Source organism: Chionomys nivalis, chromosome 12 (assembly GCF_950005125.1).
Source record: "Chionomys nivalis chromosome 12, mChiNiv1.1, whole genome shotgun sequence".
Classification (NCBI taxonomy): Eukaryota; Metazoa; Chordata; class Mammalia; order Rodentia; family Cricetidae; genus Chionomys; species Chionomys nivalis.
Window position 1 is genome coordinate 72342270 of NC_080097.1, and position 121896 is coordinate 72464165.

Sequence of the window (121896 nt, forward strand, 5' to 3'; positions counted from 1 at the left end):
CCAATCTCATCTCAAACTTCATGCTTCATTCAATCTGCTGTAAACTTCTAGAATGGAGCAAAGCAAAGCACTTCCGGAGGGTGAAATGAGATCCCCGGATGAGACAGAAATAGAGAAAAGTGGCATGCTTATCAGATAGACAATGACAAATCAAACTTTCAGCCAGACTCACCCAGGACTCCTGACCTCTGATCTGAGAAAAACAGAACAAAAGAAAACAAAACAGGTCGACAGCAGTAGGGTCCTGGTGGTGACAGTCCAAGTATCTGCTTCTGTAATCCTGACGACTTTGTCTTTATGGGTTTGAAGGCATTTCCCCATTTGCTTCTTGCTCTGGGGATTACCTTCTAGAGCTATTCTGATTCTAGACATGATATTCTACCCTATCATGTGTAAAACTGCTTTACTTCCTCCAATCTGAAATTATACAACACTGAATGCACCTTCTAAATTTTCTTCTGTGTTTTATTAACCTGAATATTTAGCGAGTTCTATTCTGGGGAATGTCATGCATTATTTCTATGATATTTTTTCCTTCCTCCTCTTCCTACCCCCTTCTATCCTCTCTCCCTATCTCTCAAAGAAGATCTCATTATGCATTTCTGGCTGTCCTGGAACTCACTGTAGACCAGGCCGGCCTTGAACTCACAAAGATCTGCAAGTTTCTGCCTCTGTGAGTGCTGGGATGAAAGATGTGTGCTACCACACCCGATTTTCTCTCTCTCCCTCTCCCTCTCCCCCTCCCTCCCTCCCTCCCTCCCTCCCTCCCTCTCTCTCTCTCTTCCACCATTTAAGTATTTGTCCTTCATGATTTGTCTTGCATTCAAATTTGTTTCTTCTTAGTCTCTTTCTAGGTATTTTTGTCTTTATGTGGGGTGGCAGTGGGTGGTGGTGAAAAGGAGGTGAGATTTCTCAAGGTCTTACCTTCTTAGTTAGAGATTTTCATTTCTCCTCTCATGTTCAAGAGTTTTGAGCAGTCCTTGAATGCTCTGTTAAGATATATCATGGTGGATTTATGGAGAGGAATGCTCTGTTAAGACATATCACGGTGGATTTATGGAGAGATAACACAGTGGCTTAGAGCGATAGTTGCTCTTGTAGAGGAATTGATTTTGGTTCCTAGCACCCATGTTAGGTGATTTGCAACCACCTATAACTCTGCCTCCAGGAGGAATGGGCACCCTCTTCAGGCAGCTGTGTTCACACACACTCCCCACACAATTCAAAATAAAAATAAACCAGGTGTGGTGGTGCACACCTTTAATCTCAGCACTCTGAAGGCAGGAAGATCTCTATGAGTTTGAGATCAGCTTGGTCTACATGGTGAGTTCCCCAAAAGCCAAAGCTGTGTAAAGAGATCCTGTCTCAAAAACAAAACAAAGCAACCAAAAAAACCCCTAAAATAAAGAAATAAAATAAAAATAAATCTTAAGATATATTATCTTGCTGAATGTGATAAAGCATGTCTTTAATCCCAGCACCTGGGAAGCAGAGGCACAGCTCTCTGAGTTCTAGGCCAGCCTGGTCTACAGAGCTAGTTTATGGACAGCCAGGGCTACACAAAGAATCCTGTCTCAAAAAATGAAACAAAAGATATATTATCTTGTTCTTGTTCAATGGATATTCTTCATTCTCTTAAGAATAGTAATATGAATTACAGAATTTTGTTTGGTGAAATTTTGCTTCCTTATATAGCTTTTGCCTTTGCCAAGTTCCTGTCTTCTGTTTGATGTTCAGTTTCATGCTTCCATGTTAGAGCCCTTCCTCAGATACAAAACTAGGCCATATGCTCCTGACAATGGATGGGAAACTTGAAAACAGAGCTGAAAGTTCTAATCAGATAAGTGGGACCTACCAGCTTTGAGCGTCAGAGCAGAATCACCTTGCTGGGCCTCATGTTGGAAGGAACACCGAATTATCTATTGGTGCTATTATCCAGGTGGTCAGAATACCCAGTGCATGACTTTCCTGTGTCTTGCCATGTGGGTAAGGGGCTAAGGTGCTGGGGGGAGGGAGGGCAGAGAGGAAATGGCATACAAATAAAGGATGTCTTCAATTTTATTTCATACACTGTTTCTATGAGGACCACAAAAATGGGAGGTGGAAAGGGAGCTGTTAGTCCATGCCTACAAGATGTGTTGCCATGTTAGACAGTAGATTTTCCTTCAAGCAGTTGGAGGCCAAGTTCACTGGGGCAGTATAGGACTTGTTGCATGCTTCCATTTCTTACCAACATAGCACTGTAGGCCTTTGCCTTAGCTCATTTACCATTCTCAAGATGCCAGCGTACTGGGGAGTAATTGGAGCTAGGTCCAACTTCTAGTTTATCAGTTAAGTAAATGATATACAGAGACATTAACTTAACTGATTGAAGTATGACAGTTGTCAAGTGGCATAGTTGGGGTTCAGATTCTATTCGGTTTCTAAAGCTTTATATATTTGTTTTGTTTTAAATTCTACATAAATTATATATGTATATACATTTTATCATATATTAATTATACAACATATATCATTATATATAGTATTAATCATATACTATCATAAATAATATAATATGCAATACATACAATACAATTATAGATTATATTATTATTATATAATAAATTATATATGTGTATACACACACATGTATGTATATTTGAGACAGGGTCTTACTATGTGGCCTTGGATAGACCTGGAATTTCATACACAGACAGGCTAACCTCAAACTCATAGAGATCCACTTTCCACTTTCTCCCAAGCTGGGACCAAAACTATATGCTACCACTTTGGGCCCCAAATGATGTATTTTTTCCTAGTAAGGATATTCATGGTTATTATATGTGAAAATATATAATTTCTGTTAAATGTTTAAAAAAAACCAATCACAATGGCACAAAACTCTTGACCATGATTTACCATTCATGATGATACCATTGTCTATTTGCTTCTTCCTTTATGTTGCTCATTGATGTTGGTTATTTTCAACTCCTACTGGAATGCTATCTCCAACTGCATAGCATCAAGCCAAGGGTGACAGGCATAGTCAGGAGAGGATCTCAGTTAGGTGCCTGGGAAGAGAACTGCTGATTGAAAGGGTGTGCGTGTGTGTGCACACGTGCAGTGAGACCATTCAGTACCACAGAGGGTTCCTGAGACTCTCTGGCTAGGAACTCTTCCACCCTCTGAACTGCTTCCCTCTGTGTAAAACTAAGAGACCACTTACATCTGGGATTTGGAACTTGGGAGTAGTTTTTGTCTCTGAGGGATTTGTGATCTCCTGACTCCATTGAAGGAGTCCTGTGGGAGCAGGCATGGTTCTCACTACTATGCCTTTTCTCATACAGCTTTTCTCATTTCCCCCTAAACTGGGAATGCCTGACTGTTTTCTATTTACCCTTTTGTAAACAGAAGCTTCTCTCCTGCCCACCAGTTCCTGAATAACCACTCAGAGGCTTATATTAATAAACATTTGTTCAATGGCTCAGGCTTATTACTAACTAGCTCTTGCATTTAAATTAACCTATCTTTATTAATATATGAATTGCCATGTGGCTATGGCATTGCCGATGGTCTGTTGGCATCTTGCTTCTTGGGTGGCTGGCTGGTGTGTCTCTCAGACCCCACCCTTCTTCTCCTCTATTTCTGCTTGAGTTTCTCACCTGACTTTATCTTGCTTTGCCATCGGTTTATTTATCAACCAATGAGAACAATATATATTCACAGTGTACAAAAAGACATCCCACAGCACCCTTTAATGTATTTGATCATTAATTTCTTTTAAAAGCTTTCTGAACTCTCTTTACCTTCACCCTCAATAGCCTCACCCCCACAACTACTCCTCTGCATCTGTTTTGACATCATATATGCCACGTTAGAGTATAATCATCTGGTTGTTTTAAATAGCTTATTCATTTCTTGAGTCAGGGATAATATCTCAGTTTTCTTTGGTTCTAGTAAGTACTCATCAGATAATATAAAAATTAGACAAGGTTAGGTGTGGAGAGATGACTCAATGGTGAAGTGGCTCATTGTAGAGTCCTGTGTTTGGTTCCCAGCATCCAGATCAGGCAGCTCATAACCACCTGTAACACCAGCTACAGGGGATCCAGTGCTCCTGACCTCTGTAGGTACCTGCATGTATGCACTACACATAAAACTCATGCTGCCTCACACATGAGTAAATAACAAATAAATCTTTAAACGTACGCTTTAATTAAATAAGGCCTAGGAAGATGGCTTGGTGATTGAAGTGCTGAGTTCATATACCAAGTAACTATAAGTGGATGTAGTAGTATGTGCCTGTAATCCCAGTGCTGTGGGGCAGAGACAGTTAGATCCTAGGGGTTGGTGACCAGGCAGGCTGAATCAGTGAGCTCTAGGTCAAGTGAGAGACTTTGTATCTAAAAATGAAGTGGAGAGGCCTGGAGAAATGACTCTGTACTTAAGAGTACATACTGTTCTTGCAGAAGACCTGAGTTCAGTACCTGTGACCAAGCTAGAAGGTTCCTAATCACCTGGAACCCCAGCTCCAGAGGTTCTGACTGAGTTTTCTGAATTCTGTGGGCACCTGTACTCATACATGCACAGACCTCCCATATATACATTTAATTACAAAATAAAAACAAACCTTTCTTTAAAACTAAGAGGAGAAGTGATTGAGGAAGACAGTCCAATGCCAGTGATAGAGGAAGACAGACAGTCCCATGCCAGTGATAGAGGAAGGCAGACAGTCCAATATCAGTGATTGAAGAAGACAGTCCAATATCAGTGATTGAAGAAGACAGTCCAATATCAGTGATTGAAGAAGACAGTCTGATGTCAGTGATTGAGGAAGACAGTGATTGAGGGAAACAGTCCAATGTCAGTGATAGAGGAAGACAGTCAGTCCAGTGTCAGTGATAGAGGAAGACAGTCAGTCCAGTGTCAGTGATAGAGGAAGACAATCAGTCCAGTGTCAGTGATAGAGGAAGACAGTCAGTCCAGTGTCAGTGATAGAGGAAGACAGTCCAATGTCAGTTTTTGACATCCATGTGCTGGAGCACAAGTCTCCTTCCTCCAGTGCCTAAATCAGAACACATTTGGAGGTAGTGGGGAACCACTGAAGGTAGTTCTTAGTTAGGTAACATTTTGTTTCCTGAGAGATATTTGTTTATGTCTGTAGATGACATTTTTTCACAATGTAGGGAACAGGTGCTTTTGGCACTTTGTGACTATAGACCTTGGCTGTTTCTAAATATCCTGTAATATACACAACTGCTGTCATCTGCCTAAAGCGATATTCATGTCAAGGCTAGGAGTTCCCAGTTGAAAAATAATTAAATGACTGTAAATGATCTCTGCTCTAATTAGTTCAAGGGTCCTTAGAGGCTTCTGAGCCCAACTGGTTCATTTTATCTCAGATGAGGAGACTGAAATAATGGGGTGGGTTGTAGGGTAGGGGTATGAGAATACACTGTGATGCCCTTTTCCACATGCTATACCTGGATGGCATTATTATTTAGCCACCTCCTTCTCTAGATGGTACAAGAATAGAACTTATTTTAATGCACTTCATCCTAGGCCCATTAATCAAATTTGGAGGTCAAGGATGGCATTGTCCAGAACAGTAAAAGGTGCAAAAGGCAAACACAGTTTCTTTTCTAGAAATACATGCTGCACAGAGGGCTGAGTGAGGAGAATTCTCTCAATAACTCCTTTTTGAATAATCCAACCTGCTCTGGAAATCTAGATATAAGCCGGCATAACAGTAAATTATTTTAAACAATTCTACATTAAAGCCAATTAAGCCCCAGGAGTGTCCAGTGTGCCATGGGGGAATTCACTCAAATTGCTACAGACCTAAGGGAGCAGCATAATTCCCCTTTAACAGCAAATAATAGCATTTGGGTTTGAGGATTAACTCAAGTTCCAAGGGACACTTGGGAACAAATGAAGTGGCTGCCTTCCTCTTCACAGGTGCCTCCAGTTCAGAGTGCCTCTGATTACAAAGCATGCAGACTACACTGCTCATGAAATCACACCTGCCTCTTGCTCTGTCATAATCTTGAGTCCCAAAATCTCCCATTTAATTTTGCTGGGTTAGAAAAGCTAAGTGACTCAGAAACAGTAGAGAGTGAATTGACACAGCGAAAATCGAGTGAAAGGAGCTCATGAGGCATGATGAATAACAGTGCCTTCCAAAATTTAGTGGACAATCATCAAGGGAATTGGCTGAACGTGTTAATCATTTATTGTATATCACAACTGTCTGACATGTATATGATTAGCCAGGAATGGTATTTGTGGGTCCACCCCAGGCTCTGAAATGATAGAAGAGGGGAAACTGGTTTCTGCAGTGAAGTTCAACTTTGTGAAAGTTTTCCTCCAAGAATCTTTGTTTGTTCTTGTGTTGACTGCCATCTACTTGAGAAGTGAAAGGCTGTGGGGATAACAAAGGAAAATGGGTGGCAGACCCCAACAAGGAAGAGCTGTTTCTCTATTTATCCTCACACACACACACACACACACACACACTAACACACACACACGAATATACGCATGCACGCACCAATGCACAAGCCGGTTCAGCACTTGGAAAAAGTTTATACTCAGAATTAAAATTCAAACAATCTATATTTGCAACCCAGTTCTATCTTTCTTTCTTTTATTCTTTTTCCCTTTTCTCCCTTCCTTCTTTTTTCTTTCTTTTTTCATTCTTCCATTTGTATGTCTGTGTGTATATGTTTGTGGTGGTTTGAATAAGGATGGTCTCCATAGACTCATATGTTTGAATACTTGTTTACCAGCTGGTAGAACTGTTTGGGAAGGATTAAGAGGCGTGGCCTTGTTGGAGGAGATGTGTCACTGTCGGTGGGCTTTGAGATTTTAAAAGCTCAAGCCATTCCCAGTTAGTGCTCTCTTTCTCTGACTCATGCTTATGTAAGGCTGTGCAATCTTATGTAAGCTCTCAGCTACTCCTTCAGTGCCATGCCTGCTTGCCTACGACTGCGGTCCCAGACACAATAGTCATGAACTCTAATCCTTTGGAACTATGAGACACAAAGCAAATGCTTTCTTTTATAAGTTTCCTTGGCCACAGTGTTTTGTCACAGCAAAAGAAAGCCATCCAAACAGGAAAGAATATACCTTCTTTTCAGCACCTAATGGAACCTTCTCAAAAATTTACCACAAAACAAACCTCAACAAATACAAAAAATTTGGAATAACCCAATGTACCTTATCAGATTACCATGGTCTAAAACTAGAAGTCAACAGCAATACTAATTTCAGAAAACCCATAAACACATGGAAATCAAACAATGCTCACCTGAATCATCAATGGGTAAAGGAAGAAATAAAGGGGGGGGGGGAATTAAAGACTTCCTAAAATTCAATGAAAGTGATCACACAACATACCCAAATTTATGGGACATAATGAAAGCAGTGTTAAGAGGCAAGCTCATAGCACTAAACACCTACATAAAGAAGCTGGAAAAATCCCACACTAGCGAATTAACAGAACATTTAAAAACTTTAGAACAAAAAGAAGCTAACTCACCTAAGAGAACTGGATGGCAGGAAATAATCAAATTGAGAGCTGAAATCAACAAAATAGAAACAAAGAAAACAATACAAAGTATCATTGAGACAAAGAGTTGGTTCTTTGAGAAAATCAACAAAATAGACAAACCTTTATCCAAACTAACCAAAAGGCAGAGAGAGAAATTCAACAAAATTAGATGAAAAGGAGGACATAACAACAGACACGGAGGAAATACAGAGAATCATCAGGTCATATTTTGAAAACCTGTACTACACAAAATTGGAAAACTTAAGGAAATGGACAACTTTCAGGATAAATATCACTTACCAAAATTAAATCAAGACCAGATAAGCAAATTAAACAGACCTATAACTGCTGAAGAAATAGAAACAGATATCCAAGTCTCCAAACCAAAGAAAGACCAGGACCAGATGGTTTTAGCTCAGAATTTTACAAGACTTTCAAAGAAGAACTAATACCAATGCTTTTCAAATTATTCCACACAATAGAAACAGAGGGAACATTGCCAAACTCTTTTTATGAGGCTACAATTACCCTGATACCCAAACCACAGAAAGACATTACTAAGAAAGAGAATTACAGACCAATCTCACTCATGGACATTGATGCAAAAATACTAAATAAAATACTAGCAAATTGAATCCAAGAACACATCAGAACTATCATCCACCATACCATGTCGGCGTCATCAAACAGATACAGGGATGGTTCAACATATGAAAATCTGTCAACGTAATCCACCATATAAACAAGCTGAAAAATAAAAACTGCATGAATCATCTCATTAGATGCCGAAAAAGCTTTTGACAAAATGTACCATCCCTTCATGATAAAGGTCTTGGAGAGAGCAGGGATACAAGGAACATACCTAAACATAATTAAGGCAATATACAGCAAGCCAACATCAAACTAAATGGAGAGAAACTCCCAGTGATTCCACTGAAATCAGGAACAAGACAAGGTTGTCCTTTCTCTCCATATTTATTCAATATAGTTCTTGAGGTCCTAGCTAGAGCAATAAGATTCCAAAGGGAGATTAAGGAAATACAAATTGGAAAAGTATAAGTCAAGCTCTCACTGTTTGCTGATGATATGATAGTTTACATAAGTGATCCCAAAAATTCTACCAAGGAACTTCTACAACTCATAAACACTTTCAGCAATGTAGCACAATACAAGATTAACTAAAAAAAAATCAGTAGCTCTCCTGTACACAGATGATAAAAGGGCTGGGGAAGAAATCAGAGAATCAACACCCTTCACAATAGCCACAAATATCATAAAATATCTCGGAGTAACTCTAACCAAACAAGTGAAAGATTTTTATGACAAGAACTTTAAATCTTTGAAGAAAGAAATTGAAGAAGACACCAGAAAGTAGAAAGATCTCCCATGCTCTTGGGTAGGCAGAATTAACATAGTAAAAATGGCAATCTTACCAAAATCAATCTACAGATTCAATGCAATGCCCATCAAAATTCCAACAAAATTCTTCAAAGACCTCGAAAGAATGGTACTCAACTTTATACGGAAAAGCAAAAAACCCAGGATAGCCAAAACAATCCTGTATAATAAAAGAACTTCTGGAGGCATCACAATCTCTGACTTCAAACTCTAGTACAGAGCTACAGTGCTGAAAACAGCCTGGTACTGGCATAAAAACAGACAGGAGGATCAATGGAACCAAATAGAATACCCGAATATCAATCCACACATCTTTGAACACCTGATCTTTGATAAAGAAACAAAAATTATCAAATGGAAAAAAGAAAGCGTATTTAACAAGTGGTGCTGGCATAACTGGATATCAACATGTAGAAGAATGAAAATAGACTCATATGTATCACCATGCACAAAACGCAAGTCCAAATGGATCAAAGATCTCAACATAAAGCCAGCCACACTAAACCTTATAAAACAGAAAGTGGGGAGTATACTTGAACACATTGGCATAGGGGACCACTTTCTAAATATAATCCCAGCAGTACAGATACTGAGAGAAACAATTAATGAATGGGACCTCCTAAAACCGAAAAGCTTATGTAAAGCAAATAAAGGACACGGTCAACAAGACAAAACAACAGCCTACAGAATGGGAAAAGATCTTCAGTAACCCCACATCAGACAGAGGTCTGATCTGCAAAATATACAAAGAACTCAAGAAATTGAACACCAGAAGATCACATAATCCAATTAAAGAATGGAGTACAGACCTAAACAGAGAACTCTCAACAGAGGAATCTAAAATGGCTGAAAGACACTTAAGGAAATGTTCAACATCCTTAGTCACCAGAGAAATGCAAATCAAAACAACTCAGAGATTCCATTTTAAACCTTAAGAATGGCCAAGATCAAAAACACTGATGACAACTTATGCTGGGGAGGTTGTGGGGAAAAGGGAACACTTCTGCATTGCTGGTGGGAATGCAAGTTGGTACAACCACTTTGGATGTCAGTGTGGCGATTTCTCAGAAAATTAGGAAACAACCTTCCTTAAGACCCAGTAATACCACTTTTGGGTATATATCCAAAGTATGCTCAATTGTGTCACAAGGACATGTGCTCAACTATGTTCATAGCAGCTTTGTTTGTCATAGCCGGAACCTGGAAAAAACCTAAATGCCCCTCTATCGAAGACTGAATAAGGAAAATGTGGTATATTTACACAATGGAGTACTACACAGCAGAAGAAAATAACCACAGCTTGAATTTTGCAGGAAAATGGATGGAGTTAGAAAACACTGTTTTGAGTGAGATAAATCCAATAAATCCAGACATGAAAGATAATTATCACATGTACTCACTCATAGGTGGTTATATATAAAACAAAGAAAATCAGCCTACAAACCACAATTCCAGAGAACTTAGACAACAATGCAGACACTAAGAGAGACTTACACAGATCTAATCTACATGGAAAGTATAAAGTAGAAAAAGACAAAATCTCCTGAGTAAATCGGGAGCATGGGGACCTTGGGGGAGGATTAAAGCGGGGAAGAGAGAGGCAGGGAGGGGAGTAGAGAAAAATGTAGAGCTCAATAAATATCAATAAAAATGTTTCTACTGGGGCTGGAGAGATGGCTCAGAGGTTGGAAGCATTGCCTGCTCTTCCAAAGGTCCTGAGTTCAATTCCCAGCAACCACATGGTGGCTCAATACCATCTGTAGTGGGGTCTGGTGCCCTCTTCTGGCTTGAAGGCATACACACAGACAGAATATTGTATACATGATAAATAAATAAATTAAAAAAAATGTTTCTACTGCATGTGCTGGCTTTTTGGGACCCTAATCTATTTGTATGCAAAGCTTCCTAGGCCTGGATATAGGAGGGAGGGCCTTGGACATCTCACAGGGCAGGGTTCGCTGCCCTCTCTTAAGAAGGGAGAGGGAGAGCTGGGCGGTGGTGGCGCATGCCTTTAATCCCAGCACTCGGGAGGCAGAGGCAGGCGGATCTCTGTGAGTTCGAGACCAGCCTGGTCTACAAGAGCTAGTTCCAGGACAGGCTCCAAAACCACAGAGAAACCCTGTCTCGAAAAAAACCAAAAAAAAAAAAAAAAAAAAAACCAAAAAAAAAAAAAAAAAAAAGAAGGGAGAGGGAGGAAGGAGGGTGAGTGGGGAAAGGAGGGTGAGTGGGGAAGCGGGAGGGGAATGGGAGAGGGGGGGAAGTGTAAATTTTTGAATGGAAAAAAATAAATAAAAAATAATAATAATAAATGTATATAAAAAGAAAGTAACTAAGACAGTATTCTTGCTATCACTGCTGTGGGAAGCTTAGAGGGAGTCAAGCTTTTACTTCCACCACATGGACCCCAGGGATTGAACTCTGGCCACCAGATTTGGCAGCAAATGCCTTTACCCACAGAACCATCTCACAAGCCCCAGTTATATTTCTTTTCTTATCTATAAACTGGAGCCACAAATCCCCAGCTGGCCAAAGGGGTTTATAGGGAAAGATGTATGCAGAGTATATGGCCCACAAAGGCACTAAGTAAACATCCTACGGTTACCATGGGGTTTAGACCCTGCCTGGGCAACTTCTAAAGACAGAAAGCTTTGTCCAGGGAATTAGTGGACTCAGTTATGGAAGACAGATGATCAAACTGAAGAAGCCACTTCTATCAAGATCCAACAAAGGTCTAATGATTGTTTCCAGCACCCTTTTCAAGATGTACAGTGGTTGGGTTTGTACAAAGCCTTGAGGTGCTCAGCTATGTGTTTAAGCTTCAAGAGGGTGGATCTGTTACTGAGTAGCTTGGAGAAAGTTCAAGAATCACCCTACCTCTAATCCAAAGAGAGAAAATCCTTTTACTAGGTGCAGAGGGCATGAGGTCCTTGTGCTTGCAGATAAGCAACAGGGAAACTGGGCAAGTTAAACACACAGGGTTTTCTCTTCACCTGTTTTCCACCCAGAAGGCTGGGAATGATGTAGTTAAAAGGCTGGTGACCTGTGCTGTCTGTAGGGTCAGGCCACAACTGGCTTTCACAGTCTCTGATGTTTATTCCTGACTCTTCTCCCTCAGAACCTTATCTCCAGCACTGTTTCTCAGTCAGTAGAACCCATCCCTATGGGAGATGTCACATGTACTTTACAAATGGAGCAGAGGTGGTTGGTAGCCTGGTGACCTCTGTGTTATCTATATGGCCAGGCCACATCTGGCTCCCACTTCTCCACAGATCCTTATCTTGGCATTGTTTCTCAGTCAATAAAATCTGTCTTCATGGAAGAAGTCACAGAAAGTTTTTGAAAGCAGTTTCAATGCAATCGTGATTTAGCTTTGTTGTACACATGGGACTGAGTTAATTCTCCTCAGGAAATGATTTCCCCAACATTTGCTGTGTTTAAATATGTCTAAAATAAACCTTCCAGTGTCAAAACTCTGGAAGTTTGAACCAACAATGACAACAAAATGAGTCGTGTTGAATCAGATTTCCTCCTTGCCTCATGTGGATGGTTATTCTGCTGGCCCTGGGGTTTGCAGAGACCCCCAACAACTAGAAAAGCCGAGTCAGTGGATCTGTAAACGAAGAATAGTGATGGGTCTCTTGAGAGAAAATGGGGCCACAGCCAGCTCTCTGTCAGAACCACCGTAAGAATTTCCTACATATAGACACTCTCTGCCTAGGCTCCTGTAAAGGCATCAGCATAGTGATCCCCTTTTCAAAAGTTAAATTTTTATTTTTTGTGTGTGGTTCTTGGCGACTAAACTTGGGTTTTTAGGCACTTTACCTGCTGAGCTATTTCACAACCATGACCCCCCATTTTAAGTTAAAGTGCCAAAGAGAAACAGCTCAATGGTAGTACACTTGCCTAGCACTGTGTAAAGCCCTATCTGTATTTGTTACTTGTTGGATGCTATGACAATAGAAACAACCCGAGAGGGGAGAGGGTTACCTGGGCTCGAAGTTTAGTATAATTTATGGTGAGGAAGGCACTGTGTAGTTGGAGCAGCACAAGATGCCAAGAGGCGTTGCCCAGTAGATGGCAGCTGGGGCTTGGCTATAGCTTGTTCACATCATAATAGATAAGGAAACAGCTCAAACTGGAAGCAGATATAGGAATCATCTTCCAGGCCCACTTCTAGTGTTTCACTTGTGCTAGTGGTGCCGTGGGAATTTTGTCACAGCTGACCAGTTATGCGGGACCACTTGGCCCGAAGGGCAGAGTAAGAGAGGGAGATACAGGTGACCCAAATACTGGAATAAAAGCCTGGGGTAGGACAAAGGTCACTCTCCTGGACTGTGAAAGGCTTGCTGAAGTCACGGCTTGCTGGTCTTCCCCGGACCTTCCCTATCGCCACTGGGAACAAGAGGAGTGGCAGCTGAATCAATAGTGGCCTTGCAGCCTCGTTCTGTATTGTGAGGGTACTGTATGCTTGCACTTTCTAATAAACCTAACTAGATCCCAGAATTCTATCCCTCATCAGAGTGAGGTCATGGTCTCAGAGGACCAAACCTCCTCAAACAGCCTCACCAACTGATAATCAAACACACGAATCACTGGGCTATTCCCATAACTGAGGTTGGGAGCAGGAAGGAAGGAGAAGGAGACAAAAAGAGATGGAGAGAGGAAAGAAGAAGGAAGGGAGAGAGGAGCTAGAGGGAAGAAACAGAGATAGGAGGAGTTGTAGAGGGAGAGGGAGAGATGGGTAGAGAGTAGGAGAGGAAGGAAGAAAGAAGGAAAGAAGGAAAGTGAACCAAGGCTACTGGGGTTACCTTTATGTTTAGAGACCACTCAGCTGGTGGCTCCTGCCATATTCCACCTCCCTTGGTAGAGATCTGGCCCATGTCTCTCAATTACATAAGAAGAAAGGTCTTCAGAGTCTCTTAGAGCTGATTCCTACTTCAGTGACTTGGGAGTGTGTGTTAGAGAAATGTCACTGTTGACAGCAAAGGTCACTGTTGTCAGCAATTGTATTTTCAGCATTCAATTCCTGCACAATGATACCCAGATTCAACTTTCCACCCCCTGCAACTTCCTACCAACACTCCAGCATTTCACCTAGAACTCTTCTCATTTTCTCCTCACCTCTCTTGTAATGACAGCTTCTTTCACAGTGGTAGTATGACCAAATGGTAAAGATGTTGTTTGGATTAAGGCAGGCTGGAACTCTAGTGTGGAGTGAGCTGACTCAGTCCACACCATAGGGACAGAAGAGCAACAAGATAGAAGGCGCCGGAGTCAACACCCAATGACATGTTCATATGATGCCTAGGTGAAAACTTAAGCTTGGATTTTGTTCCAGACACTATTATTTCTTTGCCTTTATTCAGAAATTTGAAACTGTGTCCTATCCGCAATCTAACCATTAAAAAGCAGGTGACAAAGAATTGTCATAGAAGAAGCACTTGATGCAGAGAGATCTTGAAGCAACAAAATTTGACTTTGGACATGAAGGCCAAGAAGCACCTAGAAAAGGAGCTGTTTCAGCTTATTGTGTCAGATGAGTGGCTCTTGGCTCGGTGAGGGGGTAATGGAAAAGTGTCCTGGTAAAGGGAAAAGTGCACACAGACAAAAATGCAGTGGTGCCTGAGAAATTGCCCTTTAGAATTAGGGTGGGGAGGAGCAGAAAGAAGCAGTGAGGCTGAGAACAGGCACTGCAGTATGTATGAGGAAAAGGAGCTGTGATAACAAGAGGAAGTCATAGAACCACCATCATGAGACCTCTGTCCTAGAATTCCACCATAGGACACTTACCTTCCACCACTGAATTCCTCACAATGGAGAAACCCCCACTGTAGAAACTGTCACCATGCAACTCCACACCATGGAACCCTCACCATAGAACCAGAGCACTCTCCCTCACATCCTTAGTAGCTCTAGAGGAGAAAAGAGACTGAAAGCCAACGTTCTAGATGGTTTCCCTCACGTCATCATAATGAACTTCTTAATGAATATCTTAAAACTATGAAGGTGCCTATACTAATGTCTGTGAGACTGGCTGGTGGAGAAGCCTACATAAAAGCAATGTTAATCACTGATTGGTAGAGATCTCCTGAGCTCACCAAGGTGGTGGAAGGAAGGGATATATCATTTACACATCCCTGCAGGGAGATGAGAGTTGGGAGAAAACAAGTGCTGAAATAATACTCTTACATATTCTTTTATTTCCTTTCCAAAATAATTTATTTTGAATGTGAATTGTGTTTTACTTGCGTGTACCACATGCATTCACAAGAGGAATCACGGAGATCATAAGAGGGTATCAGATGCCCTGGAGTTACAGGTGGTTATAAACTGCCATATGGGTGTTGGGAACTAAACCCAGGTCTTCTGCAAGACCTACAAGTGCTCTTAACCACTGAGCCATCTCTCCCTCCTCTTGTTTACCTAATCTTAACTACTAGCTAAGGCCACTCAGATTTCATGCTCCACTGACTTCTTCTGTCTGGAGAGTTCCTGCTCTGTTTCACTCATAAGACATTCATCAGTAGTTTATGGCATTATTTATCATCTCATAATGAAGTATTTCATTTTTCTAAGAATCCTCTCTCTCTCTCTCTCTCTCTCTCTCTCTGTATGTGTGTGTGATATGTGTACCTGAATATGTACATGTGTGTGTACTTTTTGTGGTGACCAGAGGACAGTCTGAGTAGGTGGTATCTATCTTTGCTTTTTAAATCGAGACAGGTCTCTCATTAGCCTGGTGCTCAGGTTGACTAGGTTGAAATGAATCCAAAGGTCCACTTGTCATTACTTCCTCAAGCTGAGATTGCAAGAGCAGGCCACCACACCCAGCTTCCACCATGACACCCACTTTTCACCATATCCAGTCCTTTTTATGTGAACTCTTGGAAATGAACTCAGACCCTTGTACCCAAGATGTAAGAACTTACTATCTTCCCAACCTATTCCTCTGGTTTTATAAACGTTCTTTAAAGCTCAGGGATCATAACTCGCCACTGTTTATCTTCTTAAACACTTGAAAGACACAGAATAGTAGGTTTGTAGACTCTGTAGTTCCTGGATTCAAATATAGCCTTGTTAGCTGCTTGCTATGTGACATCAGACTGGATAATCTCTGTGTACGTGGAGACCAGAGATTGATATCATGCGTTTTCCTTCATTGCTCCCAACCTTATATCTTCTTGGCAATTACATGGGTTCTGGGAATCTGAATCCCAGGCCTTATTCTTGCATGGTAGGTACTTCACCCATTGAGACATCTTCCCAGCACCTCCCTATAAAGGCTTCTATTCTGTTTCTTGCACTAGTGGAGTCAGCATCCTGCAGCCAGAGAAAGGTCCTAGGTGCCACCAGCATGCACAGCAAGACTGCAATTTTAGTGAATATTGACAGCAGCAGCACTTACATTTCATGGGGGTACCATGCACTTATTGAACCCTGGGAAGGGGGAATTCCAGGTCCTTGTTATCAATCCCAGGCTTATTGATCACTTTCTGCCTATGTTCCAAAGTCTGGTAGGAAATGTTACATTCTCAGATGTCATACTTCTTGCAAGAGTTTCAAAGCAGACCCAGTGGCCACAAACTACCATTTGCACTCTTAAGCTTTGTGTGCTGGCTAGTCTTATGAAACTTGACACATTAATTAGAGTTATCTGAAAGGAGGGAACTTCAATTGATAAAATGCTTCTATAGACCTGGCTATAAGGCATTTTCTTAGTGATTGATGGGGGAAGGCCCATCCCTCAGTGGAGCCGCTCCTGGGCTGAGCAAGCCAGCAAGTAGCACTCTCCATAGTCTCTGCATCAGTCCCTGTCTCCAGGTTCCAGCCCTGTTTGAGTTCCTGTCCCACTCTCCTTCAGTGATGAACTGTGGTGTGAAAGTGTAAGCCAAGTAAACTCTTTCCTCTCCAGCTTGTTTGGCCATAGCATTTCATTCAGCAATAGAAACCCTAACACACTTGGAAATACAGAATTTGGGAACTTGTGAATTACAAGTCAGGTAAACAATGTCCTTACAGATAGGAAGCAAGAATCAGCGGTGGTGCACCCCTTTAATTCCAGTACTAGGAAGGCAGAGACAGGCAGATTTCTGAGTTCAAGTCCAGTCTGATCTACATAGTGAATTTCAGGACAGCCTCCAAAGTTACACAGAGAAACCCTGTCTTGCAAAACCAATAAAAGAAAAAAAAAAAGAAAAAGGAAAAGAATCAATAGATACTTGAATTTTGTGGAAAGTCAGTCTTCCAGGACCTGGAAGCCTAGCTAGGATAGACGGAGTCCCATTTGTGTATGCTCCCCTTCATACAGCACCCAAGTGTCCCCCCAAAGACTCTTCTCTGGGGTTTCATGCCTGGGACATCTTTGGAATATAGAGTTTAGGTATTGCAAGATATATCACTGCAGAACAGTCAACAGCAGTTTCTTCTCCCAGGACACCACATTTTTGGTATCATCTTCCAAAGATTTCCAGGAAAGAGCAGATGGAGTTGAATCAGCTGGGGTCACCCTGGTACCTGCTTTCCTGGTTCTTATGTTATACATTCTTAGTGTTATTCTCAGGACCTTCATTCTGTTCTCCCAGTTTGCTTCATTTGAATTGAAACACAGTTCTCTAGCTGGAAGATCTGTGGTAACCATAAAGATGAATCACTCCTCGGTTCTCTTCAACAACACCCAGCAAGAGGGTAGTTGGTTTTTCCTGAGAAACTGTTGGTGTTGGGAAATTCATTTGCTCTGTAAGGTGGGACATTTAGATTATGAAATAATCAGTGCCAGTAAGTCCTTTTATTTTTAAATTCCAAATTTGTGATATCATAAATTCCAATTCAGTTTTGGCATTTGGAGACCCCTCAACATGATTCTCTTATCCCACCCACAATAACATATTCTCTCTTTTTTTTAAGGACTTACTTTTCATTATGTGTATGCCTGCTTTTCTATGTATGGGTGTGTGCAGGTAGATACCTACAGATGCCAGAACAGGGCACTGAATCCTCTGGAGCTGGAGTTACATGTGGTTGTGAGTCATTTGTGGGTTCTGGAAAGTGATCTTGTGTCTTCTGCAAGAGGAGGAAGTCCCTTTAACCCCCGAGCCACCTCTACAGCCCCAAGCAGTACAGTCTTGCTGATAGTGTCTAAGACCGCCTGGAATAATTTCACACCGACTCTCCACTTGCTCAGATCATCTATGGCCTTTACCATTCTTACTTCTACATGGTCTTCAGCAAAATTTTCTCATCAGAGTATTTGTCACTTAGAATTAGCTTAGTATTTGTCATTAGCTTATAATTATGCTAATCCTACAAGAAACCGGGCAGCTTAAAAAAAAATAGTATCTGGCCCTTAAGATAAAAGGTGCCAAGGCCGGGGAGATGTCTCAGTGGTTAAGTGCACATGTCACTTTTGCAGAGAAACAGGATTCTGTTCCCAGCACCTACATGGAGGCTCACATCCATCCATAATTTCAGTTCCAGGGTATTTTATGCTTTCTTACCTCCACATGCATCAGAAATACACATGGTGCATATAACACATGCAGACAAAACAGTCTCACAAACAAATATATCTAAAAATAAATGTTTTCTTTCAAGTACCAAAAATGAGAAACCCTGAGTTAACATTATCTAGGCCATTTCCCCTAGATAGTCCCATGGCCTGTCATGGCAAGCATAATGCTCAAAATTTAGGAAGGGCCTATAAGGATAGTACTGGAAAGACTGTGAGGGCTGGGGAGATGGCTCAGTGGCACTTACTGAGGAAGAATAAGGACCAAAGTTCAGATCCCAAGAGCCCTCATAAAGCTGGAAGTGGTTGTCCACATCTGTAGCCCCAGTGCTCTTATGATGAGATTGGAGGCTGAGATAGGAGAATCTTGGGGTGTCCCAGGTTAGTGAGCATGACATATTCAGGAACAATGAAACCCTGTCTCAAACAAGGTGGAAGGCAAGGAACAACACCAGATGTGTGACATGGCACTTGTGGGCCTGAATCCACATCACCCCACACGCACACACACATGCACGCACACACAAATACAGAGTGTGATGCGAGCACAGGTATATAGCTGTTCTCTCTCACTGTGACACTGAAAGCATCTAAAACATCCACTGTGCACCTCTCTCCCATCCAGTCTGTGGTCGGGGAAAAACTCCAAGTTGGATTGAAACAATTGTTCTTTTTTTTTAATTTTTTTTTAAAAAGAAAACAAACTATCTTTACATACCAACCCAAGTTCCCACTCCCTCCCCTCCTCTCACTCCCTCCACTTACCTCCCTACCCCAGCACCCTTCCACTCCACACAGAGGGTAAGGCACATTGCTTTGGGGAAGGTCCAAGGCACTCCCCACTATATCTAGGCTGAGCAAGGTATCCATCCAAAGAGAATAGCCTCCCAAAAAGCCAGTAAAAGCAGCAGGGATAAATTCTGGTGCCACTGCCAGTGGCCCCAGCCTTACAATTGTCAACCACATTCAGAGGGACTAGTTTGGACCTATGCTTGTTCCTTCCCTGTCCAGCTGGAGTTGATGAGCTCCTGTTAGCTCAGGTAGACTGTTTCAGTGGGTGTCCCCATCATGGTCTTGACTTCTTTGCTCATATTTTCACTCCTCCCACTCTTCAACTGGACTTTGGGATCTCAGTTCAGTGCTCCGATGTGGGTATCTGTCTCTGTTTTCATCAATTGCTGAATGAAGGTTCTATTATGATATTTAAGATATTCATCAGTCTGACTACAGAGCAAGGCCAGTTTGGGCATCCTCTCCTCTATTCCTTAGGGTCTTAGCTGGGATCATCCTTGTAGATTCCTGGGAATTTTTCTAGAGCCAGGTTTCTTGCTAGCCCCATAATGACTCCCTCAATCAAAATATCTCTTTCCTTGCTCTCATCTCTGTACTTCCTCCGTCTCAAATATCTCATTCCCTCAAGTTCTCCTCCCCACCCCACTTCTCTCCTTCTCTTCCTCTCCCATCCTCCTTTCTCCCTCCACCACCATACTCACAATTTTGTCAGGCAATCTTGTTCCAGGTGAATCTATGTATGTTTTCCTTAGGGTTTACCTTGTTACTTAGCTTCTTTAGGAGAAGGCTCAGTAGCTTTTGTTTATAGCTAGTATCCACTTATGAGTGAGTATATACCATAATCATCTTTTTAGGTATGTGCTACCTCACTCAGGATGGTGTTTTCTAGTTCCATCCATTCAAGATGTCATTTTTTTTTTTAAACACTGAGTAGTACTCTAATGTGTAAATGTGCCACATTTTCTTTCTTTATTCATTCTTTGGTTATGTGGTAACCAGGTTGTTTCCAGGTTCTGGTTATTACAAATAGTGCTGCTATGAACATAGTTGAACAAATGTCTTTGTAGCATGATTGAGCATCTTTTGGGTTTATGCCCAAGAGTGGAATTGCTGGATCCTGAGGTAGGTTGATTCTCAGTTTTCTGAGAAACCACACGCTGATTTCCAAAGTGGTTGCATGAGTTTGCATTCCCACCAGCAATGAATGAGTATTCCCCTTACTCCACATCCTCTCCAGCATAAGCTATCATTGGTGTTTTTTTATCTTAGCCATTCTGACTGGTGTAAAATGGTATCTCAGAGCTGTTTTGATTTACGTTTCCCTGATGGCTAAGGATGTTGAACATTTCCTTAAGTGTTTTTCTGCCATTTGAAATTCTTCTGTTGAGAATTTTCTGTTTAGTTCTGTACCCCATTTTTAAACTTGGTTATTTGGAATTTTGATGTCTAATTTCTTGAGTTCTTTATGTTGGAGATCAGTCCTTTGTCTGATGTAAAGTTGGTGAAGATCTTTTTCCATTCAGTAAACTGGCTTTTTGTCTTATTGGCGTGTCCTTTGCTTTACAGAAGCTTCTCAGTTTCAGGAAGTCCCATTTATTCATTGTTGCTCTTATTGTCTGTACTACTGGGGTTATACGTAGGAAGTGGTCTCCTGTGCCCATGTGATGCAGTCTACTTCCCACTTTCTCTTCTGTCAGGTTCAGTGTGGTCAGATTTATATTGAGGTCTTTAATCCATTTGGACTTGAGTTTTGTGCATGGTCATAGATATGGATCTATTTTCATTCTTCTACAGGTTGACATCCAGTTATGCTAGCACCATTTGTTGAAGATGCTTTATTTTCTCCATTGTTTAATTTTAGCTTCTTTGTTAAAAATCAGGTGTTCATAGGTGTGTGGATTAATATCTAGGTCTTCAATTCTATTCCATTTGTCAACGTCTGTTTTTATGCCAATACTAAGCTGTTTTCATTACTGTATATTTGATGTCAGGGATGGTGATGCCTCTGAAAGTTCCAGAATTGTTTTGGTTATTCTGGGTTTTTCATTTTTCCATATGAAGTTGATTATTGTTCTTTCCAGGTCTGTGAAGAATTGTGTTGGGATTTTGATGGGGATTGCATTGAATCTATAAGTTGTCTTTGGTAGGATTGCCCTTTTTATGATGTTGATCCTACCTATCCAAGTGCATGGGACATCTTTCTATTTTCTAGTATCTTTTTCAATTTCTTTCTTCAAAATCTTAAAGTTCTTGTTAAACATTTCTTTCAGTTGTTTCTAGGTCTTTCAAGGTTATTGTGCTTCTTACAAAGATCTCACCTAGTTGTAAATCAGTTCTGCTTTCTCAAGGCTATTGTCAATAGCTGTGGCTAGTTGCCAGACCTTGTGCTCCTAAAATAGGGAAGTAGTTAGTTCCTACCTAAAACAAAAGTCTAAGGATCCAACTAAGTTCAAGTTCCCTTTATGGAAATAACTTGGGATTCCACTCAGGATGTGATATGCCAGGGAATGAGCAATGAAATGTAGCCCATGACTTTCAATTTGTATGTTAATGCAGTCTTTTGTTTTACTCCTACCTTTTGAGGCCAGGGGTATATTAACCAGTTGGAAATTAAACACAGGTGAATTTTCAGTACTCACTGTAATTTCCTCCTGATACTATCCTATATATTTCTGCATTTTATTATTTTCATTTGCATCTTCGTATTCTTTACTATATTTCTAAATTCCCACACCTCCACTCTGGAAGAGGGTATTTTTGTCGAGCCTAGCCCTTGACAGTGGCTATTGTGAAAGGTGATGTTTCTTTGATTTCTTTCTCAGCTTCTTTATCATTTATATATAGGAGGGCTATGATGTGGGATTTCATTGGCCAATAAAGAAACTGCCTTGGCCCATCTGATAGGGCAGAATTTAGATAGGTGGAGTAAACAGAACAGAATGCTGGGAGGAAGAGGAAGTGAGCTCAGATGCAGGGCAGCTCCTCTCAGATGCAGCTGCTCCCCAGGGCAGACATTATGAAGCAAGCTGCCAGGTCAGACACGCTGAATCTTTCCTGGTAAGACTGGTGCTACACAGATTATTAGAGATGGGTTGATCAGGATATGAGAATTAGCCAGTAAGGGCTAGAGCTAATGGGCCAAGCAATGTTTAAAAGAATACAGTTTGTGTGTTGTTATTTTGGAGCATAAGCTAGCCAGGCGGCCCGGAGCCGGGCGGCAGGAATGCAGCCCGCAGTTCCCTCTACAGGGCTACTGATGTTTTTGAGTTGATCATGTATCTTGCTGTATTGCTGAAGGTGTTTATCAGCTGTAGGAGTTCCTTGGTAAAGTTTTTGTGGTCATTTATATGTACACCATAATATCATCTGCAAATAATGAAAGTTTGGCTTCTTCCTTTCCATTTTGAATCCCCTTGATATCCTTTTGTTTTCTTATTGCTATAATGGTATGCTCTGTCCCTTTAAGAGACAAGCCATGCCTGCTGCCTCCTTGTCTGCTGAGACAAGCTGATCTTCAGCTTCCAGCCTGAGTCCCTTACCTTTCTGTCTCCTTCTTGAAAAGGCAACTTCTGTCTCTTCCCACTTATCCCCTCCATACTTCTGTCTCTTTTTCTCTCTCTCTCTCCTCTTCTCCTTTCTCCTCTTCCCTTTCAAACCCACTAAATAAATATCCAACCCATCTCTGCATGGCATGCCTATCCATCTGTCTCTCACCTGCCACATGGCTTTCTGCACAGGACCAACTGCCTTCAGAGACCTGTGACTGATCTCATGGAGTGCCCATCCATCTATCTCTCCTTGTGGGACTCACTGCCCCTTGTGGCCCACTGCAGCCACTTGGGGAATTGCACTGTCCCTGCCTGAGACTGGTTGCTCTCAGGACCTGCTGCCCATTGCTGCCACTTGGGGACCTGCAGTGTTTCTGCCACTGCAGTCACTCAGGGATCCACAGCATTTTTACTTAATCCATTGTGATTTCTGTAGCCAGAACTTCAAGAACTATGTTGAATAAATATGGAGAGAATGGATAGCCTTTTCTTGTTATTGATTTTAGTAGAATAACTTTGAGTTTCTCTTCATTTAATTACTATGAACTTTCCTCTTAGCACTGCTTTTATAGTGTCCCATAGGTTTGGGTACATTGTGCCTTTATTTTTGTTGAATTCAAGGAAGACGTTAATTTATTTATTTCTTCCTTGACCCAGGGGTGGTTCAATAGTCCACTGTTCAATTTTCATGAGTTTGTAGGTTTTCTGTGAGTAGTATTATTGTTAAATTCTAACTTTAAGCCATGGTGATCCAATAAGATACAGGGACTTACTCCAATTTTTTTTCCTATCTGTTGAGGTTTGCTTTGTTACTGAGTATGTGGTCATTTTTAGAGAAGGTGCTATAGGGTGCTGAGAAGAAGGTATATTCTTTTATGTTTGGGTGGAATGTTCTGTAGATGTCTGTTAAGTCCATTTGAGTCATGACATCTGTTAGTGTTCTTATTTCTCTGTTAAGCTTCTGTCTGGTTGACCTGTTCATTGGTGAGAGTGGAGTGTTGAAGTTTCCAGCTGTTAGTGTGTGGGGTTTGATGTGCAATTTAAGCTTTAGTAATGTTTCTTTTACATATGTTGATGCTCTTGTATTTTTTTTTTTTTTTAAGTTTTTCGAGACAAGGTTTCTCTGTAGTTTTGGTGCCTGTCCCGGAACTAGCTCTTGTAGACCAGGCTGGCCTCGAACTCCCAGAGATCCACCTGCCTCTGCCTCCCAAGTGCTGGGATTAAAGGCGTGCGCCACCACCGCCCGGCTGATGCTCTTGTATTGGGGCATAGATGTTCAGGATTGAGACTTCTTCTTGATGGATTTTTCCTGTTATGTGTATAGAGTGTCGTTCTCCATCTCTTTTGGTTGATTTTAATTTGAAGTCTATTTTGTTAGATATAAGGATAGCTACAACCATTTGTTTCTTAGGTCCATTTGATTGGAAAATCTTTTCCTAATCCTTTACTCTGAGATATTGTCTGTCTTTGAGGTTGAGGTGTGTTTCTTGTATGCAGCAGAAGGCTGGATCTTGTTTTCATTACTATTCTCTTAGCCTCTATCTTTTTATAGGTGAATTGAGTCCATTGATATTAAGAGATATTAATGACCATTGATTGATTGTTAATTCCTGCTATTTTTTGGTGGTAGTGTTTGTGTGTTCCCCTTCTTTGGGGTTTGCTGGTATGAGGTTATCTGTTGCCTGTGTTCTTTGGGTACATTTACTTTCCTTGGGTTGGAGTTTTCCTTCTAGTACTTTCTGTAGGGCTGAATTTGTGGATAGGTTATTGTTTAAATCTGGTTTTGTCTTGGAGTATCTTGTTTTCTTCATTGATGGTGATTGAAAGCTTTGCTGGTTATAGTAGTCTGGGCTTGCATCTGTGGTCTCCTAATATTTGCAGTATAGCTGTTCCAGACCTTCTGTCTTTCATGGTTTCTATTGAGATGTCAAGTGTAATTCTGATAAGCCTGCCTTTATATGTTACATGACCTTTTTCCTTTATATTTCTGTGGGAGCCCACATGTGACTCAGTTTCCATCTGGAGTCATTTCTGACTTAAAGAAGTAATTTGAGTTTAAGCTTGCCTGTTCTAATTTTTCCTATAACTTCGAGGGCTTTGAGAGACTTCTGATTTAGCCCATGAGAAAAGAACACTCTATGTAGTAGACAGTATACTGCTGACAACAAACTTCAGGAACATCAAGATAAAAAGTAAGACTTCTTCCAAGCAACAAGCCCATGTTGGAGAGGAGGCTGCTCACTCAAGGACAGGAGTGGTCTTGTGGTTAGATACCAACTGACTATCTGTGCTGTGCTTTGTTCTTTTTTTGTATATAAGCAAGTTCTGAAATAAACTTTGGGTTGTTAGCTGCTCCAGCATGACCAGACAAACCTCCTGATTCTATCCTGCCTTTTGTTTCTTCTGACTTTTCTATTTGGCCTCAAGGATCCCCTATCTAGGAACCCTAACCAACCTTGTAGGAGCTGTTCCTACACATCTCTTAATATTTTTTCTTTATTCTATATGTTTTGCATTTTGATTATTATATGGTGAGGGGACTTTTTTTTATTCAGTCTATTTGGTGTTTTGTAAGCTTCTTGTACCCTCACAGGAATATCCTTTTTCAGGTTGGGAAAGTTTTCTTCTATGATTTTGTTGAATATATTTTCTGTGCCTTTGACCTGGAATACTTCTCCTTCTTCTATCCCTATTATTCTTAGGTTTGGTCTTTTCATGGTGTTTCAGATTTCCTGGATGTTTTGTGTTATTTGTTGGATTTAACATTGTATTTGACCAATGAATTGATTTCCTCTGTAGTATCTTCAACATCTGAGATTCTGTCTTTCATCTCTTGTATTCTGTTGGTTATGCTTGCCTCTGTAGTTCCTGTTTATTTACCCAGATTTTCCATATCCAGAATTCCCTTGGTTTGTGTTTTCTTTATTGCCTCTATTTCAGTCTTCAAGTCTTGAACTGTTTGCTCCACTTGTTTGTTTTTTTATTGTTTTTCTTGGGTTTCTTTGAGGGATTTATTAATTTCTTCCAAGTTTTTATTTGTCTTTTCCTCCATTTCTTTAAGGGAGTTTTTAAATTTCCTCTTTAAAGGTCTCAATCATCTTCATAAAGTTATGTTTAAAATCGTTTTCTTCTGCTTCTTCTGGGTTAGGATGATCAAGTCTTCCTGTTGTATGACCACTGGGTTCAGGTGTTATCATGTTGCTTTTTAGGTTGTTGGATGAATTCTTGCATTGGGGTCTACCCATCTCTTCCTTCAATTGATGCTGGTAGGGTCTTTGCATCTTGGTTGAATCCTTGCAGTGTCTGTCTGTGTCTTTGGGAACTGTTCTTGGTCTTCTCTGTACTGTCAATGTCTGTGTCTCAGGGAGTGACTGAGGTCTCTTTTAGTCTGCTCTCCTGGTTTGCTCTCTTGGTCCACTCTATAGTCACAGTTTGTACTTTAGAGTTCTTCTCTTGGTCCTCTCTGTGTAGTTGCAGCTTGTGTTTCGGCATTCTTCTCTTGGTCCTCTCTCTTTGTCCTCTCTGTATCATTGCAAACTGTGTTTCAGACTCTCAGTGATGTTGCAGGAGGATAGGTGAGTTTGGGGGCAGGGTGGGACTTGCAGCTTACAGGGTCTGATGAATGGGGGGTGGATATTGGGTCAGCCTACCTGCAGAAAACTCTCTAGCTAGAGGCAGGTTGGGGAAGGGCATGGAGTTTTGCCCCTGTATGGAGGGCCTAGAGAGTGGAGTGTTCCACCAGGTGGCTGGTCACTCCCCTCTTGGTCCTCTCTGAATTGTAGCAGACTGTGTTTCAGAGTTCCACTGAAGTTGCAGGAGGATAGACAAGTTTGGGGTGAGGGTGGGGCTTGTAGCTTTCAGGGTCTGATGGATGGTGGGGTATTGGCTCAGTCTACATGCAGGAAACTCTCCTGCTGGCTGGCTAGAGAAGCTGACGCAGATTGAAACAACTGTTCTTGAGTCAATAATTAAGAAGCAAAAACAGCCAGGCGGTGGTGGCACATGCCTTTAATCCCAGCACTCAGGAGGCAGAGGCAGGCGGGTCTCAGTGAGTTCAAGGCCAGCCTAGTCTACAAAGTGAGTTCCAGGACACACTCCAACCCTGCCTAGAGAAAAATCAAAAAAAAAAAAACCTGTACTCAATTTTTGTCACCTGGATGTATGATAATTCTATTTCTATTTTCACCCAAGATACTCCTAAAATGTTGACATGTCTCTTGACCTTTGTTTGGGGGTGGAGGGAAAAGATGAGCTGGTCAGCTACAAATCCATTTAAATATATCTTTATTTATTTATCTAGGTTAAGTTAACTGCTAAGTTTTTATTCAAAGTGTTCTAAACAGTGGGGAGGGGGAGATGAAGGCAGCTTTTAACCTATTTCACAAAACTAACATAAAATCCAATCCTTTTAACACAAAGTACATGAAAATTACAAGAATAGTTTATTAAGGAGCACAGAAACAAATTTCCTAAATAGTGATCACACTGAACCCAGCTTTGAATTTTATAAAGTGACTGAGTTTATTCCAACGATAAAAAAAGACAGTTTAACAGGGCTGGAGAGAAGGCTCAGTGTTAGCAGGACTTGTTGCTCTTGCAGATGACCTAGGTTTGATTCCCAGCCCCACATGGTGGTTTACAACCATCTGTAACTTAGGTTCCAGGGAATCTGAAGCCCTCTTCTGTGGGCACCAGGAATGCATGTGGTGCACAGACATATATAAAGGCAAACCATTCATGCACATAAAATAGGAAAATCTAAGAACAATTTTTAAAAAGATCATTTAATAGCAAAAAATATGTCAACTGAGTGGAGCGATGAGAAATAATCAGAAATAGACAAAGGACCACAAAGGACTCCAAAGGAAGAATTAGTTTTCATCAGTAGTGGGTATGCACTGGTTAGTTTTTACTATGTGACTAATAACAACTAGCTTTCTGTAGGGACATAGCCCCACCCATTGGGGGTGTGTTCGCCTTGGGCTAATGTTTACGGATAAATCTGCCGGGCGTGAGCCCAGCAGCCCCGTTTTTCTTTTGCTCCGCTTTTCCAGTGCTCCGCGGGAACCTGTGGTCCTGTAAGTCTATTTCCTTATTAAAGCTGTATATATCTATATAATCTGTCTGCATTCATTTGCGTCGCCACATTTGGCGCTCAACGTGGGGCTATTTTGCCCCCGACCCGGCACAGGGGGGGGCGCAAGCTCCACCTTTCCCGGCTAGTTGCCTGAGCTCAGGAAGGCGATTTACAGCGCGCTCCCTGCTCGCTTTCCCTTCCCCCACTCCAGGCCACTACAGTCGCAGAGCAGCGACCCCCCACAGAGCAGTTAATAGCTCCCTGCTTCTTCCAAACCCTCACTGCCTGATTTAAGGGAAGCACCTGCGGTTTTGAAGCAAAAGCCGCCAACCCCTTCCCTTAACAGGCAGTACAATAATTTTTGTTTTAAGTTAATTGTTTCAGACCGGCTCTGGCTTAGACCACGTAGACTCAGGTGCATTTCTTTAGCCACCACTGGCAGGAAAACTTCATTACAGGTACATAATTTTCTTTTATAAATAAGAAAAATGTCTGAAAACATTACCATTCAAGACTTTAACAGCCTTTTCAGTTGTACCATGTGGGAGATTTTACAAGAAGTGTCTGTCAGCCCACAGATATGGATCTTTCTGGGATTCGTAGTTTTCCTTGGTACTGTATGGTTTGATAATAGAAATATGATAAAGGCTTTACGAGACGAGGTTGAACGCTTAAAAACAATTGAGAATGACAACAATCTTCTCAAAAATCAGTTTGAAGTTCTCCAGGCAGAGAACAGATCTTTGTTTAACACAACTCGACAAACTGAAAAAAATTTAGAAGAGGTACAGGCTGATGTTAAGGAGAAATTCATTACTATGGAAGAGGGAACAGCTGATTTGGATCGTAAGCTTCAGTCCCTTTCAATAGGAACTGAAACATTAACGGCTGATATTAAGGAGAAATTCATTACTATGGAAGAAGGAACAGCTGATTTGGATCATAAGCTTCAGTCCCTTTCAGTAGGAACAGAAACATTAACTGAGAGAGTCAAAACTGCTGAATGTGACAATCGGATTTTGTCTAAAGCTTATGACAGATTGACAGAAAGATTATCTATACAAGAAGGCACGGTATATGCTATAAAAATTATGTCCAAAGATGAGACGTTATCTCTAATGGACAAACTTCATACTTTAGAATCCTCAATGAAGGCTTTAGAACATAATTCTGGACAGGAGATTCAGACATTAAAGAAGGCAATGGTGAATAGAATTGAAAAGATTGAGGAATTTCTAAATTCTGAGGAAGAAGAGCAAGAGATAGAAAGGCATATTTTAACTAAATCTGTGGGTAAATCCCTCCGGGACAATTCCCACAAAGCTCTACCTACAGTTCTACCTGCCTTTCCAGTTGTAACAACTGAGAAAGTAGTTGGTTCCAGAAACCCTAGGGTCATCAAGGAAGATACATGGGAACCTGTCCGTATGAATGATCTCAAAGAAATTAAACAGGCTGTAATGACTTTTGGAATGAATGCCTCTTTTGTTAAAGAGATGCTAAGATCTTGGGCCACCACGAATAAAGTCACGCCCTCTGACTGGTTTCAACTGAGCTCTGCTGTCCTTGAGAGTGGAACGCAATTGAAATGGAAATGCTTATTCAGGCAAGAGGCTAGACTTTTAGAACAGCAGGAAAGAGCAAAGGGAATTGAGATTTCCATAGATCAAATTTTGGGAGAGGGGCTATTTTCTGAGCCTCAGGAACAAGCTAATTTGGATGAAAACATACTCTCCGTGTGTACTACAGCAGCCTTAAGGGCTTGGGACAGGGTGCAAGACCCAGGACAGAAGATGGAATCATTTGTCAGAGTTAAACAGGGTCAGAGAGAACACTTTACTGACTTTTTACAAAGAATAACTAAAGCTGTACAAATAGGGATATCTGACCCAGAAGCAAGACGTATAATGATCGAGACTTTGGCTTATGAAAATGCAAATGTGGAATGCAAAAGGATTTTGGGACCTTTAAAGCTCAGATCAGCGCCATTAGAAGAATGGGTCTTGCATACACTAGATGTTGATACATTTGACTATGGCACTGAAGCATGGGTAGAAGAAGCAATTTCCAATGGTAAAAGGAGACATCAGAATACCAAATGTTTTAATTGTGGCAAAATGGGTCATATGAAAAGGAATTGTAGACAACGGATTTTCAGAAATAATAATAATGCATCTTCTAGAAATAACAGAAATAGGAGGACTCAGCCTTCAGGTTTATGTAGAAGATGTGGAAAGGGCAGACACTGGACGAATGAGTGCAGGTCTACAAGAGATAGACAAGGCAACCTGATACAGACGGGAAACGTGAGAGGGGGGCCTCACAGGCCCCCATGGCAAACATGGTTCAGTCATTTCCAGTTACTACAGAGAACGTGACTCGTCAGGACAATTAGAAAGCCCCATGCCTACTGTTACAAGCAATAATGATCAGAAAGATGAGTTCCGTGTGTTTTGGCAAACTTCTATAAATGACCAAAGACCAAAGCTGAGAGTGTGTGTAAATGGCATTTTTATTACTGGCCTGCTGGACACAGGTGCGGATGTAAGTATCATTACCCCAGAATCTTGGCATCCATATTGGCCTCTTCAGAATGTAAATGTTCAGCTCCTGGGAATTGGAACCCTATCTCGAGTAAGGCAGAGCACGAGATGGGTTGAATGTATAGGACTAGAGGGACAAATAGGAAAATTAAGGCCATATGTAGCCAATATTGCAATGAATTTATGGGGTCGTGACCTATTACAACAATGGAATACCCAAATTAACATTCCTGCTACTTCTAGAGCCTATATTTCTGGGGATAATATTAAAAGATATTACAAACGGAGAAAACCGGCCATTCGGGCTGTACAAGAACAAGCAATTGATGTCCCTTCAGAGATACCAACAGCCTTGCCTTTAAAATGGTTGACTGAGAAACCAATATGGACAAAGCAATGGCCTTTAGCTGAGGAAAAGTTACAGGCTTTAGAACAGTTGGTACAAGAGCAATTAGATGCTGGACATATAGAAGAATCTACCAGCCCTTGGAATTCTCCTGTATTTGTGGTTAAGAAAAAATCAGGTAAATGGAGAATGGTGACAGATCTCAGGGCTATCAACAAGGTTATTCAACCTATGGGCCCTCTGCAATCTGGAATTCCTTTGCCCTCTTTATTGCCAAAAGGATGGCCTCTCATAGTTATTGATTTAAAGGATTGTTTTTTCACTATACCTTTACAAAAAGAAGATAGAGAAAAATTTGCCTTCACAGTGCCTACTTATAATAATTCTCAACCTTCGAGGAGGTACCACTGGGCCGTCCTCCCCCAGGGTATGTTAAATAGCCCCTCCCTGTGCCAATATTTTGTGAATCAACCATTGCAAATAATACGCAAGAAATTTCCCAAATCGATAGTATATCATTACATGGACGATATTTTGTTATCCGATTCAAATATGGATACCTTGAACAGACTGTTTGAAGAAATAAAAATACTTTTACCAAAATGGGGATTGCAAATTGCTCCTGAAAAGATTCAGAAGGGAGATTCTGTTAATTATTTAGGTTATAAAATAGGTTTACAAAAAATTAAGACACAAAAGGCACAAATTCGGAGAGATCGCCTACGGACTCTTAATGACTTTCAAAGACTATTAGGGGACATTTCCAGTCTACGGCCAGCTATTGGGATAACACCTGATCTAATAATTCATTTGAACAAAACCTTGGATGGTGACAAAGATTTAAACAGTCCCAGAGAATTAACAGCTGAAGCAGAAAAGGAACTGACGATGATTGAGGAAAAATTACAACAGGCACATGTGGATAGGGTAAATCCAGAGCTCGACTGTATTCTCGTCATACTACCATCAAAAATTTCCCCTACAGGAATTTTAATGCAGAGAGATGATATTATCTTGGAATGGATCTTTTTACCACATAAACCAAGTAAGAAACTGAAAACTTATGTAGAAAAAGTCTCTGAGTTAATTATAAAAGGCAAGTTGAGACTTTGTCAACTAGCAGGCATAGACCCAGCAGAAATTATAGTGCCTTTCACTGCTGATGAACTAAAGAAATTATGGGAAGATAATGAACCATGGCAAAGAGCTTGTGCTAATTTCTTGGGAGACATTAATAACAACTATCCAAAAAGCAAGAGGCTTAACTTCATAAAGAGAACTTCTTGGATCCTTCCTCGAATCGTCCGTGATACTCCAATAACTGGAGCCCGTACGTTCTATACTGATGCCAATAAATCAGGGAAGGCAGGTTACAAATCAGAAGACTTGGGTAAGGTGGAACAAAGTCCTTATGATTCTGTCCAGAAGGCAGAATTATATGCCATTCTTATGGTGCTAAGGGATTTTAAAGAACCTATTAATATAGTTACTGATTCACAATATGCAGAAAGAGTTATTTTACATATTGAAACTGCTGAATTTATACCTGATGATACAGAACTAACCTCTTTGTTTATCCAGGTGCAAGATTTGATTAGGAACAGGCTTTGCCCTATGTACATAACACACATCCGATCCCATACGGGTCTGCCAGGTCCTCTAGCACAAGGTAATGCAGAAATTGATCAATTATTGATTGGTAGTGTGCTACAAGCCTCTGAATTTCATAAAAAACATCATGTTAATAGCAAAGGTTTGAAGAAAGAGTTTTCTATTACATGGCAACAAGCTAGGGAGATTGTAAAGAAATGCCCTACTTGCTCTTTCTATAACCAAACGCCACTGCCTGCAGGGGCTAATCCAAAGGGCACCCAAAGGAATGAAATCTGGCAGATGGATGTGTTCCACTTTGCAGAATTTGGCAAATTAAAATATGTTCACCACACCATTGACACGTATTCAGGCTTTCAGTGGGCAACGGCTTTAAGTTCAGAAAAAGCTGATTCAGTTATCACTCATTTATTAGAAGTCATGGCTATCATGGGTATACCTACACAAATAAAGACAGATAATGGTCCTGCTTATGTCTCTAGGAAAATGAAACGCTTTTTTGATTATTACAATATCAAGCATGTTACAGGTATACCATACAATCCTACAGGTCAAGCAGTCATAGAAAGATCAAATCGAACTATAAAGGATATGTTGAACAAACAGAAAGGGGTGGAAAACACCCCCAGAAGTAGGTTACATAATGCTTTGTTAACCTTGAATTTCCTCAACGCTAATGAGAAGGGAACATCGGCTGCAGAAAGACATTGGATAATGGAAAAGTCTACTGAACTAAACCAACCAGTTTATTTCAAGGATGTGCTGACCTCACAATGGAAGCCAGGAGATGTGCTGCGTTGGGGAAGGGGATTTGCTCTTGTCTCCACAGGTGAGGAAAAATTGTGGATTCCATCAAAATTGATAAAGGTTCGTTTTGATGAAGAGAAGCCAGTTGGGAAAGATAAATAACAATTCAATCACATGGATGGCAATCATACTGATGGTAAGTAATACAGATAGGTTGGGGGCAGGGTTCTCTTCTTATCTCCACAGGAAAATACCCATCTTCAAAGAATTTAAGGTACCCCTAATATTTAATTACTGATGGAGGGACTTGTTCTGTAAGTATTAATTTATATATATACATATATATATGTCTTAAACTTTCTTTGCTTTTCCTCATATCTGTGTCTTTCTTTATATGTCAGTATATGTCCTTGTTGTTAATGTTTAAATTTCCCATAACAAGCAACAAATTTTCCTACAGTAATCTTTGAAGTTTCCAGGATGAAGATGGGGCCCCACAACATCAACTCCATCTGGTTTTTATGACGTCATGAATGTTTTTTTTTTAAAGCGCTAATATTAGACCTGTTTTTTGGTACCAACTACAAGAGACAATTTCGAATGGTGCACATTTTTGACAACACTTTGGTCGGACCTTCTCAAAACGCTCTGAGACTAGTTACAATTTTCTTAGGTCAAAGGTTAATTTGGAAATTTTACCATCATTTGCTTTCACAGGACCCCCTAAGAAGAACGTCGCCCCCATGTCAGCTAGAAGCAATCTTAGAGGACGACATCCCCTCTCCCAACAGAGTTTGCCCTCAGGGTTGGGGACATCTTTTAATGGTTGGTTTAGGGTTGAGGGGATGGGGTGATATTTTTTTTTGAAAAAAAAAAAAAGAAGAAGAAGAGGAAGAACAAGGGGGTAACTGGCTTTTTGGGATGATTGGTATTTGTGAATTACTGTTTATAGAAAATTGTACTGGTACTGTTTCTTGTATATTGATATGTTGAATATTGAATATGAGTGTTCCTACCTCTATTTTTGTATGAGTATGCTTATAACTTTGTCTATATTGTATTGATACATCTACCATATTACATTGTACATTTCTACCTCTGATACTATGACATTGTTTACAGTTGAAGATCATTGTCTTCATATATTGCACAGTTGTTTATTCTTTTAGTCTTCAAAGTTAGATAGGTATTGAGAATTATATGTTTGTCATATTTATTTTTAAGTTTATCAGGTCTTTTAGTTACATAGAGATTATATTTAGTATAGATAGTATGATCTTCAGCCTCTTCGAAGAGCTGTAGAAAATGGCCTTTAATCTAACCTAAAATTTCTGTGCCAAAGAGACACAATTACTCCTGGCAACACCACTCTACTCCCAAGAGAACGTTGAGCACCAAAGACACTCCACTGGGAGCTTGTCTTCTTGGCAGAACTGGCCTTTGGGTTAAGAAAAGCCCATACCTCAACTTCTGACAAAGATACAGAATATCCCTAAGTGGATGAAACAGGATTGTCTTATCTTGCCAAGACAGGGTAGGATAGTCCTAAGAAAGTTCCTTGCCTTTAATAATGGTATGCCAGTTATGTTAGGCCTTAGCCAAAGTTGGTTGACTCAACATTGCAAACGAGACTTTGGGTGATTGCCCAGGTAGTCAGTTGTCTCTGTCAATTGTTGCACATTTTGGATATCTCTCGATTGTTAAGTAATATTTATTCCCTTCTCAGATCTTTGACGGAGTTGAAGATTATACAATTGTAGTTACTCTCTATGTTATTTAGACTCCTTGAGATAGAATGTTTAGCAAAAGTTTTGTTCTCAATATTGTTTGTTATATTTATTATTTGTTATTATTGTATATAGTTGTATTTGGTTTGGTTCTATCTTATTTAGACAAAAGGGGGAGATGTAGGGACATAGCCCCACCCATTGGGGGCGTGTTCGCCTTGGGCTAATGTTTACGGATAAATCTGCCGGGGCGTGAGCCCAGCAGCCCCTTTTTTCTTTTGCTCTGCTTTTCCAGTGCTCCGCGGGAACTTGTGGTCCTGTAAGTCTATTTCCTTATTAAAGCTGTATATATCTATATAATCTGTCTGCATTCATTTGCTTCGCCACAGCTTTCAGTGCTATAAAAATAAGCATACGAAGTATAAATTCTTACATATTTTGGGTACACCAGGAGTTAGCTATTTCAGATGGGATTCAACTGGACAGTTAAGCTTGAAGGCTCAGGTCTATGGGTTGGCTGAGTAACCATGGCCCAGATATATTATTATTTCTGGACCAGTTGACTCGGTGTTGCAAGTTCTCTTCACAACAATATTTAGTACTGAGGCTCACCTACAAACAGAACGCATTTCAAGCCCCTGATGAATACCCTTGCCACCATCCCATTTTGAGAAAGCAACTTTCATGGCTTGGGATTTAAGTTAAAAAAAAATGGAGAGGCAGGGTCTGGCGAGATGACTCAGCAGTTAAGAGTACATACTACCCTTGTAGAAGATACGGGTTCAGTTTTCAGCATCCACATCAGGCTGCTTACAACAGCTTGTAACTCCAGCTCTTGAGGATCTGAGGGATTCTGGCCTCTGTATGCACAAAAACATGTTACATAGATCCACACACATACATACAATTAAAAATAAAAGTAAACCTAAAAAGAATGGAGTAGTCCACACAGACTGCAATGGTGTGGATAGAGGGAGTACATAACTGTAACCCACATTCAAAATAGACCACAGGGCACATGATTATGACTTACACACACATATGCATATATGTGATATAGCATTTTGTATAGAGTATAATAAAATTAGATTCAGCTTTTCTTAGGCCAAGTGGTGGTGGTGCACGCCTTTAATCCCAGCACTCGGGAGGCAGAGGCAGGCGGATCTCTGTGAGTTCGAGGCCAGCCTGGTCTACAAGAGCTAGTTCCAGGACAGGCTCCAAAGCTACAGAGAAACCCTGTCTCAAAAAAAGAAAGAAAGAAATTTCTTAAAATGACACTGGCACAGAAACTCCACTCTGGGGGCTGGACAAATGGCTCAGCAGTTAAGCGTGCTTACAGGAGTTCAGTTCCTAGAATCCACCCACACCAAGCTACTTGTAAAACCCTCTTCTCGTCTCCACAAGCACCTGCACTCGCACAAACAGACGATACAAACACATAATTTAAAATCTTAAAACAAAACAAAACAAACCCCAGCATTTTCCCTATCTTACCATGTCTAATTTACTCATGACTCAGTCTTCACATAACTTTCTGGTGCACAGCTGCTATCTAGTTGATTTCAGCCTCACTGCTTAAATATCACACACAGCCAATTGTTCCCATTACAGGTCTTCGTTTACTACTTCTTCCTAAATCCAGTTTTCACTATCCAATAGCCTTCATCTGGATAAACAGGCACCCCAGACCCATAGCCAAAATTTTCAGTCTTTATTCCATTATCTCTCTATTTCAGTTTCCTTCCAGAAAAGGAGAAGGCCCCCAGTAGCATTCATCCAGGATAGTAATGAGTGGAGATAGAAAATAATATTGGAGCCAATTAATTGGTTTAGACTGAACTCCTAACCAACAGCTCCAACCAAAACAGGTAGCGGACTAAGGCACAGTCCCTCCTTCCTTCTATTATGTCACACTGGTTTTCAGGATTGTAGGGCCCGGGTCTATCCTTGTTCTTGGGGTTCATCTTGAGGGCAGTTTCTGGTCAGCCAGCTAAAACATTCTGTCTGTTCCTGTGCTCCCTCTGCCCCACCTGGTGATTAGCTGTAGGGCATTGTTGACTCCATCTTTGGTGTGGTAATTTCCCACCTGCCTGGGTGGAAATCCTTGTGCAGCAGCCAGGTACATAAGGATTTCCCCAAGGTTAAATAACCGACATTCGGCTGATCCCTTTTCGAAAGACCCAGGTCTCTTGTGTGTTCTTTCAATCTCCAGGCCCTTGCCCGACTCATGTACGGTACAGTGGCGCGCGAACTGTACCGAGGGGGTAACACAGAACCGGGTGTTACACAGGATTCTGTGGGGTCAAGCACACTATCTGCAGTCTCAGAACCGTGAACTTGATGTTTCTTCTGAGTGAAGCACCCCTGACCAGACAGCCACATGCCTCGGTCACTTGTCTCATTTAGTCTCTGCTTGAATAGCAACCTCTTTCAGAGGTCCTCCCTGATCACTGGTCACAGCTGCACCGTCTCCATTTCTTTCAGAGGTCCTCCCTGGTCACAGCTGCACCGGCTCCATTTCTTTCAGAGGTCCTCCCTGGTCACAGCTGCACCGGCTCCATTTCTTTCAGAGGTCCTCCCTGGTCACAGCTGCACCGGCTCCATTTCTTTCAGAGGTCCTCCCTGATCCCTGGTCATAGCTGCACAGTCATCTCCATTTCTTGCTTGGCTTCACAGCATTTACCAGCATTTGACATTAATTATGAAGTGGCTTATTTGTTGCTCACCGTCCTGGTTAGCATGTAGAAAACAAAGGTCTTTGTTTCGTTTCTGACCCCGACTCCTGGCTCCAATCCTCAGTGCTCTTGGTACAGTACTTAACACACAGCCCAGACAAACATTTGGTAAATGAATGGGACTCCATTTTCTGGCTCTTTGACTCAAACTCAGCAGTATCCAAAAATATCTGAGACTCAATTCTGCAAGTGGTGCTTAGGTTATAGCTTTAAGAATCTGTAAAACAGATCTGAAATTGTATTTTTTTGTGTAAATACTAATTGGGAGAAGAAGCAAGCACACCCAGAGTTCTAGAAATGATCTTTTCTGGGTAATAGTTACACAAGTGCACAGCTGGGGCTACCGTTTAAAATCTACATATTTTATTTTTTATTAATTTTTGACAAGTTCACACACGCATACAATATATTTTGGTCATATTCATGCCCACTCTTCTCCCTAACTCCTCCCACATTAATCCCTTCCCACCTTGTCTCCTTTTCAGTTTGTATAAAATAGCCCATAGATTCCCACTCGTGTGCTACCCACTGGGGTATGGTTGACCCACCAGAGCCCACATAAACTGACTCTTCCTCCCTTAGAAGGTATCATCCATCAGTAGCTCCTCAGTCGGGTGGGGGCTTGCGAGCCTGCCCAGGAATGTTGGCTAGCTTGAGCTTGTGCAGGTAACCACAGCTGCTGGGAGTTCTTGAGTGCCGTGGTCCCGTGATGGCCAGGAGACACTGTTTCAGTCCGGTCCCCTCCTACCTCTGGTCCTTACACTCTTTTGAGCCCCTCTTCTAGATTTGTTTATTTTAAATTGAACCGCAGTAAGTTCGTTTGTTTTACATTTCTGACTTGTCATTTCAGCGCACCTCTAGTGTAGCAAGCAAACACGCGCGCGCGCACACACACACACACACATAGATAGATAAATTAATAAATGGAGGTGTGCACAAACTTCAGCGAGGTTGGCATACCCCATAACAGGAAGAAGGTAGGAAGCGTCCTGCCTTCATGACACGGGGAACTTCCCAAACACCACCACAGGCCTCCTCCCTTGTCCTGGGATGGCTTTCTCACTGTGGTGCGGATCACTGACTCCCGCAGGCATACTCCACGGAACTGCGGCCAGACGGTGAGGACCAGTTTGCTGAGGTGAGGGGCAAACACGTCAGAACTCAGTTCTGCGGCCCGACCAAAATCCAGGAACACACAACGGTTCTCATAGTTTAGCCCGAGGAGGTGGACACGCCGTCCACGAGCGTAAGAAGAGAGAACTGCTCCAGGGTACATGCAATCAACAGGACGTCACAATGCCTGGGAAAATTCCGGCCAGATGCGACCGGAACGCGCAGACGCAACAGTGAGCCACCCGCGCAGGCGCAAGGCGGCCCAGGAAGGGCCGAGCACGCGCCAGAGAGCGGGCGGGAGGACGCTATGGAACAGAGGTTAGCAGAGTTCCGGGAGGCCCGCAAACGGGCCGGGCTGGTGAGCCAGCCCTCCACGGCCAGCCAGGGCGAGCAGACCTCAGCAGCGAAGGCGGAGCCAGCGGCAGCGACCCCAAAGACAGCCACGGGCTGGCTGCGACGCTTCCTGAAGCGGAAAGCAAGCCCTGCCATTACGCGGGCCCGGCCCAACCAGGCTCAGGTGAGGAGAGAGGCTAGCACTTTGGAGCCCCGCCTCCGCGCTGGGCCACGCCCACGGCTTCTGCCGCTCAAAGCCCTTTGCAGCCTGTGTGCTCTCTCCTCGCCTGCACAGTGGCTGAACGCCATTATTTCCCCAATGTGTGTTAGCGCGTCCCAGACACGGTCCTGTGCAGCAGCTAATTGCAAAGAGAAAGCGAAGGTCTGGGGACCTCGAAGAAAGAAGCATCTCTGCATTTAGGTTGTTCACAGTCAGTTAATTACAAGTGCCACGTGGCTTTGAGAAACAGCTGCAGTCCACTGCTAGTGGAGGATAAAGGTCTAAGTGGTTGTTGATCAAAAGTGGCACACCGTGGGTAGAGGTAGCCAGTGTCTCAGGTAGCTTGTGTTTTAGAAAGGGGATTTGGAGGTGGGAAAGGATTGAGCCTGTGGCCATACCACTCTGAATGCAACTGATTTCTGAAGCTAAGCAGGGTCAGGCCTGGGGAAAAGGGTCTGACTACAAAACATTCCGAAGTGTGGTCACTGTAACTGCCTGTGGTGGTGTACATGAACTTGCTTGTCACTCTTGGACTAGAGAAGGGTATTCCAGTTTAATCGTGAGTGATCATGGTGGAAAAAGTTGGATTAATATCCAATTGAGTCTGTGTCTTCACGTAGTTCTCATCCTGGCAGGGAGCCTTGTCTGGGTGGAAATATGAAACACTCCAAGGAGAAAATGTGTGTTCTAATTTTGTTTCTGTTACTGTGATAAATACCATAACCAAAAGCCACTTGGGGAGGAAAGGATTTATTTTAACTTAGAGGGTATAGACTTGTCTACAGGTAGATCGCATTTCTCAATTGAGAGTCCTTCTTCTCAGAAGACTCTAGTTTGGGTCAACTTGACAAGAAATGAACCAGCACACTATGCTTTTTCAGCAATCACAAGGCCTTAGTTTCTTGTCCAAATATGTGCAAAGTGGTGGTGGCGCACGCCTTTAATCCCAGCACTCAGGAGGCAGAGGCAGGCGGATCTCTGTGAGTTCGAGACCAGCCTGGTCTACAAGAGCTAGTTCCAGGACAGGCTCCAAAGCTACAGAGAAACCCTGTCTTGAAAAACAAACAAACAAACAAACAAACAAACAAACACAAAGACAATGTCTAACCCACATAGAGCATTCTTGACTCATTTCTGAAGGAAAATGAAATCATTGAGTTGAGCCTAGAGAAGCTCAACTCAAGAGAAAACTTCTTTTATTAAAAATGTGGAAATTGATGAGAGGGAATGCTGGGGTGGGACTGGGACCGGCAGTGGCACTAATCACTCTCCCTTTCTTAAGGGACTTGACTTGAGGTTCGTTTCACTGACTATATATAACCTTTCTGTGTTTGCCATGGTATAAAAATTCTTATTACAATTTTCTAAATTGCAATATCCATGCCCTTTATCTTCCTTTGCCCAAGTTTTCCTGGAGGAAAGTAGTCCCCCCAAATGATGAGGTTGTGTCACTTTGTGATTAAAAGCTTGCAAATGTTCAATCCTCTGGGAACTTGCCATCTATGGCCCTATCTAGAAAAGCTCCTAGTATAGAATTCAGCCCTGGAGGTTCATTCTCCATCCTGGTCTGCAACTCCTGACCTCCTAGCTTTGGTTCAAAGGGCTCTATTGCTCAGATGTTCTTTCTGGAGCTAAGGAGACAGCTCATGCAAGTGTGAGGACCTGAGTGCAATCCCCTGCACCCATATAAAGGCTGCACTTGGTGAATTGTAGTCTTAGCACTGAGGATGCAGAGACAGGAGAGTCCCTGGAGTCCTCTGGCCGGCCAGTCTGTCCTAATTGATGACATCCAGGTTCAGTGAGAGATCCTGTGCCAAAAATAAATGTGGACAGCAATGGAAGTGACATCCAATGTCAACTTCTAGTGCGCTTCCCCAACCCAAATCTCACTTTCTATACCTTTGTTTGTCTCTGCCTTTGTCCTCCTCTGGAAAGGGCCCTCAGCTAGATAGCAGCTTGCTACTGGAGTCATGGAAATGTGTTCTCTGAGCCATGCCAATTAGTAATGTATGAGCACAAACGCTTTGCACATAGCTGTTGTGGAAAAGGCAGACGGGATGAGCACTAGACACAGTTCTCAGCTGTGAATTTTCAGGTGTTCTCCTGTGTTTGTCCCCTTTGGCATTTTGTTTGCCATTAAACTCTTCCTGTTCCCCCTCTAGATCACCCAATTAAATAAAAAGGACAGAAAATTTTTAGGCCCTTGCTTTTCAAGATGCAAGTTATGACCCATTCATGGATGATAAAATCAACATAGGATCTTGTTCCCTTTAAAGTTGCTGAATAATTTGGCATGCAAGAGAGCTTTTCCAGGCAGATAGTACTGATTTTGGTTTCCATACACCTGTGTACTGGGCTATAGTATAAAACCTATTTTTTTGCTATGTATCCAAAAGAAACTTGCAAAAACTTAGAAACTAGCAGACAAAGCTCCTAAAGTGACCTACATACCAGGGGCTTCCCCTAGCACCTGGCCTGGGTCTTCCCACAAGAATTTTGGATTTTAACATGCAGGCCATTGATTTTATTGCAGATGTGTGGGTAGAGGTAGTTTGGAGAACTCATTGAACATTTGTGCACAGGCTGGCTTGGGGAGTGAGAAGAGAGAGGAGGCAAGAAATCTAGTTAGAAGATGCTTCTCAGGCTTTAGGATGAGCAATGAAGTCATGGATAGGATAGTATGGTGTAGGGTGGTAATGACTTTGGTGGATGTCATGGCTTTTTTTTTTTTATGTGAAAGGGGTTTTTGTTTCTTGGTTTGGGTATGGTCTCCATCTTAGAACTGAGTTACTCTGGACATTTCAACCTCATCAAATCAGCACAGTGTGTTGACTGTGACTGGGGGACAAGTACCGCAGCTGCGGCATTATCAATTATTGGTCAGGTTCTGTTGGGGGCACAAAGTAGGTTTTGTTAGCAGCCAGCTAATCTGAAGAATTGGCTCCCATGAATGGATCCCATCTCAATACTGGCAGGTTTTTGTTGGGGTCACATCTCATTGAGTGCCCATCAGTGTTGATTGGTTTGGAACAGGGCGTCTAAGCCCTCTGGCAATGATTGCTTTAGAGAGGAATGCAAGAAAATAGAAATCAGTGAGCTAGCAACTGTCCTAGAGCAGTTAAGTTTCGCCTTTTCCAATTAATTGTATCCTCTTGGCTCTGTTACCCTCCCATTCTTACTTCCTTACTTCTGTGTCCTAGGAAGAAGCTCAGCAGCCTCCCCAGAGTGCAGCGGTCCCTCTGCCTTCATCTCGACACCAGTCTCTCCTGACTAACATCACCTTCTTGAAGGTTCTTCTCTGGTTGGTCCTGCTGGGTCTGTTTGTAGAACTGGAATTTGGCCTGGCTTATTTTGTCCTGTCTATGTTTTACTGGATGTATGTAGGGACTCGGGGTCCTGAGGAGAAGAAAGAGGGGGAGAAGAGCGCCTACTCTGTGTTCAACCCCGGGTGTGAAGCCATCCAGGGCACCCTGACTGCAGAGCAGCTGGAGCGCGAGTTACAGCTCAGGCCCCTGCAGGGGAGGTAGGATCTGCCTCAGCTGGTCTTTGTAGCCTTGAGCATGGACTCTGGAGAACATTCTCCACTTTTCCCCTCATCTGCTGCAGTTTCATTTTTGGACTCCTCTTTGATTTAGGTGAAATTTTCTAAAAGATATTCACTGTGGGACTGGTGCTTTTATAAAAGCCATATAAGAAGGAAGTTGGTTTGTCTCATTACTGGAGAGTGGTCATAGTGGCATGTTACAGATGCATTGCATGATCCTCTGGTTTACCCAGTGATTTGATGGATGAGCAGGCACATTGGGGCTCTGTATTACACCCAAGTACCCTTTTTAAGTATTTTAATATTTGCTTATAGCCATGTTTCAGGTCATCCATGTGGACTGGTCTCAATTTTTTTGTTTTTAAATGTGTGAGTGTTTTGCTTGAATGTGCCTGGTACCCTTAGAGGTCAAAAGAGGACATCAGATCCTCTGAAGCTTGAATTATGGATGGCTGTGAGCCACTATGTGAGTACTAGGAACTGATCTAAGTCCTCTGCAAGAACATGACATGCTTTTAACCACAGAGCCATCTCTCTAGCCCTTCAAAAAAATTTACAGAATTATTTTCCCGAAAGGTTTAAGTTGCAAGTTTTAGAAAGTTTTGTGTCTTGCTTCTCTTTTTGGTCATCAGTATCATTGAACTTTAAGATGTCTTCAGGGTACTTTCCATAGCAGGTCCCCTATGCTGCCCATCACAGCTTTCGTCATGTTGCTGCCTTGTCTGTACTTGGGGAAGAGGAGACAGCCTCAGCAAGACAAAGTCAATATTAGAAACAACAACAACAAAAATTATTTGTATAAATGTTTGTCCATGTGTGTATATTTGTACCACATGTGTGCCTGGTACCTGCGGAGGCCAAGAAGATGGTGTCCAATCCCCTGGAATTGGAGTTATACATGATTTTGAGCTGCCTTGTGCATTCTAGGAACTGGGTCATCTGCAAGAGCAGCTAGTGATCTTACCTTCTGAGCCATTTTCCAGCCCCAATATTGGAGATTTGATAAGAGGTTATTAATGCTAAGTTCATCAGGTGAAGTTCTCGATTGTGTGTGCAAAGGGGAAGGGCCAGGAAATAGGACTCTGCACTGACTTACTAATTGGGTCATGTCTCATTTTCTTTCATCTATTTTTGAAAGGGTCTCCTGTGGAACTCACACTTTTGTGGTTTTGGTTTATAAAGTGAGCACTCTGCCTCACATGCTAATGTAGACTCAGCAGGTCTCTGTCTGTGGGCTCTGGTTGGCAGCTGTGTAGGCAGCAGCAGTTAGGCCTGGTTTGGGTGTGACTTCCTCTTCCAGCACAATGGTGGAGTTTAGGCTCATTGAACTCTGGCCACACACACCTTTTCTGTGAGTCACACTGGTGAATAAAGACTCCAGTTTTGTTCACACTTAAGGTTTTAAGAAATTAACTGGTTCCTTCAGTAATTTTTCACTTTCAGAGTTAAGCTCTAACTTTATAAGTTATTATGAAGGTAACTTCATTTGTGTGTTCTGGTGCCTATAGAAGCCAAAGGAGGATATTGGGTCCCCCAGTTTTAGAATTACACAGGCTGTTGTGAGCCACCCAGTGAGGATGCTGAGGAGAGAACTTGGATCCTCTGGAAGAGCAGCAAGCTCTCCTAACTACTGAGCCATCTCTCCAGCTCCTGAAGGTAACTTTAATACCTGTGAAATATTAAATAATAGATGTCTTTTGTTAATTCTTTTGTTCTTCCTTATATGTTCTACTTATGAAGCAAATTTAGTTTTATCTAAACTTACCTCTTGTTTATTGAGTACCAGAATCCTCCTAGCCATGACCCTATTGTACGTTCTTGCTTACCTTTCCTTAAAAGTTGTCTGTACTATTGGCTTTGCCTTCTAGGAAACGTGAGGTGCAAGCTGGTTACATATCTGCAGGGAGGAGAAGCAAGGATAGTTCATGTTTGCTGTTTTTGACAGACCATCAAGCTTTATTTTGATGCAGTCTCAATTTTCTGGATTTAGACCCGTTCACCACAGAATGGCCACTCGAGTCTTTACCAGTAGCCCTGAATGAGATTGCCATTAAAGGTAGCTCTGTCATCAGTAGTTGCATGTGGGAGTGCTGTTTCTGTCACCTTTGGGGACTTACAGGCACTTTTTTTTTACTCTTTCTCAGAGTATCTGACCTGGTCTGCTCATTGGCAGGACCACATTTATCCCCTAGTAAAGAGGGTTGATTTGTAGTAACCCCCAAAGAAAGAAGAGTCCAGTTTCAAGCTTCTTTAGAAATTTGTCTCCTGGGGGAAGCTTAGCTCCTCTGGCTGCCACCAAGGTCCATTCCTTCTTACTTTAATCTTAGGGCACCTGTGAGCCCCTGGACTCTGACCTGCAGACTGGTGGGCCATCAGATTCTCTCTTTTCCCTCTCTCAGGCTATCATGGGAATGGTACTCCAGGAACAGCATTCGTCACAGCGCTGGCCCGTTCTGAGGGTTCAGGCTAGGGAGCTTCTATCAAGGGTAAGTTTATGCTGCCAGGACTATGTATCGAGCATGGCAGTCTGTCCCTGTTGCCTTTGGTTGGTTTGCACGGTCAGATTAGGCAGCTGGGTCTGCTACAGAAAGGAAGTTACACAGTTATGAGAACCAGCCATCCTCATCTGGGCAGAAGCAAACAGAATGGGAACATTGTTAGGTTCCTGACACTTCAGCAAATATTTGGAGGTTCGCTGGTTTTGGCATACAGAGAGCCCCCTGGAAACCGTGGATGGAAAAGAACCGAAGAATGAATACGGGGTAGGGGAGTGGGAGGGTGGGGGCGGGGGGTGGGGTGGGGTGGTGGTGGAGGGTGGGGGGGTGGTAGAAGCCCGAGGATCATGTTGCCACCAGGGGCAGTAGAGAGCTGCTGCAGCCTCGCCTGCATCCCTTCACCTCACACTTGATCATTTACATTAAGAGGAAAACCCTCTGGAATGCTTCTTAGAACCACTTTTGCTGTTTTTGTTTTTTTTTTTCCTTCAGGCATTTTTTTTTTCAAGATTCATAGAGTAAAGACCTCTTCACAGGTCCTGGAAAGGCTCTGATAGCTCTCAGCAGTGATTTATTATACACATATTTTAAGATAAAACAGCAGCCCCTCTCTAGGGTTAGCAGACAGCCTTGTAAATTCCCTGTCCACTTTTGAGCTTCAAAGGAACTGGGGCACAATGGCTAGGAACTTACTTAGTTAACAGAAAACTTGGCCACCAAACTAAAGAGGGTAAGATTTTGAACTCAATGCTTTGGTTTCTGTTGCACTTTTATTTTGAGACATTGAGCGTTTGGGCCAAAGATTTAGACTTTGTTCTCAAAAAACTGAGTACACAGAGAACCATGTCATAGGGGGCAGGTATGTTGGGAGAGCTGGCTCAGAGACAGAAATCAATCTCTCTCTCTCTCTCTCTCTCTTTTTCTCTCTCTCTCTCTCTCTCTGTGTGTGTGTGTGTTTGTGTGTGTGATATGTGTTTCTGTGGGCTTCAGATGTACATGTGGGTACCAGTGCACATGAATACCTATGCTTGTGGTGAAAGGCTGATATGGGATGTCGGCCTCAGTTACTCCACCATATTTCTTGAAACAAAGTCTCTCACTGAACCTTAATTCAGCTCCTTAATTCAGCTAACTATCTGACTGGCCAGCTCTGGGATTCACTTGACTATACTGCCTCAGCTCCGTGGTTGCAGACATAAGCTGCCTTCTATGTGGCCCTGGGGTCTGAACTCAGGTCCTCATGCTTGTGCAGCTAGCACTTTACCACTGGGCCATCTTCCCTGCCCCAAATCATTTTTAATTGTGAATTTTATATATCACCCACCTCCCAAATCCACAAGAAATACATCACAATACTCCTTAGCAGATACTCTGAGCCTTGAATGGAAATGATCTTCGTATAAAACTTTTTCTTATGCATATGTATCTATGATAATGTTAAACTCATAATATAGGTACTGCTATTAGGGATAGTCGATAATCCAGCAGACCAGTTATAACAATATACTGTAATGAATGTTATTTAAAACTTGTGAAGTTTTCAATTTAGTATGTTTTATTCTTTGTCAACCACACAAGTAACAGAAACCACAGCAAACAAAAGAGACACCACTGTACTATATAGGGTGCTGTTTGTTTTTGCAATGGTCTCAGATAGCCCATGCTAGCTTCAAGTTTATTGCATAGCTAAGGCTTGTCTTAAGCTTCCAGTCTTCCTTCTCCACCTCCCAAGTGCTGAGATTACAGGTGTGAGCTACCACTCCAACATTAGATGTTCTGAAAAGTGGTCTGTTGGGCCCACAGCTTCATTAGTAGGTGGCTTGCCTAGTGTATCACCTACTTTCTTGCTGCTATGATGAAATACCATGACCAAAAATAACTCAGAGAAGAGTTTATTTTGGCTTATGGTTCCAAAGGGAGAGTCCACGATGGCAGGAGAGGCATGGTAGTGGATACCCAGAGCAAGAGGCAGAAAGGTCCCATGGAACACCCCCCCCCGACAGGAAGCAGGGGGCATACAGTAGAAATTGGGTGAAGCTACAAACTCTCAAAGTCCATCCCTAGTGACATGTCCTCTAGGAAGACTCCCATTCTAAAAGTTCCATAGCCTCCCCAAACAATTTCGCCAACTAGAGACTAAAGTTTAAATACTTAAGCCTGTGGGGGCCGTTCTCACTCAAACACCAGACCCAGCAATGTTCCAGGGATGAACTTTGTTTCTAGGACATTAAATTAGACACTAGTGGTGCATGCCTATAATCCCCAGCACTGGGGAGGTGGAGGCAGGAGGTTCGGAAGTTTAAGGACATTCTCAACTATATAGCGAGTTCGAGAGAAGCCTAGGATACATGAGGCACTGTCTAAGAGAGAGAGAGGGAAGGAGACAGAGTATGTCTAAGGGCCAGGAGAGGTGGCCCAGTCGGGAAGGAATTCTGGAGGCAGGGACACTATACTAAACTAAGGGGGACCAGATACTACCAGAAAAGCGTGTGGGAGCAAAGAGGTGACACTTCTGTGTAAGGAAATGTCTTGGGAGAAGGGTGATAACCACTGAGAGATTGATATACCCAAGAAAATGACTGGGTTCTGGAGATTGTATGTTAAGAAAAACAAAGTGAAGGACTTGTTGCTAGGCAGTTTCAGTAACGCTTGATGCCTTCTGCTTATTTCCTTACTTCCCTTCTCTCTTCCCTCCTACTCCCTTCCTCTCTCTATTTCTCTCCCTACTCCCCTCTCCTCATTTTCTTCCTGTTCTTCTTTTCTAGGCATGCTCTATCTTAACATTACCCAGGCTGGCCTTGAAGTGATTATCCAACGTCCACACAGCTAGCACTCAGGTGTGTGTCCCTACATCCAACTTGCTGTCTTTGCTTTTAAGCTAATAACATTTCTTAGTAATCATTCATTATCAGTATATTTTCATAGTTTCCTGTCATAGTTTTTGGAACGTGAGGCATCAGCTGGAGTTCTCTATGCTTGGTGGAGACAGCGGTCACTGTTTGTATACATGAGAGAGGTGGTAAGCACCTGGGAGAGTATCCTGCCCTGTTTTGTGTGCATGTCCAGCTTAGCACTAAGATTCCTGCAGAGTGTAGAGCAGTGTGTGAGTGATCCTAGCTGGTTCTGCGGATGTTCCAGTTCATTGTCTGAGGAAACACTGTTGTATTGCTGTGAAGGAAGACCATGACTAAGACAGCTCTTATAAAAGATAGCACTTATTGGGGGCTTGCTTAGAGTTTCAGAAACTTAGTCCATTACATTATGGCTGAAAGCATGGCAGCAAGTGGGCATGGTGCTGGAGAAGTGGCTGAGAGCTACATTTTGATCCATAAGAAGAGACATATTTACGCCAAGGCCAGCACCTTAATCCATCTTTTTCTTTCAAATAGTGCTAGTCCCTAGTGACTAAGCATCCAAATATATGAACCTGTGTGGACCATTCTTATTCAAACCACCACAGCACCTAATTGTGGCAATTTTCTGTAATAAAATTTAAAATTGATAGCAAAAATAATTTAGTAAATATGCAGACTTGTTGAGGTGAAACAGTTCATTACTAAATGATTTGGGCCAAGGAAGAAATCAAGGAAAAAATAAACAGCATCCTGAAACTAAATGAAAATGAAAGCAACAAAATCTTTGAGGTACATGAAAATTGTTCCATAGCTTTAACAACATACATTTAAAATCAGACAAAACGTAAATTAATGGAAAACTAGGTATCTCCATGCAGAAGGATGAAACTTGACAAGTGTTTATCACCCTGGACAAAAAATAACTGCAAATGAGAAAATCAATAAGATTGACAAACCCTATCCAAACTAATCAAAAGGCGGAGAGAGAACATCCAAATTAACAAAATCATAAGAGAAAAGGGAAAAATGACAACAGACACTGAGGAAATTCAGGGAATCATTAGGTCTTACTACAAAACCTGTATTCCACAAAATTGGAAGATATAAAAGAAATGGACAATTTTTTAGATAGATACCATATACCAAAATTAAATCAAGACCAGGTGAGCAATTTAAATAGACCTATAAGCCACGAGAAGAAAAAAGTGGGAAGTACACTTGAACTCATTGGCACAGGGGACCACTTCCTAAATATAACCCCAGTAGCACAGACACTGAGAGAAACAATTAATAGATGGGATGGGACCTCCTGAAACTGAAAAGCTTCTGTAAAGCAAAGGACATGGTCAACAAGACAAAATGACAGCCTACAGAATGGGAAAATATCTTCACTAACCCCACATCAGACAGAGGTCTGATCTCTAAAATATACAAAGAACTCAAGAAATTGACACCAGAAGATCATATAATCCAATAAAAGAATGGAGTACAGACCTAAACAGAGAACTCTCAACAGAGGAATCTAAAATGGCTGAAAGACACTTAAGGAAATATTTAAGATCTTTAGACATCAGAAATGCAAATCAAAACAACTCTGAGAGTCCATCTTACACCTGAAAGAATGGCCAACATCAAAAACACTGATGACAACTTATGCTGGAGAGGTTGTAGGTAAAGGGAACACTTCTGCATTGCTGGTGGGAATGCAAGCTGGTTCAACCCCTTTGGATATCAGTGTGGCAATTTCTCAGAAAATTAGGAAACAGCCTTCCTCAAGACCCAGTAATACCACTTTTGGGTATATATCCAAAGGATGCTCAATCATGCCACAAGGACATGTGCTCAACCATGTTTATAGCAACTTTGTCATAGCCAGAACCTGGAAACAACCTAAATGCCCCTCGACTGAAGACTAGATAAGGAAAATATGGTATATTTACACAATGGAGTACTACACAACAGAAAAATTAATGACATCTTAAATTTTGCAGGAAAATGGATGGAGCTAGAAAACATTTTTTTGAGTGAACCCAGACACAGAAAGACAATTATCAGATGTACTCTCTCATAGGTGGTTTTTAAACATAAGGCAAAGAAAACCAGCCTACAAACCACAATCCCAGAGAACTTAGACAACCATGTGGACACTAAGAGAGACTTACATAGATAAAATCTACATGGCAAGTAAAAAGTAGAAAAAGACAAGATCTCCTGAGTAAATTGGGACATGGGGACTGTGGGGGCGGGTTGAAGGGGAGGGGAGAGGCAGGGAGGGGAGCAGAAAAAATGTAGATAGAGCTCAATAAATATCAATTAAAAAACAGAAAACAAACAACCCCCCCCCAAAGAAAATATCATATTGAGTGAGGTAATCCAGACACAAAAAGACACATATCACATGTTTTCTCTTACTAGAGGCTCCTAGCTCCAAATTTTGAGATTGAGTATTTAGCTTGTAACTATAGAAATCAATAAAGTGAAATGGGACCACTGCCAAGATAGGGATGTTGGGAAGCAAAAGAGAGGGGATTAGTAGGAACAAGTGATCTGATCAGGGAATTGGGTAAAAGTCCTCTTTAGGAAGAGGGGGAGGTAAATAGAGAAGATGATAGAAGGGTAAAAGTGAATAGTAAAATACTAGGGATCTGGTAGGGGAAATGGGAAAATGGAGATAAATAGGGAAATGGATAAAATAACTAAGGATATCTGAAAAGCCACAGTGGATTATGCTAACAATTTACCTAAAAGAAAAAAATAATACATACAGTTCCATGTATAAATATACACATTTAAAAAATCATAATTCTTTATTGATTCTTTGGGAATTTCACATCATGCACCCCAATTCTGCTCACTTCCATGTCCCTCCTTATCTACCACTCACCCCTGCAGCATCCCCCTAAAAAAGAACATCCCAAAAATTAATTAAAAACAAAACAAAGAAAAAACCCACCTCACTCTTCAATCTTTCCTTTCTCTTTAACACCTCTTTATTTGTCCTAGTGGCATTGGGAGCTATGGTGTGTCATGCAGTATACCCTGCATGAGTTCTAATTGGTCTTAATAATAAAAATCCAGAGCCAGATAAAGGGGTAAATGCTGAAATATCAGAGAGATAAAGGAGCAAGCCACACCTAACTTTGCTAACTCCTTAGCCACAAAAGGGGACAAGATCCTGTGTCCTTCTGCCTTCTATTCCTCTCTCTGCCCAACAATATCACTTCGTATCTGTCCTTACGGACCTCTAGACCTTTATGGTTAAGTAGTGGCTAACCTCTGATCTTCAGGATAGCTTTATTTGTTACAGCACGAACAAGTATCACCACATTTCCCCCTTTTTTTGTCTAAAAAGGGTTATAACTAATATAGTTTTTTAAAAGAAAAACTATAGATAATAAGCACAATAACTGTATACAAAATATACAGGCAATAAATGCATTAACAATGTCTAGTCCATTAGCAATTGATAAATTCAGAGAAAATGCTTCATATATATCCTAATCTTGATGAGTTCAAAAGTTTGTACCTAATTCACTTTTCATTCTAACTTGCATTACCCAAACTATCTTATGTCTCTCAACCTTATACATTTTACACATCTTTAGTGAATTTCTTTTCAGAATCTAGTAACAAGAAAACTATAACTATAAAGTCTTCAATTCCATCAGAGACCCAAGAAGGAAAAAACCGAGTAATCAGGAAATGCAAATAAGTGACTTCCAAAAGTTGTGAGACATCTCAGAAGCAGCTGGCCACCTAGATAGTCACCCAGAATTCCTCTTCATCGTTGGGGCATCCATCTTGAGCATATAGGCATGGCATATCTGACAGACTTTTCTATGAAGCAACATATTCTGCAGGACTCTCCTACCTTATGTTGGCAAAGTTTGGCAGTCCTTTCTTCTGTGTCCTGCTTGTCCAATTTGGACAGCATACTGTCAGCAGTTGACGCAGGAGCACTTTCTTGCCTTGTGACTTACTTTTGTCACAAAGAAAGTAAACTCCACGTGGATTGTCTTTGATGCCCATCATCTTCTCTGAAGTAATAGGTACTGCCAGGAGCAGGCATGTCTAATTGTCATAAAAAGAAAAGAATATATGTTATTAAAGCATCTTAAATGCCATATTCTGTAGATCTCTGAAGTTTTTGAAGGTGACCTGTCTAAAATATATCTCTGTTTGACCTTGAAAACATACCTAATATGATTACAAGTTAGATTGTAATAAGTGACTAATTACTATTTACTATTCTAAATAGTTGGTAATATAGCTTTCAAGGACTATAAATTTGCATTGCTTTGTTAAATGAGTTGCATAGGTATAATACCTTGAACAAGAGTAGAAATGTATGTACAATATGTTCTAACAAAAATAATCTTAAACTTGTATCAATATACAAAAATCCATATCAGTATAAAATGTTTAAAACTATTAGTTGCTGTTTTGGTTTAAAAGTAGGTTTAATAATCTACCTTTTTATCCTATTTCTATATCCCCCTACCCTAACTTTGAGGAGGTTCCCTTTTGACAAGTTATATCTGATCCAATGAGGAGCATTTTTAGTCATATAAGTTAGCTTAGATTTAATAATCATATTGGTTGATGGACTATCACCTCTTCTAATCAAGAGGTCTCTCTTGTTTAAATCAAATCTTTATTAGTTTTGATGGTATCCATAGCTTTTCTTCTTCTGTGGAAACAAAAGCAAAACCCTATCCCCAACGTAACACATATCCTGGGTTCAATTCTGAAGTCAACACATCTTTAAAGTATACAGGCTGATTTAATTCTTTAGTTTTCTCTATTATCCAATTTCTCTCCACAGATGTTGTTCCTTTCTCATTAGCATTTAGAAAATTGAAAGTTAATATAGCATTATGCAGTCGATTTCTAGGGATCTTTATTGCCCATTTCTGTTTATTTAGCATATCCTTTAGTTCAATTTGGTCTTTCTATAACTACTTGACCTGTAGGATTATGTGGTATACCTGTAATATGTTTTATATTGTAATAAGCAAAAATGGTTTCATTTTACTAGAGACATATGCTGGAGCATTGTCAATCTTAATTTGTACAGACATACCCATGATGGCCTAACTTCTAGCAAATGTGTGATTACTGAATCAGCCTTTTCAGAACTCAATGCAGTTGCCCATTGAAAACCTGAATAAATATCAATGGTGTGGTGGAGATATTTTAATTTTCCAAATTCTACAAAATGGAACACATCATCTGTAAGACATCATTTCTTTGAGTACCCTTTGGGTTACTTTCTGCAGGTAATAGGGTTTGGTTGTATAAAGAACAAGTAGGACATTTCCTTACAATTTCCTTGGTTTGTTACCAAATGATGGAAAAATCTTTTTTCAAATCTTTGTTATTGACATGATTTTTTTCAAATGAAATTCTGATGCCTCCAGCACATTTCCTATCAATAGTTGATCAGTTTCTTTATTACCTTGTGCTAGAGGGTCTGGCAAACCTGTATGTATTATATATATATATATATATATATATATATATATATATATATATATATGGGTTGACTTCTATTCCTAATTATTTCTTGTAACTGAATAGATAATAAAGTCAGTTCTATATCATCTAGTATAAACTCAGCAGTTTCAATATGCAAAACAATTCTTTCTGCATATTGTGAATCAGTGACTATGTTAAGAGGTTCTATAAAGTCCATTAATTCCATGAGAATAGCGTAAAATTCTGACTTTTGGACAAAATCATAAAGACTTTGAACCACTCTACTTAAAATTTCTGATTTGTAACCTGCCTTTCCTGATTTATTTGCATCAGTATAGCATGTAGAGGCTCCAGATATTGGTGTTCCCTTTATAAAGTGAGGAAGAATTCAGTTAGCTCTCTTTATAAATTGAATTCTCTGTTTTTGGGATATTTATTGTTAATATCTGCTAAGAAATTACTGCAAGTTTTTTTTTTTTAACCAATGTTCACTTTCTGCCCATAATTTGCCTATTTCATCATTAGTAAAAGGTACTACAATTCTGCTGGGTATATTCCTACTAATTGACAATTCTCAATTTTCCTTTTAGAATGAACTCAAAGACCTTTTCCACATAAGTTTTTAATTTTTTACTGTTTTTATGTAGTTAAAAGATTAATTCTAAGGTAATATCTTCTCTCTGCATTAATATTCCTGTAGAAGAATACTTAGAGGGTAAAGTAGCCAAAATGCATTCAAACTTTGGATCCAAATGATTCACATGTGTATCCTGTAATTTTTTTCCACAAAAGCCAGTTCTCTTTCAGTTTCAGCTGATAATGCTCTTGAACTATTTAAGTCCTTGTCAACATCTAAAGTTTTGAATAAATTACTCAGTTCATCAATTTTTACCCCATTAATTGGCTGTAGATAGGAAATGTCTCCTAGCAATAATTGAAAGTCATTACGAGTCTGCAGTAGATCTCTTTTCATTTGTACATTATGGGCTCTAATTTTTTGTTGACCTATTTTGTAGATCTATTTTATCTTAAATAATTAATTGGATTTCTTCTTTGTATCTTTTTTTTCAGGAACAATTTTAATCCCCAACAAGGCAAAATTTTCTTTACTTCTTCAAACATTCTAAAGTATCTACATTTGAGGCAGCTAGTAAAATGTCATGCATATAATGATAAACTATAGATTGAGGAAATTGCTTGTGTATCATTTCTGACAGCTGCTGTGCAAAATATTGGCACGGGGTGGGGCTATTTAACATTCCCTGTGGGAAACTGTTCCGTTGATATCTCTTAAGAGACTGAAGATTATCATAAGTAGGCATTGTGAAGGCATAGTTTTCTCTGTTTTTTTCTTGTAAAGGTATAGTGAAGAAACATTTTTTTAAATCAGTAACTATAAGAGATTATTCTTTAGGCAATAGAGAAAGCAAAGAAATTATAGACTGTAGAGAGACCATTGGCTGAATCACCTTATTAACAGCTCTTAGATATGTTACCATTCTCCCCTTTCCATATTTTTTTAAATAAAAAATACAGATGAATTCCAAGGCCTGGTTGATTCTTCAATATGCTGAGCACTTAGCTGCTCCTGTATCAGCTGTTCTAATGCGAGCAGTTTCTCTGTTGTTAAAGGCCATTGCTCAACCCATACAGGTTTTCTATCAACCATTTTAAAGCTGGGGTTGTTGGTGCCTTTGAAAGATTAGTAGCCATTGTACCCTGTTTTTGTACAACAGCCATTGTACCCTGTTCTTGTACAATCTGAATGGTCCGTGGCTGTTCTTTATAATACCTTCTCATATTTTTCCCATAAACATACATTAATTTATGGTTTGTTTCTGAGATTGGAGGAATGTTAATCTGAGTGTTCCATTGCTATAACAAATCATGGACATAATTTTATTGCTATGTTATCCACATATAGTTTTATTTTCCTCTATGTCTTTTTGGCCCTATACATTTGACCCATCTCATGCTCTGTTTTACCTGAGACAATGTTCCAGTCCCTAAAATATGAACCTTTACCTCCTGAAGAGGCCACTTTGGACACCAAGATCCTGATAAAATTGTTACATATGCACCTGTGTTTACCAGACCTTCAATGACAACATTATTTAGTTGTATTTTTAATTTTGGTCTTTGTTCATTTGTAGAAGTTTGCCAAAATATTTGCTTTATGCTTTCTCCTGAATTTTTTTTCTCTCCTCTAACTTTTCTATCATCCAGAGTAGTATGGTTTCTTATTATAGGCATTAGATTCTTTTGCGCTGGGAAGGAGTTTTCTCTATGATGAGAGGAAACAAGTGAACTGAATTTGGCATGGGGGCCTACCAGAGGCCCCTCAAGGCATTTCCCAATGGCAAAGGATTACCTTGACTGTCCCTTGTTGATCTACATTCATTTGTCCAATGCCTGCTCTTGCTACACCTTCTGCATAATCCAGAAGGGGGCATTCTGTCTGGATGATGCTTAGAAAAAAACATTGTTTCTAGGAATTCTCTATTTACAATCCCTTTTTAGGTGGCCTTGCTTACTGAAATTGAGTCTCTTGACATTTCAGTTTTTTTTCAAAGCTCTGTAAATCATTTTTCCTATCCAAGCATCATCATGGTTGAGATAAAATATTGATTGTATCTCAGATCCATTTCTCCAAGAGTTCTGATCTTGCCTTTAATGGCCTAATTACCCCTTTGCATTGTGCATTAGCATTTTCAAGTCAGAGAGTCAATTATTATTTGTCTAGCTTCTGAATTTGGTATCATTCTATTTACTGCTGAAGTCAATCTTTGTAAGAAATCTATGAGCTAGGTCCAGGACAGCTAGAACTGTTACACAGAGAAACCCTGTCTTGAAAAACCAACCCCACCCCCAAATTCTCATTGTCTTACCGAACTGCTGAGAGTGACAGTGAAGTGTAAGGAGCAGCGTGTTCGAGTGGAGAACAAGGTGGTGCGCCTGGCTGAGGACAGCTGCAGCTCTGGCATGTAGCTGTGAAGTGAGAGTGGCAATCCAAGGAGAGGGTGTCTGGGGAAGTCTGAGACCCATAGGGGAGAGAGAGTCAGTTGTCTGAAAAAATGCACACAGGATCGTGCGGAAGAAGTACATGTGGTGGGAGCTGCCTGAAGGCAGAGCAAGCAGGTGGGTAAGTCCTGTGGTGTTTGGGGCCCAGGTGCTTCTGGAGTTAGGGTGGCAGCTAGAGACTGCTGTAGAGAGGCTGCAACAAGAAAATCCTGAACTCAGCTTGAGGAAAAAAATAAAAAAAAACCCTAGCTGGTGTGGCAGTGACTTTGGTGGGAGCCTTCATGTGCAGTTCTGGTGTGTGCCAGTTGCTGCAAAACCTCAGGTAAGCATCTTTTTCATGAATTCGTGCCCTAAAGTTGGGTGCCGATTGTTGCACGAGTTCTAATTGGTCTTAATAATACAAACCTGGAGCCAGATATCAGGGTAAATGCTGAAATATCAGAGAGACAAAAGAGCAAGCCACAGCCAACTTTTAACTTGCTAACTCCTCAGCTAAAAAAGGGGCCAAGCTCCTGTCTCCTCCTGCCTCATATTCCCTTCTCTACCCAGCCATATTACTTCCTGTCTGTCTGTACAGACCTCCAGACCTCTATGGTTAACTAGTGGCTAGCTCTGCACTCTGATCTGTAGGCAAGCCTTGTTTGTTAGAGCACAAACAAAATATTACCACGATACCCTTTTGTCTAATCTCTACCATCATTACTGAGCCCTCACCAAAACTCCTCTTGGAGATCCTGCTGTTGCCCCAGTCATGGAGATCATGTGGCTATCATTCTACAGGACCAATCCCTTCATGTACTCCCGCAGGTCGTAGATGAGGTAGATATTAGAGTGGGCCAACCCAAGGACCAGGATGTGGGTCTGGGTGGTAGCTGAGCTGGTTAGTCTGGTCCACTGAGACTGCTCCTTCAGGTGAAGGACAGAACCATCTCTCTTGAGTCTAGGTGAGCGAGTGCTTTTCCATGAGGGGCAGGACTAGCGCTCCTGCTGTAGTGTCCACTGAGGGGCAGGGCCAGATATCCCAGGGCCAGTGAAGTGCCAGCTGGCTTAGCATGGCTCTTGGATTTCAACATGCATGGTTCCCTTGTGGCGACACAGCGGTGGACATCAACACAGACCTCAGCTGCAGAGGACCACAGACCCAGTCATGGCCCTTGGCAGCTTGGGCCCAGATGCCACCGTGGCCTGGGTGGGCAGCACAGGTCATCCAGAGAAGTATGTCTGTAGCTGCAACATGTTTCTCAGATACCAACATGGTCTCAGTTGACTGATCAGACCTTGGGAATCTACATGGCCCTCAGTGATAACAGGTGCCATGGACACCAATTCAGACCCTTGGCTGCTTTAGGATCAAGGACCCAGACATGGCCCTTGGCAACAGCCCAGGCCCAGATGTCATCATGGCTCTCAGGTGGTACACAGGCCACTCAGATCAGCATGGCTCCATTAGTGGCACAGTCCTTGGATACCAATATGGCCACAAGTGGCTGCCCAGACCCCAGGCATCCTTGTGGCCTTTGGTAGCAACATGGGTCATGGATATCAACACAGACTGTAGCTGTGGGAGGGCCATGGACCCTGACATGGCCCTTGGCAGCAGCCTGGGGTGGGACATTATCCTGGCCTCGGGTGTCAAGCAGTCCATCCATATCAGCCTTGTTTCTCTGGGTTCACTTCTTTAGTTCTGCCTTCTTCCACAGTACATGAATAATTCTGCTTTTCTTTCTCTCCCATCTTTTTACCATATATTTGTTCACCCTAACAACACCTATCCTCCTGATGCCACAAGTATCCAGGCAGGCCTGTGGATGCCTTCAGCCAACATGGACTGTGAGGACCCAGGACACCCACCTGAGCCAAGTGGCACAAGGTGGGCCTGTGGACACGTTCAGCCAGCCCAGACTGTGAGCTATATTTATAGCTTTAATAAAGTTTTCTCATCTGGGCTGATGGCTAAAGACCACCTAACAAGAATATTAATACCATAAGTAAGAAACCCTCTTCTGAGTTGTTGGCCAGTATTGTCTAAGAAACTCCTAAAACTTAGTCTATTGCTGTTGCCTTTGGTTATCTCTCTGAAATGGAAGGTAAGTTTCTACTGCTGAAGACACTATGAATTTCAGAAATAGGGCCTAGAGACCCCTGAACTGAAACTGATTGGAATGCCTCCATGAGGATTAACTTTTATGGAACCTGACAGCACCATCCTAGTTTACAGAGGAGGGAGGTCACCACTAGTCCTATCCAGACAGGATGCCTATGAACCACATCAATGTCTACTGGGCACAATGACCCTAGGCAGTGGTACGCATACATTTGGTAACCAACAGCTCTCTGGACGTAAGACCCATTTAACAAGAGGGAAGACATGTCTGGTACTGGACACCTAATTAACATCTTAGTGCTAGTAAATTTTCCCAGTTATTGGAGGAGAATATACAATCTCAGTTACCAAACCAGTACAATCCCTAATAACCCTCTATAAATATTTGTCCTTATACTCACAGGTAAGTGCAGTCTTTAACCCTCACCGAAGAAACCTCTTTGCATCAGAGACCACTATAGAGAGCCACAGTAAATTAAAATTCAGTTTTAGAGCCCAGTCCCAAAGGATATATCTATAAACACTCCTAAGGCTCAGGAGCTATTGTGGAAGAAGGGTGGAAAGACTGTAGGAGCCAGAGGATCAAGGAGTCTGCTGTGATGTTGTGTGCCCTGGTAACACCAGAATCTATGCCCATAAAGTCTCACCAACATGACTGCCCAAATGTGAGCTGAACAAGGATGACACCAGTCAGTATGCCAAACTGGATGGGGAAAAGCCCATGAGGCCTCAACCCCACCCAAAGAACTATAGCCAACCAAGGAAAGCTAGGAGTGAGAGAAGTGCCTTTCCTCAAGGAAGAAAACACCCAACTGTTTGTCTAGTACCAAACAATCATCCCTGAAAAATATACAAGTAATATATATGGATGGAACAGGTTATATTTAGGAATATTTACATGCTTATATACATGTAAGAACAATTATTGAAAAAGAGGTCATGAATTTGAAGGAGAATGGGAAGGATATATGAGAGAGTTTGGAGGGAAGAATTGGAAAGAAGAAATATATATATTATGTCTCAAAATTTAAAAAGTTGAATGAAAATATCTAGGCTGGTCATGGTGATACATTCTTCTAATCCCAGCACTAGGGCGGCAGAGAGAAGCCTCTGTAAGTTGGAGGCCAGGCTGTTCCACATAAAAATTCCAGGTCAACAAGGGATGCATAGCCAAACCATGTCCCAAACAAATTTCCTAGGGCCAGGGAGTGAGATGGCTCAAAGGGTAGAGGCACTTGCCAGTGAGTCTGACAACCTCATTTGCATCCTTGAGACCCATATGTTAGAAGCAGAGAAAGGACGCCTATTTGTTTTTGAACCTTTCTCACACACTGCAGAATACCCTTCAACCCCATATACATAAAAGAAAGTAACTCCAGCCCAGAAATGTACTGGTCACAACCCTGCGCTATGTGTAAAGTTTTCCATTCAATGGGTGGAAAACTAAAGGTGGTGTTTAGGTGACCTCTTCTGGCAAATGGGTCTTCAGACATTTGTCCTGAGGAAATTAAGAGGTTCATAGAAGGCTGACATGCCATCTACTGATGTGGGACATCCTTCTGTATATGTGTTGCTAACAGAGATAGAGAGGGAGAATAGGCAGAGTCAAAGACACCATGGAGCTACCGAAGGAGTAACATGCTGCACCAGTAAACCACAGCCTCATTGTGATACACAATTAATAGAAATGGGTTAATTTAAGATGTAAGCGCTAGCTAGGAATATGCCTAAGCCATTGGCCAAATAATGTTGTAATTAATATAGTTTCCATGTGATTATTCAGGTTTGGGCGGCTGGGAAATGAAAGTACAGTCTCTGTTTACATAATGGTACTTAACATTTGACAATGTACATCCACATAAAGCCTAAGCATGCTGAAAACCAAAAGCACTTCTACACACCCCCCCTCCCCACAGTGGGAGTCAATTGCAGCTTCTTGATAGCTACAGTTTTTCAGATAGGCTCTGTTTGCTGGCTGCGAGCAGAGGTGTGGCTTCTTTAAGAAATGGCTTGCTTCCTGGTTTGTGCTGGTGGCATGAACAGCTCTGGTTCTTTTGGGAGGTCCTGTTACAAAGCACTTAAATAGGGTTTGTGAGGAGCATGCTCACAAACATAAAGGTGACATAGACCAGCTGCATCCCTGGAGCTGGGGTGGTGAGCATGGCTCACAGAGGCGGGAAACATACCTATTCCATGTTGGATGGGATGGAGCCAACAGGCAAACCCACAGCATTAGTCCTAGCTATGCCTGCTTAGCATTTGTAAAATATTCTGGTCAGAAAAGGATTACAGACACACAGTAAAAACAGATTCAGACAAAAAGGTCTTTAAATGGGCTACAATAAATTTAATAAGTGTGCATGGTTTTAAGACAGATAGGATAAAAGAGTCATAGATTAAAAAATAATTTAATGGTATTAAACTGAGGTTTTTTTTGGGGGGGGGGGTTTCGAGACAGGGTTTCTCTGTGGTTTTGGAGCCTGTCCTGGAACTAGCTCTTGTAGACCAGGCTGGTCTCGAACTCACAGAGATCCGCCTGCCTCTGCCTCCCGAGTGCTGGGATTAAAGGCGTGCGCCACACCGCCCGGCTAAACTGAGGTTCTTAAAGGAAAGAGAGTAAAAAGAATCATGGGCCATGAAAAGATGAAAAACACAAAGTCTGGATTATGTATATTATTGTGTTTTCTTTGAATTTTTTGACTGCAGAGAGACATTTTATTCTGGGGGCCACTAGTCTAAACCAACATATATTTTAAAAGAATCTTGAATTCAAAATATGAGTCTAAGGATATGTTACTATGGAAAAGAGGTTCTGTTTTTGTTTCCACAGAGGTTGGGAACCTGTGGTTTCCTTTCAAGCTAATGTGGTTTGATGGAACAAGATCCTCCTGAAAGGTTTTTGTGAATCCTAAAAATATTTCACCCAATAAACAGCAGGAAGCAGTTTGGACAAAATTATGCCCAAATTTCCAAAATGATTGTTTATAAATGTTTGTTTTCATTTAAAGGGGGTTGATTACAAATGGTTAATGTTCATAGTCAATCTCTGTCTTAAAAAAAGGGGATATGATATAAAAATGAATACATTGGTATAGATTTTTGTCTAGTGAATTTTATATATATGCATATATATATTTCTACTCTTGTTTAAGGTATTATGTTCATGCAGCTCATGAAAAAATGTAATCTATAATAATCAAACTTTTAGTCATGTTAGGTTTTTTTAAGATATACAGTGATACATTTCAGTTAGATAGATAATCTTTGACACTTCAAAGACCTACAAAATATAACATTTAAAATGTTTTAAGAACTTAGACTTTTCTCAACAGGGAGACATATCTGCTTCTGGTAGCACCAATTACTTCAGAGAGGTTGATGGGCATTGAAGAAACTTGTTATGGAATTTGCCTTCAATGTGACAAAGCTAGCCATTTGGGCAAGAAACTTCTATTGCCTGGACTGATTGATGATACTCTGTATAAACTGGACATGCAGGACCTACAGGAAAGTGACTGCTAAACTTTCCAAAAGATGGGATAGTCCTTCAGGGTTCCTGCTTCATAGAAGAAACTGCCAGACATTCTGCAGGACATAGAAGAAAGCAACTAATGAACTTTGCCAGTATTAGGTGGAACAAATCTTCAAATTTCTTGCTTCACTGAAAAGTCTGCCAGATATTATGGGCCTATAATGCTAAAGATGAATGCCCCAAAGTTACAAAAGAACTTTGGGTGACTTTCCAGGGAGCAAGATGTCTCTGTTATTTCTAGAACTTTGGAAGTTGCTTGCAATACATTTCTTGTTTACTTAGGTAATATATTCTTCTGGGGCCTTTTGATGTTGCAGGGGGTGGCTGCTTGTTCGTCCAGGTCACCCAGAACCAAAATAACCACACAGAAACTGTATTAGTTAAATCACAGCTTGGCCCATTAACTCTAGCTTCTTATTAGCTAAGTCTTAGCCATATGGCAGTGGCTTACCGGCAAAGCACATCTGTCTTCAGTGGTGGATCCATGGCATCTTTCTCTGACTCTGCTTTCTTCCTCCCCGAATTCAGGTCTGTCTTCTCCGCCTACCTAAGTTCTGACCTATCAGGCTAATGCAGTTTCATTATTCATTAACCAATATAAGCAACACATAGAAAGAAGGACCTCCTACACCATTTTGATAGAGTTGAAGATAGTTATAGTTTTTCTTAGTTATAATAAAAGATATAAAACTTTAGACTCACAAAGATAAGATAGATGATAGAATATTTTCTTTAATTTTTGTCTAATACAAATTGTCTAAATATTGTAACTGTAATTCTTACTTGATAACTGTTTTGTCATACATAATTTACTGTGTTAAAGTTAAAACCTTCCCTTTTATTTAGATAGAAAAGGGGAGGTGATGTTGCTTTTATTGGTTAGTGAATAAAGCTGTTTTGGCCAATGGCTTAGTAGAGTAAAGCCAGGTGGGAAATCTGAACAGAGATAGAGGAAGAGGATAGATGGAGTCAAAGAAGACGTGATGCTGAAGGAGTAATATGCTTGCCTGCTTCCCGCCATGATGATAATGGACTAAACGTCTGAAAGTAAACCAGCCTCAATGAAATGTTTTCTAAGAGTTGCAGTGGTCGTTGTTTGGAATCTCCAGCTTGGAGCCCCATTTCAGATACCACCCTCAGCACCCAGAGCAACATCTCCCCCGGAGCGGCCCTCTCCAAACCTCACCCTCAGTGCACCTAGCCATGGCCCCACCTCTGAAGCTGCCCTCTTCAAATTCTGCTCCTGAGAAAGCCAGCCAAAAGTTAGCCCCTCCTTGGGACTGCTCAAGACCACTCCTGTAGGCTACTTAAGACCTTGTAGCCATATCTGCCATGTGATTACCTTCTGAGTGTCACCCAGGAGTGCTTTGCTCAGATTAAACCTGGCTTTATTAATTTGGTTTGATTGGCGTATTACATTCATGGTGGCAGATTTCCAATAACCAGAGATTCAAAACTTAACGGTCATTGCATCTCTTCACAGTAATAGGATACTGATTAAGACAGTTGGGTTTCTGTCTGAGAGAGAAGTTGTTTTATGGTGAGGGCTTTGGGAAGGACAAAAGCAACAATGGCAGTGGATGCTGCTCAACTGCACTAAATTCTTCCTTCCACAGGGTGGCACCCCTTGCCTGGCATTTATATCCCCATTTCCTAAGGACAAAAAACGTGAAGATGTTTTGCCAGAAGAGGTCTCAGAATCACCATCCTTCCTTTCCCTACCTGTTGAGTGAGGACTATGTCATTCTGCTGCAGTCAGAATGAAGGAAGGTGATGGTTTAAGCCCTGTCACTGCCATAAATTAGAAGATGGTATGGGGCTGTATATAGAAAGCTATAGTAGATACTATATATATAATATATACTATATATATAATAAATACTCCCTGGTATAATATAATATAAATATATACTATAATATAATAGTAATAATAATATAATTATATAATACTATATAATATATAATATGTAATAAATATATATTAATAATATATAATATAATAGTATACTATAATATAAATATATACTATATATAACAAATACTCCCTGGTATAATATAATACAATTTAATATAATATAGGAAAGTTATAATTTGCAATATATATATATATATATATATATATATATATATATATACTTTACTCTCTTGCAGCAAAGGTACTGTCAAAGCTGAGGCAGGCAAGGAGGGCTGCTCTGAGGCTGTGTTGGTAACAAAGCAGTGTCCATAGGGTGCTGTCATTTGTGGAGGGAGGCTGGGGTGCATGTAGTTGCAGCTCTGCTTGGGTCTGTGACATAATGGCAGGAGATCCTAGAAAGAAACCAAAGTGACCCATGGAACAGGGAAGGTAAGGGAAAGGCATAGTGATGTTTCCAGAGCATTGATTTTCTGTGGTTTAGAACTTAGAATTAGGGAGCTGGAGAGATGGTTCAGTGATTTAAGAGCACTTGCTGCTTTTGCAGAGGATAGGGGTTCAGTTCCCAGGAAACACATGGTGGCTCACTGCCACCTGTAACTCCAGTTCCAAAAATAAGATTAAATAATATTTTTTAAAATTAAAATTTAGTCTCTTTTTTTTTCTCCTACTTGCATATAAAATGTGAGATCTCTGCTGTTTCTGCTGCCACGCCTGCATGATGAACTCTATCCTTCAGAAACCATACTTTCTTTTATATAAAATTAGGATTTAGAATTAGACACCAAAATAAAACACCAAACCCCATGTTACATGTAACACTGTCAACCTGAAGCAACTGTCTGGAGGTAGAATGGCTCAATGTATGCTCCACGCCAAAGCCGCTGGGAACACTGCCTGGAGAGGATAGAGTTCTGTGTGAAACAAATGGGCTGATACTTGCATACACTTACGTCCATGCATGTGCACGTGGGAGTGTGCGTGCTCACACACACACAGAGTAATAGTTGTTCAGTTGGAACCTCAGCTCTCCTGCAAGGTATTCAAAGCCCCAATCCTGTCTCTCCAAATTCGCCTGCTCAGAGAGTCTCCAATAAAGGAAAGGTACCAAAAAGTCCAGTTCTGCATTCTTGACGACTGTTGGAACTGCCTCCCCTGCTGGGGCCAGTTGCTCAAATCCCCACCTGAGTGGTCAGCTTTTGACCATACTTGGGCACAAACCCAGCTTGTGACAGACACATCATCACCTCTTACCTACAACTTATAAAGTCTCCCTGCTTTAGTTTGGGGGGTATAGCTTCTCTGACTTCTATCTCTGGGACTGGAGAATCTGCTCAGAAGTTGCTTTGCTCAAATAAACCTGTTGTTACACTTTTCAATTTGACTTAATTTGGCTTACTGCACTGGTGGAAAAACTTATAAGGGGTGGCAGAAAGCCAATTAATAGTAAGAATAAAAATAAAAATACATGCTATCATACCATCTGCAGACAAAATAATTTATTATAAGTATGTATTATGGAATATTTATACTTTGCTATATTATTATATTTCCCTTGGGCCCTTCCCTACTCTTTCTAGGATTTCCTGCCATTATGTCACAGACCCAAGCAGAGCTGCAACTACATGCACCCCAGCCTCCTTCCACAAATGACAGCACCCTATGGACACTGCTTTGTTACTGACACGGCCTCAGAGCAGCCCTCCTTGCCTGCCTCAGCTTTGACAGTACCTTTGCTACAGGAGAGTAAAGAAGACTCTCTTTCAGAGGAAGGAGTTCTTCCAGGTTCAGTGAGCCTGATGACACTGGATATGGAGAATGTTTCCTAGCCACCCGCAGTACTTTTTTTTTTTGAATTTTTCGAGACAGGGTTTCTCCGTAGCTTTTGGTTCCTGTCCTGGAACTAGCTCTTCTAGACCAGGCTGGCCTCGAACTCACAGAGATCTGCCTGCCTCTGCCTCCCGAGTGCTGGGATTAAAGGCGTGCGCCACCACTGCCTGGCACCAGCAGTACTTATTAAAGAAGATAAAGAAACTTGCTCCTGAACTCATAGGTATAACCCCACAAAAATCTTGGCATAGACAGCATGGCTACAGAGAAGAATGCATCTAGGAATAGGCCACACATATGTCAATCTGGGAAAGAGATTCTGTTGGGCACCTTGTTCAAAGCCAGTGGATACTGTAAATTTTTGAAGGGGAATAGGCTAAGGCCTCAGCTATCCAGCAGGCGTTGCAAGACACCCTTGAGCAAACCACACAGCTGTGAAGAGAGGTTGGGCTTTTCTCACAGTTGTCTGCCTGCTCTATCATCAGCATCCTTTCAGGTAGGCCCTCCTGGATCTCACCTCATTGGAAGCAGGACTATTCTAAACCTAACTCTAACCATATCCCTCAGCCTATCTTTAGCACTAATGGTAATCCTGGTCCTAGTCCTACTATCAGCCCTTCCCCTAACCATAACCACGCCACTAGAAGTATCCTTAGCCCTAGCAATGACCTTCAAACTAGCCCAAGTCTTAACCCTAACCACAATCCTCACCTTAATGCTAACTTAGCACTATTTTAAAGTCTAACCATAGCTTGAACCATAAAGCTGGACAGATATAGCCCCAACTTCATTTCTAGCTCTAAACATAACCACAACCCTTCACTTAACCATAACACGAACCCTAACTATCCTCTGCAGTAATCCTAACTCTAGCCACAAACAAAACTAAATGAAACACTAGCCTTAGATCAAACATTAACCACATTCCTAAACCTAACATTAAGCCATGCCACAAATTTTAGCTAGATCCAGACTTCAACCTAACTTTATAGCTAATCCTAGGAAAACACTAGACATAATCCCAAATTTTACCCTAGCCCAACCAAAGGAAAAGAATCAGCCTTAGTAATAACCCTAAATCTAGTAATAAACAAAATCATACCCTTAATACTAAACATGAATATTAATACTAGACAGGTGCTATGGGTAACTAATACAAAATACCCCTACGAGTAATAATAAACCTAACAACCTAAAGTGTTAAACAAACCCTGTGGCAACCATAACCTAACCTTGCACCTAACCCTAACCCTGATATAACACTAACCATAGCCTAAGCCCCATTATTATATGCATTCTTAACCCCAACCTGAACTCTAGGACCAAATCTAAGCCTAAAACTATGTCTACCCCTAACCTAAACCTATCCCTAACATTAGCCAAAGCATTAAATCTAAACCTAAATTTAGGCCTGATCCTAACTTGAACCTAGACTAGCCTATCCCTAATGTTAATCCTAAAACTAACCCTGACTCTAACTCTAACCCTAACCCTGCACCCAAATCTAGCCCTAACCCTAACATAACTCAATAGTCTAAACATAAACTGAGGCCTAACCCTACTCTGAACCTAGATTAGCTCGATCCCAGTGCTAAACGTAGACCTAATTCTAAATGTAGCCAATGCCATAACTATAAACCAAGCTCCATCCTTAACCATAATGTTCATATTGACACCAGTGCCAGATACAACCCCAACCTAACATCAACCCTAACCAAACACTATTTTTTTATTAATTAATTTATTTAATTATTAAAGATTTCTGCCTCTTCCCCGCCACCACCTCCCATTCCTTCCCCCTCCCCCAATCAAGTCTTCCTTCCTCCTCAGCCCAAAGAGCAAGCAGGTTTCTCTGCCCTGTGGGAGGTCCAAGGACCACCCACCTCCATCCAGGTCTATTAAGGTGAGCATCCAAACTACCTAGGCTCCCACAAAGCCATTACGTGCAATAGGATCAAGAACCCATTGCCATTGTTCTTCAGTTCTCAGTAGTCCTCATTGTCCATTATGTTCAGCGAGACCGGTTTTGTCCCATGCTTTTTCAGACCCCGGCCAGCTGGCCTTGGTGAGTTCCCGATAGAACATCCCCATTGCCTCAGTGTGTGGGTGCACCCCTCGCAGTCCTGAGTTCCTTGCTCGTGCTCACTCTCTTTCTGTTCCTCCTTTGGATCGTGAGACTTCAGTCCAGTGCTCCAATGTTGGTCTCTGTCTCTGTCTTCTTTCATCGCCTGATGAAGGTTAATATTCAGGGGGATGCTTATATGTTTTTCTTTGGGTTCACCTTCTTATTTAGCTTCTCTAGAATCACGAATTATAGTCTCAATGTCCTTTATTTATGGCTAGAAACCAAATATGAGTGAGTACATCCCATGTTCCTCTTTTTGGGTCTGGCTTACCTCGCTCAGGATAGTGTTTTCTATTTCCGTCCATTTTTATGCAAAATTCAAGAAGTCATTGTTTTTTACTGCTGAGTAGTACTCTAATATGTATATATTCCATACTTTCTTCATCCATTCTTCCATTGAAGGACATCTAGGTTGTTTCCAGGTTCTGGCTATTACAAACAACGCTGCTATGAACATAGTTGAGCATATACTTTTGTTGTATGTTTGGGCATCTCTTGGGTATATTCCCAATAGTGGTATTGCTGGGTCGAGAGGTAGGTTGAACCCGACTTTCCTGAGAAACCGCCACACTGCTTTCCAAAGTGGTTGCACAAGTTTGCATTCCCACCAGCAATGGATGAGAGTGTCCCTTTCTCCACAACCTCTCCAGCAGAGGCTATCATTGGTGTTTTTGATTTTAGCCATTCTGACCGGTGTAAGATGGTATCTTAATGTTGTCTTGATTTGCATTTCCCTGATTGCTAAGGAAGTTGAGCACGATCTTAAGTGTCTTTTGGCCATTTGAACTTCTTCTGTTGAAAAGTCTCTGTTCAGCTCAGTGCCCCATTTTATAATTGGATTGATTAACCTTTTACGGTCTAATTTCTTGAGTTCTTTGTATATTTTGGATATCAGACCTTTGTCAGTTGCGGGGTTGGTGAAGATCTTCTCCCAGTCAGTGGGTTGCCTTTTTGTCTTAGTGACAGTGTCCTTTGCTTTACAGAAGCTTCTCAGTCTCAGGAGGTCCCATTTATTCAATGATGTCCTTAGTGTTTGTGCTGCTGGGGTTATACGTAGGAAGTGTTCTCCTGTGCCCATGTGTTGTAGAGTACTTCCCACTTTCTCTTCTATCAGGTTCAGTGTGTTTGGACTGATATTGAGGTCTTTAATCCATTTGGACTTGAGTTTTGTGCATGGTGATAGATATGGATCTATTTTCATTCTTCTACAGATTGACTTCCAGTTTTGCCAGCACAATTTGTTGAAGATGCTCTCTTTTTTCCATTGTATACTTTTAGCTCCTTTATCGAAAATCAGGTGTTCATAGGTTTGTGGGCTAAAGTCAGGGTCTTCTATTCTATTCCATTGGTTGACTTCTCTGTTTTTATGCCAGTACCAAGCTGTTTTCAGTACTGTAGCTCTGTAATAGAGTTTGAAGTCAGGGATGGTAATGCCTCCAGACGATCCTTTATTGTATAAGATTGTTTTGGCTATCCTGGGTTTTTTGTTTTTCCATATAAAGTTGATTATTGTCTTCTCCAGACATGTGAAGAATTTTGTTGGGATTTTGATGGGGATTGCGTTGAATCTATAGATTGCTTTTGGTAGAATTGCCATTTTTACTATGTTGATCCTCCCAATCCAAGAGCAAGGGAGGTCCTTCCATTTTCTGGTGTCCTCTTCAATTTCTTTCTTCAAAGACTTAAAGTTCTTGCCAAATAGATCTTTCACTTCCTTGGTCAGAGTTACCCCAAGGTATTTTATGCTATTTGTGGCTATCGTGAAAGGTGATGCTTCTCTGATTTCCCTCTCTGCTTCCTTATCCTTAGTGTATAGGAAGGCAACTGATTTTTTGGAGTTGATTTTGTAACCTGCCACATTACCAAAGGTGTTTATCAGCTGTAGGAGTTCTTTGGTAGAGTTTTTGGGGTCGCTTATGTATACTATCATATCATCTGCAAATAATGAAAGCTTAACTTCTTCCTTTCCAATATGGATCCCCTTGATCCCCTTATGTTGTCTTATTGCTATTGCTAGAACTTCAAGCACTATATTGAAGAGGTATGGAGAGAGTGGACATCCTTGTCGTGTTCCTGATTTTAGTGGGATGGCTTTGAGTTTTTCTCCATTTAATTTAATGTTATCTGTCGGCTTGCTGTAAATAGCTTTTATTATATTTAGGTATGACCCTTGTATCCCTAATCTCTCCAAGACCTTTATCATAAAGGAGTGTTGAATTTTGTCAAATGCTTTTTCAGCATCTAATGAAATGATCATATGGTTTTTTTCTTTCAGTTTATTTATATTGATTACATTGATAGATTTGCGTATGTTGAACCAGCCCTGCATCTCTGGAATGAAGCCTACTTGATCATAATGGATAACTTTTCTAATGTGTTCTTGGATTCGGTTTGCCAGTATTTTATTGAGAATTTTTGCGTCGATGTTCATGAGTGAGATAGGCCTGTAATTCTCTTTCTTGGTTGGGTCTTTGTGTGGTTTTGGTATCAGGGTAACTGTAGCTTCATAAAAGGAATTTGGCAATGACTCTTCTGTTTCTATATTGTGAAATACATTAAGAAGTATAGGTATTAGCTCTTCTTGGAAGTTCTGGTAGAATTCTGCATTGAAACCATCTGGTCCTGGGCTTTTTTTGGAAGGGAGATTTTTGATAACTGTTTCTAATTCTTCGCGACTAACAGGTCTATTTAGATCGTTCACCTGGTCTTGGTTTAGGTTTGGTATATGTACTTATCTAAAAAAGTGTCCATTTCTTTTGCATTTTCCAGTTTTGTGGCATACAGGCTTTTGTAGTAAGATCTAATGATTCTCTGAATTTTCTCTGTGTCTGTGGTTATGTCCCCCTTTTCATTTCTGATCTTATTTATTTGCGTGTTCTCTCTCTGTCATTTAATTAGTTTGGATAGGGGTTTGTCAATCTTGTTGATTTTCTCCAAGAACCAACTTTTTGTTTCATTGATTCTTTGGACTGTTTTCTGTGTTTCTATTTTGTTGATTTCTGCCCTCAGTTTGATTATTTCCAGTCTTCTACTCCTCCTGGGCTCGTCTGCTTCTTTTTTTTCTAGAGCTTTCAGGTGTGCTGTTAAGTCCCCAATGTATGCTTTCTCCGTTTTCTTTAAGTGGGCACTTAGTGCTATGAACTTTCCTCTTAGCACTGCTTTCATCGTGTCCCATAGGTTTGAGTATGTGTCTTTGTTTTCATTAAATTCAAGGAAGACTTTAATTTCTTTCTTAATTTCTTCCTTGACCCAGGTGTGGTTCAGTAGTTGACTGTTCAGTTTCCATGAGTTTGTCAGCTTTCTGGGGGTAGCATTGTTGATGGCTTCTAACTTTAATCCGTGGTGATCTGATAAGACACAGGTGGACACTGATATTTTTTTGTATCTGTGGAGGTCCTTTGTTTCCAAGTATGTGGTCAATTTTCGAGAAGGTTCCATGAGCTGCAGAGAAGAAGGTGTATTCTTTCCTATTTGGGTGGAGTGTTCTATAGATGTCTGTTAAGTCCATTTGATTCATTATCTCCAACAATTCTCTTAATTCTCTATTAGTTTTCTTTCTGATTGACCTGTCCATTGGTGAGAGAGGTGTGTTGAAGTCTCCTACTACTAGTGTGTGTGATTTGATGTCTGCCTTGAGTTTTAGCAATAATTCTTTTACATAAGTGGGTGCTTTTATATTAGGGGCATAGATATTCAGGATTGAGACTTCATCCTGCTGAATCGTTCCTGTTATGAGTATAAAGTGTCCCTCTCGATCTCTTCTGATTGATTTTAGTTTGAAGTCAGTTTTGTTAGAAATTAGTATGGCCACACCTGCTTTTTTCTTAGGACCATTTGCTTGAAAAACCTTTTCCCAACCCTTTACTCTGAGTAGATGCCTGTCTTTGTGGTTGAGATGAGTTTCTTGCAAACAGCAGACTGTTGGATCCTATTTTCATATCCAATCTCTTAGCCTGTGCCTTTTTATTGGTGAATTGAGACCATTAATATTAAGTGATATTAATGACCAGTGGTTGTTAACTCCGGTTATTCTTACTGCTTTTGGTAGAAGAGTTTGTGTGTCTCCCTTCTTTGAGTTGTGCTGTTGAAGGGTCGCTAGATGCCTGGGTTATTGTAGGCAGTGTTGGCAATGTTGGATTCCTTGGGTTGTGATTTTCCTTCTATTACTTTCTGTAGGGCTGGATTTGTGGCAACGTATTGTTTAAATTTGTTCTTATCCTGGAATGTCTTGTTTTCTCCATTGATAGTGAACGATAGCTTGGCTGGGTATAGTAGTTTGGGTTTGCATCCATGGTCTCTTAGTTTCTGTAGTACCTCTATCCAGGACCTTCTGGCTTTCATGGTTTCCATAGAGAAGTCAGGTGTAAGTCTGATAGGTTTACCTTTATAAGTTACTTGGCCTTTTTCCTTTGCAGCTCTTAATATTCTTTCTTTAATCCGTATATTTTGTGTTTTGATTATTATATGGCGAGGGGACTTTTTTTTTGATCCAGTCTGTTTGGTGTTCTGTATGCTTCTTGAATATTCAAAGGAATATCTTTCTTTATGTTGGGGAAGTTTTCTTCCATAATTTTGTTAAAAATGTTTTCTGGACCTTTGAGCTGTGCCTCTTCTCCTTCTTCTATCCCTATTATTCTTAGGTTTGGTCTTTTTATTGTGTCCCATATTTCCTGAATGTTTTGTGATGAGAATTTGTTGGTTTTGGTGTTTTCTTTGATCAGTCCGTTTATTTTCTCTATGTTGTCTTCAGAATCTGAGATTCTTTCTTCTATCTCTTGTATTCTATTGATTATGCTTGTTTCTGTAGTCTCTGCTCGTTGACCTATATTTGCCATATCTAGCTGGTCCTCAGTTTGTGTTTTCTTCCTTGCTTCCATTTCAGTTTTCAATTCTTGGACTGTTTCCATTACCTGTTTGATCGTTTTTTCTTGGCTTCCCAGGGTATCATTTACATATTTACTCATTTCTTCAAACTTTTTGTTATACTTCTCATCCATTTCTATGAGGGCGTTTTTTACGTGTTGTTTAAGGGACTCTATTGCTTTCAAAAAGTCAGTTTTTTCCTCTTCTCCTGTGTTAGGGTGTTCAAGTCCTTGTGTTGTAAGATCATTGGGTTCTGGTGTTTTCATGTTGTTTTTCAGATTGTTGGGTGAATTCTTGCCTTGGCGTCTGCCCATCTCCTCTTACCGATGCTATCTATTGGGTTTGATTTAATTGTAGCGGGGCAATCTGCTCTCAGTGCGGGCTTCACTGTTTCTTGCCCGCACTATCCTGCATCCAGTGCCTCCGCCGCCTGGAACTGTCTGTGCGCCGGTGCTTCCACCGCCTAGGCCTGCCTGCCGGTGCCTCCGCCACCTGGGCCTGCCTGCCGGTGCCTCCGCCACCCGGGCCTGCCTGCGCGCCGGTGCTTCCGCCGCCTAGGCCTGCCTGCCGGTGCCTCCGCTGCCTGGGCCTGACTGCCGGTGCCTCCGCCACCCGGGCCTGCCTGCACGCCGGTGCCTCTGCCGCCCGGACTTGCCTGCGTGCCGGTGCCTCTGCCGCCCGGGCCTGCCTGCGCGCCGGTGCTTCTGCCCACTATTTTTTTTTTTAAATGCTATATCAGAGCACCACTTAGTGAGGACTTTCTTCTCTTCATACAGGCACTGACTATAACATTAACACAAAACAAGACCAAATATAAAACCATGGAAACACAACGAAAACATACCCTAGACACAGTCATAAAACTATCACAGCCAAAGCTCTAAAACTAACAATAGCTATAATATGGTACCTAACTCTAAATTTAAACATATCTCTGGACCTCATAATATTCATATTTAACTATAACCAGAGCCTAAGCACTAAATCTGTCCGTAGGTATCATCCAAACAATAACTGTAACTCTAACCTGCTCAAAGCACTAAATCTGTCCTTAGGTATCATCCAAACAATAACCGTAACTCTAACCCTGCTCAAAGGCCTGAGAAAAGCAATAACACGAGTCCTAAATCTAAACATCGCAACTACCTAAGTGATCTTAAACCTTAAACCTAACTTTACCCAAGTTCTGGTCTTTCTTAAACGTGAACCCAAGATGTAAACTTGAACAAAATAACAATAACACAAACCCTAGACTTAACCTTAACCCTAATTCTAGCCCTAACCTTATCCCAAGAATTAAAATTAAGTCAAACCTAAACCTATCCCTAGCTCTGAACCTAACCATAACCATAGCCCTAATCCTAATCCTAGCATTAACTGTTAACCTAACCATAGCCCCAGCCCTAACCCTAGCATTAACCCTAAACCTAACTATAACCATAGTTATAACCTAAGCATTAACCCTAAACCTAACTATACCATAGCCTGTTATAACCCTAACCCTATCACTAACTCAAAACCTAACCCTAGCAAAACCTAACCATAGCCCTAACTACAATACCACCAAAAACCCTGACACTACCTACACATAACCTACCAGTAACCACAGCCCTGTCCCATTCCCAGCACAGGGCCTAACCCTAACTGGAACTAACAACAAAATATAGTACCAAATATCTAGAGTCATAACTAATCATAATCATATCCTAATTCTAGCCCTAGATCATCATGGACCCTAAAGTTAGCCCTAACCATTACCCTAACTCTAGTTTTAACCCAATGCTAACCCTAATCTAACCGTAACCACAGCTCTAGAACTAATTATAGACCTGAGAATAACCCTAACCTTAGAACCCTAAGCCTTGCCCCACCCCTAATGCTAGTCCCAGCAGCAACACTAACTGTAGACCTTAACTTTAGCCCTGTTTCTAAATTTAGCAACAACCCTAACCTCACTCTAGAGCAAACTCAAACCCTTACTCTAGTTCTATCCTAACTCTGAGTCAAGGTCCAACCCTAAACACAGTACCGGTTCTAGCCTTATTCCTAACTATGACCCTAGCCCCAGTCCTAAAGAAAACCTTAGCCCTAATACAAAATGATATGCTTTGCCCCAAAACTGACTCAGACCCTAGTCTTAACCCTATACCACACATTAACCCTGCACGCTAGTCTTAATCCTAGTGCTACCTAATTCCTTGGTTTGTTTTTTGTTTTTGTTTTTCAAGACAGGGTTTCTTTGTGTAGCTATGGCTGTCCTGAAACTTGCTCTGCAGACCAGGCTGCCTTTGAACTCACAGAGTTCTGCCTATCTCTGCCTCCCAAATGCTGGGATTAAAGGCATACGCCACCACAGACTGGCTACCCTCATTCTTCATACTAACAACAGCCCTAATTCTAATCAGAGCCATAAGTCTAGCCTGAACCCTGAACCTAACCCTAGACCTAACCCTTCACCTAGCCCCAGCCCTAAACCTAACCTCACTCCTAAACCTAACCCTATTTCTATCTCTAGCCCTAAAACTAGCCCTATGCTTAAACCTAACACTAACATGTCATGGATATATTTATTCATACTTTAACTCTGAGACTGTCAATAAGTAACCTTGAATCGGGGGCTGAGTTAGCGATTAGTTGATCAAAATTAGTCATAGAGGTATTGAGAGACACAGAAAGTAGTAGGGAGAGGAGGTCACTGATCACTTCTTCATTTCTTCTCTGATCAATCAGATTTTTACCCCATAACTGACTCCCAGGTTTTATTTAATAATAGAACAGTATAAGCAAATGCTTCACTAATCTTTCAACCTTGAGGCAGGATGTGGCCTTAAGAACAGACACCCACATTAGAGAAGGGTTGACTGAGTGTGGATTGGCACCAGATGGTGCCTTTGCTAATTTCTTTTTCTTTATTAATTATTTAATTTTATTATTTTGTGTGTATGGGTCTTTTGTCTGTCTGTATGTGCACTCCATTTGTACAGTGACCCTGGAAGAAAGAATGGAATGTTGGATCCCTTGGAAATGGAGTTACAGATGGTTTTGACCTGCCATGTAGGTACAGGCTTGAACCCAGGTCCTCTGGAAGAACAGCCAGCGCTCTTAACCACTGAACCATCCCTCCAGCTCTTTACTAATGTTTTTAAAAATAAAATTTGTTCTCATTTCACCCTGTGATAGAAAATAAAACAACACATTTTATATGCATTCCTCATAATTTCTCCTTCTTTGACAATTATACTTTTATATTTTTCTTTGAATTTTCTTAATTTTGATTGACTTTCTTTGTTGTAAGAAGCCACTTGATTGTTTTCCCGGTCATCCAGATTCCCAAAATAATCATACAGAAACTATATTATTTAAATCACTGCTTGGCCTATCACTTAAGTATATTGCTAGCTAGTTCTTACATCTAGTATTAACCCATTTCCAGTATTTTCTATTTTACCATGAGGTTCATGACCTACCAGCAAGGTTCCACTGCCTGTCTCCAGTGGGACTACAAGGTTTCTCCTCGACTCTACCTCCTTTCTCCCAGCATTCAGTTTAGTTTTCCTGGCCTAGCTCTGCTCTACCCTATCACAGGCCAAAAACAGCTTCTTTATTAATCAATGATATTCACAGCAAACAGAGGGAAATCCCATATCATTTCCTGTTTCAATATACTTATTAATAACATATTATGATAAGATTTCAAATTTTTTCCAGTTACTGCTGTTTTTCTATTTCTTTTTCCTCTTCTCCTCCTCCTTCTTTTCCTTTCCTCTTCCTTCTCCTTTTTCTTCTTGAAAACAGCCCATTTTCATTAGTCCTTTGATTAATGGTTTGGTCATATTCAGCCCCTACAAGTCTTCTAATATTCAATCCCCTTCTCAGTTTGAATCCTTAAAAAAAGTCCTTCAAGACCAATTTGTGCTTCCCAAATGTGTGGTCTTCCACTTCATCATGGTTGATTTACTAGGGATTACATTCTTAGAAGAAAAAAAAAGCCTGACTCTCCTTTTCCTGGCAGCTAACAAGTGCCATACCTCCAGGTTAGAGATGGGATTGTGTCCCAGTTCCCCTCTTCACGCTGGTACTCATTTTGGCTTGCGATTGCTGTTGTAACTGCTGTGAGTCCATGCTCGCCATGTCCAGATGATGTTTCCTTGTAGCCAACCATCACCTCTGGCAGTTGTCCTCTTTGAACTCCTTCTTCCACTTTGATCCTTAAGCTTTAGGGGCTGATACAATAAGTTTGATTCTTAAGATCTGAGAGCTGGCACAATATGTAATTCCCTTTAGAACAGAACATTCCTATTCCCAACACTGTGACCAATTGTGAGTCTGTGTTAAATCTCCAACTACAGCAAGTAGAAGCTTCTCCAATAAGGATTGAGAGATGCGTTGATCTATGGGTATAATAATAAGCCATTAGGAATCAGTTTTGTATTATATCTATTGAACACCAGTATTAGTAGGTTCTCTCTAAGGGCCTATGAGATATCTGGATATATATTCTTGGTCTGATAATGGTGCTAGATACAGGTTTTATTTTGTGCAGTGGGACATAAATTCAATCAGAAAGTGATTGGTTGATCCTGTGATGTTCATGCCAGTGGACATTTATTGCCAGGCTAATCATTATTGTAGCTCACAGAATTAATAGTTCATCATGACAGATGGTTCTTTCCTCCTCTAATAGCCTTCATAGACACCTCTCACACTAGGAAAACAAGCCAAAAAATGATGAAGCTTAATTTTTCAATGTGGTATCTTCAGTGAAAGGGTTTTACTGTCAAGTTCTGAGGGGTAACCAAGAGCAATGGCAATAGAATGTAATATTTGGGGGTCAATGAAAAATTAACCCATTCCTGGCATTGGGTTTTAGTTTGCTTCTGGTGTCTTGTTGCCCTGTTATAAAGTAACTCAGTTTACAATTTTATGATTATTGATCCCAACTTGAGGTTCGACTTAAAAGCAATTAACCAATTTGTTTGATAGAGGAGTAATCTAGTAAGCAGCAGTTCTCTATGGCCTTTGCATCAGTTCCTGCCCCCTGGTTCCTGCCCAGAGTTTCTACCCTGACTTCCGAGCATGATGAACTGCAAGCTGTATCATTAAATAAGCCCTTTCCTCCATACATTGTTTTTAGTAATAGTGTTTTATCAGGAAAATAAAAATCCTCACGAAGACACCCTCTTTCCTTGAAAGCCCTTCTCAATGGCCTCTTAGTAACTTCAGACCTCTATGGATATTTCAAATGAAGCACACACACGTATCTGAAAATTCAAAACTAACAGTCACAGATGAGACAAAACACTTGACGTCTGTCTTTCTGGGTCTGAGTTACCTGACTCTGAATTATTGTGGCCAGTCGCATTCATTTGAATGTGAATTTCATATTTTTCTTTTTCCTTTTTTTATTTTTTTATTTTTTTATTTTTTTGGTTTTTTTCGAGACAGGGTTTCTCTGTAGCTTTGGTGCCTGTCCTGGAACTAGCTCTTGTAGACCAGGCTGGCCTCGAACTCACAGAGATCCGCCTGCCTCTGCCTCCCAAGTGCTGGGATTAAAGGTGTGCGCCACCACCGCCCGGCCTCCTTTTTTTATTTTTAAAAAATTTGTTTATGTTGGTGTCTTCCCTGCATGTGTGTCCATGAGATGGTGTCAGATCTTGAAGTTGCAGACAGTTGTGAGCTGCCATGTGGGTGCTGGGATTTAAACACAGGTCCTTTGGAAGAGCAGCTAGTGCACTTAACCCACTGAGCCATCTCTCCAGCCCCTCCTCCTCCTTTTCCTCCGCATCCTCTTTCTTCTTTTTAAATAGGAGGCTTTAAAACAAAGGGGCAGGGGGCAGAGCCGGGAAAGTATTTAAACAAGGATGAGTGTCAGGAGCCAGCAACAGGGGGTGCATGGACTCTGTGGAGTAGGATGATGCAGACTGAGCCCTGATCCTCTGATTCTCACTATTGGCTAAGCCTGTGCTCCTGTCCCACTCCAGTCACCAAGAAGTTCCCAGTGCTGCAGAACTTGACGCTGTTAATAAAGCCCACCGGGGGATGTCACAGAGAAGGTTAAGCTACAGGAAGTCCCCTTCACAGCCAAAGCCACACACAGGCATTGTGGGCTCCTTTGACCACAAGGTCTGTAGAGAGTAGGGCTGCCACCGATGATGCCCAGAGGGCTGTTCCAGGCTTGGCACCTCATGCAGCCATGTGCTTCATGCTGGAGGGCAAGTGGCCATTTCTTGGAAAGGTCCCACAAGGCCTGAGAGCTGTCATACCTTCAGGACTCAATGATCAGGACATCATTGATCAGATGGATATAGTCAGTGGAGTTCTGGTAACCATAGAAGACAAGCTAAGATTCCTTTGGTATCTTCCACACAGTCCCATCATGCAGCGCTCTCAACTCAGGGCATCCAATGGAGCCACAGTACCCTGGTGCCCAAACAGTGCCTCCACATAGGAGTTTCTCTGCTACATCCCACACCTCCACAGAGCAGGTGTGGGAACTGCTGTAGAGAAGGTAGTTGCCTCTTCGAAAGGCCGGTCCCCAGCACTGCCCCAGTGGCCTGTGAAGGTGTATGTAGTGCTGGCAGCTCTGGGTCTCCTAAATTAGAATGAGCTTGCAGTGGTCACCAGAGACAAGTCACCTGCCATCAGAGGAGATGGCCATGCAGGTGATGTGGCTGCTACAGCCTGAAGACTGCCCCTGGGTACCTCTCTTAGCTCAAGGAATCAAACACAACTTCCACCCCACTCTACGCTCTGCAGTTTTGGGCAGCAGAAAAGATGGCCAGGTCATGAGGAGTGACCAAACACTCCACCAAACACGTGGTGGAGAGCAGGCGGGTCTCTAAAACTTGAGTGGTCGTGGACACAGGGGCCAGGATCTCTTTCACAACCAATTTCTGCCGCCTGACTCTCTGTTCAAGTGCCTTTCCATCCGATCTTTCTCAAATGGCTTTACTTTCCGCCTGAGCTGTTCAAGGTAGATTCAACTAAGCATGGCTTTTTCTCCTATGCAGTCTCCTCCAACTACCCCTCTTCCTCTTGGCTTCCTTGGAGTCAAGCTCTGGTTTTATTCAACTTGCTCTTGAATCCAGCAGAATCGGCCTTTCTCCAAAGATTGCTAGTTCCTGCAGTGATCGGATTCCAGTACCAGTTTTTTTTTTCTTTTTTTTTTTTTTTTTTTTTTTTTTTGATTTTCGAGACAGGGTTTCTCCGTAGCTTTTGGTTCCTGTCCTGGAACTAGCTCTTCTAGACCAGGCTGGCCTCGAACTCACAGAGATCCGCCTGCCTCTGCCTCCCGAGTGCTGGGATTACAGGCGTGCGCCACCACGGCCCGACTCCAGTACCAGTTTTGCCCGCTGATGAGCTGCTACAAGACGCTCATCAAGGTACCACTGTTGCTGCTAAACCTTGCTCTTTTATTTTTCTTAATATCTGAATAATGTACTGTTATGTAAACATCATCAGTTGATGGACATTTAAGTTGTTTCCATTTCTTGATTATTCTGAGCACAGCAGCAATGAACATGGCAGAGCATGCATCTCTAGAGTCCTTTGGGTATGTACTTAAGAATGGTGTAGAATCTACACTGTAGTGGATCATATGATAGATCTATTTTTAGCTTTTTGAGGAACCATCACACGAATTTCCATAGCAGCCACATCAATTTGCATTTCCATCTGTGGTGACTAAGTGTTCCCTTTCCCCAAATCTGTGACAACACTTGACATTTGTTATTTTTTACCTCAGCCCTTCTGACTGGAGATGAGATGGAATCTCAACGTGTACATTTTCCTGACAGCTAAGGATGATGAACATTTTAAAAAGTGTTTCTCTACAGTTTGTATTTCATGCTTTGAGAACTCTCTCTTTGGTTCTATGCCCCATTTTAAATTGGATTGTCCATTTTATTGTTATTTAGTTTTTTGATTTTTTATATAGTATTGATACTAACCCTCTGTCAGATGCATAGCTTATGAATATTTTTCCTAATTCTGTAGATTGTCTCTTTTTCCAGTGTTGCACAAAGTCTCACTTATTAATTGTTGGTCTTAATGCCTGTGCCAATAGCATGCTGTCTGGAAAGTTCTTTCCTGTGCCAATGAGTACAAGGATATTACTTATTCAGTCAACTATCAGAATCAGACTATCGGGCCTTACATTGAGGTCCATGATCCATTTGGTGTTGAGTTTTGTAGATAGTGAGAAATGAAGTCTGAGTTTCGTTCTTCTACACATAGAAGAAGTTTTAGCAGCACGATTTCTTGTTTGTTGGCTTCTTTGTAAAAAATCAGATTTGTTGGACCCATTCATCATCTACTAATGAGTTGTTTAACCTCCTTGAGTTGGTACAATCACTGGGGATTTGCTGTTGGTTTTATCTTATTTTGTTGTGATCAGATAGGATACACTGAGTTACTTAAATTTTTCTGAATTTGTTAAGATTTGTTTTGTATACCAGGATGGAGTTTTTGCCAGCTATACATCTGACAGGGTATTCATATACAGAATATATTAAAAACTCAAAGAAACAAAGAGTTGAAAATGACCCATTCTAATAATGGACCTGGAATTTGAACATACAGTTCTCAAAAGAAGGGGGAAAATGACTGAAAAATAGCTCAAAGTGTTCGTTTTCTCTAGCAATTAGGGTAATAAAAATAATAACAACTTTGAGATTTCATCTTACCTAGGTTAGAATGGTCAAAATCAACAAAAATAACCAACAACAAATGCCAGAGGAGATGTAGGCAAAGGGGGCCTTTATTCACTGCTGTTGGGATTGCAGGATGGCAGAGTCACCATGAAAATCAGTACAGAGAAGTCTCAAAAACTAAGCATAAGTCTGCCATATGATCCAGAATATGCCCAAAGGACTCAACAATGAAAATATTGTATAGAGAGAGCATGGAATAATAGTTTGCTATAAAAATGAAATAATGAGCTTTGAAGGTAAATAAATGGAATTAGAAAAGATCATATGGAGTGAAGTAGACAAGACCCAGAGAGACATAGCATAATTTCCCTCATCAGAGGTGCCTGCCTCCACATCTTCAGACATTCATAGATGAAGTTCTGCAGAAATCAGGAAAGTAAAAGGGAACCATTACCAGCATAGGGGTGTTGGGAGCTATGGAAAGAGGAATTATAGGGTACAAGTGCTCGATCAGGGAAATGGGAAAGGAGGGGTCTTTAGAAAAGAGGAGACATAGGTACAGAAGAAGGAGGATAAAATAACAATAAAGATATCTGAAAAAGTCATAAGGAATCATACTATTAACTATATACCAAAACCTCTATAATAAGTGTAATTCTATGCAAATATAAAACTACACACACACACACACACATATATATATTCTTGAACATTTCACATCTGAGCTAACAATGTTTCCTACAAGAGCCAAAACCACTCACAAAAACTCCAATACATGAGAAGCCCCCATTTGATATGTTGGCCAGAGGGGTCCTAGACACTACCAAGACACACAGCCTACTGATATTACCTTGGTTGCTCCTTAGAGAGGGAAGGTGACTCCTTATTGCAGAAGATACCATGCACTTCAGATACAGGGCCTAAAGGCCCCTGATCTGGAACTGATCTCAATGTCTTCTCTCTGAGGACTAGCTTTCTTGGTACCAGAAGGCACCTGCTAGCTTCCAAAGCAAAGAGACAACCAACAGCCCCACTCAGCTATGTTGCTTATGAATCACATCAATGATCAGTATAACATGATAACCTTAGTGGTACAGTAGTGGGGTGGGGGTGAGGTAGGGAGGAAGGTAGAGGGAGCAGGAGGAGGGAAGGGAGTGGGAACGGATTGGTATGTAAAATTTCAATTAATCAATAATTAAAAATCAAGCAAAAGCAAAAACAAACAAACAAAACCTCCAAATACCTAAGTAGTAGCCAGCAGTTTCTAGTTGGGCTTGGGTCCTGCTCAACAGGGCCAAAACTACATCTGGTTCTGGAAACCTTGCTAAATTTTCACTCTTAATGAAGTCATAGACATTGGAGGAGAATGTAGAAACACTACTTTATTAAACCCACATAATCCCAACAACAATCTAAACATTTGTCTTTAAACCCACAATAAATGTAGTCTTCACTCCCCATCAAGGAACCTTTCTTTTACAGCAGCAGAGAGAACTGGCACACGCCTTTAATCCCAGCACTCAGGAGGCAGAGGCAGGCAGATCTCTGTGAGTTCGAGGCCAGCCTGGGCTACAAAGCTACAGAGAAACCCTGTCTCAAAAACAAAACAAAACAAAACAAAAAACAAAAAGAAAACACAGCAAATCAAAATGCCGAGTTGTAGAGTCCAGTTCAACATTTTCACTCCTAAGACTCAGGGAATGCAGTGGAAGAGAGGTCAGGACGATTGTAAGATCAGGGAGTTTGCTGTGAAATTGTGTCTCCTAGTAATGTCATAAAATATACTCATAAAGTCTTAACAACATGACTCCTAAACATGAACTGAATAAGGATGATGTCAATAGATATGCCCCAATTGATTGGGGAGAGCCTACCAGGCATCAACCATGCAGAAGAACTACCGGCAACGAAGGTATATGGAGAGTAGGAGAAATTAGTTATCCCTGAACCCCGAAAACATGATATATACAAGTAACATCACACAGACTGAGCAAGGTGTATTTAGGAATCTACCTGTCTGTCTGTCTGTCTATCTATCTATCTATCTATCTATCTATCTATCTATCTATCTATCTATCTATCTATCTAACTATCTCTGTGTGTGTATACTCATACACATATACATGGTATAAAATTGACAAAAACAGAAGCCATGAATTTGAAAGAAAGCAGAGAATAGTATATGGGCAGGTTTGGAGGTAGTAAATGGAAGGGAGCAATGTTCTAATTATAATCTCAAAAATAAAATAATCACAAAGAGGAAAGAATGAGAAAAAACAAATGGTTGAGTGGAGCAATTTTTTAAATATTTGTTTTAATCCGAAGTTATAGTCATAATGTTTCTTGCATGGAAGTCATTAGATATGCTGTTCAAGTATTGCTGAATGTAGCAAAGTCTGAGCAAACTATTTTTGCTTCTTATGATGCTTAAAACTATGTAGGCATGCTGTTGGAGCTTTTGCAGATGTGTGGAGAAAAGCAGGCAAGAGTTGCAGAGAATAGAGTAGCATTTTTTATAGAAATTGTTTATTGGCTGAGCTGTTTAAGACAACACATCACACTTCTGATGCACAAAGTATATCCAAAGTTGTTGACTGTGTTTATAATTTCTACAGACTTACAGTTCTGAAGCATAAAATGAATACAGAGAAATTATCTGATAAGCAAAAGCAGGAAAACTTTCCCTTTATTCCAGAAAGAGCTGTGTGATCCATGATAGTTTCAAGGTAAGCAGCTAAACACACTCCACAATTCTGTGTACAATGGACTTATTAAGTAAGTATTTACTAATTATGACGAGGGGTAGAAGGGTGTGAGGGTCCTGAACAAGAGGAGAATACTGGGGGAATCTAAAGGACATCTAAATAAATGATGATGTAGCACTGCTGTGGTTCTAATTATCCAATAAATTCCGTGTTGAGTTGCTAAGAATGGATACCAGGAGTCTGGTTATATCACTTTCATTTTCTATACTAAGGAATATTGTACATTGTATATTGACTGTCCAAAATCCCTCTTTACTAAAATATAGGCTCCACCCATCACATAATTACTTTGATTTTGTAAATTCTCCTATGTAAGACTTTATATTAGGTTTTGGGGGCTGCGTTAAAAAATCATCACTAGTACATAATATTCACATTGAGTACTGAAGAATGAAAATGTTAAAAAAAAAAAGTTGGAGATGATGTGCCAGAATGGGGAGACATCCTGAATCAGGGGTTTTGTTTTGGGCAAGTCTGGGAAACCTTTGGCATAAAAGCAAAATGCCAGCTGTGTGCTTGAGCAGGCAAGCCCAGGTAACAATAGGAATCAGGGTTTCATTGACTTCGGGATCTCCATAGCATTATGATCAGATGGAGGTGACTGTGGGTTAGAACCACGATCCATTCTGTCACTGAGATTGTTTCATTGTTTGTGTGCGTCACATTTGTTCTTCTTATCTGTGGCCAGCATCTCTAATTATCAAACAGGAAAGAACAAGAAGACAGAAATGCATATAGGGAGGATTTCTATGAGGGATGCAAGAGCTCCCTCTGCCCCTTTTTCTCACTCATCAGTGGTGTATATGATTGTAAACTCCACTTCAGATGTGTCTGAGAGGGTGTGGAGACATTTGCAAAGAAGAAAGGAAGGAAATCACTGTTGTTATGGAGAGAGACAGTATGGTCGGCAGTTTCAGATGACCCCGTAAGCCTAGCGTTGATGGAAGATGCCTGGCAGACTGTGAGTTTTCGTTGCCAGCATTCATCTGCTCAGCGATGAATGAGAAATCATGTCTTTGCAGTTTGGAAGTGTAAGCTGCATTTCCCAGATGAGCCTGATAGAAGGGAGAAATAAAGTTGTTGGCTTTGTCAAAGGGACTATATATTAGCAAACCTAAACTAAAGAGGAGAGTGGGCACTGTGTTTTGATGGACGCCAGCCAGTGTGTGTTAAGGCTGAATGAATTGCAGGCCTCAGTGGGATGGTAATTTTGTAGAGAGATTTATTATAACATGTGACATGGTGGAGTCAGATGTGGAGGTTGTAGAATGAGTTCAAAAGTGTGAGATTTCAGTGGCAATGCAGTTTCTCATGAAGACAAAGTCTAGTTTGTGACTGTGTTGAGAAAGACAGTTGACTGACTGAGGAAATACAGAAAGAAAGTGTGTAAGGGGAAGGGGGCACGATATTGACCAAGTTGTTGCCTCTGGTAACATGTGAATGTTAATATTACTAAGTATGGTGGCAAGGTCTGAAAAAAGAATTAACCAACGTCATAACGAATATCATATTAGGAGGTGGTGGTAGGAAGTGTCAGCAAAGAAGAGAGAAGCATTTTTTAAAATAGTATACAACTAGCAATAAACTGTGAATTGACGTTCTCCCGTCCTTTTGCAGAGGGTTGTGAGGGAAATGGTGTATTCGAAGTGGTCATATTTTATTTGATAAAAAGATGAAGGGTGCTCTGTTTAAGAGAAGAATTTTATTAATGTCACTTTAAAAATACACAGACTTAAGTCACAAGCAAAGGCTTTTTTTAATGTCACTTTAAAACAAACAGACTAAACAATGCACTCATATGTCCTAGTACAGCAGCACACATGGATGTGCTAGTACAACAGAGCACTCATATGTCTAGTACAGCAGTTAACACGGATGTGCTAGTACAACAATGCACTCGTATGTCCTAGTACAGCAGCACACATGGATATGCTAGTACAACAATGCACTTGTATGTACTAGTACGGCAGTACACATGGATGTGCTAGTACAACAGAGCACTTGTATGTCCTAGTACAGCAGCACACATGAATATATTAGTAAAACAATGAAAAATGAGTGTATTGGCACAGCAAAATAATTGGATGAAGTAGCCCTTGTGCACTTACTAGTATAGCAGTGGTTGTAGTATACTGGTACAACAGCACACACGGGTGTACTAATGTCACGTACGCACAGATGTACTCTCACGAAAGTGCAAGGCAATGTACTACTACAGTAGGCCAGTAAGTTCTAATACACCAGCACTTATGAATGTGTTACTACAGCAATACACATGGGTGTACCAGTGCTAAAGCACTGCATGTCCGTGTAATAGTGGAAAAGCCAAAATAGACATCCTGCTGCCATAGTGCAAAGATTATGAGTGTACAAGAACACCAAGCATTGTTATTTTACTACCTCCATTACAGTACTGTGCTACTGCATCCGTGTGCACCACTGTGCTAGTACTTCAGTGTGCAATGCACTACTAAGACATCTGTGTACACAGCAGTAGTAATACATGCATGTGCACTGCAGTATGAGGACATCAGTGTGCATTGCACTACTACCACATCTGATCTTTGAGTGTCTGTTAGATTCTGTTTGAATGCATCTGGCTGTGGACTTAAAAAAAAAGCTAGATGGTTACTATTACTATTTCAAAATCCTCATTTTTGGAGATCTCTCTCTCTCTCTCTCTCTCTCTCTCTCTCTCTCTCTCTCTTTTCCTTCTTTTAGGTTTTACTTTGTTGGTTAGGCAGAATCTAGAAATTCATACATTTCTTTTAGTTTTCCAGCTTAATAAAATACAGATTTTTAAAATACACCCATGTTTGCTTTCCTTGGTGTGTGTTGTGATGTTCACTGTTCAGCTCTGACTTGACAGTATCAGTCCTCTCTTTCTTTTGGTTTGTTGGGCCAAGAGTCTCCCAATCTTATTTAGATTAGTTGATCTCTCTGATCTTTCTCTTTTACTTTGATGTCTATTATTTCTTCCCTTGACAGGGTTTTGATTTGGTTTAAATCAATTGTATGTGTTCTTTCTTTCTTTCTTTCTTTCTTTCTTTCTTTCTTTCTTTCTTTCTTTCTTTCTTTCTTTCTTTCTTTTTTTGATGCAGGAAGTTAAAGCCTTCATTAGGCTTCATTGGGACTGCATTCAGTGTATTCCAGAGGTTTTATTGAATTGTGTTCTTATTTTCATTTAATTCCAGGTAGTTTTTATTTCTTCCTTAATTTCTTGTTTGACCAATTCTTCCTTCAGTAATAAACTGTTTAATCTACATGAGTCTGTGAATTTATTAGAGATTCATTGTCTGTCCATTTTAAGTTTTATTAATCGTAGTAAGATAGGATGCAAGGAATGATTTCAATAGTTTTGATTTTGTAAAGACTTGTTTTGTGTCCCAGAATGTGGTCTATTTTAGAAAAGTTTCCATGTGATGCTGAGTAGAATGTATCTTTTGGTGTTTGGGTGGAAAATTCTGTAGATACCTGTTAAGTCCATTTGATGTATGGAGTCAATAAATTCTGATGTCTTTCTGTTTTTTTTATTTTGGTTCAAATGACCTATCTATTGGAGAAAGTGGGTACTGAACTTCTTACTATTAATGGATAGATGTTAACCCATGACTTTTATTTCCAATAGAGATTTTTCATTAACGGGGCACCCCTGATTTAGTGTATAAATGTTCAGGATAGGAATTTCTTCTTTGGTTAACTATTATTCCCTTGGCAAGAAGGAAGTTTTTCTTCTGATTAATTTCAGTTTGAAATCTAATTTGTCAGACTTTAGAATAGCTATGCCTGCTTGTTTACTGGTGCCATCTGATTGGAAGGAATACTTTCATCCACACTTTTACTCTAAGGCAGGATCTATTTTTAGAACTAAAATAATTTTCTATTTCAATGTGTTTCTTGTAGACAGTAGATAGATTGATTTTGTTCCTTGATCCATTCAGCCAGCCTGCATCTTTTGATTGGAGAATCGAGACCATTGATATTTGAAGTTATTATTGGAATGTGTGTGCTTTTTATTGATTTTTTGTGTCATTTGTGTTCTCAGTGGTGTTTTATGTTTTAATAATTATGACTTTCTCCTTTCTATTCACACTCTCTCTGTTTTGCTCATTCCTGTATTTTCTTCAGGTTTCATTTGTTGGATACAAATGTTTTTAGGCTCTTTATGTGTAGTAAAGTTTTTCTTTTCCCATCAATTGTGGCAGATTGTTTATCTAGGTATATTAGCCTAAGTTGGCCTTTATAGTCTTTTAGGATTTGGAAGGCATTGCTTCAGGTTCTTCTGGTTTTTAAAGTTTCCATTGAGAAATCAGCTCTAATTCTGATGTGTTTTTCTTTATATGTTATTTGTATTTTTTTAAAGCTCTCAATGAACTTGTTATGTATATAACTATGATATACTGTGGTGATTATCTTTTCTGGTCTTTTCTATTTGGTGCTCTGTATGCTTCTTGTATTTGTATGGGTGTGTCATTCCTTGGTTTGGGAAAGTTTTCATTTATAATCCCAGCATCAACCCTAACAGCAACACCAATGCCAACCCCAACTGTATTATTATATTATTCAGGGTCCTCTAGAGTAATAGAACTGATTGACTATATATATAAAATTTATTAGAGTGGTTTACAGGCTGTGATCCAGCTGGACCATCAATGGCTGTCTATCAGTGGATAGTAAAAGATCCAGTGGTTGTTCAGACCATGATGCTGTGTGTATCAGCTGGTCTTCAATATATTCTGGAATCCTGAAGAAATAGGCTCTAATGACAGTGAAGGTATGAACTCACTAGTGAGAGTTAGCACATTAAGGCAGAGCAAGTGCTTCCTTCTTCCATGTCCTTTATGTAGTCTGCCACCAGAAGGTATTTCCCAGATTTAGGGAAAGTCTTTCCAATTCAAATAATTTAATTAAGAAAAATCCCCCACAAATGTACCCTGTCACTGAGATTCAGTTAATTTTAAATGCAGTCAAATTGAAAATGAAAAAAATAGCTATCACACCACTAAGTCCTAAACTAAACCTCAATCCGAAACCCAATCTAACTCCAGTCCCAACCACAAAACTAGACCCAGTCCCAACATACACCCCAAACCTAACCTGAACCATAACACTCCCAAATTCAGTCCCAACCCCAAGTTCAACCAAACCTCAAGCTCAGCACCAGTGCTATCTATAACCCTAACACCAAATTAAAACCCAACCTCTACGCCATTCCTAACCCAGGCCCACCCATAACACTAACCCTGGGCACCATGACCCCAACCTCAACCCCAACCTTAACTACAACAATCCAAACCCAGCACCAGTCCCAACCCTAATCCCATTCTCAGACACACCCAAAAAACCCATCCAAGACCTGACACCATCCATAACCCCACTTCCAACTCCAACTAAGACCCCCAAACTTGAACCCAACCTCGACTCTCACTCCAACCCTAACTGGGACCACAGTGATAACCACAAACCAAACTTAACAACAAACCCAACACTAATGCCAACCTAAATGAACCACAGCCAAATCTGAATTCCAATCTAGATACCAAGCCCAACCCTAACCCCTAACCACAATCTAACTGCACCTAATCACAACTAACTCCAAGCCCAAACTCAATATAGACTCTGTGATATCGATCCTTACTGGCTTGGAGACAGTGAGAAAAGGTGATGTAAGCACTTCAAATACTAAACTTGTATTTTCTTTTTTTTCTCTCTCTTTTTTATTGAAAAAAAAATTTCCGCCGCCTCCCAGCCTCCCATTTCCCTACCACTCCTCCCCCTACTCTCTCCCTCCCCCCACTCCTATCCCCCTCCCTCTCCAGTCCAAAGAGCAGTCAGAGTTCCCTGCCCTGTGGAAAGTCCAAGGTCCTCCCCCTTCCATCCAGGTCTAGGAAGGTGAGCATCCAAACTCCCAGAAAGCCAGAACATGAAGTAGGAGCAAAACCTAGTGCCATTGTCCTTGGCTTCTCATCAGCCCTCATTGTCCACCATGTTCAGAGAGTCCGGTTTTATTCCATTCTTTTTCAGTCACAAACCAACTGGTCTTGGTGAGCTCCCAATAGATCAGACCCACTGTCTCAGTGGGTGGGTGCACCCCTCACGGTCCTGACTTCCTTGCTCATGTTCTCCCTCCTTCTGCTCCTCATTGGGACCTTAGGAGCTCAGTCCAGTGCTCCAATGTGGGTCTCTGTCTCTATCTCCATCCATCGCCATATGAAGGTTCTATGGTGATATGCAAGATATTCATTAGTATGGCTATAAGATAGGGCCATTTCAGGTTCCCTATCCTCAGCTGCCCAAGGAACTAACTGGGGACATCGCCCTGGGCACCTGGGAACCCCTCTAGGTTCAAGTCTCTTGCCAACCTTAAGATGGCTCCCTTAATTAAGATATGTGCTTCCCTGCTCCCCTATCTGCCCTTCCTTTATCCCAATCATCCCGTTTCCCCAAGATCCCAATTTTTTGCCCGGCAATCTTGTCTACTTCCCATATCCAGGAGGGTAACTATATGTTTTTCTTTGGACTCACCTCATTTAGCTTCTTTAGGATCGCAAATTGTAGACTCAATGACCTTTATTTATGGCTAGAAACCAATTATGAGTGAATACATCCCATGTTCATCTTTTTGGGTCTGGGTTACCTCACTCAGGATAGTGTTTTCTATTTCCATCCATTTGCATGCAAAATTCGAGAAGTCATTGTTTTTTACCGCTGAGTAGTATTCTAAAGTGTATATATTCCACACTTTCTTCATCCATTCTTCCATCGAAGGACACCTAGGTTGTTTCCAGGTTCTGGCTATTACAAATAATGCTGCTATGAACATAGTTGAACAAATGGTTCTGTAATATGATAGGGCATCTCTTGGGTATATTCCCAAGAGTGGTATTGCTGGGTCCTGGGGTAGGTTGATCCCGAATTTTCTGAGAAACCACCACACTGATTTCCAAAGTGGTTGCACAAGTTTGCATTCCCACCAGCAATGGATGAGTGTACCTCTTCCTCCACAACCTCTCCAGCAAAGACTATCATTGGTGTTTTTGATTTTAGCCATTCTGACAGGTGTAAGGTGATATCTTAAAGTTGTTTTGATTTGCATTTCCCTGATCGCTAAGGAGGTTGAGCATGACCTTAACTGTCTTTTGGCCATTTGAACTTCTTCTGTTGAGAATTCTCTGTTCAGTTCAGTGCCCCATTTTATAATTGGGTTGATTAGCCTTTTACGGCCTAGTTTCTTGAGTTCTTTATATATTTTGGAGATCAGACCTTTGTCTGTTGTGGGGTTGGTGAAGATCTTCTCCCAGTCAGTGGGTTGCCTTTTTGTCTTAGTGACAGTGTCCTTTGCTTTACAGAAGCTTCTCAGTTTCAGTAGGTCCCATTTATTCAATGTTGCCCTTAATGTCTGTGATGCTGGGGTTATACATAGGAAGCGATCTCCTGTGCCCATATGTTGTAGGGTACTTCCCATTTTCTCTTCTATCAGGTTCAGTGTGTTCAGATTGATATTGAGGTCTTTGATCCATTTGGACTTGAGTTTTGTGCATGGTGATAGATATGGGTCTATTTTCATTCTTCTACAGGTTGACATCCAGTTGTGCCAGCACCATTTGTTGAAGATGCTTTCTTTCTTCCATTGTATACTTTTAGCTCCTTTATCAAAAATGAGGTGTTCATAGGTTTGTGGGTTAAAATCTGGGTCTTCTATACGATTCCATTGGTCGACTTTTCTGTTTTTATGCCAATACCAAGCTGTTTTCATTACTGTAGCTCTGTAATAGAGGTTGAAGTCAGGGATGGTAATGCCTCCAGAAGTTCCTTTATTGTATAAGATTGTTTTGGCTATCCTGGGTTTTTTGTTTTTCCATATAAAGTTGATTATTGTCCTCTCAAGATCTGTGAAGAATTTTGATGGGATATTGATGGGGATTGCATTGAATCTATAAATTGCCTTTGGTAGAATTGCCATTTTTACTATGTTGATCCTCCCAATCCAAGAGCAAGGGAGATCCTTCCATTTTCTGGAATCCTCTTCAATTTCTTTCTTCAATGCCTTAAAGTTCTTGTCAAATAGATCTTTCACTTCCTTGGTCAGAGTTACCCCAAGATATTTTATGCTGTTTGTGGCTATCGTGAAAGGTGATGATTCTCTGATTTCCCTCTCTGCTTCCATATCCTTTGTGTATAGGAGGGCAACTGATTTTTTGGAGTTGATCTTGTATCCTGCCACCTTACTAAAGGTGTTTATCAGCTGTAGGAGTTCTTTGCTGGAGTTTTTTGGGTCGCTTATGTATACTATCATATCATCTGCAAATAACGAAATTTAACTTCTTCCTTTCCAATTTGAATCACCTTGATCCCCTTATGTCGAATTATTGCTGTTGCTAAAACTTCAAGCACTATATTGAAGAGGTATGGAGAGAGTGGATAGCCTTGTCGTGTTCCTGATTTTAGTGGGATGGCTTTGAGTTTCTCTCCGTTTAATTCGATGTTAGCTGTCGACTTGCTGTAAATAGCTTTTATTATATTTAGGTATGACCCTTGTATCCCTAATTTCTCCAAGACTTTTATCATAAAGGGATGTTGAATTTTGTCGAATGCTTTTTCAGCATCTAATGAAACGATCATATGGTTTTTTTCTTTCAGTTTATTTATATGATGGATTACATTGATAGATTTTCGTATGTTGAACCAGCCCTGTATCCCTGGGATGAAGCCTACTTGATCATAATGGATAATTTTTCTAATGTGTTCTTGGATTTGATTTGCCAGTATTTTATTGAGGATTTTTACGTCGATGTTCATGAGTGAGATTGGCCTGTAATTCTCTTTCTTTGTTGAGTTTCTGTGTGGTTTTGGTATCAGAGTAACTGTAGCTTCATAGAAGGAATTTGGCAATGACTCTTCTGATTCTATATTGTGAAATACCTTAAGAAGTATAGGTATTAGGTCTTCTTGGAAGTTCTGGTAGAATTCCGCAGTGAAACCATCTGGTCCTGGGCTCTTTTTGGTAGGGAGGTTTTTGATAACAGCTTCTAATTCCTCACGGCTAACAGGTCTATTTAGATTGTTCACCTGGTCCTGGTTTAACTTTGGTATATGGTATTTATCTAAAAAAGTGTCCATTTCTTTTACATTTTCCAGTTTTGTGGCATATAGGTCTTTGCAGTAAGATCTTATGATTCTCTGAATTTCCTCTGTGTCTGTGGTTATGTCCCCCTTTTCATTTCTGATCTTATTAATTTGCATATTCTCTCTCTGCCGTTTTATTAGTTTGGCTAGGGGTTTATCAATCTTGTTGATTTTCTCCAGGAACCAGCTTTTTTTTCATTAATTCTTTTGATTGTTTTCTGTGTTTCTATTTTGTTAATTTCAGCCCTCAGATTGATTATTTCCAGTCTTCTACTCTTCCTAGGTGAGTCTGCTTCTTTTTTTTCTAGAGCTTTCAGGTGAGCTGTTAAGTCTCCAATGTGCGTTTTCTCTGTTTTCTTTAAGTGGGCACTTAGTGCTATAAACTTTCCTCTTAGGACTGCTTTCATAGTGTCCCATAAGTCTGAATATGTTGTTTCCTTATTTTCATTGAATTCAAGGAAGACTTTAATTTCTTTCTTTATTTCTTCCTTAATCCAGGTATGGTTCAGTAGTTGACTGTTCAGTTTCCATGAGTTTGTAGGCTTTCTGGGGGTAGCATTGTTGTTGAATTCTAACTTTAATCCATGGTGATCCGATAAGACTCAGGTGGTTACTAATATTTTTTTTGTAACTGTGGAGGTTTGCTTTGTTACCGAGTATGTGGTCAATTTTCGAGAAGGTTCCATGAGCTGCAGAGAAGAAGGTATATTCTTTCCTATTTGGGTGGGATGTTCTATAGATGTCTGGTAAGTCCATTTGATCCATTACCTCCATTAATTCTCTTATTTCTCTGTTAGGTTTCTGTCTGATTGACCTGTCCATTGGTGAGAGAGGGGTGTTGAAGTCTCCTACTATTAGTGTGTGCGATTTGATGGCTGCCTTGAGTTTTAGTAATGTTTCTTTTACGCACGTGGGTGGTTTTTTTTTTTTTTTTGCATTTGTCAAGTATTTTTTTTTTATTCTTTTTTACTTAAAATTTCCAACTGCTCCCCGTTTCCCATTTCCCTCCCCCAACTCCCACATATTGCCCCCTCCCCCCGCTCCCCTCCCCCTATCCCCACTCCACTTCTCCTCCCCCTAGTCCACTCCCCCTCCCTCTCGATACTGAAGAGCAGTCCAAATTCCCTGCTCTACATGAAGACCAAGGTCCTCCCACTTCTATCTAGGTCCAGGAAGGTGAGCATCCAAACAGGCTACGCTCCCACAAAGCCAGTTCATGTATTAGGATCGAAACCTAGTGCCATTGTCCTTGGCTTCTCATCAGCCTTCATTGTCCGCCATGTTCAGAGAGTCCAGTTTCAACCCATGCTTATTCAGTCCCAGTCCAGCTGGCCTTGGAGAGCTCCCAATAGATCAGTTCCACTGTCACAGTGGGTGGGTGCACCCCTCGTGGTCCTGATTTCCTTGCTCATGTTCTCCCTCCTTCTGCTCCTCATTTGGACCTTAAGAGCTCAGACGGTTGATCCAAATTGGGTCTCTGTCTCTCTCTTGATCCATCGCCAGATGAAAGTTCCTGTGCCATTCTCCTTGGCCTCTCGTCAGCTCTCATTGTCCACCACATTAAGAGAGTCCTGTTTTATCCCATGTTTTTTTCAGTAGCAGTCCAGCTGGCCTTGGTGAGCTCCCAATAGATCGGCCCCCCTGTCTCAGTGGTTGGGTGCACCCCTCATGGTCCTGACTTCCTTGTTCATGTTCTCTCTCCTTCTGCTCCTCATTATAACCTTGGGAGCTCAGTCCGGTGCTCCAGTGTGGGTCTCTGTCTCTATCTCCATCCATCGCTAGATGACGGTTCTATGGCGATATGCAAGATATTCATCAGTATGATTATAGGATAGGTTCATTTCAGGTTCCCTATCCTCAGGTGCCCCAATGAACTAACTGGGGACATTGCCCTGGGCTTCTGGTAGCCATTCCAGGTTCAAGTCTCTTGCCAACCCTTAGGTGGCTCCCTTAACTAAGGTATGAGTTTCCCTGCTCCCCCATCCAACCTTCCTTTACCCCCAATCACCCCGATTCCCCCAGTTCCCCTCATCCTCTCCTTCACAATTTTCTCTCCCCATCTCCCCTTATCCCCATCCCACCCCACCCCCCAAGATTCCCATTTTTTGCTCATCAATCTTGTCTATTTCCCACAGCTGGGAGGATATCTATATGTTTTTCCTTGGGTTTACCCTCTTGTTTAGCTTCTTTAGGATCACAAATTATAGACTCAGTGGCCCCTATCCATGGCTAGAAACCAATTATGAGTGAGTACATCCCATGATCTTCTTTTTGGGTCTGGGTTACCTCACTCAGGATCGTATTTTCTATTTCCATCCATTTGCATGCAAAATTCGAGAAGTCATTGTTTTTCACCGCAGAGTAGTACTCTAATGTATATATATTCCACACTTTCTTCATCCATTCTTCTATTGAAGGGCATCTAGGTTGCTTCCAGGTTTTGGCTATTACAAATAATGCTGCTATGAACATAGTTGGACAAATGCTTTTGTCATATGCTAGAGCATCTCTTGGGTATATTCCCAAGAGTGCTATTGCTGGGTCCAGGGGTAGGTTGATCCCAATTTTTCTGAGAAACCGCCACACTGATTTCCAAAGTGGTTGCACAAGTTTGCAGTCCCACCAGCAATGGATGAGGGTACCCCTTTCTCCACAACCTCTCCAGCAAAGGCTATCCTTGGTGTTTTTGATTTTAGCCATTCTGACAGGTGTAAGATGATATCTCAAAGTTGTTTTGATTTGCATTTCTCTGATCGCTAAGGAGGTTGAGCATGACCTTAAGTATCTTTTGGCCATTTTAACTTCTTCTGATGAGAATTCTCTGTTCAGTTCAGTGCCCCATTTTTTAATTGGGTTAATTATCCTTTTAAAGTCTAGTTTCTTGAGTTCTTTATATATTTTGGAGATCAGACCTTTGTCTGTAGCGGGGTTGGTGAAGATCTTCTCCCAGTCAGTAGGCTGCCTTTTTGTCTTAATGACAGTGTCCTTCGCTTTACAGAAGCTTCTCAGTTTCAGGAGGTCCCATTTATTCAATGTTGCCCTTAATGTCTGTGATGCTGGGGTTATACATAGGAAGCGATCTCCTGTGCCCATATGTTGTAGGGTACTTCCCATTTTCTCTTCTATCAGGTTCAGTGTGTTCAGATTGATATTGAGGTCTTTGATCCATTTGGACTTGAGTTTTGTGCATGGTGATAGATATGGGTCTATTTTCATTCTTCTACAGGTTGACATCCAGTTGTGCCAGCACCATTTGTTGAAGATGCTTTCTTTCTTCCATTGTATACTTTTAGCTCCTTTATCGAAAATTAGTTGTTCATAGGTTTGTGGGTTAAAATCCGGGTCTTCTATACGATTCCATTGGTCGACTGCTCTGTTTTTATGCCAGTACCACGCTGTTTTCATTACTGTAGCTCTGTAATAGAGTTTGAAGTCAGGGATGGTAATGCCTCCAGAAGTTCCTTTATTATATAAGATTGTTTTGGCTATCCTGGGTTTTTTGTTTCTCCATATAAAGTTGATTATTGTCCTTTCAAAATCTGTGAAGAATTTTGATGGGATTTTAATGGGGATTGCATTGAATCTATAAATTGCCCTTGGTAGAATTGCCATTTTTACTATGTTGATCCTCCCAATCCAGGAGCAAGGGAGATCCTTCCATTTTCTGGTATCCTCTTCAATTTCTTTCTTCAATGCCTTAAAGTTCTTGTCAAATAGATCTTTCACTTCCTTGGTTAGAGTTACCCCAAGATAGTTTATGCTTTTTGTGGCTATCGTGAAAGGTGATGATTCTCTGATTTCCCTCTCTGCTTCCATATCCTTTGTGTATAAGAGGGCGACTGATTTTTTGGAGTTGATCTTGTATCCTGCCACATTACTAAAGGCGTTTATCAGCTGTAGGAGTTCTTTGGTGGAGTTTTTGGGGTCGCTCATGTACACTATCATATCATCTGCAAATAATGCAAGTTTAACTTCTTCCTTTCCAATTTGAATCCCCTTTATCCCCTTATGTTGTCTTATTGCTATTGCTAAAACTTCGAGAACTATATTGAAGAGGTATGGAGAGAGTGGACAGCCTTGGCGTGTTCCTGATTTTAGTGGGATGGCTTTAAGTTTCTCTCCATTTAATTTGATATTAGCTGTCGGCTTGCTGTATATAGCTTTAATTAAATTTAGGTATGACCCTTGTATCCCTAATCTCTCCAAGACTTTTATCATAAAGGGATGTTGAATTTTGTCAAATGCTTTTTCAGCGTCTAATGAAACAATCATATGGTTTTTTTCTTTCAGTTTATTTATATGATGGATTACATTGATAGATTTGCGTATGTTAAACCAGCCCTGCATCTCTGGTATGAAGCCTACTTGATCATAATGGATAATTTTTCTAATGTATTCTTGGATTCGGTTTGCCAGAATTTTGTTGAGGATTTTTGCGTCGATGTTCATGAGTGAGATTGGCCTGTAATTTTCTTTCTTGTTTGGGTCTTTGTGTGGTTTTGGTATCAGAGTTACTGTAACTTCATAAAATGAATTTGGCAATGACTCTTCTGTTTCTATATTGTGAAATACCTTAAGGAGTATAGGTATTAGGTCTTCTTGGAAGTTCTGGTAGAATTCCGCATTGAAACCATCTGGTCCTGGACTTTTTTTGGAAGGGAGGTTTTTGATAACCACTTCTAATTCTTCACGACTAACAGGTCTATTTAGGTTGTTCACCTGGTCCTGGTTTAACTTTGGTATATGGTATTTATCTAAAAAAGTGTCCATTTCTTTTACATTTTCCAGTTTTGTGGCATACAGGCTTTTGTAGTAAGATCTAATGATTCTCTGAATTTCCTCTGTGTCTGTGGTTATGTCTCCCTTTTTGTTTCTGATCTTATTAATTTGCAAATTCTCTCTCTGCCGTTTGATTAGTTTGGATAGGGGTTTATCAATCTTGTTGATTTTCTCCAGGAACCAGCTTCTTGATTTATTGATTCTTTCAATTGTTTTCTGTGTCTCTATTTTGTTAATTTCAGCCCTCAGCTTGATTATTTCCAGTCTTCTACCCCTTCTAGGTGAGTCTGCTTCTTTTTTTTCTAGAGCTTTCAGGTGGGCTGTTAAGTCTCCAATGTGTGCTTTCTCTGTTTTCTTTAAGTGGGCAGTTAGTGCTATGAACTTTCCTCTCAGGACTGCTTTCATAGTGTCCCATAGGTTTGAGTATGTTGTTTCTTTATTTTCATTGTCTTCAAGGAAGACTTTAATTTCTTTCTTTATTTCTTCCTTAATCCAGGTATGGTTCAGTAGTTGACTATTCAGTTTCCATGAGTTTGTAGGCTTTCTGGGGGTAGCATTGTTGCTGAATTCTAGCTTTATTCCATGGTGATCTGATAAGATACAGGTGGTTATTAATATTTTTTTGTAACTGTGAATGTTTGCTTTGTTACCGAGTATGTGGTCGATTTTTGAGAAGGTTCCATGAGCTGCAGAGAAGAAGGTATATTCTTTCCTGTTTGGGTGGAATATTCTATAGATGTCTGTTAAGTCCATTTGATTCATTACCTCCATTAATTCTCTTATTTCTCTGTTAGGTTTCTGTCTGATTGACCTGTCCATTGGTGAGAGAGGAGTATTAAAGTCTCCTACTATTAATGTGTGCGGTTTGATGGCTGCCTTGAGTTTTAACAATGTTTCTTTTACGTACGTGGGTGCTTTTATATTAGGGGCATAGATATTCAGGATTGAGATTTCATCCTGATGAATTGTTCCTGTTATGAGTAGAAAATGTCCCTCTCCATCTCTTCTGATTGATTTAAGTTTGAAGTCAACTTTGTTAGAAATTAGTATGGCCACACCTGCTTGTTTCCTAGGTCCATTTACTTGATAAGCCTTATCCCAGCCCTTTACTCTGAGTAGGTGCCTGTCTTTGTGGTTGAGGTGTGTTTCTTGTAAACAGCAGAATGTTGGATCCTGTTTTCGTATCCAATCTCTTAGTCTGTGCCTTTTTATAGGTGAGTTGAGTCCATTGACATTAAGTGATATTAATGACCAGTGGTTGTTAACTCCGGTCATTTTTTTTTAGTAGTAGATTTTGTGTTTCCCTTCTTTGAGATGTGCTGGTAAAGGGTTTCTAGATGTCTGAGTTACTGTGGTCATTGTTGGACTCCTTGATTAGTGATTTTCCTTCTATTACTTTCTGTAAGGCTGGATTTGTGGCTACGTATTGTTTAAATTTGTTTTTATCCTGGAAAATTTTGTTTTCTCCATTTATAGTGAACGAAAGCTTGGCTGGGTATAGTAGTCTGGGCTTGCATCCATGGTCTCTTAGTTTCTGCAGTACATCTATCCAGGACCTTCTGGCTTTCATGGTTTCCATAGAGAAGTCAGGTGTAAGTCTGATAGGTTTACCTTTATAAGTAACTTGGCCTTTTTCCTTTGCTGCTCTTAGTATTCTTTCTTTATTCTGTATGCTTTGTGTTTTGATTATTATATGGCGAGAGGATGTTTTTTTTTGATCCAGCCTATTCGGTGTTCTGTATGCTTCTTGAACCTTCATAGGTATATCTTTCTTTAGGTTGGGAAAGTTTTCTTCTATAATTTTATTAAATATATTTTCTGGACCGTTGAGCTGCGCTTCTTCTCCTTCTTCTATTCCTATTATTCTTAGGTTTGGTCTTTTTATTGTGTCCCATATTTCCTGAATGTTTTGTGATGAGAATTTGTTGGCCTTGCTGTTTTCTTTGATCAGCGTGTTTATTTTCTCTATGGTATCTTCAGAATCTGAGATTCTTTCTTCTATCTCTTGTATTCTGTTGGTTATGCTTGCTTCTGTAGTCTCTATTCGTTTACCTAGATTTTCCCTGTCCAGCTGGCCTTCTGTTTGTGTTTTCTTCTTTGCCTCCATTTCAGTTTTTAAGTCTTGAACTGTTTCCATTATTTGTTTGATTGTTTTTCCTTGGTTTCCTAGTGTATCATTCACTGATTTACTCAATTCTTCAAACTTTCTGTTATACTTCTCATCCATTTCTATAAGGGCATTTTTTACATGCTGTTTAAGGGCGTCAATCACTTTCATAAAGTCAATTTTATCTACTTCTTCATGATTATGGTGTTCATGTCCTCCTGTTGTGAGGTCGCTGGGTTCTGGTGGTTTCATATAGTTTTTCAGATTGTTGGGTGAATTCTTGCATTGGCGCCTGCCCATCTCTTTCTCCGAATGCTCCCCTATGGATCTTCTTTTACCGGATCAGGTCTCCTTGCCTACTGATGTACTTTCCCAGTGATGGCACCCTGCAGTGATAGCTCTCCTGGTGCTCCAGTGATGTCTCTCCTGGTACCAATATCAGATCTCCGTGCCCAAAGCCGGCTCTCCTGGTACCCAGATTAGCTCTCCCACTGATGGCTCTCCTGGTGCCAAGATCAGATCTCCGTGCAGGTTGGGTAGTTCGTAAACAAAGGCCTTACCTTGCTTGGTGCAGGCAGGCCAGTGACCCAAAGGAAGTCTCGCCTGCCTACTTGCCCTGAGGATTTGCCCCCAGCGCCAGACAGACTGAGCTGGATGGTGTTATGTGCCCAAAGAGGAAAGGGGGCAGAAGGAAGAAGGGTTCTGGATGCAAGCTGGGTGGGACAAGAAGAGAGAGGCAGTATGCAGGATGTAGAGCCCCTGCAGGGAGCCCAGGGAGTATAGGGTGGGGGATGAGGAACTTCAGAGTTCCCTGTCCAGGGCTGCTTCTGCCGCCGCCAGTCAGGTCACAAACTTACCCCGCTGCTGTCTCTCCTGGTGCCTAGATCAGATCTCCGTGCAGGTTGGGTAGTTTGTAAACAAAGGCCTTACCTTGCTTGATGCAGGCAGGCTGGAGAGACAAAGGAAGTCTCGCCTGCCTACTTGCCCTGAGGATTTGCCCCCAGCGCCAGACAGACTGAGCTGGATGGTGTTATGTGCCCAAAGAGGAAAGGGGGCAGAAGGAAGAAGGGTTCTGGATGCAAGCTGGGTGGGACAAGAAGAGAGAGGCAGTATGCAGGGTGTAGAGCCCCTGCAGGGAGCCCAGGGAGTATAGGGTGGGGGATGAGGAACTTCAGAGTTCCCTGTCCAGGGCTGCTTCTGCCGCCGCCAGTCAGGTCACAAACTCACCCCGCTGCTGTCTCTCCTGGTGCCTAGATCAGATCTCCGTGCAGGTTGGGTAGTTTGTAAACAAAGGCCTTACCTTGCTTGATGCAGGCAGGCTGGAGCACGTGGGTGGTTTTATATTAGGGGCATAGATATTCAGGATTGAGACTTCATCCTGATGAATTGTTCCCATTATAAGTATAAAATGTCCCTCTCCGGGGCTGGAGAGATGGCTCAGCGGTCAAGAGCACTGCCTGCTCTTCCAGAGGACCTGGGTTCAATTCCAAGCTGGCCTACAGGGCAGCTTACCACTCTCTGTAGCTGCAACTCTGGGAGTTCTGACACCTTCAAACAGACACGCAGGCAGGCAAAACCACCCATGTACATTAAAAAAAAAAAAGATTAAATTTTGAGCACGAGAAGGAACTCAGGACCATGAGGGGTGCACCCACACACTGAGGCAATGGGGATGTTCTATCGGGAACTCACCAAAACCAGCTGGCCGGGGTCTGAAAAAGCATGGGACAAAACCAGACTCGCTGAACATAGCGGACAATGAGGACTATTGAGAACTGAACAACAATGGCAATGGGTTTTTGATCCTATTGCACATAATGGCTTTGTGGGAGCCTAGGTAGTTTGGATGCTCACCTTAATAGGCCTGGATGGAGGAGGGTGGTCCTTGGACCTCCCACAGGGCAGGGAAACCTGATTGCTCTTTGGGCTGAGGAGGGAGGAAGACTTGATTGGGGGAGGGGGGGAAATGGGAGGTGGTGGCGGGGAAAAGGCAGAAATCTTTAATAATTAAATAAATAAATAAATAAAAAATGTCCCTCTCCATCTCTTCTGATTGATTTTAGTTTGAAGTCAGCTTTGTTAGAAATTAGTGTGGCCACTCCTGCTTGTTTCTTAGGGCCATTTGCTTGATAAGCCTTTTCCCAGCCCTTTACTCTGAGTAGGTGCCTGTCTTTGTGGTTGAGGTGTGTTTCTTGTAAACAGCAGAATGTTGGATCCTGTTTTCGTATCCAATCTCTTAGCCTGTGCCTTTTTATAGGTGAGTTGAGTCCATTGACATTAAGTGATATTAATGACCAGTGGTTGTTAACTCCGGTCACTTTTTTATTAGTAGAGTTTGTGTGTTTTCCTTCTTTGAGTTGTGCTGGTGAAGAGTCTCTAGATGTCTGAGTTATTGTGGTCGTTTTTGGATTCCTTGGTTTGTGATTTTCCTTCTATTACTTTCTGTAAGGCTGGATTTGTGGCTACGTATTGTTTAAATTTGTTTTTAGCCGGGCGGTGGTGGCGCACGCCTTTAATCCCAGCACTTGGGAGGCAGAGGCAGGCGGATCTCTGTGAGTTCAAGACTAGCCTGGTCTACAGAGCTAGTTCTAGGACAGGCTCCAAAACCACAGAGAAACCCTGTCTCGAAAAACCAAATAAATAAATAAATAAATAAATAAATAAAAAAAATAAATTTGTTTTTATCCTGGAAAATTTTGTTTTCTCCGTTTATAGTGAATGAAAGCTTGGCTGGGTAAAGTAGTCTGGGCTTGCATCCATGGTCTCTTAGTTTCTGCAGTACATCTATCCAGGACCTTCTGGCTTTCATGGTTTCCATGAAGAAGTCAGGTGTAAGCCTGATAGGTTTACCTTTATAAGTAACTTGGCCTTTTTCCTTTGCAGCTCTTAATATTCTTTCTTTATTCTGTATGCCTTGTGTTTTGATTATTATATGGCGAGGGGATTTTTTTTTTTTATCTAGCCTATTCGGTGTTCTGTATGCTTCTTGAACCTTCATAGGTATATCTTTGTTTAGGTTGGGAAAGTTTTCTTCTATAATTTTATTAAATATATTTTCTGGACTGTTGATCTGTGCTTCTTCTTCTTCTATTCCTATTATTCTTAGGTTTGGTCTTTTTATTGTGTCCCAGATTTCCTGAATGTTTTGTGATGAGAGTTTGTTGGACTTGCTGTTTTCTTTGATCAGTGCGTTTATTTTCTCTATGGTATCTTTGGAATCTGAGATTCTTTCTTCTATCTCTTGTATTCTGTTGGTTATGCTTGTTTCTGTAGTCTCTATTCGTTTACCTAGATTTTCCATGTCCAGCCGGCCCTCTGTTTGTGTTTTCTTCTTTGCCTCCATTTCAGTTTTCAAGTCTTGAACTGTTTCCATTATCTGTTTGATTGTTTTTCCTTGGTTTCCTAGGGTGTCATTCACTGATTTATTCAATTCTTCAAACTTTCTGTTATACTTTTCATCCATTTCTATAAGGGCATTTTTGACATGCTGTTTAAGGGCGTCTATCACTTTCATAAAGTCAATTTTTTCTACTTCTTCTTGATTAAGGTGTTCATGACCTCCTGTTGTGAGGTCACTGGGTTCTGGTGGTTTCATATTGTTTTTCTGATTATTGGGTTAATTCTTGCATTGACGCCTGCCCATCTCTTCTTCCAAATGTTCCCCTATGGATCTTCTTTTACAGGATCAGGTCTCCTTGCCTACTGATGTACCTTCCCAGTGATGGCACTCCCCAGTGATGGCTCTCCTGATGCAGAGATCAGATCTCCGTGCTGGTTGGGTAACTCGTAAACAAAGCACCTATCTTGCTTGGTGCAAGCAGGCTATTGAGACAAAGGAATTCCCGCATGATTCGGCCCCAGCGCCCAAGCAGGCTGAGCTGGGTGATGTTATGTGCCCGAAGATGGGAGGGAGGCAAAAGGGAGAGGCCTAAACTTGTATTTTCAATTGTAAGAATTTCTTATGCAATGAAATCACTTGATAGGAAAACATAAATACAGAATCTATCTCCATATCTTACTCTCCTATGGTATTATTTAAGTCTCACAATGGCTGATGAGCTGGTTTTCCATAGTTTGCAGTTAAGATGTTTTTTAGCATCCTACAACAAAGTACAATTCATTAAAAACATCTCTGTGTGCCTTCCAGTTATGGTCACAACTCTGACTAGGAAACCAATTATAGAGCTCTAATAGCATTACAGCCCTAGCTCTAGCACATTAATAAAGGCCTGGTCCTTGGTAGGAAACAAGGGTGTGGCTGCTATTCCAAGCCTAAGGACTCTGCATCCTGCTGATGAGGTACCTGAAACAAAAACAAGTCTTACCTTCAAATGGAAGAGCCTTGTGTGCTTGCTAAAAATGAACTAAAGTCACATTCAAGCTAAGAGTATAAAACATGAAAAATTTCCACTAGCTAATGCTGAAGTGTTATCTTGTAAATCGCAAGCTTATTGCTGACCCCAGAAAATCCCCTTTCCAAAAACTGACAATAATTACCACACATTGTTTCAGGCATAGCACTGTGGGCAGCAGGTAAAGCAGGTAAGTTCAACTTTCATGTTCATGCAGGCAGCCAGAAGTGCACAACATCTAAAAAGGCAAACGGTGTGGTACAGGTTATGTCAAGACATTTTCCAAAACAGTAAAGCAGAGTGCCCCAAGGCTGCACAGTGGATGAGGAAATGCTTTTTAGTTTATGGGAAAATAAACTAAATATGATCGTGCTTACTTAGGAATAAGAACTCTCCCTGTGAGCTGAGATGACAGAGCAAATGCAGAGCTACTGACTTCCGCCTTTGCAAACCTGCTTGCCCCTTTCTGTCTCTCTTCTTCTCCCTTGAGAAGTGAGCACCACCAACATCCACTCAGCTAGCAGATCCTGCTAAATATTAAACCCTCTTAACCAGAAACCTACAAGTATCAGCTTCTGTAAAACTTGCTTAGTCCTGGGAAATACCTCCTTTGGGATGGGACTAAAAAGACCACCCTAAGATGGTCACGTGATTATACCAATGCCTAACCCTTTATAAACCATGAAATATTTCTGGTCAGCATTGTGCCTCTTTAAGCAATAGCTGGAAGCTATAGTACAAACCAATCAAAATCTTCCTTTATTTCTGAGGGTTGAGAATTTCTCACTGGGGAAGACTGAGGTCTGACCTCAACACCTATGCCACATTTAAAGAAAAAGCAGTTAGAAGGCAGGAATTACTAAGAAGCAAGTGAAAACCCTTCTGGGTACCCTTGAAGAAAATCAACAGGAACACAAAAGGCTAGCTACAGTGACTACTGTTGCCATTACTTTCTCTCTCTGTCCCACATACTCCGGGTGGAGAGTCGCGGGACTAACAACCCATGATGATCCTTCTTGCCCTATAGCAAGTGGCTTAGATTATGCTTTGTTGCAGACATGGGATAGGCTCGTTACCTTTCTCCTCTGCTCATTTGGACCATAACACTGTCATATCCAGTGCATACATGGTACTGATGGACTCAGTGCCTTTTTATTGAAATACTTTAACTACTCTAAAAGGCGATTGTAACTCATGGCAATTTTGCAGATGAAGAAAACAGTGCACACTGGAACCAAGCAGCCAGCTAGATTTGCACAGCTGGTGTACAGTGGAACCAGCTCCAGTTGCCATGGAAACCTTCCCTCAAGGCAGAGAGCCCTGGACTATGAACATAGCTTTCCAGACTGAATCAGCCAGGAATCTGTTTGAGAAGAAAGGCTTCAGTGACAATAAGAGTTCACACTTACACTCCACACTCTCCTTTAGCCCCATTGTCTTTCTTAATGTTACTACATTGTCACAGGTTTTTAATTTAGATCTACACTTCTGTCTGTGTGCAGACCATATCCTCTTCCCTGTTGTAAGCTACTGAAGACAGGGATTGCCAGAAATCTGATACTGGGTCTGGTGAGCTGGCCGGGGAGGAAAGGTGCTTGTAAATTGATGATGCAAGCCTGAGCAGCTGAGTTGGATCCTTGGAAACTATAAAAAAAGTTAGAAGGAGAGATCTAGCTCCATAGTCTCCTTCACATGTGTACCTTGGCATGTGTACCTAAACACACAGTAATACTTTAAAAAAAGAATCTGGCATTTTGTTTAGATTAATTTTAGCATGGCTTGTATTGTGTAGCTGCTTCCTCTGAAGTTAAGATTTTCCACTTTGGAGGGAAGCTCTTCAAGGTGCAGAATGTTAAAAAGGAGGTAAAATAACAAGATGTTCTAAGAGGAGGTGAACTATACCATGTAATTGGAGGTTTCTCTCCTGCCTTCTAGTTTCCAAATAACCATTCAGAGGCTTATATTAATTATAAATCTTTGACCAATGGCTCAGTCTTATTACTAACTATCTCTTACATTTAAACTAACCAGTGTCTATTATTATATGTATTGTCACATGACCATGGTGTTACCAGTCTGTTGGCATGTTGCTCCTTGGGTGGTTGGCTGGCATCTCTCAGACTTAACCCTTCTTCTTCTGTATTTCTGCTTAGATTTCCTGCCTGATTCTATCCTGCCTTACCATAGGCCAAAGTAGCTTTATTTATGAATCAATGGGAACAACACATAATCACAGCATAGAAGATCCCACGGTGATACCATCCTATAGTTCAGGGAGTATACAACTCAACAGGATACCTTTCCCTTAGAGCTGTAACACATCTGTATCTGAGGTGAGGGGATGTTTGTTCATGTCCCCTTAGGAATAATGTCACACAGTATTCCCTAAACATCTGTTTCTCTTTCCTGTGTCCCCTTTGCTCTAATACTCTATATACATATTTGGTACTTCTAGCTGATTGAATTAAAGAGTGAAGATACACAAGTAATTTTCATTTCAGGATTTTAGGCATAAACTGTATATACCACTTTTATCTTTTAGGCTTCACTGCATGCTTTGTGTTGCAAAACAAATAATAATGGCAGGAGGACTTGTCAGAGAACTTGCAGGTGAATTATGTCAGCTTAATAACAATTCTACTCCAAAGTAATTATCTAACTTAATGCATTAATATGACCATTCTCAGTCTGTGGGTGAATTTAAACCCATTTCCCCTTTCTTTTTCTTAGAAAACATAATGATTAAGCTGCCTATCAACAAATGCAACAGGAAAAAGAAACGAGCAGTCACAGAATGTGACAAATGGTTAGGCAGAGACTGCATTACCCAGAGGTCTGCTCTATGCTCTCAGTTGCTTTATGGATTGGACTCTGTCACACAGGGAAGAAACTGCTGGCTCTACTCTCTGGACTACTGCTTCAGATCCTTGACACGTAGGGCAGAGTGTGCTGTGCATCAAGATTGGAACCACCAAAATCCAGAAGCCTGCAGACAGAATTGGCTACCTCAATATGCTTTGCATTTGGAAAATATCAATCTATTAAAAAAAAAGAATTTGGAAGTCACCTAAGCAGATGAAGCTGAAGTGGAGCTGCTAAGCTGGGAAGGCTGTCCCTAAGATGATTCTAAGCTTCATATTATGCAGTAGATGTGGAGTTCTGGTCCTCTGAAAATAAAGATTCTGTCTTAGGAGGAACAATTTCAAAGTCAAAAAGCACTTACCATCTTCCCCTGAAATATCCCTCCTGTGATGGGTCAAGCCTTGGTTTCTTAGGAGAAGGGGAACTCCTTAAGGATTATATGTATAATCTTTCAATGTTCCTGCATTGGAGTCTAAACACCAGACTTCACCTGACTCCTTTACATTATACACCAACTAGGAACTTGACTTATCAAATGTAATAGATAACATTCATGAAGTACTTGACAAAGCTAGTAATTGTTCCAGGACATTTAAATATAAATGCTGCTGGACTAATAAAACAAATATTTTGTAAATGGTTTGACTTCAAAATTGAAGTCAAAAGATATGTTACTTTGGAGAAGAGGTTTTCCTTTTGTTTCTACAGAAACTGAGAGGCTATGGATTTATTCTGGGCTAAGAAAAATAAGGTTTGGTCAAGGAAGACCCCCTGAGAAATCTCTGGTAGGAACAGATGGCCCAGATGTCTGAGTTCTACATCCAGAACAGATTCAAGATGCTGCCTGAGATGATTAAGGCTCACAGGATACTCCAGTCCAGACTTAATCATAATTCTAAATTTTCTTTAGGTCCCCATAAGATTATCAGTGCCCCCAACCAGCAGGAAGTAGCCTGGAGAGCTACACCCACATTCCCCCAAAAAATAGACTATGAATATTTTCCTTTGTTTAGAATGTTGTTTATAAGTTGTTATGGCTAATGCTCAGGAGAACAGCTAAACAAAGGATATTACATTCAGAGTTGTTTTTTGTTTTTTTTTTTTTTAAAAGAGGGGGAAGTGGTGTGGTGTCTGTATTCTGTCAATTATATTTTGAATAAACACTGATTGGTCAGTAGCCAGGCAGGAAATATAGGTGGGACAACCAGACAGGAAGTAGAGGTGGGTCAATGAGAACAGAAAATTCTGGGAAGAGGATAGCTTGGTCTGCAGTCCTGGCCCAGCCCCGAAGAAGCAAGATGTGACTGCCTTACTGAAAAAGGCACTGAGCCATGTGGCTCACACAGTTAAGAAAAATGGGCTAATATAAGTTGTAAGAGTTAATAAGGCCGGGCGGTGGTGGCGCACGCCTTTAATCCCAGCACTTGGGAGGCAGAGGCAGGCGGATCTCTGTGAGTTCGAGACCAGCCTGGTCTACAAGAGCTAGTTCCAGGATAGGCTCCAAAACCACAGAGAAACCCTGTCTCGAAAAACCAAAAAAAAAAAAAAAAAAAAAAAAAAAAAAGAGTTAATAAGAAGCCTGAGATACTAGGCCAATCAGTTTGTAGAAAAAAAAAGATGAGTATCTGTGACTTGTTCCAGCAAACAGAATGTGGCACAAGTTCCCTGTGCATGCTACAGGCTTCTATTTATTTCAGTTTTAACCATTTTCAAAATTAGTATTTGTAAGGAAGCCCACACTGTCCTGAAGAAGACAGAGGCCATGTGGACAGTCTCTGAGATTCACTTGGAGAGAGTCACCATTTGGAGAAGACCTGGAGGATGAGACATGGTGTGGTGGCTGAGTCCATCTGAGAGAACGCTGATACTTCCTGATGACAGAACAAAGGCAACAGGCATGTTAAACAACCTAGATGCCCTTCAATGGAAGAATAGATGAAGAAAGTGTGGAATATATACATATTAGAGTACTACTCAGTGGTAAAAGACAATGACATCGTGAATTTTGCATGCAAATGGATGGAAATAGAAAACACTATCCTGAGTGAGGTAACCCAGACCCAAAAAGATGAACATGGGATGTACTCACTCATAATTGGTTTCTAGCCATAAATAAAGGACATTGAGCCTATAATTTGTGATCCTAGAGAAGCTAAATAAGAAGGTGAACCCAAAGAAAAACGTATAGTCATCCGCCTGAATATGGGAAGTAGACAAGATTGCCGGGCAAAAACTGGGAACCTGGGGGTGAGGTGGGAAGGGGGTAAGGGGAAATGGGGTGAGAAAAGTGAGAAGGGAAGGATGGGTGGGGGGAGCTTGGGGGAATGGGATGGTTGGGATAAAGGAAGGGTAGATATGGGAACAGAGAAGTATATATCCTAATTAAGGGAGTCATCTTAGGGTTGGCAAGAGATTTGACTCTAGAGGGGCTCGCAGGTGTCCAGGGAGATGTCTCCAGCTAGTACCTTGGGCAACTGAGGAGAGGGAACCTGAAATGACCCTATCCTATACTGATGAATATCTTGCATATCACCTTAGAACCTTCATCTGGCGATGGATGGAGATAGAGACAGAGACCCACCTTGGGGCACCGGACTGAGCTCCCAAGGTCCAAATGAGGAGCAGAAGGAGGGAGAACATGAGCAAGGAAGTCAGGACCGCGAGGGGTGCACCCACCCACTGTGACAGCGGAGCTGATCTATTGGGAGCTCACCAAGGCCAGCTGGACTGGGACTGAATAAGCATGGGTTGAAACTGGACTCTCTGAACATGGCGGACAATGAAGGCTTATAAGAAGCCAAGGACAATGGCACTAGGTTTCGATCCTACTGCATGAACTGGCCTTTGTGGGAGCCTAGCCTGTTTGGATGCTCACCTTCCAGAACCTGGATAGAAGTGGGAGGACCTTGGACTTCCCGCAGGGCAGGGAATCTTGAGATTCAGTCTTCAGTCTTGAGAGGGAGGGGGAATGGAGTGGGGGAGGGGAAGAGAAGTGAGGAGAGGGGGTGGGGGAGAGGAGTGCGAGGAGGGGGAGGGACATGGGAAACGGGGAGGAGGTGGAAATTTTTTTTCAACAACAATAAATAAATAAATAAATAAATAAATAAATAGAGAGGCCTCGATAGATTCTGAGCCCAGTCCAGGTCCAGTCAAATGGAGCCACCCGAATAATAGCAACTGAGGACCAGAAAACTACCCAGTCACACAAAGAGTTCTGAGGAATAGTAATTGTTCTCTTAAGGCTATAAGTTTGGAAATGATCTGTTACACCGTGGTTGGTAGCTGATACAGATGACTGTTGAATTCCTCATCCTTGAAGGAGCAACAGAGAGCCTTTGTAAAGAAAGACCAAAAAATGAGGCTAGAACTAAGGGAGGAAAATCTTTATTAGCACATTAAGAAGTTTGAACTTTATCTGTTAAGTTCTGGAGATTTGTAAGGAGGAAATGGATGTGGTGGTCATTTTTTAGGGATGCTAATATAACAGCAGCCCAGAGAACAGAAATGTGAACACACAGATGTGAGGGAGAAAGGCATGGGTAGGACTGACTGCTGAGCTAAACAGACGCTGTTGAATATCTCTGAGCAATAAGCCAGTCAATGCAGAATCAGTCTTTGAGGCACAGATGTTTTCTGACAAACCATAGCCTCTATCATTTCTTTACCCACTTTTTCCAACTATGGATATTCTTCCTTTCAAAGATCCATAGACATAAACATGCTGTGCAGTGAAGAGCCAAGCCTGAGGTTTAAAATGATTATTTCAGTTTATTCCCCTTTACCTTTTAGTTGTGTACCTCTGGGAATGTTACTGAAACCAGCTGTGTCTTAGCTTTTCTTCCATAAAATAGATATAGCAACATTTGCTTCCCATGGGCATTGTAAATGTCAAGAGAGATGGTGCCTTATGAATAATTTGGGGAAATGACTACACACCCTAATATAAGTACCCAAGAGATTGCTATTCTTCATATGATGGAGCTTCAAGCTGATGGTTGTTTTTTTACAACTTCATGCAAGAATGTGAGAGCTGTCTTCAGTTCATGCCTTCTATGGTTAAGCAAGTCATCACCATTCTACAAACAGATGGAAAGGACATGAAAGAATATGGTCAAGGAATGTTTCGCTCCCACTCAGGCTACAGTGTCAAGCACCTAGGCACTGGAACACAGGCTTCCAAAAAGGCTGCATAGTCCTAAAGTTCTACTCAGTGAAGACAAAGGGAAGAGAAAAACTGTATATTCTTTAGCTATAGTTAGCTTATTCACCAGCCTAGAAGAATATATCATCAAATTCTATTTCACGCTAGCTGAGTCAGGTCCCCCAGGATGCAGCCTGGGCATTGTGACTTCATAAATCTCTTCCAGTGACTAATACACAGCAGTTTGAGAAACAATAGTTTGAGCCACTGTTACTTGGGTTTTCTGTCACTTGAAGCTGAAATCACTTTTAATTTTTAAGTTCTAATTTATAGGTTTGGATCATGTACTCCAGCCTTGTGTGAACATGAGAATTTCCCAGAGGAAATCTTAAACACTTCAATTCCCAGGCTACGGGTGGAGCAATCATATCAGGTTTTCTTGGAAAGGAATTTATGCATCCATGCTGCGCGAAATTTCAATGTATAGGAAATTTGAGAGGAAGATACAATGTTTTAAGGTTTATCTCTTGCTTGCCTCTCTGTCTTATGAGTTAAGGCTATATTTCTCATGTTTGGATGAGGATAAGAATCACCAGGTATTCTTGTTAAATACGGACTCCGATTCAGTAGCACCCAGGTCAATACCTCCAAGTTATATACACCTGTCCTAGTTAGAGCTTCTATTGCTGTGAAGAGGCACCATGGCCATGGCAACTCTTATAATGGAAAACACTTAACTAGGTGGCATACAGTTTCAGAGGTTTAGCCCACTATCATCATGATGGGAAACATGGTGGTCTGCAAACAGGCATGGTGGGAGCTGAGAGACCTAAATCTTGACTTGCAGGCAACAGGAAGTGGTCTGATACACTGGGCATGGTTTGAGCACATATGAGACCTCAAAGACCACCTCCAAAGTGACATATTTCTTCCAAGGTCATACCTACTCCAACAAAGCCACACCTCCTAATACTGTCACTTCCTATTAGTATCCAGAGACAGATATTGGGGTTCAACATGAAGATCAGAAAAGCAAAGCAGTCAGCCTCTGGCTCTAACCTCTGCCTCAGACTGAAAATGGTGATCCTGTTTCCACGAATCCTCAAAATGAGATTGAGCTGACACCTGTCTCCTCCCATCTTATATTTCTTACTAATACTGAGGTTAAAGGCATGCATTACTACCATCTGGCTTCTATAGCTAACTAGTATGGCTACCGGGATTAAAGGTGTGTGCTACAGTACCCATATGTACATCAATAGTATGTCTACATTCAGGTCTGTATCTATAAGTATATACCTATATAAGTATAAACCCACTTCTATTTCTATGCTTCTAAGTTATCATTTAGTGGTTAGTTCTATGAATATAGATTGTTCATAACCAGCTGTTGGACAAATAATAAAAACTCAGAGATAGTTATTGGGGTTCAACCTGAAGATCAGAAAAGCAAAGCAGCTAACCACTAGAGAGACCTTTTACCTCTACCAAGTCTTCAGATCAAAAAGGCGAGGTCTTGTCTCCACAAACCCTGGCACCAGATGTGGGAGGTTTCTTTATATGCTGTTGATCAGGAAGTCTCTAGAGGCCCCCAAACAATACAACTCTTGCCATGTCTCTTTGGTTACATGCCACAAGTAGAGGATGAGACCATATTGTGGAAGCACCACAGATACAAGGTATACAGAAGCAAGCTCAAAATGAGCAGGGGACTTCCTTCTTTCTGGGTAGTTTAAATAATTCTGGGAGGTCCTATGCAGGTTACCAGGAAAGAAAAGACATAATCAGTCTTACCCAATTGGGAACACACAAAGTACAATACAGACTATTGCAGCACAAGACGCTCACTTGTGCAATAGTGGCACAACAGATACAGGGACAACCAACTGCTTTTTAAATTGGATTTGAGGCCCAGTCCACAGAGGAAATCTATGTCTGGTACTAAACATGATCAAAAACATGTGACTGGGTCAGTCACATCCTCTAGGGGAACTTACTACTTCTGTTTAGCTAAATTGACTTGGTGCCAAAATGCCATCTAAATATGTTTGTTTATACCTATAACCAAAAGTTACTTTAATTAATCAGTTAGGCCTCTCTTTGCAGCAAATGATAGTGAATGCAGAGATTTGTGGCTACCCAAAGGAGTTAAGAATATATGATGATTTAATGTTCATCCCTACCTAAATGAGACAGTTATGTAATCCATTCTAAGGCACAGAGAACATCATGGAAGAAAGACAGAAAAAAATGTAAGTGCAGGAAGATGCTGTCATTTGGGTATGACACAGCCATCGTGGTTCTGAACTCACACAACTGTAATTACCTGTATCAGGTTTGCACAAAACTGGCCCTGTCTACAGTCAGCCATGGTTGGGACAAAAGCTCATGGGACCGTACACTTCCTTTCCGAACTATTGGAAGAGTCATTGTCTTCAGTTGCATTCTGTGGTGAGTCAGTGTTGTACGGATCCAGGCTCCAGGGTGTAGTTCTAAATCTACAGCCACACAAACAACCCTGGTGAAACTCAGGGATGGTAAAACAAAACAAAAAAATGTGATTACAGGAAAGGAATTTGTAGGAAGAAGGGTTCTGAGAGGCGTGGGAGGGAGGCAAGAGAGGGTAGGAGGTGAGAGTAGTCAGGGTGATTTATATATGTGTATGAAATTGTTAAAGAACAAATATTATTAAAAATTATGCAATACTATGTTTAATAAGTTATAACAGAAACCTTTGTGTTTCATAAATACATTTTTTCTTTTTAAAGAACTGTTGACATAATATTTATCATGTATTCTTTTTTCATTAACTCTGTTTCTATAACAACAAGCATATACTTAAAAATTAATTTGCTGCTAAAGGTTTACAAATAAAAAGCAAACATTGTCCCACCATTGCCTTTCCTGATGACTGTTCCCCTGTGGCAGCTGCTTTCAACCCCTTAGCTTTTTCTTCAAATGTTAACTGAATAATAGTCTTGAATTGCTATTTTTTAATTTATCTATTTTAGATTTTTGGCTAGTGTAGAATGTTCCATATCTTCCTATTATAGAAACATTTTTCTTTTTTCATTGATTGAATATTTCATCCAAGGCTGTAATCTGGTCTGTTTGCAGTCTTTTGTCTGGCAGTTTGAGCATCTATTGATCATTATTGCCTTAATTAAAGATTACATTGGGTACTGATGGCACTTTTTTCTTTTAAAATTCTTTTTAGACAAGGTCTTCTGTATGTGCCCTAACTGTTCTCAAACTTACTATGTGGCTGGCTGAAAATATCCTGAAACTAAGGTTCTTTTCTACCTCTAGCTGCAAAATACTGTGTTTATAGGTGTGAGCCATCATGCTTGAATTTATGCTGTCCTGGGGATCTAACCCAGGGCTTTGTGCATGCTAGGCAAGCACTCTGCACATTGAATTACAGCGCCAACCCACAGATGACTACTTTTCTAAACTCATGTCTTTACTTCATATCCACATATCTTCTTTCCTTTCTCTTTCTCATCAGTGTTATTCAATGTATTACCATTAGTTATGCTCATTATTTTAAATGCTCTAATTGCTCCAAATTTTGCCAGTGAGAGCCCTTCAGGGTAGCATCTCTAACCTTCTGACACAATTCCATTAGTGTTTGAGCATTTCCTCAACCTGGAACAACATGTCAAAGCTCACCTTGAACTCTTCCTGCCTCAGATAAGCACACTGCCATTTTCTAGAAAAAGCCTTAATTATTTTATACTGTGGACTGTGGCTTTGCTTTTCTGATTACGAAAACAATACCAATTCACTGTATGAAAAAACAGAAGAGTAAAGGAACACGTGAAGAAGAAAATGAAAAGCACATCACTCTGCCACCAATACCTATTATAAGATTCCATGTTCTTCCTCCTGGACTTCAAAGTAGGCATCTATCAACAAATAGTTTTTTAACAATTTATTTTTATTTTATGTTCTCTGGTGTTTTACCTGTGTGTATGTCTGTATGAGGGTGTCAGAAGCCCTGGAACTGGAGTTACAGACATGTGTGTGCTGCCATGTAGGTGCTGGGAATTTAACCTGGGTCTTCTGGAAGAGCAGCCAGTATTCTCAACATCTGAGCTACCTCTCTAGCCACTCAACAAATATTTTCAATTTAAATTATGAGCTGATATGTACCCTGCTTTTATCAACTACATCATGAGCATAGTTTGTAATATACCATCAAGTGTTCTTCAAAAACATAATTTTATGCTTTTTACCATAGAAACTTTGTCTCCAAGTGCTTAGATCATCCCCCAGAGCTTTACCATCTACCTATTGAATAGAATTAAAGCCAGTTCACACCTCCTAAGGTGGACCCTAAATCACCATGGACCCATAGAGCATTAGTTGAGCATCACAAATTATACTGCTGTGAAATGAGCATGTCTCTTGAGAACAGAAACTTCCGCAAGGCAATATGATCCATTTATCATATGCCAATCAAGGAAGAGTTAGTCTCTGTGAGAGGATATAGTTCCCTGAATGTAGGCACTGAAAATAAAATTTTAAGGGATTCATTGCCAGTGTACCAATTGTGAATTTTTTTCAATATAGTTGACTAGGAACAAGAGATTACTGCTCTATGTCTCCCTTGTAGCATGTCCACGGAATTTTATCGATCGTTCTGTGCTTTTCTCATCTAAAAAAGGCTAAAATTTGCTTCTCCTAAATGGCATTGTTATGTAAGTCAAATGAAGGAATAAAATATTTCTCCTAGGGGCCTGCATGTAATAAGGGATCTATAATTTTAACTGTTAGAATTATCACTCTGACTAGAATACTGAGTTGGAATTGAACTAACACTAATGGAAGGGCAGGAATGAGGTAAAGGGTGTGCGGCAAAAAAGCATTGTGGGAGAAAGAACACGAAGTTTATTGAGCAAGCGTGTTCAGTCGAAGAGTTGTATTAGTTTTTATGGCTGCAACAGAATACTTGACAACTACAAATTAAGAAATTCTTTTGGGAGCTCACATTTTGAGGGTACAAACTGTTCATCATAGCAGGGAATTCACTGCAATAGGAGGCTGGGCTAACTGGTCACCTTGCAGCCATAGTCAGGAAGTAGAAAAAGGTGAACACTTGTTATGAACTGTTTTTTTCCTTTCAATTCAGCCCAGAATTCTAGCCCATGAAATGCCACCCACACTTAGGGTGGGTGTTCTCACTTCAGTTAACTCAATCTAGAAGCCCCCTCATAGATATGACCAGAAGTATGTCTCCCAGGTGGCTCTAGATTCTGTCAAATTGTTTTATGAAGATTAAACAAAAATTCTCTCATGATAGCTGTTATGATTATGCTGGCCTTCCCTGTCAGTACTCCGTCCCTTTAAGAGACAAGCTCCACCTAATCCCAGTCTCTCCCTTCCCATTGAGGCAAGCTGGTCTCAGTTCCCCACTTCCTCTAAAGAGGCAGCTTTTTGCCTCTCTCCTCCCTTTCCCTCCCCGTCTTCTCTCTCTTCTTCCTCACACCTTTCTCTCTCATCTCCTCATATCCTCCCAATACCCTCTAAATAAACTTTCCATACCCAAGCTCTCTCTGCATGGGTTATTCTGTTTCCCAGCCACAGTCTCCCACCTGCCATGGTACCTGTGGAAATCTTTGAATAACCGAGTAAACTTTTCTTCCAAGTTTCTTTCTTGACATATTTTTGTGTATGTGAGTCTAGTACTTTTGAATTGGGTTAAAACAATAGAGCTAATTTTTGTAGGAAAAGAGTATCAAGCTTGTCATTGAAAAAAGGGAGGCAGGGCTGGGCAGTGGTGGCACATGCCTTTAATTCCAGCACTAGGGAGGCAGAGGCAGGTGGATCTCTGAGTTTGAGGCTAGCCTGGTCTACAGAGAAAGTTCCAGGACAACAACAGAGAAACATTTTCTAAAAAAAGAAAAAACAAAACAAACAAACAAAAAACCCAAAATAAAAAAACCCACCTCTCTCCCCTGTCCCCCCCAAAAAAAAGAAATAAAGAAAGAAAAGAAAAAAAGGTCTTAAATTTGACTTTAAAAGCATCCAAGGAAGCTCATTGCTTCAGGACTTTTGAAGCATCTGTTCTCCTTTCTGTGTCCTTTCAAATCTTTCATAAAAGTGGCAGGCCACACTTGCGTGGTGCAAGCTCATGCAGAGGCCACTTCTCTGTGTGATGGTTGGTTTTAATACCAATTTGTCATATATTAAAATAACCTGACTAGGGAGTCTCAGCTGGCTACCTTAACTGACGGGAAGATTTATCTTAAATGTGGAGCCAGACTCTCTCCTCTGATCACCTTGGGAACTCACATACATATTTACACACATAATATACACACACACCCCTCCATCCCCCTCCACATATGCACACAAATAATGAAAAAGAAAAAGTGAACATTTAATTTGGCTATGCTAATGTTCATACTTGACAGTCAGGGTGCCTATTGTATAATGTGGGAGTTCCCTCTGTGTGCTGTGATTACCATTAATGAATAAAGAAACTGCTTTGGACCTATAGCAAGGCAGAACTTATGTAGGCAGGGAAAACTAGGCTGAATGCTCGGAGAAGGAAGGCGGAGTCAGAGAGATGCAATGGAGCCACCACCAGAGACAGATTCACTGAAACTTTGCTGGTAGGCCACAACTTCGTGGTGATGTACAGATTAATGGAGATGGGTTAAATTCAGATGTGAGAGTTAACCAATAAGAAGCTAGAGCTAATGGGCCAACCTGTGCTTTAAATAATATGGTTTCTGTGTGATTATTTTGGGGCTAAGCAGCCAGAAACAACTAAGTGGCTCTCTCCTCCAACAATTGGATTCTAATGCGAACCATTAAGCAACTGGAAAATCAGAGTAAAAATTTTTGACTTTTAAAAGTACACATTTTCAGATATCAAAAGCAAGGTGGACACCTGCCGGATATTTTTAGGAACACATCCTTTAGCTCCTTCACCATGCATAGCTGAAGCGCATGCCTGTACCTCGCTTTTGAAGGACTTGACATCATATAAAAGTGTGAAAGACACAGTTACTGCAGCTGGCAGTGGATTGGAATTCAGAGATCTTCCCCCACACTGAGCAGTGTTTTCAGAAGGCTTCTCTCAACTCAGGGTTTCTAAAAATGTACTGGACCAACAGTTTTGGGTCAGGAGTTGAGAGAATCTTCTACAGAGTGTTTCTGGAATAATCCATTGACCCCAGGTAATTGGACTAGCTATATCATACATCCATAGGCAGAACTGAATACTTAAGCAACAAAGCAAAACAAAACCCCACCCCCAAGAAACCAAACAACAACAACAACAACAAACAACCCACCAAAAAACAGGAAATATACATTGGAGGTAATGAGGGATGAAGGAAGAGGAGGTAGGGACAATGGCAGCTGTCCAGCCTCCCTCACCCATTCATTAAACACATACCTTGCTGTGTCCATTGTGTGCTGGGCTCTATATCAGTTATGTGGACCTGTCTTGTGTGAAGGTGCTCTTCTTCTTGAGACAAAATGTGTCAGAGCCATTGTACTGGTGGCTCCAGACAGCCGCAGATCATTGACAAAGGCCCTCAATCTTTACAGTGCCAGAGGGATCTAGAAGAGATTTAAGGGTTATCGATAGAATTTCAAGGACAGGAGACACAGCTTTGATCACAGAAGAATCCCTCAACCTCTCCTTCTCAGGTCCTATTGGCACTAACAGCAATCACTTCACCTGCTCCTAACACCTAACTATAGGGGATACTTGGCTCGAATTCTTTACCTTGCTTAGGATCATGAAGTTCAATAAATGAGAGCATTCTTGTGGCTGGGCCAGGCTGACCAAGGTAGAATTAGCCACTGTTTCCATCACGTTTTGAACTACACTGTTTTCTGTAGCTGAAATTCTGTTTTTAAAGGAGAGAAGAAGAAATAAAATACTCATCATGATTTTAAAATACTAAACACAAAGGATGAGGCTTGATATACCTTTCAATACCCCCCACACAGAGATAGGGGGAGAGGGAGGAGGGGGGGGGAGAGAGAGAGCACGCTAGTACTTATTGGATCATGGCAAACTAACTTTTGAAGTCCCCTCATTTTCTGTAAAGATGGTTTTGGAGGGAGTTATTAAAAATACAACTCAACCTACATTAAATAATAAAGAAATGGATTGACAATAAGGATCACACGAAGTTTGGTTTCTTTACTCCCAACTTTTGTTTGGCACCACCCTTAAGAGTGCTGAGTTGGCTGCAGGTGGCAAGGTTGACACAGGGTTCACAAATAAGGACAGATCAACCCTTCTCGATCCTGTCTTTTTTTTTCAGTGCCCTAGACTTACTGGCTCCTTAATGCTGGTAAAGGAGATGGGATCGCATATGGCCAATCAGTATTATTCTCATACCCAGAGATAGAGCAGGGACCACTGAGGTCTGTAGCTGAGCGGGATGGGAATTGAAGGCTGGACAAATCAGCATTCCTCTGAGGAAGTATGAAGGGATGGCAGGTTACATTTGGCAGTGGGACAAAATTAGTCTGCCTAACGAGTGGTTTAAGTCAAAGAGTTATTTTTCCTATAACATAAATTATTGCATTAGCTGGCTGTTGGCACTGATGCAGCATCTTGATGATTTCATGGCTAAAAAAATTGGTGACATGCTTCGCCTTTCCATCATGATCCCAGGACTACAGCTTCAGTTCCAAATGAGTTGTCTGGGTTCAAAGCAGAGAGATATGCTGGAGTGGGCATGTCACAAGCTGTAAAATCCAATATGAAGTGTGCCGCAATCTGTGGGGCATGGGAAGAAAGGCGGATTCAGTCTCTTCCTCTCAAGTTTGCAAACTTTGTATGAGGAGACAATGAAACAAACAAAAAGCCACCACCCCCTCAGGGACTCCCACGCATCATCACATGCTATCAGTACCAGCAACCAAGAGAAGCGAGCAAATGGCTTGGCCAGGAGCTTGAGGGAGTCACCACAGCTGTACATCTCCACCCCACACCAGGCCCTGCCCGCCTTTGTCACAGCCCTACAGTTTACTGGACTCAGCTGCAGGCAGGTTTCCAGCTTCTGGTGTGCACAACTACAGGGGGCAGGTCTATGTCTGCTTGCCCTTTAAGCAGACACTACATTTTCTTGGGACGACAGATAAGTGTACCAGACAGAGGCTCTTGGATGGTGATATTGTCCTGGCGGCGCTCCAGGGTGACCGAGAATAGAGAGCAGCTAATGTGTCTGGTGGTAGGGCTGCTGAGGTGTGACTGGATGTGAAAGGACAAGGCCTGCTTTGGCACTGACATTATCAGAGCTTGGGTGGGCTCTCAACGCAAGTTCCAGAAAGCTAGGCATCTGTTACTGGCAGCCATCCATTGGCCATGTGACATTTGAGATCATGAGTTAAGTTTAGTAGAAGTTTCTAGAAAGGCAGGTTGTCATTTGGGTTGTTGCTATAGCTAACATAGCATTTTAAAGTTTGTAAGGACGGTGAATATCTAAATAGTTAGAGAGTCGGGGGTGGGGTGGGGTGGGTTATTGCACCCTCCTAACTCCAGGCACATAATGGGCAGCACGTGCCCAGATCTGACCAACTTGCCTCCATCCCTTCTACCATACTCCCTAAACTCACCTTCTCCCTCTCTCTAGCTACCCTCCTGCCTTGGAAATTTAATACATAATTGACCCCAAAGTGACCCTTCAGCTTTCACACTCTGCCCAGTCTATAGCTCTTGGCACCATCACCCACAGATGCCTCTCTCCCCTCCTCTTCCCCTGCACTCCCCCTCCCCTCTCCCATCCTGTTGCAGCCTGCTGTTTATGAGGCTCACTTCAGTCCTACACAGGCTTCTTGCTTACTGCCTGCCCACCTCCCCTTTCCCCTTCTCTCTCTCCTCATCCCTACTCTCTCCCGGTTCCCTAGGGGTTTCTGAGGCAACTTCATCATGAAGGGCTCCACTTTCCATATCTTCTTCCTTGGGTCCCTCACCCAAATCCATAACTTAAACTTTCCAGGAACTCCTTCTCACTTCTTTCCCAAAGTTCACACATTCAGAGACATATCCACCAAGATATCCCACAGAAACCCTGAGCTCAACACAGCTAAAACTGAAAGCAGCCTCTCATCTCAAAACAGAATTGCCCTTTTCAGAGGACATCCTCC

At 41.2% G+C, this 121896-nt stretch overlaps 1 protein-coding gene and 1 pseudogene across 7 annotated transcripts; one reads left to right on the forward strand and one right to left on the reverse strand.

Moving 5' to 3' along the window:
* The first annotated feature begins 38953 nt into the window (after positions 1 to 38953).
* Positions 38954 to 107616, forward strand: Saysd1 (SAYSVFN motif domain containing 1). 7 transcript variants are annotated; one of them, XM_057786363.1, is made up of 5 exons: positions 38954 to 39193; positions 42430 to 42752; positions 44282 to 45259; positions 84255 to 84365; positions 107499 to 107616. In XM_057786363.1, the coding sequence occupies exons 1-3, from the start codon at positions 38984 to 38986 to the stop codon at positions 44334 to 44336; spliced, it is 588 nt and encodes a 195-aa protein (XP_057642346.1). In that variant the 5' UTR covers positions 38954 to 38983; the 3' UTR covers positions 44337 to 45259; positions 84255 to 84365; positions 107499 to 107616. The 7 variants fall into 7 exon arrangements, with proteins under 7 accessions (XP_057642346.1, XP_057642344.1, XP_057642345.1 ...); XM_057786361.1 differs by lacking the exons at positions 84255 to 84365; positions 107499 to 107616 and adding exons at positions 48034 to 48105; positions 54673 to 55098; XM_057786362.1 differs by lacking the exons at positions 84255 to 84365; positions 107499 to 107616 and adding exons at positions 48034 to 48105; positions 51744 to 52316.
* Positions 78857 to 121039, reverse strand: LOC130884725 (U3 small nucleolar RNA-interacting protein 2-like; annotated as a pseudogene).
* Between the last annotated feature and the right edge of the window lie 857 nt (positions 121040 to 121896).

What these genes read in the sequence shown, in the direction of transcription:
- Saysd1 (XM_057786363.1), top strand. Translation starts at nt 38,984, where the DNA reads ATGGAACAGAGGTTAGCAGAGTTCCGGGAGGCCCGCAAACGGGCCGGG. An exon ending in CCCGGCCCAACCAGGCTCAG is followed by an intron (nt 39,194 to 42,429) that starts GTGAGGAGAGAG and finishes TCTGTGTCCTAG; the next exon opens with GAAGAAGCTCAGCAGCCTCC. An exon ending in CTCAGGCCCCTGCAGGGGAG is followed by an intron (nt 42,753 to 44,281) that starts GTAGGATCTGCC and finishes TGGTGCCTATAG; the next exon opens with AAGCCAAAGGAGGATATTGG.